This window comes from Gouania willdenowi, chromosome 19, assembly GCF_900634775.1.
Source record: "Gouania willdenowi chromosome 19, fGouWil2.1, whole genome shotgun sequence".
Taxonomy (NCBI): Eukaryota; Metazoa; Chordata; class Actinopteri; order Blenniiformes; family Gobiesocidae; genus Gouania; species Gouania willdenowi.
Window position 1 is genome coordinate 8552992 of NC_041062.1, and position 102733 is coordinate 8655724.

At 37.6% G+C, this 102733-nt stretch overlaps 9 protein-coding genes and 1 pseudogene across 14 annotated transcripts; 7 read left to right on the top strand and 3 right to left on the bottom strand.

The window, feature by feature from the left end:
• Window positions 1–7096: 7096 nt before the first annotated feature.
• Window positions 7097–14036, top strand: LOC114481465 (proton channel OTOP3-like). Of its 2 annotated transcripts, XR_003676246.1 has the most exons (8): window positions 7097–7528; window positions 7628–7764; window positions 8354–8412; window positions 8586–8719; window positions 10027–10706; window positions 11817–11981; window positions 12866–13269; window positions 13808–14036. XR_003676246.1 is itself a non-coding variant. In XM_028476324.1 (7 exons), exons 1-7 carry the CDS (start codon window positions 7135–7137, stop codon window positions 13034–13036), a joined length of 1740 nt encoding a protein of 579 aa, XP_028332125.1. In that variant the 5' UTR covers window positions 7097–7134; the 3' UTR covers window positions 13037–13441. The 2 variants fall into 2 exon arrangements, 1 of the variants encoding a protein (XP_028332125.1); XM_028476324.1 differs by lacking the exon at window positions 13808–14036 and having other exon boundaries at window positions 12866–13441.
• Window positions 13745–27468, bottom strand: LOC114481460 (protein HID1-like). 2 transcript variants are annotated; one of them, XM_028476318.1, is made up of 19 exons: window positions 27336–27468; window positions 25766–25915; window positions 25078–25248; window positions 23190–23306; window positions 21009–21115; window positions 20806–20922; window positions 19727–19940; window positions 18597–18653; window positions 18383–18523; window positions 17971–18061; window positions 17744–17895; window positions 17592–17670; window positions 16748–16912; window positions 16459–16662; window positions 14765–14895; window positions 14619–14702; window positions 14261–14352; window positions 14030–14188; window positions 13745–13897 (listed from the first exon to the last, which is right to left on the bottom strand). In XM_028476318.1, exons 1-19 carry the CDS (start codon window positions 27399–27401, stop codon window positions 13834–13836), a joined length of 2361 nt encoding a protein of 786 aa, XP_028332119.1. In that variant the 5' UTR covers window positions 27402–27468; the 3' UTR covers window positions 13745–13833. The 2 variants fall into 2 exon arrangements, with proteins under 2 accessions (XP_028332119.1, XP_028332118.1); XM_028476317.1 differs by having other exon boundaries at window positions 19724–19940.
• Window positions 27469–30012: 2544 nt separating this feature from the next.
• On the top strand, window positions 30013–31998 carry LOC114481489 (DELTA-thalatoxin-Avl1b-like). 2 transcript variants are annotated; one of them, XM_028476362.1, is made up of 3 exons: window positions 30013–30204; window positions 30289–30400; window positions 31491–31998. In XM_028476362.1, exons 2-3 carry the CDS (start codon window positions 30297–30299, stop codon window positions 31912–31914), a joined length of 528 nt encoding a protein of 175 aa, XP_028332163.1. In that variant the 5' UTR covers window positions 30013–30204; window positions 30289–30296; the 3' UTR covers window positions 31915–31998. The 2 variants fall into 2 exon arrangements, with proteins under 2 accessions (XP_028332163.1, XP_028332162.1); XM_028476361.1 differs by having other exon boundaries at window positions 30027–30204; window positions 30286–30400.
• A 998-nt stretch (window positions 31999–32996) lies between these two features.
• LOC114481487 (DELTA-sagatoxin-Srs1a-like) lies at window positions 32997–34340 on the top strand. The gene is made up of 3 exons (XM_028476359.1): window positions 32997–33151; window positions 33220–33373; window positions 33810–34340. Exons 2-3 carry the CDS (start codon window positions 33270–33272, stop codon window positions 34255–34257), a joined length of 552 nt encoding a protein of 183 aa, XP_028332160.1. The 5' UTR covers window positions 32997–33151; window positions 33220–33269; the 3' UTR covers window positions 34258–34340.
• A 3499-nt stretch (window positions 34341–37839) lies between these two features.
• LOC114481466 (UDP-glucuronosyltransferase 1-2 pseudogene) lies at window positions 37840–40921 on the top strand (annotated as a pseudogene).
• Window positions 40922–40930: 9 nt separating this feature from the next.
• On the bottom strand, window positions 40931–53410 carry LOC114481485 (receptor activity-modifying protein 3). Of its 2 annotated transcripts, XM_028476356.1 has the most exons (7): window positions 53391–53410; window positions 47389–47633; window positions 47218–47283; window positions 46148–46210; window positions 45658–45750; window positions 43879–44032; window positions 40934–41518 (listed from the first exon to the last, which is right to left on the bottom strand). In XM_028476356.1, exons 2-7 carry the CDS (start codon window positions 47438–47440, stop codon window positions 41269–41271), a joined length of 678 nt encoding a protein of 225 aa, XP_028332157.1. In that variant the 5' UTR covers window positions 47441–47633; window positions 53391–53410; the 3' UTR covers window positions 40934–41268. The 2 variants fall into 2 exon arrangements, with proteins under 2 accessions (XP_028332158.1, XP_028332157.1); XM_028476357.1 differs by lacking the exon at window positions 53391–53410 and having other exon boundaries at window positions 40931–41518; window positions 46148–46306; window positions 47389–47455.
• ccr10 (chemokine (C-C motif) receptor 10) lies at window positions 51172–55851 on the top strand. The gene is made up of 2 exons (XM_028476351.1): window positions 51172–51198; window positions 54220–55851. Exon 2 carries the CDS (start codon window positions 54222–54224, stop codon window positions 55356–55358), a length of 1137 nt encoding a protein of 378 aa, XP_028332152.1. The 5' UTR covers window positions 51172–51198; window positions 54220–54221; the 3' UTR covers window positions 55359–55851.
• Window positions 55852–59740: 3889 nt separating this feature from the next.
• Window positions 59741–83199, top strand: fmnl1b (formin-like 1b). Of its 2 annotated transcripts, XM_028476313.1 has the most exons (26): window positions 59741–60170; window positions 64306–64389; window positions 65117–65197; window positions 65949–66022; window positions 66523–66606; window positions 66732–66866; window positions 68338–68425; window positions 68559–68635; window positions 69818–69911; window positions 71714–71788; window positions 71848–71958; window positions 72456–72605; window positions 73357–73458; window positions 73536–73761; window positions 74468–74650; window positions 75109–75233; window positions 75856–76058; window positions 76724–76958; window positions 77746–77814; window positions 77940–78020; window positions 78129–78258; window positions 79197–79360; window positions 80475–80576; window positions 80840–80941; window positions 81027–81141; window positions 82738–83199. In XM_028476313.1, the coding sequence occupies exons 1-26, from the start codon at window positions 60045–60047 to the stop codon at window positions 82836–82838; spliced, it is 3117 nt and encodes a 1038-aa protein (XP_028332114.1). In that variant the 5' UTR covers window positions 59741–60044; the 3' UTR covers window positions 82839–83199. The 2 variants fall into 2 exon arrangements, 1 of the variants encoding a protein (XP_028332114.1); XR_003676245.1 differs by lacking the exons at window positions 79197–79360; window positions 81027–81141; window positions 82738–83199 and having other exon boundaries at window positions 80840–80866.
• Window positions 83200–84591: 1392 nt separating this feature from the next.
• LOC114481817 (zinc finger protein 2-like) lies at window positions 84592–94375 on the top strand. The gene is made up of 5 exons (XM_028476857.1): window positions 84592–84923; window positions 88728–89700; window positions 91214–91302; window positions 92801–92878; window positions 93245–94375. Exons 1-5 carry the CDS (start codon window positions 84845–84847, stop codon window positions 94219–94221), a joined length of 2196 nt encoding a protein of 731 aa, XP_028332658.1. The 5' UTR covers window positions 84592–84844; the 3' UTR covers window positions 94222–94375.
• Window positions 94376–96571: 2196 nt separating this feature from the next.
• On the bottom strand, window positions 96572–99416 carry LOC114481484 (uncharacterized). Its single transcript, XM_028476354.1, has 2 exons — window positions 99362–99416; window positions 96572–97773 (listed from the first exon to the last, which is right to left on the bottom strand). The coding sequence occupies exon 2, from the start codon at window positions 97716–97718 to the stop codon at window positions 96768–96770; it is 951 nt and encodes a 316-aa protein (XP_028332155.1). The 5' UTR covers window positions 97719–97773; window positions 99362–99416; the 3' UTR covers window positions 96572–96767.
• Window positions 99417–102733: the final 3317 nt, after the last annotated feature.

Genomic DNA, 102733 nt, shown 5'->3' on the forward strand with positions numbered 1-102733 from the left:
CCATTCATTTTCAGACCCTATATTAGGGTTGCGGTGGGTCTGACAGTGCCCATCGCTGGTTCACAATGGGCACTGGGCGGGGGTACACCCTGGACAGGGTGTTAGAATTCAGAACAATACAAAAATAGGACTTGGGTTAAACTTCACAACAATGCAAGACAAATAAAGGACTTGGGTTCGAATTCAGAACAATGCAAGAAATAAAGAACTTGGGTTAGACTTTCGAACAATGTGAGAAAAACAAAGGACTTGGGTTAGACTTCAGGACCATACAAAAATAGGATATGGCTTAGTATTAATCCATCCATCCATTTTCAGACCCGCTTCATCCGATATCAGGGTTGCGGTGGTTTGCCGGTGCCTATCTCCGGCTCACAATGGCCGCTAGATGGGGGTACACCCTGGACAGGGTGCCAGTCGGGTTAGAATTCAGAACAATACAAAAATAGGACTTGGTTAATCTTCAGAACAATCCAAGACAAATAAAGTACTTAGGTTAGATCTCAGAACAATGCAAGAAATAAAGAACTTGGGTTAGACTTTAGAACAATGTGAGAAAAATCAAGGACTTGGGTTAGACTTTAGAACATGCTAGAAAAATAAAGGACTTGGGTTAGAATTTAGAACAATGCAAAAAAACAAAGGACTTGGGTTAGACTTTAGAACGATGCGAGAAAAACAATGGACTTGGGTTAGACTTTAGAACCATACAAAAATAGGATATGGGTTAGAATTCATTCATCCATCCATTTTCAGACCCACTTCATCCTATATCAGGGTTGCAGGGGTCTGCCGGTGCCCATCACCGGCTCACAATGAGCGCTAGATGGGGGTACACCCTGGACAGGGTGCCAGTCGGGTTAGAATTCAGAACAATACAAAAATAGGACTTGGTTAATCTTCAGAACAATGCAAGACAAATAAAGTACTTAGGTTAGATCTCAGAACAATGCAAGAAATAAAGAACTTGGGTTAGACTTTAGAACAATGTGAGAAAAATCAAGGACTTGGGTTAGACTTTAGAACATGCTAGAAAAATAAAGGACTTGGGTTAGACCATAGACAATGCGAGAAACAAAGAACTTGGGTTAGACCTCAGACTAATACAAAAATAGGATATGGGTTAGAGTTCATTCATCCATCCATTTGCAGACCCACTTTGTTCTATGTCAGAGTTGCGGGGGTCTGCCGGTGCCTATTTCCGGCTCACGCTGAGTGCAAGGTGGGATACACCTGGACAGGGCGCCAGTCGGGTTAGAATTCAGAACAATGCAAAAATAGGACTTGATTAAACCTCAGAACAATACAAAAAAATGACTTGGGTTAAACTTCAGAACAATACAAAAAAATGACTTTCAGAACAATGCGAGAGAGAAAAAGGACCTGGGATAGACTTCATAACAATAAGAAGAGTCAATGGCAAAACCAGCATGTCAAAAACCTTTCTCAGCAACATCTACAAAGAAGATCAGGGTTAGCAAGGGGAAGGTCAGTCAAGTCAGGTCTGAGAGTCCATATTAGCTCTAGTTCCACGGTCTTGTGGGCATGGCAGAGTTTAAGGTGGCACACCTTTCCAGCAGCAAAAAAAAAAAAAAAAAAAAAAAAAAAAAAATAGTGTTTGTCTCAAAGTTCCTCTTTGGAGTGGAGACTGTAGGATCAGCACCTTTGTTCTTCATGGTCCTTCCTTACAAAACCATTGGCCGCAAGACCACGTTTATTTTAACCAAAACAGCAATGATCACCACTGATCTCAGAAGTCAGTTCCATGATGGGTGATCTTTGACCAAAGTGTCTATTGAATGCTGGTTTCCAGTACTCCCTGTTAACTGTCAACTGAGGGTCATTAGTTTATATTTTTCCTCCTTAGACTTTGAGTTTTGTCCTTTTCCCTCAATCACATTTATTCAGGACCTTCACGCCCTAGGCCATCTCAATTCCACATGAAATCCACATGATGGCTTGTAGGCTGGACTGTCTTTTGAATTGCATTGGTTTGTGAAATAACAGGTTATAAATCACTGTTGGATACAGATGTATGAAATCTTCTGGATGCATTTCATTACAGATGTGCTACTGGTCCAGAAAGTTAAATCAGATTGGCAAGTATATCCAATCCAGTGGTGTTGCTTTGATGACTTCTGTATCCAAGGTAAATTACTGTACCAAAACCTGACTCGGCAGTTCAGAAACCATCAATTGATCAAAGTTCTCAGGCTTTTAACATCTTGCCACTTGAAATCCACTTCGATTAAACTCCTCCAGTTCCTGTGTATACCTTGATCCCATCCATAGCCAGATCCACAGAACTTTGAGTAATTGTTTGGCTTGCAGGTAGGAAGGCCTAGTTCAGTCATCAATAGAGTTCACTGTAGATAGTTTACCTGTTTCTACGAGTTACTTCAAAGCTGAAGGTGTCTTTGTGTGCATCATGTTGAATTTCAAGTGCTGCTCAACTGGAGTTTGTTCTTTTAGCTTTTTCTTGACGGATGTTGCTTCATGATGCTCAGGAACATTTTGCTAACACCTCAGATACTCACCAATCACAGGCAATCATCCACATAAAAATCTGTAAAACCTCTTGTAGTTTGTAATGATGACCTTCCAAACACCACAAGCACCCCAAGAACTGTCTTTTCTACAGCCACGACTGTCTGCCAATTTCTTCTTGGTGAAACCTTAAAACTCCAATGATAGTTCACACCAGGATGCAGGATCTACCAAACTCAACCCACGGTTCTCACCAGGAATTTTTCACAGCGTAGGGGAATCGCGTGGCGCACAAGCGGATAATTTTGAAATTCATAACTCTCTGAGGGCTAAATTTAGTAAAGTACATTTTTTGTTACTGCCTTACTTTTAAGGCAGAAGTTTGTTGAATTGGTAAAAGTCATGATGAATGTAGTTACAGAGTTTCTCATGCTTGGTATAGGTCCTCCACTAATAAATACTCACTGACACTGTAGAGACAAGAAATAACATTGTATTCAAAAGACTAATTCCAAGACACGCTTTTCAAATTAAATTAGGTATTATGTGGGACCTGCAGTAATATTGAGACTGTTATGGACAGCCCTGGCGAGAACCCTGGAACCAACCTTTCTGTAACGCTGATGAGCTTAAAACTTTTCTGCATAACCGTCCCATCATGCTAATCACGTGTTGGTGCGTTTGTGTATATTTTAACCTGGGCACAATACACTGTGTGTTTTAAGACTGGCGCCACATACCTGGCTGTAGTTATTCAATACTTTTTCAACCCAAGCCAGAGGAGGGTGAAGAAAGTCCCAGTGCTGGGAAAACAACATGCCTACTACCTGTATAAACAATATAAAACATCCTTTATTTCAAACTCAGGAGTCTGTTTTTAAAAAAAAGAGACAATTAGTATTCACAGGATAAAAGATAGATAGATATACAATGTATATATATTATAAGCCTCTTAGCAGATGTATATATGATAAACTTCATACAATAGGCTTGTATATATAATAATTTTGGTACAGAAGATTTGTGTATATAGGATAAAAGAGTGATAGCTCTTATTTACAGGTACATACTCAACATTTGTTCCCTGACTTGAGCACTTATCAGGTTAAGGGACTTGAACCAGAAACCCTCCAGTTACATACCCAGTGCCTTAGACATTAGGCCATGTTGCCTTGATTAGGAGAACAGACAAAATGCTTTAATATAACAAGGTCTTAAACTGAACTTACCAGGAGGGTTCGTCTTGTGTCGGTGGACCACGTCAAGACATTCAAAATACGACTGATACAAGTCTTCATCACCAACAATTCTTCAGTATGATTGTTTCTAACGGATACTTGCAGATCTTCTGAACATGAACAGTTAATCATGTTCTGTGCAACATTCGAAGTATCATTTTTCAGCTTTTTTATATTGCGTTAACATTAACTGGTGAACAGTGTACGGTTGTTGGTGTGTCAGCTTTATTCCACTACTATACATTCGTCCATGTTATTGTTTAGACTTATCTTGTCGAACGAATGCATGCCGCATCATAGCAAATATACAATTAAATAAAAGGCATTTGTTTTATTTGAAATAATGAAATTTAAGAGTTACCGTTAAGTTGAAATGTTTGACTGGTCTTTTAAAGTAGTGCACGCTTACATTTAGCTTCCATCCTCATAGATGTCAGTGATCTGTGTGGCATTTGTTAATTACTTCATATTTTTATTTAGTTTAACCAACTTAGTTTGGTTAAGTTGTGATGGTTAAATTTGTAACAATATTTAACTACGTCAATATGACAATGCAATGTAGAAAAACAGAAAAGAAAAAAAAGTCAATGAAAATATATGGATGTGATGTGCTCTTCAAACTATGACACAGCAACAACACAGTCACCAAACTATTACACGCAACAATGAAGTCCATAAACTATGACAAAACACAGCGGCACGCAAACTGCGACAAGGCCTTAAACAATGACACGGCAACAACACAGCCCTCAAACTATGATACGGCGAACAATACTCAAACCACAACACAGAAAAAATACAGGCCTCAAAGCATGACAGCAAAAATCCAAGCATCAAAGCACGACACAGCAAAAATACATTCATCAAAACATGACGCTGCAAAAATACTTTCAAAGCATGACAGGGAAAATAGAGGACTCAAAGCGAGACACAGCGAAAATACATTCATTAAAGCGTGACACAGAGAATATACAACCGTCAAAGCGAGACAGCAAAAATACATTCATTAAAGCATGACGGTGAATATACAACTATCAAAGCATGACACAGCAAAAATACATTCATTAAAGCATGACAGTGAATATACAACTATCAAAGCATGACACAGCAAAAATATATTCATTAAAACATGACAGTGAGTATACAACTGTCAAAGCATGACACAGCGAAAATACATTCATTAAAGCGTGACACAGAGAATATACAACCGTCAAAGCGAGACAGCAAAAATACATTCATTAAAGCATGACGGTGAATATACAACTATCAAAGCATGACACAGCAAAAATACATTCATTAAAGCATGACAGTGAATATACAACTATCAAAGCATGACACAGCAAAAATATATTCATTAAAACATGACAGTGAGTATACAACTGTCAAAGCATGACACAGCAAAAATGCATTCATTAAAGCGTGACTGAGTATACAACCGTCAAAGCATGACACAGCAAAATTATAGGCATCGAAGCGTGACAGCAAAAAACATTTGGGTGGGCTCAGCCACAGCCCACTGGACCGTGGTGTTTGAATTACAACTCAGCATATGCTTGAATCATGTGCAACAATTATGAGAATACTGTAGTAGTGAAACCATGACTCATTGATTACAATGATTATGCTTTAACAGACTCTGGCTAAGCTGTGACAACCAAACCATGACTCAGTAAAAACACAAAGGCAGACTGTCAGCAACACAACTTCAACATCAATTATCAACAATACTCAGAACTATGACTCGTCAACAATATGTGACTAGGCGGTGGTATACGATCTCAAATCTAATTTGTGTTGCATGGAGTCGTATTGAGCAGCTTTAAACAGCTAAACTAGGAGTGTCAAACATTTGCCAGAAAACATTCATTTAAGGAAAGTTTAATAAACCTAAACATCTCAATTAGGCCAATACTATAGATTATTGTTTGACATCACTGATCACCTACTGAGGTAAAGAGCTGAGAAGTGTGACATGTACTGACACCGTTGGAGCTCAAACAAAATAAAAAAAGTAGGGAGCTCAGCAGCCACAGCTTAAATAAGATGATAATCAAGGTAATGAGCTTCACCTGTGACAGGTGAGCAGGAAGCAATGTACTCACTCTCAGTCTCAAAAATCAGTGTATCGTTCAATCGTTGGATATTCTGTTTTATAACCAAATCAAAAAACAAATAAACTGTGATTACTTGGTTTTACCAATTTAAAATAAAATACAGAAAAACAAAACAAAACCAAAAACAGTTCTATTTGTGTGCTTTTATCAAACTGCATGACAACATCTGAAGTAAAGACTTCTTCAACACATTCACATGATTACAGCTTTATTAATCCACCCGTGATAAGAAAAGTCGTTCATTAATCACAAAAACACGTCATGGAAAACTTTATTGTCGGCTAAAACAAAACACAAAGTAAAGAGTGCTTCAGAGGAAATGTAGTATGTTTTTTTATGTAGAAAAATGAAATAACTTTAAATAAAGATTTTAGTTTTCCCCCTTGAAGATATTTTACATTATCAAAGTGTTTTATAAATTAAATATTACAAACTAATTTAAAAAAGCAAATGATTGGATAAGATTAGGCACAAAAACATATCCCACTCTAATTCAGGTTTACTATTTTTCTATATTTTGTGTTTTTTTTTTTTTTTATCATTGTTGATTTAAAAAAAGATATTCATTGAAAAAAAATAAAAATAAAACAATAATTTAAAAAAAATGCACAAACAGCCAGACACTTGATTGTCATGTATATTTATCAATTGCATAACACAAATAGTAGCAATGGGTACAGACAGTATATAATAAAAATGCAATAGGAGAGAAAATGTAAAATGACACTAAAAATTACATTTATGACACCAAAAAAATGCATTTATTTTTAAAAATGCATTATAGATTCATATTTTATGATAATTACAATTTTAATTACAAAAAAAGTGATTTTATTTATTTAAATTTTACAAATTAACAGGTCAATGTGTAACATGCCTGGTTTGGTTGTGAAAAATGTATCAATTTCATTTATTAGACTTAAAACATTATAGTAGAAGTAGAGTTAAAATATGGAAACATTATGAATTCAAACCAACAAAAATTTCAACATTCATCAAACATTGTACAGAAAATGTACATTTATGTTAGAATTGTGAGTTTTCTTATGATGTGTGACCTATAACACAGAAAGCTGAGGTCGGGCACATGTGAATAACACGTCACTGTAAACAAACAAACCTGCTGCTTGTGAACAGAATGTTTTTCTACTGGCTTCTTTTGTTGGAGGAGTGTCAGTGTAGAGCTACATGTGGGTGGAACCAGCTCCACCTGAAAGGTGGGGTTATTCTGGAGGCCACACCCACTCTTACAGGTTGGAACAGCAGGTGAAGGTAAGTCTAGGACCTGCCTTTACATGCTCGGCTTCAGGGATTCAACCCTTCAACCTAAACCCTGGGAACTGGTATCAGAGAGTATGGATTCTGATCCTGGAGAGATCGAGCTGTCAGGATACGCAGAGGCAGATGAAGGCCATCCAGACCAGGATGAGCATGTAGAGCTTCTGTCTCACATTGGAAAACGTCTGATCTCTAGTCTTCTGGGTCTAAACCTGGTGGTCTTTGGAGTTTCGTGTGTGGTGGCCCAGGCCCTGAACCAGGTGGACCTGACCCAGCAGCAGCCCCGCCTCCTGGTGCTGGTGCTGGTGGGTTTCAGCCTGCTGTGGATGCTCTGGTTTCTGCTGTGGGCTCGGAAACATCCCAGTGTTTCCCCACAGAGAGACCACCACGCCGCAGGAACCAGTGTCATCTGTGAGCTGCTGAACCCAGACTTATTCATTGTATTTTATTTTGAAAAACAAACACTGTGTCATTAAACCTAAATATGATCCACATCTTGTCTCTCCTCAGGTGTACTGCTGCTGTTTGCAGCCTGCAGCGTGCTCCTCTACATTTGCAGGATGGTTTATGTGATGGAGACCAGGCAGTGCAAAGCTGCTGTGTTGCTGCTCGCTCCCTTCATTGAAACGCCTTTTCTCATCATACAGGTGACGGCTTAAAACTACCAAATTAAAATTGCAGAAATTAAAATTTAATTAAAAAAAAAAAAAGAAATTGGAATTGTACATTTGTTTTTTTGTTATTTTTGTTTGGTTTTTTTTAAACTATTTGAAATTGTAAAAAAAAAAAAAACAAATAAAAATTGTACTAATTTAAAAAATCTAACTAAAAAAATGTAAAAAAAATAAATAAAAAAGAAATACAAATTGTAAGAAATCTTTAAAAAACTTTTTAATTTAAAAAAGTGAAAACTCAAAATTTAAATTTTAAACATTTTAAACAAGTGACCAACAAATATTCTAACTAAAATATTCAAAATGTAATCAAATAAAAATTAAAAAATTGTTCAAAACAAATTAAAATTGTGCACATTGACAAATAAAATAAAATTTGTATTTGGGGAATTCAAAAGACAAAAAAAAAAAATAATAATAATAATTGAAAAACCAACAACTTCAAATTTAAAATTTTAAAGTAAATCTCAAAATTTTGATTATAAAAATTTAAATGGGAAAAATTTAAGTTAAAAATGCCATTAAACATTTGATGCGATCTATTATTTTTGCTCTTTTGCAGACATATTTGCTGTGGGCTCACTCCAAGGACTGCATCCACAGTCACAAAACCATCATCAGGTGATCTCTGTGTTCTGTTGGAGCACGATGCACATTTCACGCTCAATTTCGTAAAACATTTTTGTTTTACTAAATTGTTTTAAAGCTTGATTAACAGATATTTGTTTGGGCACAAATAACGTTTTTTTTTTGGTTTATTATTAGCTTGCGTTTGCATGCTGTGCTCAATGTAGGACGGGACTGGTGGTGATCTTCTCCTCTGATCTGCTGCTGTGGCTCAGCGCCGTCATGGAGGACAGCATTCACGTGGAAATCGAGTTAGAGAAAGAAGACGATATCAGGATCAGTAGCATAAACATGTCAGAAGGTGTCGACTCTGGTTTAAAAGTATCTTCTTTCAATGCTCAGATGTGCATCACTTGTGTTGAATGACTATCAACAAGGCTTTGAAGGTTTAAACAGTTTGTGAGGTGATTAAATAAGGCCTCCGATAACCAGAAATCTAGGAAAACATGGAATTCACATTCCGAAACAGGAAAAGCAATCATAACTGTTTTTTAGATTTAAAATCAGACCCCAATATGACACGGAAATATCTCAAATGCATGTTTCGGAATAATTCACTGGGAAATGGATGACTGAATGTCTAGCAAGTGGACGAATGTATCAAATTCCACTTAAAATCTCGCGCTACGTAATCACACGACTTTGCGGAATTTCATAACTTGAGGAAGATTTACCGGGTGGCGGTGATTAAAGGAAATCTCTCCATGACACAAACTAAACCCTCACTATGGGTGTAAGAAAAAAAATCGATTTCAGCGATATATTGCCACATTTACTTTAAATTCTTGACATGTTTCAATTATCAATTGCCTGGCAGTTGAAAGTCGAAACATGTCCGGAAATCAGGAAATCCTGAAGAACAGTTGTCGGAATAATAGAAACCATTACATAATAGTCAAAAAGAACTTGCTGGAATTATGTGCTGTATCAGCACCATAGCAGCAGATGAAGGTCTTTCCACTCCGTTACCTTTTTGTGATAATGGTGTTGGAATGGCAAACATGAAAGTTGGTCACAGCCATCACACACTGAGCTACAACTCAATGGTTGCTGTTCTAATACTGAATGTCCTTCATTGGCTTTTTAAAAATTGACATCTAAAAGTTGTCCTGGGGTTTCCATGGTAACCGTTGATGATAACGGAGCGGTAAAGAAAAAGCAAACCCATCTTATTTCCTGGTTAAAATGGAAAATATACATCACATGCTGTGTACATGCACACACGCACCAGTGTGAAAGCTATGGGGGTTAAACAAGCTAGTATTAGCAGGGGCCAAAGTTTTAGTTCAAAGAGGGAGACACTGACTCGTTAGGGTAACGGAGTGGAACTGACATGGCGAAAAGTGCTGAAAATCATCAATCGCATAAATTAAACCATAACGTATTATTTAAAAAGAAAACAAAAAGAACTTGCTGGACATGGACAATGAAGTGAGCTACTGTACACTTTAAATTCCATGTGTCCCTAATGAAAATTTCTCTCACATTTACCTTATCGAAACAAGGAAAGAGGATGAAAGGGAATTATTAAAATGACGTAGAAATGGTAAACTGAAACAAAATTCAGGAAACGCTGAAACTGATTAAACTTGTGATGTGTGTGTGAAGATAAGTCGAGCGTGTGTCAGTGCGCCGCCAGCGCCTCCTGCCTCGTCTTCAGGAAAGGCTTCGAGCTCCTCTTCCCGTTCCACATGGAGTTCTACCTGACGGCCGCCTGCTTAGTCTATGTGATGTGGACCAACGTTGGTCGTAGGATGGATGCGGCCCATCATCCTTCATCAGAACACAAGCTGAACCTTCACCTCCTGAGCAAAGGCAGGCTGGTGTTGGGCCTGGTGTGCGGAGTCCTGGTCCTCCTCGCTGGGGTGGCCGTGTTCATCCTCTACCAGGTCTGGGTGGGTGAGCCAGATCGCCGCCACACGGCCTTCATCATCTTCTACAGCTTCCATCTGTGCGTCACGCCCCTCATGTGCTTGTCCTCCCTGGCCGGGATGGTCCTCCAACGGTTGGAGAAGAGGAAGCTGGAGGGCGGACACAATCCCACTCGTAGCCTAGACGTGACGCTGCTGTTGGGGACGGTGGCCGGGCCTCTCGCCCTGGCATACCTCTCTCTGTTGGCAGCCATGTTTGTGAGTTCCAGCCGGTCTCTGAGGAACATGGAGGTGTCGTACTCCGCCCTCAGCCTGATGGAACTCGTCCTGCAGAACATCTTCATCATCAGCGGCCTCCACAGGCACCAGAGCGCCCTTCCCAAGAGGACAGGGACCCAGTGGAGAGCTATCTTCAAGGTATGACCTACAAACATCCTTCACTTACTCCAACTCAATTCTTTTTTACCAACATGTTCTCCATGCTGTTTTATCAATCAAATTGTTATGTGGCTCAGTGGTAGAGTGGCTCTTCCAATAACCGAAGAGTTGAGGGTTCGAATCACACTCTAACTAAGTAATTGTTGTTGTGTCCTTGGGCAAGGCACTTTACCAACATTGCCTCGTATAAATGTGGTGTGTGAGTGAGTGTTGGTGGTCAGTCTGCCCCAGGGCAGCTGTGGCTACAATAGTAGCCTACCACCACCATGTAAGGAGTGAAAGAATAATGCATATCAATGTAAAGCACTTTGAGTGTCTGTGAAAAGCGCTTTATAAAATCCAATGCAATAACATGTACAACTATAATAAATAGGGGAGTAATTGAGATGAATAATTGCAAAACAACTGTGAGGCAGACCCAACTACCATTATATGGTTAATAATATACAAATAAACCACAAAATATCTGCATTTAAGACATTTTTTCAAGAATTTATTTGCTATTTCTATCATAATCACACACTAAATCGTACACAGTAATTATTATTAAACATTTCATCGTTTATGTTCATAATCCCCCAGTTATTTTAATTATTGAATTATATAAAAAAATGATTATCTAATTATCGCTACAGTGCTTGAAATTGAAAGAAAGTCAAGTTTCTTGTTGTTTTTCTGCACAAATTTAATAAAAATTAAATTTTTAAAAATGTAAATTACAAAAGCCAACTCTGATTTTGCAAATTTCCCCTTTGTGGGACTAATAAAGTTCATTTTATCATAAATCAATAAATATTTAACAAAAGGCGGGAAAACACCAAACATGGCAACGCTACACACGCTGCTTTTAACAGATATGAAGAAATATCTACTTACTGTCAGGTGCATTCATGTAAAGGTTATTTATTTAACCCGTCATTGGTCATAATGTTATAATATAATAATAATATACAACACAGCTGGTGACTGATATTTCCTAATAAAAGGATATAAACACAACACTGACCAGTTTGGTCGTTTTACGTTACAAAAATCAGCATTTCTGGATCACTTTCGTGTTGTTTTGTCCCAATGTTTGTTGTTATTCAGAAAAAGAAGAAAAAGGCGGATTCAAATGAGCAGAAAACTGCTGAGTCACTACTGGAGGTTAACTCTTCATCGCCCCCTGGTGTCCAGGTGGATGAAGTGCCAAAGTCCTGGAGCAAGAGAATCACTCAGGAGATTTGTGTTTTCCTCATCTTTTCAAACATCACAGTAAGGGCTCGAATGATCTAAATAGCTGTAATTTCACCCATTTTAAACAAAAAATAAAATTAAAATAAAATAATGAATTTAAAAAGAAAAAAAAATATTTTTGAATCTTGAAGGGATTGAAAACTGAATTAATGATTAAACATGTCATTTCTTCATTATGAGCACCAAACTGATACAGTTTACGACAGTGGTTCCCAACCTTTTTTAATAATTTCACAGATTTCTGGCAATCCCAGAGACTTTTTTTCTCTAAAATTATTTTTTTCAATCATATTTGTAATACAGTGTTTCAAATACAGAGTAGTAAGGATTAGCGCACAAAGTGACAATATGTGCCAGCTCAGATATTTTCATACTGCATTTTATTTGAACTAGATGAGCTTTCTGCCTCCTCCTGCATTGTATATCAATTTTTATGATAGTGTATTGTTTTTTTTGTTTTTTTTTAAATTGTACAAAATAGATGAATGAAAATAAATACAAATAATTAGGAAAAAAAAAAGTAAAAAAACAATCTTAATCAGGCGACCCCATTTTATTTCCACCCCACATTGGGTTGCAAACCCAAGGTTGAAAATCCTTGGTTTAAGACAAATTTGCTTTTTTTCTGCATATGGTTCACACCTGTTATATTTGTCATTTTGTGTAACATTAAAAAACTATATACTGTACATATAATGTAGTAAGGATGAGAGAATACATACTTTTCTGTAAGTTATGCATTTTTGAGACCATATCATGCATTCTCATTCGAGGACACTGTTATTTAATTTATGTAAACTTTGAATAATTTGAATTTTGAGAGAATGGTTTGTTTTTTTTGTTTTTTTAATGGGAGCTATCTTTAGACACCCGAGCTGGTCTAACGTGTGTTTTCCTCACAGATGTGGTTCATCCCGGCCTTTGGGGTTCACCCACAGTTTGAGAACGGTCTGGGAAAGCAGTTCTTCGGCTTCACTGCTTGGTTTGTCCTGGCCAATATGTTCCAGCCGCTCAGTGTTTTCTACAGGATGCACTCAGTGGGAGCTCTGATGGAGCTGCTGGTGTCGGCGTGAAGACCTTCAACAGTGGGCTGCAAACAAGCTTCAATCCACATGCTGAAAATCCCACGGATCCTGAACACAACACTATTATGTACATATGTGGAAAAACTCTGAAATCTCACATTACTAAAGGCGGGAGGATATATCGTCACGGGACAAGAAATCGCGACAAGATGTACTATCGCCAATGGTCCGAGTAATATCACGAGGAGGGACATGATCTACTACACACCAGATTGTTTCAGGTTTTTAATTTTTGCTTAAAAAGTTCATATGCAGAGTAAGTACTGTATGTGCACAGCTTAAGTTAAATAAATAAAAGCATGGTTATTTTTTCAACAGACATTTTTTCCTTCCAGAAATACTGTATCGTATCGTTATTGTGAGCCCAGATTACTATTAAAAACATTAATGTGGTCATTAATGTTGTCAGTAAATTCAAGAAGACTTGGATGAAAACTATTCAAGATAAATTAATTCCAATGTAAAAGTTTGTCCTGTTGGAGGCGCTAGACAACAGGTCAATGTTTCATTATCAAGAGGTTATAATTTATGTATTCAACAAATAAACAAAGTGTCTGACACAAAAACTTGGTCAACAATTTTCTGAAAATAATTCTCTGGAGGCAAATATCCCTGGGGTCAGATTGATCCCAGCGCTAAAATGTGTTAGCAATATTTGAGGATGATTAGAGGGTTAAACAGAAATTAGTTTCACACTTAAGGCATTCATTGGTTTTTATTTGAGATGTTCCTCCTACATCCTGGATTCTTTCTCTCCAGCACAAAACCAGCCGCCAGCAGCTCGTCTAAATCCTCTGGATCTCAAAGAGCCGAATGTCGGTGTCGTACCAGATCGGAGGATCCAGGTTTCTATGACGACGGGAGGAGGAACAAACATCAGATACAGCAGGAGTGTCAAACATCTACGTTCCACCTATTGTGGGTTGGACCAGTAGAAGAACGACAGCATTGACCTACGGGGACAGAGAAAAAGCGTCTTACCGTAAGTAGATGATGCCCCACATGTACGTGCGGAACCAGACGGCGGTGCCGGCGTTGGCCTGGTACTTCCTGATGAGGATGGGGTGAGGGACGGGCAGGAGGCCCACCAGGGTGCCATGCTGCAGGAACTTCAGGATCTCAGATTCATCTGTCAAACCTCTGAAGATGACAGAAGAAAACCAGGTCCATCACACACTGAACAGCAGAGCATTTTATCAGCATCAAACCTACTTATCGATGCAGATTTTCTCCACCTGAGGAACCAGAACCTGTAGAAGCCTCATTATGGTCTGCAGAGGAAGTTTGGACTTCCAGGAGGTCACCTGAGCAGAACACAGAGACATCCAACGTTCACGTACGGCACAACAAGTGGACCAGAAACTCCCACAGACCATGAATGTAACACTTGTATTGCATTCAAAGTATATTTTGAACAATTTGAGCCCATTTTTGCTAATTCTTACCCATTTTCTGCAACAACACCAAACTTGCCATAGTTTAACCTATTTTCATCCCTGTCTCCACATGACAGTTCTTCAATGTTCATGTCTGTGTTAAACCACCTTCAGGTACAGTGGGGGATTCTCACCCAGTTTGTGTTGGCGTTCCAGGCCGTAGTCAGTGAGACACTGGACACTCGTCTATGGGTTGGCTCCGCCTCCTTGTGCTCGGCCTGTGGTCATGAGAGAAGCTCAGATCAATGGAACACTAACGTGACTCTGGGTGCCTCCTCACCTCCTGATCTCGCTCCGACGGTGACTCTGCGTTGAAGGGTCCGACATCTGTGGGAGGAGACGCAGCGTGACGCACCGCAACCATCGTCCCGTCTTCACTCACCTGAGACTTCTCTGTGATTTTATCGATGCCTGAAACACACAGAGAAACATGTTGGCTCAGGCTACAGCAGGAGAAATGCAGGACGGATGGACGGGAGAAGCTCAGAGTAGAGTTGCTGCTCCTCTGTGATGCTGAGCCAGTTTAAGTAGAACAGACATGTTAGCATGCCCCCTGGTAGCTTTACTTTAAGTGTAACTGTATCTGTGGTGAGCTCAGTGGGTGTGCACTGTAGCAGTTCCCACTCAACGTTCTTGAAGTCAAAATACAGCGCTTGGGGCGTTGCCATCTTGCAAATTTGATGTCATTTGGAGCCAGAGTCAGCACAGTAGGGTCCGGTGGGAGGAGCCCTGGTAACACGCCCCCACCCATTTAGCGTACTGCCCTGATGAGTTACGCAGCCCAGCTACGCCACAAACTTGAGTATCTTTCCCACTTGTTTAGATGATCAGATCATAGAGGTTAGTACTAGTACGTGTAGCTCAAAAAAGATGAAAAAAATGAATGGGAAAGTTTAACGGCGTCTCTGCTTTCTTTCACGATGTACTGTAACTGCTTATGCTACTCACAAAGAGAACTACGCAAGACCCGAGGCTGTTAATCATTGTCATACTGTATATGACTGTATTTAAAAACAAACTTCACAGAAAAATGAGCACTTGAACACAAATGTACGGTGATAATAACTAATGATAACAGGAGAGTTTAGATTTGAAAAAAAATTATCACTTCCTCGGGAGGATGTCCCGTCCATCTTTTTTACAGTCTATGGGTGGGCCTTATAACTTTCATCCAGGGTCTTTTATTGTGAAGGGCTAAGTGTGGACATTGTGTAACGATAGTCTATTATTCTGGGATTTAATTTATTTTAATTCACTTCGAAACGACATGATAAACCTTTGAATTTCAAAATAAAAGTACCCGTGTCAAGGAAATGTTTTCTAGTTTTATTTGTAGAAATATTTATTCATCTTTTATTTTGAAACTACATAATATCTTCACCTAAATAAGTTTAAGATCAATTAAAATCGATTTACTAATGAGTAAACTTCACCTCACAAGTGGATTTTATTCGTTTATCACACAGGAAGTGGCCCCCCATTTCCAGGAAGTAGCGACCTCCTACTGGTGTTCCTTCTAAGCTGGCTTTTAGTGTCTGTTTGTTGGGTTTTTTCCTTTTTATTACAAATTTTATATTTTGATAGTTGAGAGGACTTTTGTTGTAATTAGCACTATATACTGTAAATAAAATTTAATTGAATTGTCACATTAGGGCTTTTATTGTGAAAGGCCAAGTGTGGACATTGTGTTCAGATTAATTTAATTTAATTCAATTTAATTTACTTTGAAACTAAATAAAGTGAATGTGACAGTCTAAAGAAGAACTCAGGAGAGCCTTTGGGTTTAAAAATAAAACTAATCAAGGACATGTTTTCTAGTTTTCTTATTATTATGAAAGAACACAATATTTTCACTTGCTGTTTAAATAAGTTTAATATGAATTAAAATCTATTTACTATTGAGTAAACTGCAGCTCACACTCATTTATCACACAGGAAGTGGTCCCCCATCTACAGGAAGTAGCAACCTCCTACCTGGCGTTGCTTCTAAACTGGCCTGTAGCATCCCCACTCTGCAGCCCATGGACACGTTCTCTGTGGAGTTCACCCTGGACATCCCACCTTTCCTCCTCTTCTTCTGCAAAGCCTTCTGAATGGACGCGGCGTCCGACGGCAGGTTGGCCAACGCGTGGAACACGCTTCGCTTTCGGATGATGGCGTAGATCAGGTTTGAGTTCCCTGTTAGAGAAAGAGGGGGAGGAGGTCAGACTAGTGTCATCATGGGAACAGAAAAGGGAAACGACGCGTGGACCCAGCGACGCACCGTCAAACTGATACTGGATGATGTTGTTGAAGACCTCTAGCAAAAAGAAGACCAGGTGATGGTTTTGAGGGTTGGAGAAGAGGAACCAGGGCGTGGAGAACGCCTCCAGCAGGTGCAGCAGCTTGTTGGACGCCACCATGGACAAACTCTTCAGGTACGGAGAGACTGAAAGTGAAGAGAAGTCAGCTTGTGGCTGTGCAGGTGTCCCCACACCGCCCCCTGCTGTGTGGAACACCTGCTGCAAGTCTCCAGCAGGGTGTGGGGACACCTGCTCACTGGACAGTGTGGTGTGGGGACACCTGCTGTGAGTCCCCAGTTGGGGGCTGTGTGGGGACACCTGCTGTGAGTCTCCAGGAGGGGGAGGTGTGGGGACACCTGCTGTGAGTGTACATTGGAAGGACCCCTGACTACAGTCCGCAGTTCGGGGCGGAGCTCAGTGCTGCTCAACATCGGCATGCTATTGGCTTTCAGTCCACAGTTCGGGGCAAACTCAATGCGGCATGCTATTGTGTTGTGTGATTCTTATACAGTGGAGTACAAAAATAATCAACCTCAAAATAAATAAATCGTGCCATATAAATATTTTATATGTCATAATTCTATGGGCATGGTTAGGGGTGAAGGTTAGGATGAGAGTAAGTCTGAACGTGATTGGTTTATTGAACTGCAGGCTGCAGTCAGGGGCTTCTCATACATTGTGGGGAAACCTGCTGTGAGTCTCCAGCGGGGGGCGCTGTGTGGGGACACCTGCTGTGTGGGGACACCTGCTGTGTGTCTCCAGCAGAGGGTGGTGTGGGGGCACCTGCTGTGAGACTCCAGCAGGGTGCTTTGTGGGGAGACCTACTGTTGACAATGACGGTGAGCAGACAGTCGAACAGAGGCTGCAGACGCTGATACCCACACGTGATGATTTTGTGGAAGACCTGGAACACAAAGGTTATTTTTTCCCACTGAGGGATCACCACCGAGTCCAAGGGTGTGCTCCGGCGTACTCACCACCACCAGTAGGTCGGCATGTGTCCCCGTAAACACGGGAATGTCCATGGGGACACACAGGACGTACGGCTTGTTCAGACGGACGCCAAAGTTCCTCTCGCCGCTGAGCAACAGCAGGACAAAGACGCCGATGTGCATGAGACCGACCCGAGCTGTGGACACACACACACACCTCGTGAAGACATTTGGACTTTCTCGCGGTGGCGTGTCGTGAAGGTCCGCCTCACATTGGTCGGCTCGGGCGTCGTTCAGGAAGAAGAGGATGGGAACCAGCATGTCCAGCACGTCGCTGCTCTTCAGGACGAAGAAGAGGAATTTCTAACACACGCAGAGAGAGAGAGAGAGCAGGAAATAACTAAGGCTTTGTTTCAGTGTTTTTAGAGTCGTCCTGTACGTTTTTATCGTTATTTTTTCTTGGTATATTCTGTTCCTGCCTTTTCTTCTGTCATTTTCTGTATTTTTTAAATGTTTTTTTTATGGTAATGTATTTTTTATCATTATGTTGTCATTTTGTGTGCTTTTGTTTTTGTTCTGTGTATTTTTCTTGTTATGCTGTGGCTTTGTTGTCCTTTTGTGTCTCATTCTTGTCATTTTGCATGTGTCTGTTGTGAGAGAAGCAGCTGAGAGCTGTTTTCTGACCTTGTTCAGGTCACACAGCTTCCAGAAGAGGATGAGCAGCTCCTGGTGGAAGTGAATCTTCTTGGTGGATCGGGGCAGGTACGTCTGGATCAGAGGATTGTTGAGCAGACCTGCCAAACCTTTGAGGATGAAGCTCAAGTCCTGAAGGTTGGAAACAGAAAACATGAACGTACGACCGCGTCCATCAGCGATAAATAAAGGTTAGTGCTTTTACCTCTTCTCTGTGTATCCTAGAGAGATAATTCACAAACAGGTTTTCAGGTCCCAACATCTAGAAAAAGCCGCAGGAAAACAGAAGGAGCTGTTATTACAGTACAAAAGCAAAGCGTGGAGCTAATGGCGTGTGATATAACAATATGTATTGTAGTTCGATATAAAACATCTACCGTACGATATAACCCTCCATCGACATGAGTGTTGAATGTTTAGTGCCACAAAGATGCAGAAAATGCATACTATGGTATGTGGAAGTGAAACGCTGCTTTTTTTGGCTGGAATCACCAATTAGTCTGGTTACAAACTCTGTCACTACAGCCAATATGACTCTTCTACGCAAAATAGCGGCAAACGTGTCTCACAAATGTTAGTGTTAATTTATCTCCTGCTGCTTTAGAAATACTTTTAAAGAATAGAACCCAACCAAACATCTACTTTCATATATGATCTTTGTAAGATTCACTACAGGTACGGTTTAAAACGATAGCAGTGGCCATTATTGTTGTTTTTTGCGCCCCCAAATCAGAACACATGCAACAATATATGTAGCATGTCATGAATATTCCTTCATTGAGAAGATTCTTAAAAGAGAAGTATCATTTATTTATTTCAGTTTTAAAAACTTACACAAACACTGATACTCCAAATAATAAAAAACAATAAATTCTCCATATCTTTGTAAATTGTTGGGAATCTGCTCTTTTCTGTGTTGATATGAAAGAATTGAAAAGTGATCAGGTTTGTTGTTTTTTTTGGGAAATTGACCAGTCTATGCAAAGTTATTGAAAGTAATAAAGCCTTATTATTAAAAAATAAGTAGCCTTAGTCACAACTTTTGAAACTATATTTGGAAAAATCTGCTGCTAAATCAGGCGTTTTAGGCTGTAACAATTGCACATGTATTGGTCGCGAACTCCTAAAGGTGCTGAGAAATAGGAAATGGTCATGTTACCAATTTATTTACAGAAACCATTTTATATATAGTAACATATATAATGAATAGCAATTTTCCATTCATGTCATGTAATTTTAAGGAAGAAATACAATATCGGGATATATATCATCAGAATATAAATCTAACTATGTCGTGATATAAATTTTCTCCACTACGTGGAGCTGCGTCACCTCCTGCTCATGCTCAGCCGAGCCATCGGCGGCGTCGGAGCCTTTGGAGGCGGAGCCTGCCTCGTGCTCCAGGGTGACAATGAGGACATGCAGCGCCTGCTCCACCAGCCGCTCCCGCTGGTCCGAGAACAGCAGGTGGTTGTAGGGGATTCCGTAGCCGACCGGGTCATAGGCGCACACCACGTTCAGCAGGGACGTGAAGAGGGGGAGGGCGTGTCTGTGGGTGGAGACAAAATCACAGGCTGAACAATTCAAATCAAACCCACAGAAAACATTTCACATTCCACCAGAACTTAACCATAAACAGAGAAAAACAATCCTTAAAATGACAAAAATCAGAAATGTGTGTGCAGCCGGTAAGAGAACTGGGTTTTAAATGTACAATCTGACGGTGCTAAGTTTATGTTTGATTTCAGATGAATGGCACGGGTGATCTTTATTTGTGTTTAGAGGAAATGTTGCTTTAAAAATGGCTGCTGGGTTGAAACTTAATGTGCATGAATGACGTGTTAGTTTGAGAGCTTGCACAATACAGGTGTATTAATTAACAGTTAAACAACTAACGTTAAATTATATGATTTAAATAACATTTTAAAAGGAAGGAAAATGTGTTAAAATATCTGGAAACTAAAACATTTTCAGTAATGGTTGAAAGGAACAGCTGGTATAAAGTTAAGTTGAAAATACTGAAAAGTTAAAACATTGATTCATAATAATAATTAATTAAATAAGGTAAAATATAATTTAAGTTCAAATATTTTCATTTAGATTGAATAAGAACAGTAATTTAATTGATGTTGATACTGCAAGTTCAAATATTTTCTTTGATTAAAATGCTATTGAAAATAAAGGGTTGAAGGAAAACAAATGGTGATTTTCTTTCAACAATGTAGAGTTGTTTGATTTGACAAGTGAATCAAATGTATTTTTCTGCTGTGTACTCAATCCATTTCAAGTAAGAAACTGCACATCGGTGAAGAACTTGACAAAAACCAACAAGAAACCCTAAAATGACGCAAATGGGACCCAAAAACAATAGTAACGACTTTTATCAAAAGTGACCACACACACAGGTACTGTACCTGTTCTCCGTGCAGCAGAAGAAGGAGACCCAGGGGTTGGGCACTTTGTTGCCGGAGGACGGAGGAAGGTACATGTCCTCAGAGAAGCAGGTGAGCAGCAGCTTGAGGAGCTCCACCCTGTAGCAGGTGAAGGAAGGAGAGACACGTGAGCAGACCCCACACTCACCCTGAAACTCCCCCACGCTACGCCATAGTCTCCTCACCGGTTCAGGTCGTGGACGTAATTCAAAGGAGGCGACTGAGCAAAGCCGACGCCGGCCTCCCAGATAAACTCACAGCTGTCGATGGATCGGATGTCATCAGGAGTCACCTACAGCGGGAAAAACAAGTCAAAAATTATAGTCCATTGTTCTATAAATCTGTGATAACCACATTTATTGATTTGTCCGAATAATATCCACTGTTTGTTATCCAAGATGTTTAATATTATTTTCTCCATAGTATTATAGTCAAGATGTAAATCCTTGTTTTAATCAGAAATAAAAGTGACTAAAAATGGTGGAAAAGGTGGTGAAATGGGATTTTAAAAACCACAAAAATTGGTTATGGCAAATTGTGAATGTGGTGAAATTGGCAAAAAAAAAAATAAGCATGAAATGTGGTGAAGAGAGGTTAAAAGTGAAAATAATGCATCAGCATATGCGACAGGTGGAAAAAGTGTGAAAAGGGTTTATAACTGCCGAAAATGTCTTGAAAGTGGAAAATATGTGTATTGAAGTTATAGAGATCATTTCACCCAAATGTTTATTTTAACATAAAACATCAACTACTAGTTTGTCTTCAAGTCTTTTCTCTACTCATCAAACATCACAAAAACTAAAACCAGTAACAGTAGAACCTTTGTAGAACTGCAGGAACTGCTGACTAAACCATGTTCCATGTTTACTGAGAGTTACGTGTTGGTGCTACAGGTTTTTTAATAACTCTCTTCACGTCCCGTGAGGTCAGCTGAACCATGTTCACACCCACTAGTCCACATACGGATACCAGTGAGTGTCCTGCTGACAGAGTCTGTGCTGTACACCTCTGCACAGATAACACCAGCGTTTGGAACGAACGAAAACAAGGTGACAATGATTCTCAGACAGCAAAGGTCACACAAACAATCACAGACTGAACACAAAGAGCATCGCTACATAAAAACATGATTTAACCACAGTTAGCAGAAGATAGCACTCAAAGTAACTAAGGGGCAGCTTCTGCAGGGTGCTTTACCATCTTATTGTTATGTCGATAGGTTATATCTGGCTGTGATGTACTTTAAAAAATGAAAGGGGAAAACTAAATCAAAACCTGTCAAAAGATCAACAGGTTACAGCAGGGCTTCTCAAAGTATGGGGCGTGTCCCCATGGTGGGGAATGGAGCCCGACAAACAGTAGGAAATTTTCAGTTTCATGCCAATCTTCTTAAATCAATTTATTGACAATAAATGATAACGAATAATAAGAAGCCTAAAAATGTGGCAGAAATTAAAAGAGCATTAAATTATTAGACTGCGTTAGATATGCAACCAAGAACAAAATGTAATGTGGAACTAAAGTGCAAAAAAATAACAATGCACTACATTCTTATTATTATTATTATTATATTACTGTTTCTGTTTGGATTTTTTTTTTTGCACCATCCACCAAGTCACATTGTATGACTTAAAAAATTAATTTCCTTTTGTTGTTTTCTTAAGTTTTTTGTCACAGATTGCAAACGATGTCTGGTAATTTCCTGTATTCTTGACTATTGCACTTCTACATTTTTTTTTTCATGCAGGTAATTAATTTTGTTTTTGATTATTGGTTTATTATGAAATATGATGTTAGTTGTTCCCTGTTAGTTCAATACATTTGAAAATGTGTAAATTTTTCAGAATCACCACCAAGAACCACAGGGTTACAGGGACATTTGAAAATCTTTGTGACCATGTGTATGTATGAGCAGGATCTTTTATTGCAGTTTTCCTCTAGCAGTGAATCGGTGGGAACCGCCCACAGCCATCGGCCCTTTTTTCCAGGGAGATCGGGGTCACGTACCAAGTGTTTGCGGAGCGGACGGAAACATGGTCCACCCTTTTCAAACAGCAACACGCCTCCGTGGCTCTGCTGTGTCACACATTAACTCCTGATAGAGATAGCAGAGCTAACCGCTACTGCCTCAGGGATGAAATGCAGACCGTCTAGTTTTTAATGTAGGCAATGAAGTGTTTGCACTGCTGAAGCTTCAGGTGAAGAACAAAAACCAACACAGGCCACAAACACTCGTTATTACACTTTAGTTAGACAAAAACAGGCTGAAAAACACCAAAAAGGACAAGAGCTGAACATAAAGGCTAATCTGAAGTATTTCATGGGAGTCGGTGAGGTGTTAAACATAAGGAAGGCCTTGGACTTACTGGTCCGCTCTTCTTCAGGCTCTGGATGGTGAAACCAGGACAGAAGAGCAGGTCTGAAACGGCGAGAAGCAGAGACTCAGCCAGAGGTCGACAACTGTCCTCACCGTCATCTACACGCTGAGAGATTCATAAACACACATTATTATAATTAACACCAGCTTCTAGGACTTTAAAGTCTGGATATACAGTAAATGCTGTTATAGGTTTTAAATCTGAGTTTAGAACCTAAGAAAGAACCTGATTATTTCTCAATCATTGCACCTACAACAAGTTGATGGAGGAAATATGGACGAGACTAAGTACTTAAAGCAGTTTAACAGAAACCACAATAGGATGGTTGGATGGAAACGTCTGGAGTTGAAGTGCAAGAGAAGACAAGCTCATACAAGAACAGGTTATAGAGGACACGACAAGATCATACAAAAGCAAGACAAGAAAGAAAAAAAATAATCACACAAGACAAGACAAGGCGGCAAGATCATACAGGATAAGACAAAAACACCCAAGACAAGGCAAGACAAGTCGAATCAAGACAAATACAAGACAGGCAAGACCATGCAAAAACAGGTCATACAAGACCAGGTCATACAAGACAAGCAAGCCAAAGTGAAGCAAGACAAGACCAAATCTTATGAGACAAGACAAAGCACCTAAGATTCAACATATGACTCCTCAATAAATAACCATTATCCAACTCCTGGGTTTGAAAACAGAGGCAGAAGTTTTTAGTATCACATTCAATAAACACTTAAAGACATGTTTAACGTGTTTGGTTTCACAGCACAGTTTTTATGTTTATCATGAGTGTTTAATTTGACCAAGCTAAGCTAACAATTGTCACATTAGCCTAAAAAACGTACAATGTTGCTTTATTCTATTGTGAGCAGCTTTGCAGGCGTTCGTTCCACCTGAAGAAAGCACTGTCTCATTTTGGGATATTCAATCTCTCCTTGATCTGAGCCTGGTCCAGTTGGGCGAGGGGGGGGTAGACAATGTGTCCAGTGTTTGGGTTCACCACGTAATCAGAGACTGGAGGACTCAAAGAGCTGCAGAAACGCCATCTTTTACTACAGAAACTTTACAGCAGCTTCTTGTCTGAGCACAGCAGATTGAAAAAGATGGAAACCAGAACAAACTGGAAAAAGATGCAAAGCCTCCGACTCCGTCAAATTATCGTTGATTTTTGTGTGCAACAGTGTAGCATAAACATTGAACGTGACATCAGAGAACCTACAAACTGTGCCTTTGAGGAAGTGATCAGTGGTGTGATGCAATGGGACCAACCATTAAATGTAGACACAAATATTCCCTTTTTGACCTGTCAATGTTTAGTGTGAGAAAATCTAAAAATAGACACACACAAAGGTGTCAGCTCTGCCTTGCCAGATACAGCTGCTATTTTCACTCTTAAAACAATCACAACTAAATATGCACAACTCTAACATCACATTTTACTGTCACCTTAAAATGGTCAACTCTTCTGAAACCGTTTCATCGTTCTGCCCTGACTCCCACTTCCCTGTTCCCTTCCCCCTCACCAAGGTGTAACACTGCCCTCTCTTTTATATTCTACCTTTAATAAAGTATTTATTCTTCTTCCTTAGGGAGGGCTGGTGATGGTCACAACTAAGCAATAAAATAAATGTATTTATTAAATTGCAATAATAAAACATGCGTTGCTGCCCTGAAAAGATTGCACTACATATAGTGTTAACCTTCAACAGCATGTGCAGAAAAATGGTCATCTTATCCACCTCCTTTGGATACAGGAAGCCCAACCTGGCAACGCAGCCGCTGAGTGGTTAACTTTCCTCCTCTCTCTTTCTGCGTGTTTTGCTACTTTTCTCACTCACGGTGACGCTAATATGTGAGAGAGTGGCCCTCCTACCCCCGCTCGGCCGGCTCCGGGGATGGTGGACCAGAAGAATCCCCTCCAGTCGGCATCCTCAAAGATGTAGGGAAGGATGCGGGTGAGCAGGCGGCTGCAGTTCAACACAATCTGACGCTCTCGCTCCGACGGACAGCCAGAGTCAGCGCTCTGGACCAGTCTCTCCACGGCCTGAAGAAGAAGAAAGAGAAGAAGCTTTAGTATACAAAATAACTCCAAAAATAGACAAAGAACTCCAAAAATACACAAGAAAACAGACAAATGTACAAAATGACAACAAAAACACACAAAATGAGAACAATACAAAAACACACAAAATGAGAACAATACAAAAAAAATTACAAAATTATACCAACGACTCCAAAACGACAACAAAAATACACAAATTGAGAACTATAAAAAAATTACGGCAACAATATACAAAATGACTACAAAAATGCAAAAACACACAAAGTGTCGTTTCCTGTGTTCATGCTAAATGCTGACATGAATATTGATCATGTGACGCTCATATGTGATACGATCACATGTTTTTTGCCCATCTCTGCTTTAACCGCCTCTCCTTTCCTCTCTATGGATGACCTTTGACCTCTCAGTGTGAGAACCACAAACAGGAGCATTCCTCCGTGTGTTTCCAGGATGGAGCCACGACGCTGCCGCTTGTAAACCACCTGACGGCGTGTGTCACCTTGTAGCAGAGGGTTGCCAGGTTGGACGGGGACTCCTCTCTGACGGCTCGGATCTCTGCGGCCGGCACCAGAGCAAAAACGTCCTGGACGGTGGTGGTGGACTCGGCCCAGAACTGGTCCCAGAATGCATCGTCTGAGGCCTCCACCGGCTGTTGAGAAACACACAAGTCAAAATCCTACGCACACAAACAAATATATGGAATATACATAACATATACATAGGATACAAAATCACAATAATAATAATACAAAACTACTCCAAAAAAAGACAGAAAAACAATAACAAAATATGCAAAATGACACAAAAATATCAAAACAACACAAAATGATGACAAAAAGACAAACACATTTGTCGTCCCTAATATGTGGAACAAAATGGCAAGAAATACACAAAAGATGTCTACAAAAATACACAAAAACAGACAAATGTACAAAATAACAAAAACCTACAAGACGACTACAAAAAAGCTACAAAAACTCCCACAGTAATAACAGAAAAAAATACACAGAATGAGAACAATACAAAAAATGACAACAAAAACACATCAAATGACCAAAAATGCATCAAAACGATGACAATAAGACACAAATAAAACACGTGTCATCTGTAATACGTGGAACGGAACAAAATGAAAAAAAAAAAAAAAAAAAAAATGCACACGAGACAACAAAAATATATAAAACCAGACAAATATCCAAAATTTAAAAAATAAAATAAAATTTATAAAAAAAAAAAAAAAAAACTGAAAAAATACACAAAATGAGAACAATACAAAAAACAACAGAGATACACAAAATGGCTCTAAAAACGCATCAAAACAACACAAAATTATGACACAGAATGGAACAAAATGGCAACAAATACACACAAACAGACAAACAAAATGACAAAAGCAATACACCAAAATAACAAACAAAAAAAAAAAAAAAACACTATGACAACAAAAATACACAATATGACAACAAAAATACACAATATGACTCAAAACAACACAAAACGGTGACAAAAACACATTTGTCATCCGTAATACGTGGAAACGGAACGTCTACATGTTTTCAAACATTTTCACGTTTTCGTATCTGTCAGAAAAATTTGCACGAATGGTGAAGGTGACGTCATTTGGGAGCGTTTAAAGCGCAGGTGCAGCACGTGTGTCTAATCAAGTGGCTGGTGGTAAGAATATTATGTCCTGAATGTACATTGTGACATGAACGCATCTTAAATGCACTGCATGCAAAACAAATGATTTACACTGAGGATAAACTATTTAATGAGGGAATGTTATTTATTTATTTATTAAAAAAATTAAAATAAAAATAAATTAAACTTACAAAAACAAGTATTTGTTTTTAATATCGTTAAGTTTCAACATGCTCTGAGTTTCTTTTAGTATATATTGGATAATGTCCTTTAATTGACGTGTTCATGATGTTTTTTCACGCACAGCTTGGGATCTATAATGGAACATCTGTTACTTCATCCCTCAGGCTGCAATGAACGCGGTTTATTTGTGTTTATTTTTTTGTTTTGTTTATGTCGTTCTAACGGATGTAAACACGCACACCGACCTGTGTCTTGGTGGTTAGTTGGATCACAGCTTTCCTGAAGTGAAGTTTGGAGTCTGCGTTTCCCATTTCTCTGGATCCTGTTTAGGATCCGTGACGATGACCTGCTTCATCCACGCGCACTGATGCGTTCAGGCCGCCTCGGTAAATACAGGCACCGGCTCTACGCTACATTTTTTAGTTTTATATTCAAATTGAACTTTTGGCCATTAAATATGTATCAGCGACAGGCAGTAGTGTGAAACAACAAAGTAAAAATACGAAGTTACTACACTGAAGCAGCTTTAATTTTCTACTTTCAAGAAAATACCGAATTCTTTAATTCCGCTCTATATTTCTCATAAGCATTTACATTATGCGTTACATTGTTTTGTTTTTGCTCCCTATAAAGCTTTTCCTTGTTTATTAATTCAATTTTGTATTCAAATTGTATTTATTTTATTTATTATGTCTCTTGGTCTTATTTTGGTCAATTTCTTAATTCAAGCAGTCAATAATGCTTGATTATGGTTGGTTGGTAAGAATATAATAAAAGAAAATATTTTCACAAAAATAATGATTTTGTTATATTAAAGATATAGTGTTCTTTCAGTTTTATTTAATGTAATGATTATTTCTCCAGTTTATTTATAAGCTTGTTTTTGACCAGACTCGAAAATAAACAGTTTAATGAGTGTTGTTAATTTATTTTAATCAAATGTCTCGAAATATGTTTAAAATAACGGAGGGCTTTTGTTTTCGTTTCTCATGAGGAGTTTAAATATTTTCGATTGTCTGTAAACGCATCAGCAGCCCAGCAGGAGCCAAACAAGGTGACTTCCGGTGTCCCTAATGCAGCAGGTGTTGTTGCCATAGTTCCCTTGTCTCTATCTTAGAAAGTTCATTTATCCATTCTTACGACATCTGTAGACACATTTCATATCATGTTTGTGAACAAAAATTGGTGGAAAAGGTGATAGAAATTGATTAAAAAATTGCAAATTAGAGTGGCCAAAAACGAGCAGAAAAAGTGGTGAAAATGGTTGGGTGGGTTTGAGTAATGTAGTTTTTAAAAGTAGGAACAATTAGGGTCAACATATGTGACATTAGATGGAAAAGAGGTGGAAAGGGTTTATAAGTGCTGAAAATGTTTTTCAAAGTGTGAAAAAATATGCAGAAAAGGCATTGAAATTTGACGGAGAAGTGGCAGAAATGTGAGTTATGTAGCAAAAAGTGATAAAATTAGTCAAATATGGCAAGTTTGGTGTAGTTGTAGAAATAAGTAAAAACGGGCTCAAATTGTTAAGGCATCTCGCGACCCCCGCCCAGTGTCTCGCGACCCCAAATGGGGTCCTGACTCCAAGGTTGGGAACATGTATCGTCCCACCTGTGATTTTAGCTGAGCTGCTTTGGTTTAACCACACGGTGGCGGTAGGGTAACAAACAGGACAGTCAGTGGCTCAGGCTGATTTATTTTCACACCAACACGTTGACATTGGGTGGAAAAGTGGTGGAATGGGTTTATAAGTGCTGAAAATGTCTTCAAAGTGAAAATAAATGAGCAGAAAAGGTATTGAAATTTAATAGAGAGGTGGCAGAAATGGGAGTAATGTAGCAAAAATGCATTAAAAGGACCAAAAATATGGCAAGAAAAGTGATGAAAATAAGGCGGAATATATGGCTCTATAACGTATGGCTCAAATTGTTAAATAAATATTATATTCTGTATCGTATAGTGAATTCAGTATATCGTCCCAATCTAGTATTTTCTGTTTTTCTTTTTTTTTTTTTGCAGTGCTGGTTTGGTTTAACCACATGGTGGCGTAACAAACAGACAGTGAGTTTTATTTTCACACCAACATAAAGAATAACATCAATATTTCTTTGCGTTCCTCATTCATTCTGAGCCCTTTGTTAAAGCTGTTTTCTTCACTGAGATATGTGTTGATTTGTAAATTAAGGTCAAAGAGTGATTAAAAATCCTTATTTTGAGTGTGTGAAAGTGTGATTTTGATCAGCAATGTATGGGGCAAAGTTTAGCAAAAAAAGCACGTTTGATTTTTTTTTTTATTTTTTTATTTTTTTTAGTGTTACTTTCAACCAGATTTACAGCAGTATTTGTTAAATATGTGATATTGTTTTCTTGTAAAAAAAAATATAATGTCAGTGTTATTGTAAAATGTTAAATCTAAATGCTAAATGTTAAATCTAAATGCTAAATGTTAAATCTAAATGCTAAATGTTAAATCTAAATGTCACGAGTGAAGCTTAATAATTGTCTAATACGCTAAGTCACTGGAAGTACTAAAATAAAAGCTCATGGATGCAAAGTTTTAGATTTAACATTTAGATTTAGATTTCATATTTATCATTTAGATTTCATATTTAACACTTACATTTAGATTTAACATTGACATATCTTTACAAAATTCACACGTTTTTTAAATGTGGTCTGTTGTTGCTGTTTATTTTAGCATAGACAACTTTACAATCAGCGTCTTCATGAAAACAAGGCGTGGACGTGAAGACGTGATGACAGGCATTGTGTGTGCGTTCTCATGTTGTGTTCTTCAGGATGATCCGGTCTGGACACTTTGGGCCTTAACGGCTTCTCGTGACTCATGAGCAGCTTGAAACTCTTCTTTTCTTTCTTTAAATCAAATAAACCTTTAAATGCTTCCATGTATCACACACTGACTTTTATTCTCCCTTTGTGGGTTGTTTAAGATGAATGACCAAATATTTTACCTGTCTGCTTTGGATGTGACAAAACTACCTGTGTGGGTGTGGCTGAGTGACAGAAGGGGCGTGGCCAATGGGCTGGTCTCACACAAGCTCTAAACTGTAGTCAAACGACTCTCTACCATCCCTACTTGTGCCACAGGAAAGAAAAGTAAGAGCTCACTTCGTTTTTGGTGAATTCAGCTCATTGTTTGGTTGATTCTTGTTTTTTACGTGTTGTGTTGTTTTGTAGCAGCCGCCGCCATGCCAGACCACGCAGAGCCTCACTCCGCCACCATCGAAACCAACCGCAACTGCACCGTGGAGATGGTGAACCTCACCTCCAACTACTGCCTCCTGAACCCACAGTAAGAGAGCAGAACCGCTCCTGGAGGACATCTGTCCAGCATGTTTTAGAAACATCTAGAAAAGCCTGATCACGAGCAGGTGTGGCATCTCAAACATGCAGGGCAGAGGCTCTCCAGGATGCCGAATGTCAAATGAAAACAGTCTTTTGTCCATTTTTTCACCCAGTGAATAAATATATATATATATATATATATATATATATATATATTGAGGGTTTTTTTAGCCACACAACTTTTTTGAAGAAATTTGCTTTCATCTCCTGACATCACTTTGATGCAGGACACATCAAAGCGATCAGCAGATGCCTCTGAGGAAGACTGACAGTTGACAGTCAAAACTTGTCAGGAGCTTTAAGTAAATTTCCTGAAAAAAGTTGTCTGAATAAATGAAAACTTCAATATAATATTAAAAGAGAAGTCAAAATGAACTTGCTGGAATTAGTAATAATATTTGTCATATTTGCCCATGCTTGTAATCAGCATACAAGTGTAATGGATTTTTGTATTAAAAACATAGAACTAATTTGATTTAAAAAAAAAGCACTGTCATAGATTTAAATGTACTTTTTTTGCCACCATGTTGGTATTTTGAGCGTTTAATGTCCTTTGATGTTTTTCTTTCTTCTTATTTCAACCATTGTATTTTGAGGAAAACAATATTTCCAGCAAGTTCTTTTTATCATCTTTTTTTAAAAAACATGTTGAGGTTTTTGTTCATTCAGGAAATTTGATCTCTGTCGTCCTCAGAGACATCTGCTAATTTCTTTGATGTGTCCTGCCTCAAAGTAATGTCAGGAGATCAAAGTAAATCTGCCCCAAAAAGTTGTCTGAATAAAAGAAAATCTCAACATATTATTATTATATATACTTATACAAAGATAAATGGAGTTATTTCATCAGAAAAGCATCAAAGCATTGACTGATCGCTTTCATGTGTCCGAGTTCTAACCCTAACCTCTGAGGAAGACTGGCAGTTGACAGTCGAAGCATGTCTCTGAATAAACAAAACCATAACATATTATTTGAACAAACAATTTTGAAAAACTCCTGCTTTGCATTAAAACAAACCCTCTCTACTTCTCCCTCTCAGGGTCTACATGGACTCAGGCTTTGCCTACAGCCCCCCTCAGCCAACTCTGATTCCTGGGAAGACCGAGGTCTTCTCCTTCACCAAAGATGACAACAATGCAACTGGCGCTGTGGGCGTGGTCACCTATGACTTCTTCAACACGGATGCGCGCCGCATCGAGTCCAAGCTGGCCCTCATGTTCTCCGTGCCGTACGACTACAACTTCTACAAGAATTGGCTGAGCGTGGGCATCTTTGACGTATCCACGCCCTGCGACGAAAAACTGTACGACAAGATGTACAACGACAAGGATTTCACCAACTTTGTACGCCAAAAGGCCGATGGCTCCGGGATAAAGTTCACGAGTGATCAGCTGGTGCTGAGGGCCACCATGAATGACGATGGCAAGGCCATCGTGAAGCTGGACATCTTTAACAAGATGTGAGGAAGGAGTCAAAGTCCTCACACACACACACAATGTCTGTTTGGAGAAGAATGGTATAGATAAATAAATAAAATAACAAAACAATTTGTTCCGTGATGTGTTTATTTCTCACACAGGTGCAGTAATTTGGTGTTTTTTTTTTTTTTTTTTAAACGCAGAGATCATACTCACTTCTGCTGCTAGAAAGGTTTCTAATTCTTATAGAGTAAAAAAAATAAACCCTAAAAGAAGGTTTTGTCTGACGTTCGTTGTCGTCTGGGCTGGAAAAAACTGCCTTGAATATGGGTGGGGCTACTGGAGCAGTTAAGACACACTCATCTGTACATACAAAATTTCCAAAGAACAATGTATGCTATGCTAACTAGCAACTCAATACTCACTATAGCTCTATATTCACAATATTACCTACTCACCACAGACTGTAGAGTCCACAAGAAAATAATTTTTAAAAAACACAAGTAAAGGAAAAATGGGTGGGATTGAAAAATGGGGAATGAAAGAAAAACGAAAATGAAAATGAAGAAAAACATTAAAGAAAAAAGAAAAGACAAAAGGTGGAAAGTAAAAGAAATAAAATAAAATAAAACATACGGCATGAAAAGGAAAAGAGAGAAAAAAGACAATACGACCGTAGCGAAAAGAAAGAAAAAGCAAAAGGAAAAATATCAAAAGAAAATAAAACAATTAAAAAAAAAAAAGAGTAGAAAGAAATAAAAGGAAAAAGTTGTAGAAGAAAAAATAGGTAATGAAAGAAAAGAAAAAGGAAATAATGAAAAACATAATGGGAAAAGAAAGAAAAGGCCAAATGAATTTAAAAAAACTGAAAAGCATAAAAAGGGCAAAGGATGGAAAGAAAAAGGGGGGGGAAAGAAACATTTTAAAGCGAATAGAAATCTGATTTAATTGCTCTGAAATGTAGAATTGCCCAAGCTGGGAGGGATTTTTTTGGACTGGATGTACTGTATGTTTAGTTTTAATGTCAAAGTGTTCAAATATCCACACCTCACTGTGGTGAAGTGATGAAGGTGTGGTGAAGGTGTGAGGTATTGAGGAACGAGGCTGTTAGAGGAAGCCTCGGAAAACCAGTTTGTTACTTGGCACAAAAAAGAACAAAAAAAAAGGACAAGAGGAGGAGGGACGGAGAGGGAGTGGAGAGGGTGGAGACACTTCAGGGTGTCCTGTCCTCCATCCTCTGGAGCTCAGAATCAGTTGCTGCACGAAGAGCCAGGATCTACAGGTGAGTGTTTCTAGGTTCCTTTACTTCCTCTTCCCCACATTCACCTACAGACATCTGCTGCTCCTCAGATTCACTCCTTCTAAACGTCTTCTAAGGCCACAAACCTCCAGACATCACCATGCCTGAAACCGCAGAGTCTTTGTCCGCCAGCCAAACCTCCTCAAGGAACATCACCATTGAGATCACCAATCAGACCGACAACTTCATCCTGCTCGACCCCAAGTGAGTCCCCAACCAGTGCATGAGCACAAGAAGACTTCCTGTCTGACACATGCTTTGTTTTTGAGCGTTTACGTCACGCATTAATGGAAGTCCACAAATGTGTGTGTGTGTGTGTGTGTGTGTGTGTGTGTGGGTGTGGGTGCAAAATTGAAGATTAAATTTGTGCGAGAATTTTAACAATTTTCCACCAGCTATTCTCACTCAAATTTAATCTTCACTTCCACAGAATTTGTTTTTCGTTCACCCACAGATTTTCTTTTTGCTTGTGCAAGTTTGTGCCACAAATATAACGCCTTACAGAGTATACCTACATACTGTACATCACGCCTTGCAGCAGATGTAATGACATTTAATGATTTTCTGTCCTTTTAATGTACTTTTATTTCTTCTCGGGCTTGAATAATATTATCTGTCTTCCATTCTTCCATCCATGAAGGGTTCACCTTGAGGCCGGACACTGCCACAGCCCCCCACAGCCCAGTGTGCGTCCACACGCTACCGAAGTGTGTAACTTTGAGAAGGGGTCGGGTGCGGTCGGCTCGGTGGGCGTCATGACCTACGACGTCTACAAACGAGGCCAATCCAGTCCCACGGGGAAGCTGACCCTCATGTTCTCCGTGCCCTATGATCGCAACTTCTACAAAAACTGGATGGCATTGGGCCTCTTTCCCATGGATACAGAGTGCGACGAGAAGCTCTACAAAAAGATGTATTACGACAAAGAGCAGGTGGGCTTCCAGAGGGTGGAGGTGAATGGCAGCGTGCTGAACATGAGGGAGATGGACCTGTCCGTGATGGTGACCATGAGTCCTCTGGCCAAGTCCATCATGAAGGTGGAGGTGTGGAACCTTGAGGCTTTCGAGGGGTTGCAGTTCCAATTATAAATGTTTAAGCTGAACACCTGTAACAGATGATGTAATAAAGTCAACACAAACAAACTAATAAATAAAGAGCCTGCGCGATTCATGAGGAACTGTGGTAGCGTTCATAGACCAAGCACATTCACAAATATGTCATTTATACTTTTTTTAATATATTTTTTTCATTATCAAATGTCATTAATTTATTTATGATTTTGTATCACTTATTATTATATATTTTTTATTATTAGTTTATATTGCATTACAATATTTTTTTATTATATTTTCATTTCTTATTATTTTTAGTATTATTTTACATTACAATACAACATTTAATTACAAATTTTATTATTATCTAAATGCTGACAATAATTCATTTATAAATGTTAATACTATTTTTATTATTATTATACATTATATTCAAAATGTTATAAATTTTATTTTTATGAACATTATTTGTAGTATTACTTTACATTACATTACATTTGTATTATAACATTCATTATTAAATGTATAATATCTAGTATTATTTTAAATTACATTCCAACATTGTTCTCATTATTATTATTATTATTATTATTATTATTATTATTATTATTATTATTATTATTAAGTGCTTGAAAACATGTTGGTGGCATAAAGCAAAAAAAAATGAAAAATTCAAAAATTTGTGAAAAGAAATCATCAAAATAGTTAAAATTATGTACAAAAAAAGCACATACATACATTTAATACATTTTTCATTATTATTATGGTGAGGCTAACATGTCACTGAGGTGAAGGTGAGTGCACAGATCAGTTCTAGTTGGACTTGTGGAGCAAGGTTAACGTCAGCCTGTGAGTCATTGTTGCATTTCGAACTAAAGCAGAAACACACCTTTAAGTCTGTCTCGGTTTCACAGATCACATCCCTGGTTTTAAAGTATTACAAAGTAACGCATTTTCTCATCTTTAAAGATCACCAAATGTTAAAAAACACGGGATTGTCAGACTAGCATGAAAGCTTATCCATAAATATGCAGAAATATACAAAACTATGTTTATTTTCCTTAAGAAATGAAGAAAAAAACAATGCACATCCATGTCTGTTAATGCAGGGTGAAATAGCGCTCCCTTGTGACTTAAATGGAAATTTGCTCCAAGTGTAAATAACTCCAAAACAAACCATGGAATGCTGACGTTAACACAGGGGAAAACACTATTTTACTAAGATCGCAAATTAAAAAGCGCTAAAGTGTTGCACACCTAAATATATTGCTTGCGTTATTTATTAAACATTTGCTAAAAAATTCAGCATTTTTATGATATAAAACAGAGTCAATCCTTTAGCAGGAATGTGCAGACTAACTTCAATACTTCTCCAAGCCTTTAGGGGGCAGTAATTACACAACAAGACTCTTAAAGACTCTTAAAGGTGGCCTAAAATCTCATTAGTAGACCTATGCCTAACAAAACATATTATTATGCGCCATATTTGTTAAAAATGGGACTACTTTACAGTTTTAGAGCCTGTGTTCCTCCATCTTGAAATCATGTGATTGATGATGTCACACGGCCCCACTGCCTGTAAACATCCCATTGTTTTCTATTGGAGTGAAGCATTCATCCTGATTTTTAGCAGGTCAAACCCAGGTCAAAATGACAACTTGTGCTGTTTTTAGTTGCTCTAAATAATCAGGAAAAGTTAAAGATGTTGATGTAAATCTATTTTGTCTTTTGTTTACCAAAAGGGGATAAAACAGTTGTAACCCAAAAAAGAATCTATGATCGCATAGGTGACACTTCCAACACTAAGGTTTGGTAGGAGAGAAAGAAGCAGAGAAGAAGAGCTCTCCTATGGGACCTTTGCTCTCCCTTAAACAGTGAGCTGACACGTTCTGGTGGCTGAAGTTAGCGAGTAAATCATGGACTGTTGAAGGATTTCCACCCGAAAATACTTCTATTCTCAGGGTTTGCTTGTCTTCAGTTAAGTTAATAAATTATTTTAGGCCACATTTGTAAAAGCAGTGGAGGATCCCTGTAATATGATGGAAATTGTTTGGATTATATGCAAACAACAATTCTTTACAACTGAATGATTGAATCACACACTACACGATGCATCAAACTCTTAGACATGATCCAACATGCTGAGCTTGCTGAGTGTGTGCTGCAACATAACCTTCTGCACCAATTAAATCCAATTATTGTGAACAAATTTAGGATTATTTTTCATCTCGCTGCTTCCGTCCACCATTGCACGCACGCATGCACACCCACCCACACACACACACACACACACACACTCACACACACACGCACAAACACACACGCTCAGATTGCTATTTACCAATGTTTCCACTGATTGTTTTTATGTTAAGATTATAGCCGAGGAAATATATTTGATCCAGCCGCATTTTTGGGGTTTTTGGGATTTATGAGGACCACGGTGGGAAAATGTTCTTCAATATTCAATATAAGACGTATGAGTGAGGGAACTTGTGTGTTAAAACTGGTTCAGGTGCAAAAACACCCCTGCATTCGGGATGAATGGGGTCCTGTGTTTTTAAAAGGTGAAGAACTGTGGGATGTAATAATAATAATAATAATAATAATAATAATAATAATAATAATAGATACTTTATTGATCATTTTCATATTATTGATCATTTTCTAATTATTATTAAAAAAATCCCTCCTCTTTTCATATTTACATTTGTTAAAGATTGTAATCAGAAACAGCGTTACATGATGAAATAATAACTGGTATCATCTTTAAAAATGGACCGAAGCAGCATTATGCATAAATGAGAAAGATATGATTTCTTACAATGTGTACAAACAAACAGCCTGGCAACTAGAGGTGTAAAGAGTAGTGATGTATCCAACTCAAGTAAGTCATACATAAAATACTCACGTACAAGTAAAAACTAGCTCAATTAAATGGTACTCAAAGTAAAAGTTACTATTTACTTTCACCAGTCTTGCACAATTTGAACTTAATTTATTTTCCACAAAGGCATCTGTATAAAAAAAAAAGTTTGTCAAAATGTACAATTATTAAAAAACAAAAAAATAAATAAAAAATAACACCAATGGATTCAATGCTAAATAAAAAAATAATAATTCTAAGGCTCTAAAGTATAGCTACAAAACTGAGAAAATAACCTCCATTCAATGCTGTTTTGGCGCCGTGCATTACATTTAAGCTGATTGGTCGGCTATTTCATTTGTTGCAGTTCATCGATGTCTGTTGATCATTTTAAAACAAAAAATAATTATTCACTCAGTAACGGTTGGGTGTATAAATGTAAGAAATTACTTTACTTCTTTTAAAATATATTTAGGTACAAGTAAAATGACTGATTTAGAAAAAAGTATCCAAAAATGCAACTCATATACAGTAACGTGAGTACTTGTAATCCATTACTTTCACTTCTGCTGGTAACCCATTTATCTGTAGATAAGTAGTATGTAGGACTTGGTGAAGCAGATCTGGCTGCAATGTGCCTCTTAAAGTGAGCTGTTGTAGTGAGTAGTTAGCGTCCGTTAGCACATATAGAAGGTGTTTTACTCCACAGAGATGAGGGCTGGGCTCAGGCAACAGCGTGTGTTTCCTGTTGAAGTCCCACAACCTCCCCTCCTCCAACTTCCACTTCCTAACTTTTCCTCAGTAGCTGCAAATATAATCTGGTTTTGGGTTTCTCCTCCTCCTCCACACAGCAGCAGCAGATCGTCTCACTGCACGGCGTTCCCACGTTCGTCCTTCAGGTGTGTAACATAAACAAAGAGGAAACTTATCACCTCAGGGAACATTTTTTCATTCCTTCAGCTTTGTTAGCAGCTCTGTGCTACATGCAGCTTAGAGGATTAGAGGCTGTAGTAAAACGCAGCCCATTGGACTTTGATTCATGAAGCAACTTCTCTCTCTCTCCAGCTGGTGCACAGAATGATTACCTTGTCGGAAAAGTTATCTGTTCCCAGTTCTATGTGTAAGTGTTTGTCCTCAGGTCGCTCCATGGAGAGAGGACGATCACTTACCCTCCTTCTGCTCCTGACTCTGTCCTTTCTGTTGAGTCCCGATGTTAACGCGGGGAAGATTCTGGTGTTCCCAATAGACGGCAGCCACTGGGTCAACATGAACCTACTGATTCGGAGTCTCCACGCCAGGGGCCACGAGATCACCGTCGTGCGCACGTCCACCAGCTGGTACATCAAAGAAGAAGCTTCACACTATCGCTCCATCACCGTCACCCTACCCGAGGCCATCAGCATTGAGGATCAGGACTTCTTCGTGACCCTGTTGGTGAACATGTTGACTATCCAGAGAGAGGGGGGCGGGTCTATTATGGGCTTTGTGAACTTCTACACTGAAATGTTGAGCTGCTTGTCCAGGATTCACCAACAGGCCAGTCAGTTGGTGGTGGAAATGTTTGAAAACAAGGCTCTGATGCAGAGCATTAGGGACGCCCACTTTGACCTGGCTCTGGTGGATCCGGGCTTGCCCGCTGGAGTTCTGATAGCGCACGAACTCAAGCTGCCAATGGTGTTCAACGTCAGATGGATCACCAGCGGGGAAAGTCACTTCGTAGTAGCCCCGTCTCCAACATCATATGTTCCGACGTCTGGTTACGCAGCGTCGAACAAGATGAGTTTCATGCAAAGAGTGAAAAACATGCTTTACTACATCTTCAACACGTGCATTGACAAACTGGTTGTGTGCCCTCACTACGACCGACTGGTGGAGCGGTACTTCGGTTCGGACGTGAACTTCTATCACCTTCTACAAGGGGCAGACTTCTGGCTCATGAGGGTGGACTTTGTTTTTGAGTTTCCCAGGCCGACCATGCCCAACGTTGGCTACATCGGCGGCTTTCAGTGCGAGCCTTCAAAGCCTTTGTCTTCAGAGTTGGAGGAGTTTGTTCAGAGTTCAGGAGAGCACGGCTTCATCCTGATGTCGCTCGGTACCCTCGTCAAAGGACTTCCCGTGGAAATCTCTTCGGAAATAGCCGCCGCTTTTGCTCAAATCCCTCATAAAGTCATCTGGAGGCATGTGGGTGAGCGGCCAAACAACCTGGGGAACAACACGCTGCTAGTGAAGTGGATGCCTCAGAACGACCTGTTGGGTCACCCCAAGGTCAGAGCCTTCGTGGGACACGGCGGCACCAATGGCATTTATGAGTCCATCTATCATGGGGTGCCCATGATTGGAATCCCTCTCCTGTTCGACCAGTTTGAGAACATGGTGAGAATGGAAGCACGCGGAGCTGCAAAGGTGGTGGAGGCGATCCAACTGACACGGGAAAACTTCCTCCAAACTATTCAGGAAGTCCTCCACAACCCGTCCTATCGAAGCAACATGGAGCGGCTGTCTTCTCTCCACCGCGACAAACCCGTCCATCCTCTGGACACAGCCGTCTACTGGGTGGAGTTTGTCATGAGGCACAAAGGAGCAGCACACCTGCGCACAGAGTCTTATAAAATGCCCTGGTACGCCTATCATTCCCTGGATGTTATATGCTTCTTAAAGGCTGTTCTCTTTGTGCTGTTAGCCATCACGGTGGGATGCTTACGGTTCCTGTGCCTTCGTCTGTGCGGAAGGAGAAAGTCCAAACAGGAGTGACCCGACACACAATATCTAAAACCTTTGTTTATGAATCACTTTTAACATAAGGATGCAAAGTTATCAACTCAATCATTGCATGTGTTCTTTTTGTTTCTGATTGTTTGTTTGTTTTCTTTGCATTGTGCCTTACATTTCAATCTTTTTTTGTTCTTACATCCTTGTGAAAATTCAATTCAATATTAAAAAAACTAAAAAAGATGCATCACAGCAACAAATCAATGACGAGTAATCAAGCAATTTCATTATTAAACTATCACTTTGATATAATTCAGTTACCGTAGCTAAAGTATAAATCTTGACCACAGCTGGTAGAAATTAATTATGATTGTGGGGCTTTAGCTTGAAAAGTTCCCATCCACCACCCACCTTTTATACAAGACATGGGCAATGATATTTGTGATTGAAAAAAACCTCAAAAATGACAACCATCAGGAGTTTTTACAGATTTTCTCACATAATTACGAAGCCCCAGATATGACATGACAAAAAATAATAATTTGTGAAATAAAATATACTAATTATTAATATTAATACTGTTCTCACTGGTTAGCGTGGCTTGTTGCTGTAACAACGGGAGATGTAGTCAAAGAGGAGCAGGGTGCTGTGTTGATATGTGAGTGTGTGTGTAGCTATGTGTACATTGCAAACATGCATAACACTGGACTTTTGGTGCAGATTAAACTCACCGCGGCTGTTGGAAACAAGATGTTACATTTTTTTACCTCCGTTTTTTTTTATCTTAAAATTTACATATTTGGTTGTAGATGATGCAGTCATTATTGCTTCATTTTCTTCGCGTAGGATCGGGGCCCTGTTGAAGGAGCTTAAGTGTTTCTTTTTTCTAAATATTGTTTTTTATCATGTCATGTTTGTGGCTCCGTACAAATGTGATGAGTTTACATTTGAGCTGTGTCAGATTTTTTTGTTGTTGAGGTTTATTTTGTCGATGTTTCCACTTATATATTTTTTAGCATTTACAAATTAAAAAGTTGTATAAACTATTTGCACAGCTATACAAAAAACCCACTGTAAATTCTTTATAAGTAAATAAAAGAAAGTGATTTGAAAAAAAAAAACAGTAAACAACCATCATTTTGTGTCTTTTTTGGTCTTCATTTTGAAACTTTATTTTTCTACTTTTGTCTTGTTTTGTCACCACTATTGTCATTTTGCACAGTGTTTTTTTGAGTTCTTCAATGAACATATTGGGCTTTTTAAGTACTGGTTTGTCATCTTACTAACATAGTTTAGTGTCTAATTTTGTGACTAACAAAGTGTTTGAATCTTCTTATTCTTTGTTTAGTCATCATTAGTCATTAAGTTTCTTTCAAGTGACAATACTACAATTTGCATCTCGTAGTAAATCTTTTTTCATTTGAAAATATACACTTTTAACCTATTTCCTACACAGAATAATTGTTACATACAGATCAATTGGCAACTTTACTTTTCCACACCACCATGTAAACCATGAGAGGAATGATGCAGACTGGGATGAGTGTGAGGACGATCACTAGTCCATGAGGAGCGTCCTCCAGCAGAAGCTCCTCCTCCTCAGTGCAGTTGTGGAAGTAGATGGAGTGAATGTGGAGGAGGAAGTCCTGAATGTCGGGGTTTGGGAAGTAACAGCCGACAACATGAGAAAGCCTCTCAAGGCACATGGTCAAATCGTTGTATTGTCTGAAAGAGACAATACAATGTGATCACGTCATAAGGAAAAACTCAGGTTGAGAAAAACACGTCAGAAGAGAAAACCTATTGACTTTTAACATAAAAGCAAGCTACACCAGCAGGAAAATTAATTCAATAAATGTAAAAAAATAACAAAAAATACTTTGATTTCATTAGGTTTGAGATTAATTATATTTAACTTAATTAAATATATTCTTTTGGATATATGGGCATTATTATAATTATTATTATTATTATCATCATCATTATTATTAATAATAATAATAATAATAATAATAATATTATAATATAATCACTGTTGTTCTGAAACTATAATAAAATGGACACACACAACTTTAAAATGAAGTTACACCTGCTTGAAAATTAATTCAATAAATGTAAATTCAATTTGACATCAATTATAATATTGAACTTAATTAAATGTATTTTTTCAGACAACAGCATTTTACAATAAAAACTGATTTTTATACATTTCTCAGTATTACACACAGTATATGAGATTTTGTAAGAATTTTTAGGCTTTTTAGCAGTTTAACAGTTAAACATTAAAAATGACTGCAATCATGTGATATATGCACCGGGAATACTGTGAGCCCCTGCAAATATTGTTGAGTTTCATTTATACAATGACTCATGTTTTCTCTGTCATTTTTACTTTATCCTGCGGGCCGAATTGGACGCTCCAAAGGGCCGGATTAGGTCCCCGGGCCTTGAGTTTGACACTGTCAGTAGTAGATAATTTGTACTTTGGTTATATTGTTAAAGTTTCCGACACAACAGCGCCCCCCGTGTTATCTGCTCTATAAAAAGGAGTCGACGATTGGTCGAAAAGGGAACTGCACCCATTTGTGATTGATCGAGGACCCTTAACACTAGTGGGAAACAGCGCCCCTCCAGTAGTATGAAGTCTTTGATGGTCAAAATAGGTATTGCAGTTTTGAGAAAGAGAATCGGAGATGACTCCAGGTGAGTTATTATTTAAAAAAAAAATTTATTTAAATTTACAAAATGATCAACCTACCGTGATTTATCTAGATTTTAAAGAATTATGGGACACTTTAGCTCCACATTTTGTCAAGTTAGACACATATATTAAGAAAAATATGGTAAAAAAACCAAGCTAAGCTAGCGCTAATGCTAAATCTAATATCAACAAACATTGAATGTCAAAAGCTTTTATGTACTTTATCATCCTATAATAAGCACTGGAATATAAATACAGATGGTTTCTACAGTCAGAATGTCTAAAAAAATACGTTTTGGCCTCAGATAATCTGTAAATTATTTTACATTTTAAACCACTTCTAATAAGTTGTTGGTGCTTCTAAAACTGTTTTTGTTTTTAGAAATAAAATGTCTCAAACCTTAGATTACTAAATTGAAATTAACACATCTCACTCAAAGCCTTACTAACACTAATTTATACAATGAAACAGCACCAAAAAAAGAGTAATTATCATTCTTATTTCTATGTATTAAAGATAATATATGTACTAATATAACTTAATTTAGTTTTACGATTAGTTAAGTTGCACCTTTCTGAAAAAGATTGATATTTAGTGATAGAATGTCAGAGAAAATGCTTTAATGCTGCTGTATTGGTCGTGACCAACATTTTTTTAATACACAAACTAAACACAAAATGCAGCAAAAGGTTAATCTGTTGTAGTTAATCTGCCCGTACTTATTAATAAATAGGGGCAGAGTTTCAGGTTTTCTATGAAAAACGAAAAACAGACGGAAAATGTGGAATTTGAATCTGAAATGTACGACGGCTTATTAGGGCAGCATTAAAATATAAATAAATCTGAGCTCTACGAGATTGAACTTAATATTACGATGTTAATCTCAAAATATTTATGCCTTTAATCTCATAAAATTATTACTTTAATCTAGAACTATTCTGCCAATAATCTCGTAAATGTAAGACTTTTTTGAGATATTACGACTTTAAGCTCAAAATATAATGCCTTTAATCTTATTAAATTATGACTTTATTCTTGAAATATTGCGACTTTAATCTTGAATTATAATGCCTTTAATCTCATAAAATTATGATTGTATTAAGATACGACTTTATTCTCAAAATATTATGACTTTAATATTGAAATATTCCTTTATTCTCGTAGAATTATGACTTTATCCTTGAAATATTACAACTTTAATCTCATAAAATTACAACTTTGATCTCGTAGTGCCCAGATTTATAGATTAGATGCGATCTTGCTCTAAATACTGGTACATTAAACTTTTCACAAGTTGAATTCTCGCTGACACAGAAAGCTGATAAATCATCCAACCAGGATGAGAGAGTTTAATCTTAAAGGTGAAGCGTCTCTTTTCGTTACCTGATGACGTGGCTCAGGTGACACCAGTCCTCTGAACTGACCCACAACATTTCCTGATGGAACAATTCACCACAATGACTGGCACTGAGGAGAAGTAGCAGCTCCTGGTCACAGTGAAGGCCTGGGAACCACATGTCCTGGTCCTGGAAGCTCTCTGCAAAATAAAATACACATTAAATACAAACTCACAGAAAGAAACATCACGCCAGATTAAAGGAAATATTATTATCAGATGGAGGTTTTATTTAAAACTGGGGCAAAGTAGAACTTCTATTATTTTATCACAGACTGTTTATTCTGTCTGTCTGTGTAAATGCAAATGAAAAACATATGCAACATTTAAAAAAATAAAATGAAATACATATTTACCCTTGGGATCAATTTGACCCCAGGGATATGTGCCTCCAAAATGATTTTCACAAAATTGTTGACCAAGTTTTTGTGTCAGACACTTTATTTGTTAAATACATAAATAAGCCCTTGATAATGAAACCATGACCTGTTCTCACTTTTTAAAATTAGAATTCATTTATCTTGAATAGTCAACCCCGCGACCCTGAAAACAGGCACAAGCAGGTTTGAAAATGGATGGATGGATGAATGGATGATGGATGGATGAATAGTCATGAAATATGAAGCAAAAAATTAAAAGTCAACTATTATTTTTTAAATGATAAACATTGAATGGGGTAAAATTGACCCCAATGATAATAGGAGAGTTAATACTGTAAACTTTTAGCTAAAAAGTGAAAAATTGTTGAAAACATAATTAATATTTTATTACAGTACTTCTAGCCGATGATAAATAGTTTCAATTTAATAGAATTTAATACAAATATGTTTAAATAGAACTGTCTGTGTTTTGTCGCTAACTGCTTCTTCTGCTATCTCACAGGAAGTTGAGCACATAATTATATTTCCACAGAGCTCCCTCCCGGGGGGAGGTGGAAATACCTGCTGCTAAAAAATGATGGAAAAACAACTTTGTACAGAAAATGTTTCCCTCAATGAGAAAATTAGGCACAAATATGGTGATATTTGTATTCCAAACTCGTTTTCTTTTCTTTTTTTACCCCACTTTTTGTTTATTTAATTTTTCATTAATAGTATGAACAGCAACAAGAATTCACAAAAACCCTCCACCCCACCCTCAGCACTTCAAGATTATTGGCAAAAGGAAATAATAATAATAATAATAATAAGAAGAAGAAGAAGAAGAAGAAGAAGAAGAAGAAGAAGAAGAAGAAGAATAGATAAGAAGGAATATACTGAAAATAAATAAATAAATAAATAAAAATACATAAATAAGAAATAAATACATACATTTTAAAATAAAAAAAAGAAAAAAGAAAGAAAGAAAAAACTTAACTAGAGGTAAATTAGAAAATCACAGGCTTTTTTGGTACGCAGACAATTGTACGTTTAGGTGATCCATAAAATGTAAGAAAGGAGTCCCCATCTCATAAATTTCCTCAGCGTTGTCAGTTCTTCTAACGCTAGAATACAAGACATTTCTTTAATCCACTGACTGCTGTTAGGTCCCTCAATATCTTTCCATTTTGGCTTGCAACAGACAGAAATTGACACGTTTGCATTTCTTTACATTTGTAGAGACCAAACTCTTATTCTGCACATTTTGAAGCTGAAAGTAAAAGTTGAGCGTTAAACTCTGTGAGGGTTCTGGGACGGAGCTGCCAGAGGGCAGGAAAACACAAGGCGCTGATAAGAGTGTGGCATTTCCCGTAGTTTGCTAAGATACACACACACTCACACACTCACCATCATCCTCTGTGAGAATGTCAAACGTTTGGCTGCTGTTCAGTTCATCCTGGATCTCCTGAAACAACGTCGCGTTGGTCGATTCGTGCACATCTGCAAATTAAATGATTCACAAAGTGATGATATTGAATTCTACAGCTGATCTGAACTGTTTTTTTATTCAGTAAAATGTCAGGAAACCACCTAAATAATGACTGGTGTCATGGCAGAATTACATTAAACGGGCTACTTGGAAATAAATAGTGTTGCAACAAATGCAGTAGAGAGATAGCGTGAGTCTGATGACTAATAAGCAGCATAATCAGTATTGGTAAAAAGGCTCTATAAATAGATATACAGTATATATGTAGTTATTGATACAGAAAACTAACAAAGGGTTTGTGCTGGTTATTTTCCTGTCATTTCTGCATATTTTTGTCAACAATCTGTAAGTTTTTTGTGTATTTTTTGTTATTTTGTGTTTATTGTGTTTAAGTTGAATTCATCTCACCGTTTGCACCGTTTGTGGAGGCGTTGAATGTCTGATTCCACTTGGATTGGCTCCATTCTTCCTCTGTGGTTTCAGATGGATGCATTTCAACACAAACACATCATCCAACAATCCCAGTGTAGCATTGTGTTATAGCGTTAACTGCCCTGAGCCAAAGATCTGTTCCGTTACATAGATGTTAGAATAATAATATTAATAGCAATAATGATGATGATAAATAACATCCATAGAAAATGTTTCCCTGTAGAATATCAGTGCTATATAAAGAGATAAACAAAAACAAAAGATACAAATATGGATCTATACTATATTAAAAACACAAATATAATTAAGATAATTGTCATTAAAATAAACATGTGAAGGGCCGGGTGAAGCCTTTTATTTACCGGTAAAAAGCGAGCAACATCCTCAATGTAAGTCGAAACTCCCTGTTTAAAATCAAATATAAACTTATACAACGATGCGACTTATACTGGATGTCTTTTTTTTTTTTTATAGGCTGACATCTGCTTCTGATTTTTTCTTTTAAATTTTTTTTATTGTCAGTCAGTTTACTCATTTCAGTGACAATTTCCCCATTCCCAGTACGTTTCCTTTTCAATGGCTTTCCACCAATCAGATACTGGCTATTAAACTTCCTGAAATTGCGCCAAACATGCTTAATTAAAATAACTATCAATCCGCTGTAGAAGTGCGCCGAAAGAACGCACTGAAATCAAGGGAAATTTGGTCATATTCGTATTTTTTTGTGTTACACTTGCTTAACATTTGGTTAAACTCTTTTTTTTTCGTAAAAAAAAAGGACGTGAATTTTGTATTTTTTGTTTGTTTTCAACGATAAAATTGGACACAAGAAGAGTGCGACTTATTTGTCTTTTTTCTATAAAAACAATTTAAAAAAAACTTGGTAATCGACCTATATTACGACGGGAGATTGTGGTATTAGCTCTCATGTATGAGCAGGTTTTATACATTTTCTTATGAAAACAACATTTTGGCATTTCTTGATTATTTTTTTGAAGTAAATGTACATTCCTGTAAATGTTTTGTTAAAGTTAAACTGGTCTGACCGTGTCCATCTGTGGAGACGTTGAAAGTGTGATTCCTCTTGTCAGCTGCATGAAGTTCTACACCACCTACGAACACAAACACATCCAACACAGTCACAGAAATGCTGAAAATGTTCCCGTCTTTGCAGGAAACAAACGACAGGAAAGAGGAGCGTGGAGTGGGATACGAACCCAGCAGGAGGAGCGCAGACAGCAGTAGGTCCAGACTCAGCCTCAGCCTCATGGTGGGAGATCAACCTCTGGTCTGGGACCTGATGGAACATCCTGAGCCTGGAAGTCTGACACAAGCTACGCCCCTTTCTGTGCTAGATCTCTGTCTGAGGAAGTCAGTGAGTGATGATGGATGAGTGAGTTAGGATTTCTTCTTCTTTCTCGTCTTTGTCTTTTTCTTCTTTTTTATATATAAATAAAATGGGCTAAAAGTGACCAAAAATGGTGGAAAAGCTGGTGAAATGAGGTTTTAAAAACCACAGAAATTGGTTAAAAGTTGCAAATTAGAGTGGCCAAAAACGGACAGAAAAAGTGGTAAAAAGGTTTTAAGTATCAATATCAATTAGTTTAAACTGGCAAAGGTGAATGTGGATGCATTGGCACAAAATAAGCATGAAAAATGATGAAAGGAGATTAAAAGTGACAATAATGGGTCAACATTTGTGATATTAGGTGGAAAAGTGGTGGAAAGAGTTTATAAGTGCTGAAAATATCTTGAAAGTGGAAAAAAAAAGTGCAGTAAAGGCATTGAAATGAGATGAAATGGGAGTAATGTTGCAAAAATGCAGTAAAAAGAGCAAAAAAATGGCAAGAAAAAGTGATTAAAAAACAGGTCAAATATGGTGAGTTTGGTGTAGTGGCAGAAAAAAGGTAAAAAATAAACAAAAATGGGCTGAAATTGTTCTGATGATGTTCTTAGTTTCTTGAAGGCATCTGGCAACACCCTCCCAGTGTCTCGTGACCCCAAGGTTGAGAACCCCTGATTTAACATATACCGGTAATAATTTATTATTTTAATACATTTAAAGTCATTAGTAGTTGCTTCTACCTGGAAGTCTCACTATCTATGTGTAAACATGAGAATACACGATTTAAACTTGTTATCAGTGTTTGCGTCAGACACAGAGGAGTGGAGCAGAGACAGACCTGAAGCACAGGGACACCAAGGTATAAGAGGGGCCACAGGAGGAGCCTACACATGCTAATGTGTGAGAACAATCAAGACTTCCTGTGTTTTGGAGACTTTAACGTGTACCTCAGTTCAGTGGAGACAGGAAAGTGCTTCGTGTTGAGAGACGTTTGGGGTGGAAACGACTTAAAACAAATGTTTTTAGACTGAGAAGCTGAGGAAAAATTGGGTGTTTTTGCATCTTTGTAGCCTGTGAATCTGATGAAATATGAAACTCAAATGAAAGCATTCAGAATAAGACCAAGGGTTTATTCTTTTTTTTTTATTTTTGTGAGGTTTTTTTTTTGTTGGTGTTTTTTTGTGTGTTTTCATAGTCATTTTGTGTATTTTTGTTGACGATTTGTGCTTTTGTTGTTGTTATGTGTGTTTTGAAATATGATTTTTGCATTATTTTGTTTTTTGCTATTATTCTGTATGCTTTTAATCAATTTGTGTATTTTTATATCCTTTTGGGAATTCTTGTCTTTCATTTATGTGTCTTTGTTATTTTGTTGTTTATTGTTGTCCTTTTGTGTGTTTTATATCATTTTCATATGTTTGTTGTTGAATTTTTTTGTGTCTTTGGAGTCATTTTGTATATGTCTTATTGTTTTCTATGTTTTTCTAGTCATTTTGTGTTGACAATTTATGTTTTGTTTTTTTTGTTTCTGTCATTACATTTCTTTGCCATTATTTTGTATGTTTTTAGTAATTTTGGGAGTTCATGTCATCAATTTGTTTGTTTTTTTGTTATAATTTTTTGTTTCTTGTTGTCCTTTTGTGTATTTTATGTAATTTTCTGTATTTTTGTTGTTGATTTTTGTCCATTTGTGTATTTTATGCAATTTTCTGTATTTTATGTAATTTTCTGTATTTTATGTAATTTTCTGTATTTTTGTTGTTGATTTTTGTAATTTTGTTCACATTTTGTGTCATTGGAGTTATTTTGTATACTTTCGTGTGTGTGTTTTTTTGGTTAATCTTTATCATGTTGTGAGATTTCCTTTGGGGGCAGCACAAGCATAAACCGAGGGCCGATTGTGGCCCCCGGGCCTCCAGTTGCTGATATCTGGTTGAAAGTTAATGTGACGCCCTGAGTGGAGCTCACAGGTTGAAAGGCGGGTCAACACTTTCACATCGAGTCAAAAACAAAAACCACACAAACAAACAAAACAGGTGTGGACCAATCAGAAGCCTCGACAGACCACACGCCACATCGCACGCTGCTCATGAAGCTTTCCCATCATTAAAAAAGGACACGACCCTTAAAAACATGTCGTTCTCACGCGCCACAAACGTGTTTACAGTTTAAACTCATTTACACACACACACACCTTCAGCAGGTGTCAAAATCAGGTCAGTTTGATGTGAAATGATCAAAAACATCTTGACATTTTTTGAAGAAAAACTGTAATTAAACCAATTATTTATTACTTTATTCAAATAAAGTCAGGAAAGTTTTAATTTGTTTCTACTGTTAATTTATTTCAGTTTTTGATCAAATTTTGATTCAAAAATCTGGAAAAATCCTGAATGTTTCCGATCTATCCTGTTCTCTTCAATTGCTTTTACTTTTTATATTGATTTCTTTTCACTCTCATCTGTGTTAAAATAGACACAATAGAATATTCTGTGCTATTCTATGCAGGAGAGGTTTTCAACTGGTGGGTCAGGACACCGCAGTGGGTCGCAGACCTCCAACAATTTATACTTCAGATGTATTTAGAGTTTTTTAGGGTCTAACTTTTAATTATATGTATATTTTTTATTGATGTTTGAAGTCGTGAGATGAAAATGTTTTAAAAGATACATTTTCTCGGGAGAATTGCATTTTAATTTGTGAGCTACTTAAACGATGAATGATAACGTTATTATGCACGCATTGCATCAAACTTTCATCTAACTTACAAAATAAAATAGATTATATATATATATATATATATATATATATATATATATATATATATATATATATAATTATTATTATTTATTAATGTAGTTTATTCAGTATTTTACTGTATATTACATTACATATGTAATATTTTAATATTTTATGTAAACCATGTAAATATTTATTAATATGTAAATTTTATATGTATCTATCTATAAATATATATGCTGTATATATGTATATATAGTATGTATAATAATAATAATAATAATAATAATAATAATAAGTAAATACATCTATAAAGGAATATATATATTACATTTACATATGTAATATTTTATCTAAATATATATTAAGATACTGTGTGTGTGTGTGTATATATATATATATACACAGTATATTGTATAATTTTCTATTTTTTTACTTTATTCAATTTAAACTTTAACCAATTTCACCACTCAGCAAAAATATTCATTAATAGTATTATTTAGTTGTTTAATATATATAATTTAAAAAAGTATAATGTATTAATATCATATAACATAAAATGTTTGATATTTGATCTATATATATATATATATATATATATATTTATATCTATATATAGTACAATGTATTAATATTACAAAACATAAAAGGTTGACTATTGTAAATGTTGTAAAAAAAATGTAAATCGAGCTCAGTCACTGTGATACAAACAACTATCACAGGATCACACTGAGGTCACACGCACGCACACACGCACACACGCACACACACACACACACACACACACACACACACACACACACACACACACACACACACACACACAGAGCTGTTTTCATTGGCTATGGGTACTTGTGGTTTTCTCCTCAGGCTTGTTTTTAAGGGATTTCGCAAAATTTCTTAATATCATTGAACACGAGCTCTGCTCCTCACACTGCTTAAGGTAAGAATAAGATCATCTAAGGATGTATTATTATCATTATTATTATTATTATTAATAATGATTTATTCCCACCTGAGCACTGTCCTTTTTATTCTCATTTACATTCATTGTAAATGGTCAGATTGTTACATTTAATCTTTTTAAAGGAGGAAAATGCAGTTTTTTTTTCTGCTACAAACACGTTTCAAAGCAGCTGTTTGACAGTCAAAGGGACATTTGATGCTTTAAATCTTTACTCTTGTGCTTGTGGTCGATCATAAAAGCCACATGTGAATGTTGCCTGACTCTGCACACAAGCTTTGTTCTATGTTTTTCTCATAAATTACTTAAATTTAACATTCGTCAGATTCCGTATTAAAAATCTAAAAACTGGAGGATATTTTAAGGGAAACTGATATTACTAAGCGCAACATTTGGACAAACTCCAATAAGCCAATACATCAAACTTAGTGAATAAAATTAGCACTTCCCATTTGATTAAAAAGAGATTAAAGACACAAGATAAAACAAAGATTATTATGATAAATCAGCATTTGCATATTTAGTTATTCAATCATTCCAGCAAGGTTAATTTTGTCTTTTTAATAATAATATGTTAAGATTTCATTTATTCAGACAACTTTTTACAGGAAATTTACTTTAATATCCTGACATGTTTCAACTGCCAGTCTTCTTCAGAGATGTCTGCTTTTCCCTCTGATGAAGCCTGTATAAATAAAACTAGAAGACTGGCAGATGACAGGAGATCAAAGTAACACATCAGGAGATCAAAGTAAATTTCCTGAAAAAAGTTGTCTTAATGAATAAAACCTTAATTATTAATTATTATTATTCAATAATGATTAAATATTCAGTGTGAATGACTTTAAATAGATTACATTTATTTATTATTACTGGTATATATTAAACAACTAAACAATATTAATTATTTACACTATATATATATATATATATATATATATATATATATATATATATATATATAGTGTAAAGGTTTAAGTTGTTAAAGTAGAAAGAGGATTTTTCAAATCGTAATAATGTATTAAACCAGTTGATAAGTGAAGAAAAAAAAAGTAAATAAACCAACAAAAAAAGAGGATCCTGATACTGTAAATGCTGACTCAACACTTGCTATGATTAGGACTCCTGTGACGGTTACCCGTGTGACACTGACTAATCCATAAGATCTACACACTCCCACTCACACACAGTCGGATTTCACACATCCTTCAACGCTTTAACAGCACAACCGACAATTTAAATGTAAAAGGGAAACAGAATATTACAGTAGTGTGACCATATTCTTGATTTGATCATATTTGTAAGAATTTGAAGATGCAAAATACTGTTTTGTTGTCATTTTTTGATGTTAATTAATTTCATTTCATTTTAAACTGTTTAAAACTATTTCAAAGTGTTAGTAAATTGAGACTTTAACGTATGTAGAAAAGGTGAGATTAGATAAGTTTATACCTCTTCCTACACCTTTTCACTAATGTAAACTCAGATGCGCAAGAATTTCATGATGCAAGACACTGTTTTGTTGTTATTCCTCAATGTTAATGTATTTTATTCATTTTAAACAGCTAAAATAAGTTAAAGTTAAATAAATAAATACAATAAACATTACAGCAGGGACATAGAAAAAAAACAATGATACATTTAAATAAATTATACAATACAAATTTTTTTGCCCTCAGTTTGGATCATCGCTGTATTATAATTTGAATATGTGTCCTCTTCTATGGAAATTAAAATATGATTGCCCTAATATATTTATTAGTTTTATCCTATGAAATTACTATTATTGTTATTATTACATAACACGTTACAGACCAATTTAGCAATAACATTTAGGTTTTATCACCAGGACAAATTTGATGTATACATGGTGTCAAATACAAATAAAAGTTTGATTTAAACTAAATTAAATGATATAAAATTAAAGCACCAGACAAGATTAATTCAATTCATTATTGTCAATTAAATAATTTACTAAATCAAACCGTTTGTGCAGAAATATCAATTAGGGTTAAGTTTAACAAAATGTGAAATACTGAATTTTTACCTTACAATTTCAATAAGTCTGTGGATTTGACAGTAGATTAAGTCCAATGTACTTTACCTCCTCTGAAGCCTAACGTTCAAATATTGTTGGTTTTCTGATGGATTTAATTCGATCATTTTCTTACCTTTTTAAAAGAGCAGCTCCGTCTTACAGTGGAGTGGATACGTTAGAAAGGAGGACTGTGTGTGTTAAACATGGTGATATGAGTGAAACGGTGGTTGTGGGAACGTGTGTGAGGGACTGATGGCACGCGATGCTGACTGATCTACAGACGTGTGAAGCTAACCCACGGTTTCCTCTGAGCAAACGACACGATGCCAGTGTCACTAATGACTCAGCGGCTGCTTTCACTCTGAATGTCGCCTCCTAAACCATTGTTTCACAGACCCATCATTCAGCCCTGGAAGTCATATGACTTTTCCTCATTTGATGGGTACAATAGATTAAGTATAATATTATAATGATGATTGACAAAATAAGATTAAACATCAGAAAAACACTGTTTTTCACCACAAATAACAAAAATTAATAGAACACAAATACACAGTTGACAAATTTACATAAAACGACGTCAGAAAAACACACAATAAATCTAAAAACACAGAAGACAACCACACAAAACTTTAAAGTAATTGTGTGTTTTTCTGAAGTCATTTTATTTTATTTGGTCAATTTGTCAACTTTAAGTTTTAGTCGTTTTGTCTCTTTTGGTTAATGTTCTGTATTATTCTTGTCCTTTTGTGCCTTATTTCTGTACTTTCATTACTTTATCGCCAGTGGTCGATGCCAGAATTTCACTGGTATCGATGCCCTTTCCCGTTAATGTGTTAGCATTATGCATTTTGTGAAACTTTTGACTAACTCACTGTGAAACAAAGTAACCTTGAAGCCAGTGAGCAAAGGGAAAGTTTGTTGAACATTTTGACTGAACTTTATTCCTCTCCTTCCTCCAGCGATGGATCATTTCCTTGATGATGATAACGACTCAACTTCTTATTACTACGATTACGACCCTTTCTGGAACATGAGCAACGTTTCCATATCTGGTGACTTTGACTCCGACTGGTGCGAAGCTGACGAGCAGCAGGAGCGCACCATCAAAATGTTCCAGACGTGCGTTTTCTGCCTCATTTTCCCACTGGGCGTGGCTGGAAACCTACTGGTCATTGCCACGTTCACTCTCTACCGCCGCCTCCACCTTCGCTCCATGACCGACGTCTTCCTGTTCCACCTGGCGCTGGCCGACCTGCTGCTGCTGCTCACCGTGCCGCTGCTCGCCGTCGACACTCACCTTGGCTGGATCTTCAGCTCTCTGCTCTGCAAGATCACCAGGGCGTGCTACGCCGTCAACACGTACAGCGGCTTGCTGCTGCTAGCTTGCATTAGCGTCGACCGCTACATGGTCGTAGCACGACCTCAGCAGATTCTGCAGCTGCGCAGTAAGGTGCTAACGGCCGGGAAAGTGGCGGCGGTCGGGGTGTGGCTGGTCGCGGTGCTGCTGAGTCTTCCTGAAATCCTGTTTTCGGGCGTTTCTGGATCTGGAAGTGAAGCGTACTGCGGTATGAACGTGAGCGGACGCGTGAAAATGGTGACCGACGGCGCTATGATCGCCGTCTTCTGTGCGTCCTTCTTCGTCATGGTGACATGCTATTCCTCGGTCGCCAGCGTGCTGTGCAAGGGCTACGCTAGGCGGCGAGGGAGACAGTGGCCCCGGCAGCGCACGCTAAAGCTAATGCTAACACTGGTGGTGGTCTTCCTCCTGTTCCAGCTGCCGTACACCGTGGTTCTGTCCCGGAAGATGGCGGGGGGCCTGTTCTGTGGCCTGATGCTGGACTACATCACCTGCACTCTAGCGTTTACCCGCTGCAGCCTCAACCCGCTGCTCTACGCCATGGTCGGTGTGCGCTTTAGGCAGGATGTGCTCAGGCTGGTCCGTGATGTGGGCGGAGCCTGTGGCATCCATTTAAAGCAGAGAGTGCTAAACTCTACCTCCAACTCCTTCCCTTCCAACCAACCGCCAACGTCTCCAGACCGAACCGGCTCCAACGATACGCCGGCATCCAACAATTTTCACTTTATGGCAAATAAATAACCTGAACAGACACACTTCCACATGAACAAAAACTACTTCCAAATTGACAAATCCGATTCCACATGGACAGGAACTATTTCCACATAGACAAGACCTACTTCCACAAGGACCAAATCCACATGTACAATCCCACTTCCACATGGAAAAAATAACTACTTCTACAAAGATAATCCCCTTCCACATGGACAAATCAACTTTCTCAAGGACAAGAAGTACTTACACATGGACAAACCCACTTCCACATGTAAATATCAGTCCCATTGTAAAATATTACAATTTAATTCAATTATTATTATTTTTTAAAGATGTTTTTATATAACAAAATATTCTTATGTTTTTATATAACATAATATTGTTGTGTTTTTATGTCAAAGTTCACATCCCAACCTGGCAACCCTGAGTGTTTATTGAAGCTGAGTTTCTGTTTATTTATTTTATTTATTTCTTTTTTTAAGTAGGGACAGTACATATTAATGAACATTCAAAAAAAATTAAATATGCCAGATTGTAGCCAATGGCTAATTTCCATCTGTTGTCCCTAGACAGGCTGATGTAATAAAATGTTACACTTAACAATGAGACATAGTGAGACACAAAACAATACACAAAAGGATTACATACAGGACAAAGAACATAGGGATCATAAAATACAGTAACTTTTCATGTAAATGGAACACTGGGACCAGAACAACTACACTTAAGAGAATAGACAGGATGCTGTAGGGCCAAGAAATGGACAGGGGAACGAAAAGCAGTTCACTTCCACATACTCAGGGTTGGTCAATCACAGGAGTGCATACAATAAATTCACATTATCATAATTTATTTAAAGTGCCACTATGCATTGCACGTAGCCCTAAGATGCATCATAAAAATATCAATTCAAATCACTTGTGGTCACAAGTCTGGGTTGACCTGAGCCACTCCTTTAAATGACCTTTAAAAGTGTTAAAACTGGTGGCTTCCCTCACTGTGGTTGGTAAACTGTTCCACTGAGCGCTGCCTTTGTTGGTTGTTGTCTTCCTTTTTCATGGTGCTGAACTCGTGCTCATATCAGATGCTCAGAGTCGCTTCACGTGTTTAACCATGAGCTTCACCAGGAAACACTCAGGAAGTGAGAATGCAGAACATCTCCCTGATGAGGAATTACCCTGTCTGATGATGTTATTGTCCACTTACAGATGTTACGTTGTCTGTTCTTTAGGGTAAACTTTTCATCTGTTCATTCTGGGCCTTGAAATCTAATTTTTTTGTATTATGTGTATGTTGGACGGGAAGGCTTTTTAAAAAAAAAAAAAAAAAAAAAAAACATACTATTTTTATATTATGTGTTTCATCTGAGTGAACAAAAAGTATGAATAAAGTTTTCCATGCTTCCTTTGAAACTTACTGAAGTGTAAATAACTAAATGCAGAGATTCAAAGTATTCGCCCTGCAATTACTGTAACTTCTTCATTTGTTAACTCATTTTTTCAATAGGAACATAAAGAAAACAATAAAAACATTTACAATAATGATTTTTTGTTTTCTAATGTGATGTTCCCTCAGTTTAATTTGTTCTTCAGTCACTATCAGTTTACAACAGATCTTTTTTTTTTTTTTTTTTTTTTCTTTTTTTTTTTTCTTTTTTTTTTGCTGTAATGCACATTTCAGCCACTGGATGTCAGTATTTTACAAAGATTCAGTTCACTGCCACCTCTTGCAATAACACTACTGTTATTTCTAAAGTTTTTTTTGTGAGGGGAAAAAAACTCCAGACATACAAACTGACAGCAAAAACAAAAAGTAACAATAAAACCACACAATATTACAACATGGATACACAAAGTGACTCCAGACCTAAAGACTGACAACAAAGTTTGACAAACTGACAATGGAATGACACAAAATTACAACATAGATATACAAAGTGACTCCAGACCTACAAGCTGACAACAAAGTTACAAAAGTAACAAAATTACAACACAAACAACAAGTCAAATACAGAAGACAACAAGAATACACAAAATAAAAATAAAAACAGACAAAATGACCATAATGTTACACCAAATGACAAAAACACACACTGTTGTTTCCTTTGTTACTGTAATGCTCAGTGTGTGTGTGTGTGTGTGTGTGTTCTTGTTGATGTAAAGAGGCTTTTGTCAAAGTCAAAGGTCCACATCTTGTTTGCATGTCATTTTCATGCATTTACTGTGGTTGTTTTGTGTGTTTTTCTGTAATTCTGTTTGGGTTTTTTGGAATGTGTATTTATTGTCCTCTTGTGTATTTTTCTTGTCTTTTCATGTGCTTTTGTTCTCTTGTCTTATCATCTAAGCTTTTTCCTATACAGGGTCACAGTAATTTTTAAAATTTTTTTTTTTTTGGGGTCAATATGTGTATTTTTCTGCAATTTTTATACATTTTGTTAGTATTATGTGTATTTTTTGCAGCTGTTTTGCAGATTTTCTTAATATTTATCTTTTCTTTGATTCACTGAATTTAAAAAATTTTTTTTTACGTATTTATTTTTATTTTATTTTTAAAAATGTATTAATTTTAAAGCATTTTAATACAAACAGAAAAGCTTCCATAGTATGTGTGCATACATTTTTTTCATTTGTAGCCTACATGGCTAATATACATGATTAAATACTGTAGATAAATACACTGCTCATTCAGTTTTCAAAACTAATATTCCTGACATAATCAATAATGATTTGATCAATAAGTTATTGCTCTGCAGTGTAAACATATGAATCTAAAACTATTAAATCCAGACGGGTATTTGTGTTGTGCTGCCACCTGCTGTTCACTTTTGTTTTACGTGCGTTATTTTTACTAAACAGTGAGAGCCTCAGTGGATGAATTAGGCACAGCAGTAGGTTTTATAGTAATAATAGTTAATAGTTAAATTCCATGTGCCACTTGGCTCAGAGTAACTCAAGAACAAACAAAGACACATTATTATTTATTTTTTATATTTTTAGGTGTTGCTTCAAAGGCGAATTAAATTCTTTGAACGTTCACAGACTTGTTTAGTCAGATTCTTCACATTCTCTCTTTGACGTTTGTCGACACGTGTAGAAAATAACTTCTTTTTAGAAGCTCACCTCACTTCCTCATAAACATATTTTAACGTCATTCGTCTGAATGGAATCCTTTAAAGAAGCTGTTGCTGACATTTTGTAGTTTTTTCGAAAACTCTCAAACTCCAAAGGTTTTGATGATTTAATGCAAAAAAAGTTAAAAATACAAAAGATACTCATTTACTCCAGCACAACACATCATCATAGATGCTAAACTAAACTGACACTGTATGGCAGTGAGTTCACAGATTTAAAATGTGATAATATTGATATTGATACTAATAATGACTAAAATATTTGCATTTCTTGAAGAAAATGTAAGTGAGAATGCTGCTGCTGACCCACGTTGCAGTACGCTGAATGAGGGAATTCAGAAGACCCATACATCCATTCTCCCATTAGCTTAAGCATTATCTTGGAATTATCTTACCATTAGCCTAGTATTAGTATGAGCCTAGCATTAACCCAGCATTAGCATAGCATAAGATTTAACCTAGCATTAGCCTAACTTTAATTTATCATTAGCATTAGCCTAGCATTAGTATAAGCTTAGTATAAACCTTGACTAATGATTAGTATTAATTTAGCATTAGCCAAGCATTAATGTTAGCCTAGAATTAACATTAACCTAGCATAAAACTTAGCCTAGCATTAGCCAAACATTAATCTAGCATTAACCTAGCATTATTATTAGCTAAACACTAACATGAGCTTAGCATTAAGCATAAGCTATGATTAACCTAGCATTAGCTTAGCATGAGCCTAACATAAGCTAATCATTAGCATTAGCCAAGCATTAAATTAGCATTAGCTTAGCATAGGCATTACCTAAGGACTAACCTAGCATTAACGTTTACCTTGCATTATCCTAGCATAAGCTTAGCATTAGCATTAATATTAGATTAGCATTAACCTAGCATTTTCACAAGCCTCATGCATCCTCACCAATAAGTTTTTATATATTAATTATGAGTTTGATTATCAAATCTATACACAAGGCAGTAGACTTCCTGTTCCAGCTCAGAGTACATGGACTTTATTTAGAAGTAATGTCAAGTTTAGTGTTTTATGTTGTTGTTGTTGTTTTATAAACCAAACAAATGAAATGTAAATAATTGACTCTTTTGTTTTTTTTGTTTTTGTATATCTGATGATGGAAAAAGTCCAAGCTTTGATCTGCAGGTTCTACATGGAGGCATTAGGACCCAGGGAGCGTGTGTGTGTGTGTGTGTGTGTGTGTGTGTGTGTGTGTGTGTGTGTGTTTAGCTGCTTTCATTCAGCCTCTCTGTCTCAGACTTCACTATCACACACTAACCCAGCAGCAGCAGCAGGCGAAGGACGTGAAGGAGAGGAGCCATGGATCAGCTGATGGAGCTGGAGCTTTGAGGAACCCTGCACCCCCCAGCTGGTCCCCAGCCTGCCACTGTCAGGATATCTTTTTCCCTCTGTCTTATGTTTCATCATACACCAGGCTCTGTGTGCGGAGGAGGAGGAAGAAGAAGAGGAGAGATGAAGACTATGGAGATGATGGGAGGTCAAAGGTCAAGCTCCACTGCTCTGTATCGTTGCTCTGTGGGTTTTTAAAGTTTTTTTAAAAAGCTTTGGTTGATACCTGGTGATGGGAAACGCAGCAGGCAGTGCAGAGCTGTCCCAGGGGAAGGAGGGCCCCCCAGGCCCCCACCACCAGGCCCGGGTCAGCATGCCCCCCGAGGAGGAGCTGGAGCAGCGCTTCACCGCTGTGCTGGTGAGTCCAAAGTATGATAAACACTGAGGAATGTGGGAAATGTTGTAAATGTGCATGTCCTGAGGACAGGCTTATGGTGTACCAGGTACACAGTGATCCACAGGAGCCGCTTTATGTGACGCAAAAGCTGCTTTAACCTCATAAAACCTAAACAAAAGCTTCTTATTCCTGTTTTATGCATCAAAACAGACATGTACAAATAGTATTTTTTAGAGAAGAGCAACCACTGATGAATAAAATGAAATATTTTAATAATATTTTGATATTTATTGTTTTATTTTGTTTATTTGTATTTTTTTTAAAGTTTTCATTAGTTTATTTAATTTGTAAAACCCAGACAGAGATGATTAAATACCCTAAGATTAGATGTTATTTACGGTAAAAAAAAATTAAAAAAAAGAAGAATTAATTTGGTTTTTAAAGGAAGCATAGTGATACGGAAACGTACCAATAGCCGCTGGGACTATTGATACATTTTCCAGATCTTTTCTACATAAGCCTTCACCGTGTCAGGATGGCCGAGTGGTCTAAGGCGCCCATTTAGGGTCGCGACACACTGGAAGCGGGTCGCCAGATGCCTTCAAGAAACTACAAAGCTTTTTTTTAAAAAAAAACAATTTGAGACCATTTTTGCTTATTTTTAACTTTTTTCTGTAACTCCACCAAACTATACATATTGTAACCTATTTTCATCACTTTTTCTTGCCATACTTTTGCTCCTTTTAATGCATTTTTGCTACATTACTCCCATTTCTACCACTTCTCCATCAAATTTCAATGCATTTTCAGCAAATTTTTTCCAATTTCAAGAGATTTTTAGCACTTATAAACCCTTTCCACCTAATATCACTCCAATATTACTTTTAACCTTTTTTCACCATATTTCATGCTTATTTTGGCCAATTTGACCACATTTACAATTCGTCATTCCCATTATTTGCCAGTTTAAACACATTTTTCATACTTTTTTTTCAATTTTTTAATTACATTAAATGGTGGAACAGGTGGTGAAATGGGATTTTAAAAACCACAAAAATTGGTAAAAAAGTTGCAAATTAGAGTGGGCAAAAATGGACAGAAAAGGTGGTATAAAAGGTTTTCAAGTTGGCTTAAAAGTGGCAGAAATGGAGGGATGAGGCATGATAAATAGTGAATATGGTTAAATTGGCAAAAAAAATAAGCATGAAATATGGTGAAAAGAGGTTAAAAGTGACAATAATGGGTCAACATATACAACATAAGGTGGAAAAAGTGGTTGAAAGGGGTTATAAGTGGTGCAAATGTCTTGAAAGTGAAAAAAATGTAATAGAGAAATGGCAGAGATGGGAGTAAACATTCATCATTCCTGGTGTGTAACTTCATCCTGACGGAGCATCAGCTGCTCCTGGTTTGAAACAATGTCTGCAATGACAGGGAAACCTCATGACTGCACTGACTGTGTGAGAGACACACATACAATATGTGTCTGCCATGGCTCTGTGATTAGCAGCATTCCTGTCTGTGCCTCATCATCATCATCAACCAATCATTATCAGGCAGGGAAAAGCTGCTGTGGACGTGTGATTGAACGCACACTTCGATTGTGTCTGAGTCGATGAAACTGTGAAGTGATTTTTAGAGCTTTTAAACATTCCCATTTCCCAGTAATTCCCTTTAAAAGGTTTAAAACTCAATATATTTAACAATAGCAGAAAGTAACCGTTAAACCAGCCTCTAAAAACACAACACAAGACATGAATCTTTTAAAAATGTCTTTCTTTTTTCCCTTTTTTCTTTTTCTTTTGCCTCCATCTTTTTAATTTTTTCTCCTTTTCTTTTCTTTTGTTTTCTTCTCTTTCTTTTTTCTTTTGCTTTTCCCTTTTTTTAAGACCTCCATCTTTTTGTTTTCCTTTTTTTGATCTTAGTTTTGTTTTGTTTTTGTTTTGTTTTTCTTTCTTTTTAAGGCCTACGTCTTTTCGTATTCTTTCTTTTGCTCTTTCCTTTTTCTCTTTCCGTTTTTTAAGGCCTCTGTCTCTTTCTTTTATTTTTATTTTTTCCCTTTTTTTCATTTTTCTTTGCCTCCATCTTTTTCGTTTTTGCTATTTTCTTCTCTTTCATTCGTTATTTTCCTTCTTTTTCAAATCTTTTTTATTTCACTTATTTATTTTCCCCCATGTTTTTATTTCTTTTTTTTCATTTCTTTCTTTGCTTTTCCTTTTCTTTTTCTTTTTTTTTTTTTTTTTTGCATTTTTCAGAGCCTGTCTTTTTATTTCTTTTTCTTTGTTTTTCCCTTTTTTCCATGCTTCCATTTTTTTCCTTCCTTCTGTGTAAACTTAAGTAATGCTGATGGTAGAAAGCATGAGGATCGGTCATATATGGATGCTCTGAGGCTTTGAATATAATATAATATAATATAATATAATATATAAATGTGTGCTGCAGAGAGTGTAGAAGATAAAGATGAAGGAAAAAGCTGCAGACTTTAGTTTCCATAACTCTTTGCATGTTTGGCAGCAGGGATTCCAGCAAAGGGCGAGAATGCAAATCAGTTTCCCGCACTGCTTAAACTCTTGACATCACAAAGTATTTTTTGTCAACTTTAGGGGCTCATTAAAAGATAAATAAAATAGATAATAATAAACAAAGCATTTTCCAGGCATTGAAGATGCTCTTGCTTTTGGATGTGGATGGGTGTGTGTCCACAGCTCCTATTGATCATATTCACATCCATCATTGATTTCCTGCCCCTGTGTCACGTCTCTGTGCCGCGTGATGGCTTCACTCAGGGTTCAAAGGTCAAACAAATCTGCACTGGCTTTGTATTACATTCACTTATCCACTGGCGAGGGTGATTAGAATATGCTGGACTTTATATATTATATAGTATTAAAATCTCAAGTCAACAAAAAGATTATGGATTATTTTAAAGTGATTACAGAGAGTTTATAGCTTTTTGCTAAATGAAAACAAATTTGACATTTTTCCATATTTAGCCAGCCCTGACAGAACACATTACTCCAGTTTTAAAGCCTCAGAATAGACTTTAAAGTTCTGCTGCTGGTGTATAAATGTGTGAATGGGTTTGGTCCAGAATACATCAGTGAGATGTTAGTCAGGTATGAACCCAGCAGGTCTCTCAGATCTATGGACACAGGTCAGATAGTGGAGCCCAGAGTTCACAGTAAACATGGTGACGTAGCTTTTAGTTGTTATGCTGCAAAGAAGTGGAACAAACTGAAGTCAGCATCACATGTGAACATTTTTAAATCAAAATTAGAGGCACTTTTTTTTTTCTTCTGCGTATGATTGAGAGAGAGATTTTTGGTCATGTTGTTGATGATGAAATGTGTTTGTTGATGATTTCAAATGTTTTTGCTGCTGATTTTAACGTTCGTATTGATTTTTAAGCTGTTGAATGTTTTCTGGTTCACTTTTTGATCATGTAAAGCACATCGAGTGTATGAAATGCACTATGCAAATATATTTGCCTTGCCTTGCATTTACCCTTTGTTGTATTAAAAAAAAAAAGAAGCTTTGAATAGATGTTGAAATGAAGGTCTAAAACTCAAAATAAAATCACTTCATTTATTTCTGGATTATTTTGTCTTATTTATTTATTTATTTCTGTCGTCCTCAAGAATAACACTCGGTTTACAAACAGCTGGTGTTACCATGTCAACAGTTACTTTCTACTGGCTCTCGCTGTGTGAACCGGAGCATGGCACCGAGGTGTAACACAAGAAGCCGTCGCTGGGTTTTCACGTCCATCGATGACAGCTGTGACTCACATGTGACACACACGCACTAAATGATCGCACCATCAATGAATTATTGAGTGTGTTTGTGTCCCAGCAACACAGAGAACAGACATGGACAACTAGCGGCCCAGGGGGCTAAACGCAGCCCTCAGGCTAATTTTGTGCGGCCCTTCTTATTTTTTTACACCAAACATTATCCCAGTGGTTCTCAAACTTCTTTGGGTGTTTTCCACTTTGAACGAAGGTGAACTTTCAAGCCCCCCTGTGCCCATTGCCCCCAAATCATTCTGACAAATACCAGATTTTCAAATTTATTCAACTACCAGGGAACAATTATTGTGTTTGTTTGTTTGTTTGTTTATTTGTTTGTTTGGTTTTTTGTCCATGTTGTGTTCAAGAACACGATGAATCTTCCTCCAGACAAAGTGATGATCCTGAGCCAGTACGACAACGAGAAGAAGTGGGATCTGATCTGTGACCAGGTACGCATCAAAACTTCTGATTCACACAAGAATACATTATTAATTGTGTTTATGACCCCATAACATACACGTTTGTTTGAGGGAACATTTTTGCTTTAAACCAAGAGCTAACAAGCTAGTTTTTATCCCAATTAAATTGTTATAATGTCTATTATAATACATATTCATATACCTACATGTGCATTATACTTATACATACACATGATATGATACGATACGTTAAAAGTGTTTATGACCCCACGAAAAATGCGTTTTGGTGGCAAATTGTCGACTGTAAACAAGGAGCTAGCTAGCTATTGTTAGATTATTAATGTTAATGTTATTATAATTAACATTCATTAAAAAGTTTTTTTTAATTATTGTCTTTTCTAATAAAGACACACAACTAACCCTGACTCCAGATTCTAAAACCTTTCATTTTACTACTTTTAAAAACTATATCTTACAAATATTTGAGTTCCCATCATCACATCCTAATATATTATATGTCATTGTAAAGCCCCAGATGTCTATGAATAAATATAAGATACTCACTTCTGTTCAGTTTATCATGTATGAGTAAAGTGACCCCTAACGTTCTCTACAGAGGACGGAAATGAGTAGAAAAGGTCCTCACAAGGCTTGTAAATCTGACAGATGTCCTCACATGTGCCATTAAAACCAAAATATGACCTAAGCTAAAAATGTGTGCTTGTGCGTGTGTGTGTGTGCGTGTGCGCGTCCTCAGGAGCGTTTCCAAGTGAAGAACCCTCCGTCTGCTTATCTGGAGAAGCTGAGATGTCATCGGGATCACGGAGGAGTCAAGAAGGTAACACACTTTTTACAACATTATCAAAGTTGATTGTGTGTATTTTAGTGGTCTTGTGGGTTTTTTGGTCAATTTTATATATTTTTGTTGCATTTTTTTATATATTTGGTTTTTTTTTTGTCATTTTGTGAATTTTCTTTGTTCCTTTGTGTAATGTTAGTCGTCTTGTGGGTTTTTGTTATCTTTTTGTTGTGGTTTTAAAAGAAAATATGTATGTTTTTTAAGTATTTTTGTGTACTTTTGTTGTCATTTTGAAAATTTTGGGGTTTTTTGGTGTATTTACTATTTTTAGTCTTCTTGTGATTTTTTGGTCAGTTTTATGTGTATTTCTTGTCATTTTGTTGCATTTTTTAATATCTTTGGGTTTTTTGTGTATATTTCTCTAATTTTTTATGTTTTTTGGGACATTTAATTGTGTTGTTTGTTTTTTATTATTATTTTTCTGTTCTTGTCGTTTACGTACTTTGTTTCTTCTGTTGTCATTTTGTATATTTAAAAGTTTTTTGCGCACTTTTAGTTGTCTTGTGGGTTTTTTGTTTTCTTTTTGTTGTGTGTTTTCTTTTATTACTGTTCTGTTTTTGTCATTTATATAATTTTGTATGTTTTTTCAGTCATTTTGTGCACGTAGCCACCAATTGCCCATCTATGCTCTAGATGAAGGTTTTATCTGCACAGACATAACTTTTTACTGTTTTTTAAACATTAAATTATTTTGATATGCAGTTTGATCGTTTGTGTTGTGTGTTTCCAGTTTAAGAGGCGAGTTCAGGAGTCCACGCAGATCCTGAGAGAGCTTGAGATCTCTCTGAGAACCAATCACATTGGGTGAGAGCCTTGTTCTTGGGTTGTTTTTACGAGGTTTGTTTTTTGATACTTTTTATATTCATCTTTACTGTGAAATTGTTTTCTTTCACTTTTTGTCTTTTTTTTTGTGAGATGATTTGTAGTTTTACTTTTTATTTTCTCCAGTTTTTGTCTGTTAGTTTTTTGTGACTCCTCTAACTTTTGCTGCAAAAAATATATATATTTTGAAAATAATTGTTTTTTTTATTATTATAATCTCCCTTGTTTGCATTGTGAGGTTGTTTTGTTTCACTTTTTTCATGTCTTTATGAACCCAGCATTCTTTTGTTACTCTTTTTGATTCCATTTTTCTCTCTCTTCTGTCTGTTTTTGTTAGTCTTCTATGACTCTTGTCCTTTCTTGGCATCTATTTCTATCAGAACAGCTACACAAACACATTTGTTTCCACGTGAGGGAGCATTTTTCCCCTTTTTTTCCTCTTCCTACTGGATTTTTGATGAATTGAATTATACTTTCTGCAGTTGGGCTGAGGAGTTCCTGGATGAGGACAACCAGGGTTTGGACGTCCTGGTGGATTACCTCTCTGTCGCCCACAACGCCCTCCCGTATGAGCCGCTTTGGAAATAACATCAAGCATCAATGTTGAAACAATCAAGGCAGAAAAATATGAATCATGTTATCATGAGAGTCGAGAGCATTTCTGAGACTTGGGCTTTGTTACATTTCACAGGTGCAACGCAGACGCATCGGACAACTGGACGCCGTGCGCAGAACAAGGTGGAAATATGGACAAGTCTGTGGAGGATCTGAGCAGGAGTGCCAGTAACTCCCCAAACCACAGGACCAGCAAGACCTTCACAGCCAGGTGCCCTCACACTGTGACCCAGACTACCTGTCTTTGGCTATTTCTGATTTTATTCGCTCTCATTTAAAAATGTATTTTCTTTTAATATTATTATCTGACAGAGAAGATACAATCTCGTCAACTGATTGTATGTTTAACAAATCAACGAACATACAGTATAATTACAATTACAATAAGATATTAAAGGCAGGGTAGGTGATTTTCGAAAGCTAGCATGATTTTGAATGTAGCTTCGCCGATGGCTCCGCCTTTACCCCCCTCCCCTCTGTGCTCCGTCTCACTCACATGCACGAGCACCGCTGCTTCAGAAGCAGACCTCAGCTCATCGCTTGTATTGTGTAGAAACTTTGTCATCTCATGTCTCATTCAGCAGTAAAAACACTAAACTTTACCATTATAAATGTTACTGTAAAAAACGCGACTAAAAATTCAGTTTTAAGTCCATCACTGTTGACGCGCATTGAGTGTGGGCTAGTGCACTCGAGGGGTCAAGAACGAGCAGGGAGACAGGGAGACGTGATTGGTCGAAGTCTTTAGATTTACAGATGCTACAGAAGACAGACTTTCTTCTTTCCTTTTTCAGAGCACATAAGATTTTAATTTCTGTCAGGACATAAAGACAATTTCAACCAAAAACTTAAAAAGTGTATCTGGAGAGAAAATCACCTACCCTACCTTTAAATGAAAAATGAGATAAAACGAGATGAGATCAGATAAGGTGAGATGAGAAATGAGAGATTAGGTTAAATGAGATGATAAGGCTTGACAAGATGAAGATATGAGACAATATGTGTTAAAATGAGATCAAATGACAAGAGGTAATATGAGATTAGGTTAGAGATGAGATGAGATGAGGTATAATGAGAGAAGAGGAGATGAGATAAAACGAGATGTGAGAGGAGATGAGATGAGATTAGATCAAATGGCATAAGATTAGACAAAATGAGATTGGAAGATATGAGACAAGATCTTTTAAGTTACAATCAAATGAGACAAGGTTACATGAGAGGAGAGGAGAGGAGAGGAGAGGAGAGGAGAGGAGAGGAGAGGAGAGGAGAGGAGAGGAGAGGAGAGGAGAGGAGAGGAGAGGAGAGGAGAGGAGGTAAAATTAGAAAAGATGAGATAAGACGAGACGGGAGATGAGGTGAGATGAGAAAAGAGAGGAGATTAGATTAGATCAAATGAGATGATATGAGGCAAGATGTGTTAAGATAAGATCAAATGAGATGAGACGAGATGAGATGAGATGAGATGACATGAGATGAGATGACATGAGATGAGATGAGATGAGATGAGATGAGATGAGATGAGATGAGATGAGATGAGATGAGGTTAACAGAAATATGGGGTAGATAGCAGACAATAAAAATAAGATTAGATCAAATGAGATAATACTGGTTTGATCTCAGAAAGGGGAAATTCAGTTGCCAAAGAAACAAAGAATGATGATATTTTTCATTTCTTTTAACAGAAAAGCTTTGAGGAACTCACGTGTAGTGAGTCAGAAAGACGATGTTCATCTCTGCATCATGTGTTTACGTGCCATCATGAACTACCAGGTACTACTTAGTTCTTGTTTTTAGTTATTCTTCTACTTCTTCTTCTTCTCCTCCTCCCCGTGATACCAAAATGGTGGAAATGAAAGAAACCAAATATCTTCCTCATATTTTGTGTGTCTGTTTTATACCCTAGTCTGGTTTCAACCAGGTGATGAAACATCCCAACTGTGTCAACGAGATCACACTGAGCCTCAAAAACAGGAGTCCCCGGTATTTCACACACACACACACTAGCAACGCTTCATTCACACTCCATTTATTACATGTGGACAACAACAAGGGTCTTTGAGTTCTTCCACTTTTGATGTATAAAGAACTTAAGGAAACGCTTCCTAAACTGATCTGGTTCCCTGAATAAGATCCCAACTTGACCGATATAAGACTATATACTTTGTTCTTTTATATTTAAGGAAGTGACTTATACACAGAGCAATCTTACCTTAGATTTGCTTAGTTTAGCCTATTTTAGCTTATTGTATCTTAACTTAGCTTCTCTTATCTTATTGGTTCGTATCAGATCTAATCTCATTTTAGAGATCAGTTTAGCTTATGTTATCCTAGCTTATTTTATCTTATCTTGTTTTATGGTATCTTACCTTAACTTTTCTTATTTTACATTATCACTTCTGATCTTATTTTATCCTAGCTTAGCCTAGTTAAGCTTATCTTATTATAGCTTAGCTTGTTTTAGCTTGTCTGAGTTTAGATTATTTTAGCTCAGCTTATCTTATGCTAGTTTATTTTGTCTTGTCTTATTTTATCTTATCGTACCTTAACCTAGCTTACCTTACCTTAGCTTATCTTATTTTAGCTTAGCTTATCTTAGCTTGTCTGAGATTTGTTTATTTTAGCTTAGCTTAGCTTAGCTTATCTTAGCCTTTTTTTTATCTTATCTTGTTTTATCTTACCGTATCTTAGCCTAGCTGATATTATGTTATCTTACCATGTCTCATTTTATCGTAGCTTATAGCTTAACTTACCTTACCTTAGCTTTGTTTATCTTGTCTTAGTTTATCTTGTCTTACCTTAGTTTATCTTATCCTAGCATATTTTATCTTATCCTAGCATATTTTATCTTATTGTAGCATATTTTATCTTATTCTAGCATATTTTATCTTATCTTGTTTTATCTTATCACATCTGATCTTATTTTATCCTTAGTCAAGTTTAGCTTATTGTATCTTATCATATCTTATCTATTTTATCTTATTGTATCTTAGCCTAGCTTAGTTTATGTTATCTTACCTTGTCTTATCTTATCTTGTCTTAGCTTAGCTTATCGAATTTTATTTTATCTTGTCTTAGCTTATCTTATCTTCTGTTATCCTAGCTTATCATATGAGCAGAAGCATTGGTTAGTGTGATGTTTGGATGTATGGGTCTTCTCCTCAGGACCAAAGCTCTGGTGCTGGAGCTTCTGGCGGCCGTGTGTTTGGTGATAGGCGGCCATGACATCATCCTCTCTGCCTTCGACAACTTTAAGGAGGTGAGACGCGTTTGGTGAAGATTTTTTATTCACCCTGAAAATATAGGCTGGAAAACGTGACGACTGCCTTCGTCACTGTTTGAGTTCAAATGTGTGTGGTTGATTTACAGACATGTAAAGAATAGATCTGCTCCTTTGTTTTGTGTATATTTATTGCCTTTCTGTGTATTTTGTTGTTGCTTTAAGGGTTTTCTTGTTTATTTCTTGTTCTTTTTTCCTTATTTGTGTTTTTTTCTTGTTGTTTTGTAGATCATTGTTGCCATTTTGTGTAATTTCATTATCATTTTGTGTGTATTTGTTGCCTTTTTGTGTATTTTAATTGTCATTTAGTGCTTTGTTGCCCTTTTGTGTGTTTTTGGTGTCATTTTGTGGTTTCTGATGTTGCTTTAAGGGTTTTCTTGTTTGTTTGTTGTACTTTCTTTCCTTATTTGTGTGTTTTTCTTGTCATTTTGTGTATCTCCATTGTCATTGTGTGTATATAAGTTGTCATTTTGTGTTTTCTTTAACTATTTTGTGTATATTTTGGGGTATTTTGTGTTTTTATATAATTATTGTTGTTGTTTTGTGTGCCTTGGAAGTTTTTTTGTTTATTGCGTAGTGTTTCATGAGTTAGCTTAGCATGTTCTGCCCAGTCCCACGTGTTTGGGTTAGCTTAGCATGTAGCTGAGCGAGGTTAAAGGGTTATCAGGTGAACTTTTTGGAACCCCTCAGCCTGTATAAGTTACGGTGTCTTCGTTGTAGCAGCTCAGTTACTTTAGGTAGACGTTGGCTCCGCCCAGCTGTTCCTCTATGAGGATCTGTAGATATGTGACCTCTGACCTTTCCTACCTCAGAAAGCAGCATCTGTTGTCTCTCAGGGCTTCAACAATGCAGACAGACGTGAACCTGAACTCAGAGGGTTTATAATTAGCAGGGGCTACGCTTTCACGCAGTCCTCCCCAACCTTTACTTTTCTTTCTTTCTGTGTTATTATGAATCGCCCTTTAGTTTTTGTTGTGTTCTTTATGTTACAGTGGGGCCACAAACGTGATTATCATGCTAAAAATTTGTGGCAGCATTAAAATGGAAAAGAACAAAGGGTTTATATGTGTTCGGTGCTGTATTTCTGTGAGTTTTTGTTGTTGTTTTGTGTAATTTTGTGGGGGGGGGTTTTGTTTTTTTTGTCATTTTGTGTTATTTTCTTTAGATGAGTAATTTTCTTTCATTTTTTTTTGTCATTTTGTTTATTTTTGTTGTTTTTTTGTCATTTTGTGTTTTCCTTTTTGGGACTTTGTGTTTTTAGAGTTATTTTTGTCTATTTTTCTGTAAATGTGCCTATTTTTCTGTCATTTTGTTTATTTTTGTTGTCATTTTGTATATATAGTATATCTCTCATTTTAAATCCTGCTCCCTGCATTTCAACACATAATCTGAATATTTTGCTGTGATTATTAAAAATCTTGATGCTTAATACTTTTGGTCTGAGTCAAGTGGAGTGACTTGAGGACGTTACATTGCATGATTACATAAACACTGAGTACACTGCCCTCTTGTGTTTATGTGGGCTAAATACAGGAAATTATCACAAATATTCACGTTTAAACAAATAATAATTTTGAAATAATATTTTTTTTAATTAGAGCTAACAAATTAATCTAATTCATTTTGATAGAATGTGTGTATCTTTGCATGTGTGGCGTTCCTGTGCTACGTCTCATTCCAACTTGAATCAGGTTTTTGTTCCCTTCATAATTTTAGATAAAAGTCCTGTGACTCTTTTTCCTGGATGTGTGTGGGTTCACGTTTGGATTTGGTTGTTTCAGGTTTGTGCTGAAAACAGCCGCTTTGAGAAGCTGATGGAGTATTTCCGCCTAGAGGACAACACCATCGACTTCATGGTAAAGCTGTTCATTGGACGTAAAACCACTCCCCAGGTCTGAGCTTCTCCTCCCATCAGGTGGCGTGCATGCAGTTCATAAACATTGTGGTCCACTCGGTGGAAAACATGAACTTCAGAGTTCACCTGCAGTACGAGTTCACTAGACTTGGGCTGGACGACTACTTGGAGGTGAGCGTGCAACCTCTGCCCCGCCCCCAAAAAATTCACAAATAGATCGATTTAGATTAAATAGATTTTCACGTGTGTTTTTCAGATTTTCACATTAGGATTATGAAAAAGTATGTTTTGCCAAACCATGAGTGGTACTATGATCAGTAGGAGACCAGTGAAGGCTGCAGTGATTTTGGGACACTAGTGAATACCAGTGACGTTATTAGATATTCTTGTGGCATCTGTTTTTGTATCGGTAAATTAAATTAATTTTCAACACTGCCCCCTAGTGGAGGAGTGCTGCTTTACACGTGTGTGTAATAAATGCACATGCCAGCCACTCCACAAACACACTTTGCTCAATCCACAAGGACAGTTGACGATTAACACATGATAATTCATGATAAATACACACACACAAATAATAAAACACATATAAGTTGTGGATGTATCTGTGAATCGAAAAAATACGTGAAAATCTGAAAAATACATCCTGTCGGTTCCTGTGTGCGTAGAAGCTGAAGTTCACAGAGAGCGACCGACTCCTGGTGCAGATCCAGGCCTACCTGGACAATGTGTTCGACGTGGGGGCTCTGCTGGAGGACGCAGAGGCTAAGAACGCTCTGCTGGAGCACATGGAGGAGCTGCAGGAGAGCAACACGCAGGTCTGAGCACACACGCCTGGAAAGGAAAGGACTCAAACTGTGGCACATGGTCCGTTCACTAAAAACGAAAACCTGCTCACCCACAATACTGATGCACAGTCTACAAACCCGAGGAGAAGTCATTGCTGTGCTTAATGGGCATTAATTTTACTTCATAATAACGATGATATGCTAAGTTGTTTACTCATGGCCTAAACAGGATCGAGCCTAAAACCCTGACAAACCTTTTTCCAATTTTGATGAGCTGACATGTCCACCAGATAGGATGTATAGCACATATTTTTGTATATTCTGAGAGAGTAGGTGGAGCTGTATTACTATACCAAATTACAGTTTCCTATGTGATGTAGTTCCTGCGATATTGGAAGCTGAAAAAAGAAGAAAAATAAACACACACACCCCCTCACTTAATTGTCCATATCTCATAAAATATTAATCCAACCAAACTCAAAATTTACAAAGTGTCTTTTGAATAATCATGGAACAATTTCTTGAGACTGAAGTGCATGGGATGTCCTGAAAAGTTGTTGAAATGACAAGGAATTATTCTACACTTTTTCCTTGTTTTATTACCCCCAACATTCTCCTTCCTCCACCAAATGTATTTTGAATAGTGAGAGAAGTTTCTTCGAAAGATGAGGAACACCTGAGTGGAAACATGAGGGAGGAGTGGACATATCACCAAATTTGTAAAGATGGTGAGAGTCTTTTTCATCAGAGATGTAAAATAAAATTCCTGTCGGTGTCACAGCTGGACTCCAGGCTTCAGGAGAACGAGAAGGAGACGATGGAGAAAGTCTCACAGCTGGAAACGAAACTCATTCAGACGACCAAGGAAGTGGAGCTGCTGAAGGTGAGGGTCTGAGATGTTGCTTCAAACGTGAAGCAGGAAGTGCTGAGCTCTGATTTGTTTCTGCGTCTGCACTACAGGAGAGTTTACGAGAGTCGGGCTCTCAGCTCGCTCTGATGCAGCAGCTCCAACGACAACGTGAAGAAGAAGTGGACGAGATGAAGGCGAGAGAACGAGACGAGGACGAGTCCACACGGACCTTGAAGGAGCTGGAGGTCAAAGTTCAGGCTCTGGTGTCACAGGGGTTGGTCAGACTGCAACGATCAGACTCTGGGAAGCTCGACCTACAGCTGCTGCAGCGCAAAGGTTCAGTCAGAGGATTACACTGCCCTCTAGTGGTGGAAGGATAACACAAAGCACTTAATAAAATAGTTTTCTTCATTATTTTTGCACAAAATAAATAAATAACTTAATAAATAGCTTTTTTATATTTCCTCCCATTAGCTTCACCTGAAAAAAGTCTGTAAAAACAAAAAATGAATAATACATTTCTTCCTTTGAGGTTCAAATATCCGTCTTTTCCATGTAGGTTCCAATAATAATATAATTAAATTAAATAAAAGAAAGCATAAGCATCTTTTTTCTGCTTATTTGCCACTACATCTTTTTATCTTCATACTCAAAAGTTCAAAAATATACAATAATTCCCTTATCACAATAACAACAAGAGAAAAACTATATTTCTACTGGTTTTTATCAAACATAAATATAAACTTAGGGCCTCTCGTGTCCATAATGATTATAACAGCAGCACAGTGGAAAAGAAAGGAAGAAATATTATTGTTTCTATCAATCAGAGAAACATGTTAAAAACACATTTTTAGGTTTCACTTTGAGGGGAAAAAAATAAGATTTTTGAAATGATTAGCTATAGCTTTATGGGAACTTAGAAAGCATTAAATGTTACTTTTTCGCTGTGTCGTGAAACTAATTTATTTACATCAAATTATTGATTTTTTTTCTTTTGTCTTCTGTTGTTAATTTTATTAATTCTGCTTGCGTTTGACGACAGCTGAAGATGAACCAGACTCAGGAACCAACAGTGCAGCTGAGACGCTAGAAGCTCCGCCTCCACCGCCACCACCGACCTCAGCTGTAGCTCCGCCTCCAGCCTCTGTTGTCGCTCCGCCTCCCCCACCAGCCGCCCCGCCTCCCCCACCTCCTCCTGTGGGCAGGTCATCTCAACACAGCACAGGTTGGTCGATGATACATCAGAAATTGCTTTTATTTTGAAGGTTCTTTTTTCTTTTAAATTCAGCCAACCGAAATGTATTTTTACTTCTAAAATAATTAATTTGTTATTTTGTATTTTGAAATTTTGTAAGATTGTACTTTACACTGCAGCTAAATATTAGTGGGTGAAAGGAAATTGTGATGGTAGATTTATATTGACTGTTACCTTATAGATCAGTGGGAAGCTTTTATTACACTTTTACGACCTGATATGTTTGTCATAATACAGGAAACGACAAACAATATTTTGTTTTGGAGTCATTTTGTGTATATTTGAGTCATTTGTGTTTATTAAGAGTCCGTTTTGAAGTCACTTGTGTGTTTTTGTTTTTATTTTGTGTGATTTCAGTGTGAGTTTATTGTTGTGGCTTTGTATTATATTTAGTGAGCTAATGTGAACACTACTCATTGTGTCCAAAGGTTGTAAACAAAAGAAAATGGTTCAGACCAAATACCGCCTGCCGCTGTTTAACTGGCAGCCTCTGACGTCCAATCAGGTTCCAGGAACAATCTTCAGCGAGCTGGATGAGGAGCACGTCCTGGAGGTTGGTGCACAAACCAATCCTTATCCTTATTCCTTTTATCTTGAAGATCACAGGAAAACACAACAATTACTATGTAGTTTAAAGCAGGTTTTCTTAACTTTGGGGTCGAGACCCCATTTGGGGTCACAAGATACAGGGAAGCGGTCACTATATGCATTCAAGAAACTAAGAATATTTTCAAATTTACAGCCATTTTCAGCACTTCTAAACCCTTTTCACCACTTTTCCACCTAATGTCACATATGCTGAACCATTATTGTCACTTTTAACCCGTTAAACTGGCAAATAGTGGACATGACAAATCATGAATGTGGTTGATTTGGCAAAAATAAGCATGAAATATGTGGTGAAAGGAGATTAAAAGTGACAATAATGGTTCAACATGTTTGTGTTCAACCACCTTCAGGTACAGTGGGGGTCCCTGGTCTCTGGAACCTTTATTTTGGGGGTCCCAGGCACCCACTTGCTGTGAAATTAATAGATCTGAAATAAATCTACAACCGAAAATACCCTTTTTTTCTTCAGCTGTGCAGATTTGACAGGTGTTAGAAATTATTTGCTTTGAATAAAAAAATCAGTAATCTTTGATTAATTTGATCAGTGTGTCTGACTCCCACATCAGGAGCTGAACATGTTGGCCTTTGAGGAGCAGTTTAAAACCAAAGCCCAGTCGCCCCCTGTGGATCGGGTAACCATCAGGATGAAGATGGCTCACAAGACTCCAAGTAAAGTGTCTCTGATGGAGCCCAACAGGGCCAAGAACCTGGCCATCACCCTGCGTAAGGAAGGAATGGCAGCCTCTGACATCTGCTGCGCCATCGAGACGTGAGTATTAAGGTGCTTTCACACCGAACGCGACTGAAGTCACTGAAGCAACATGATTACATTAAAATCAATGTAAATGACGCAACCTCAAGTTATCTCCCCTAAAGCGACGTGACGTGTTATTGGAGCGACGCTTGACTTTGTTGCTCAAAGTTGAAAAAACTGAACTTTTTAAGCGACAAATCCTTCGTCCTTCACTGTGTGTAGAGCGCAGGCAAACCCTCATATGATCACTCCCACACTTTCTCACACAACCCATTTTTTCAGCGTCTCCTCCGGCCCCAACCCCTCCTCCTTCCCTGCAGATGGCAGCAGAGGGCGAGGCCATAAGGACAGCGCCACCTTACCCGTTGTTTCGTATTTCTCAACTAAGTGACGGAGTGCCTCCTTGCTGCTGGCTGCTCCACAGTTCTCCCGTTCCTGTCCCCCCATGTTATATGTGATCATCTTTTCATGTTTCTTGGTCGGGATGTAACTGAAACTGAATTTCCATTCGGGGATTAATAAAGTATAATCAATCAATCACTGACTTATACACAGCTTCTACGTGGTGTCCTCTGATAATGGCTGGTCTGGATAGAAAATACCAGAGATTAATTTTTGTCCCAGTCCACCCCTGCTCGTGATGAACATCTCATGGTGAAAGTCTCCACTGTCTCCCACAGGTACAACAGGAAAGCCCTGAGCCTGGACTTCCTGGAGCTGCTGGAGCGTTTCCTCCCCAGCGAGCTGGAGCTGAAGCTGATCCACGAGTACGAGTGCGAGGGCAGGCCCCTGGACGAGCTCAGCGAGGAGGACCGCTTCATGGTGCGCTTCAGTAAGATCCCACGGCTCCCTCAGCGAATCAGAACGCTCACTTTCATGGGAAACTTCCCTGAGGCCGTCCAACTAATCCAACCTGTGAGTGTAACCTCCGTCCTCCAGGGGGCGCAACAACCAACATGTGCTGTAGGCACATGTAATTATATAGTATATACTTATTATATAGATATAATACACAGTTATGAATATTTGATTTATACATAGGCTGTACATATTAATGTAAATATAAATTATCTTTATAATTGTACTTTTTTCTTTAATATGTATATGTATATATATATATATTTACATGTATACATTTTATATATATATATATATAAGTATATATATATATATATATATATAAGTATAACATTCACTAAGTATATAATTCACCTTTAGGTATATAAATGCACTTTTATCATTTTTTACATTTTGTAAATATAAAGCATATTTATCATAGTTAATTTTTACATGAATACATAAATATAAATATTTATAATCATGATGTGATTAAGCTCATTATTATAAGTATTATATACTTTAAGTATATAATAGACTTATGAGTATAAAACTATAGTATACTTATTATGTATACAGTATACGTATAAATCTGTATATATACTTGTAATGCCACTTTTTAATATATACAGTATACAAATATAACTATACTTATAAATGTATATTTATTTAAATATATAATATATACACTTATGTAATTCTAATTATATGCTATAAGTTTTTAATGTATAAGAATATTTATTTTATACATATATAAGTTTATTTTTTTTATTTTTTTATAGGTGTACATATCTTATATGAATTCTATAAATGTAATATTATATTATCAGTGACAGGAATAACAAACTGAACTTTGTTTTTTCAGCAACTAAACGCAGTCATTGCAGCGTCGATGTCCATCAAATCATCTAGTAAACTGAAGAAGATCCTGGAGGTAAAGAATGGACAGAAAGTGGATTGGACAGTGTTGTCAGTGAGCTTTAACAGTGTGTGTGTGTGTGTGTGTGTGCGTGTGCGTGTGCGTGTGTGTGTGTGTGTGTGTGTGTGTGTGTGTGACAGATCATTCTGGCCTTTGGGAACTACATGAACAGCAGTAAACGTGGAGCAGCGTACGGATTCCGTCTGCAGAGTCTGGATTTGGTTTGTTCGCTGGTTTCCGTTCCGTCTACTGTGTCTCATCTGGACTTGTCCTGTCCTTTCTGTTGACTTGTCCTGTCCTTTATGTACTACTTCATCTACTCTATGAAGCTGTTGGACACCAAGTCGACCGACCGTAGACAGACGCTGCTTCACTTCATCGTCAGTAACATCCAGGATAAATATCCAGAGCTGCTTAACTTCTACTGTGAGCTGCACTTCTTAGACAGAGCAGCACTGGGTGAGCTCTGACTCATTGATATATAAACATATATGTCCTGTCTTATCCTTTTGTCCTGACCTATCTTGTCTTATTTTAGATTCTTACTCTATTCTATTGTCCTATCTTGTCCTATCCTGTCTTTTCTAATGATGTCCTTTTGTCCTTTCTTGTCTCCTCTTGTCCTTTCTCATTTTATTTTGTCTTGTCTTTCATGTTCTTATATCTTATCTTATCTTATGTCTTGTCTCATCCTATCACTCCATCTTATCTTGTCTTATTTGATATTCTTACCCTACTCTATTGTCCTATCTTGTCTTTTTGTATCATATCCTTTAATCTTTCGTCTTTTCTTGTCTCATCATGTCCTTTCTCATTTTATTTTATCTTGTCTTATCTTATGTCTTATCATGTATTATGTCTTATCTCATCCTATCACTCTATCTAATCTTGTCTTATTTTATATTCTTATCCTATTCTATTGTCATTTCTTGTATTTTCTCATTTTATCCTTTTATCTTTTGTCTTTTCTTACCTCATCTGTTTTTGTTTTTCATTTTATTTTGTATTGTCTTATCCTATTCTAATTTATTTTTCCTTTCTTATTCTATCCTTTTATCTTTTGTCCTTTCTTCTCTTTACTTGTCCTTTCCATTTTATTTTGTCTTGTCTTTTCTTATATCGTATTGTCTTAACCTATCACTCCATCTTATCTTGTCATATCCTGTCTTGTCTTTTTTTGATATTCTTATTCTATTGTCCTATCTTCTCCTTTCTTATTCTATCCTTTTATCTTTTGTCCTTTCTTCTCTCATCTTGTCCTTTCCATTTTATTTTGTCTTGTATAATCCTATCTTGTCTAGACTGACTAAAACTAGGACTAACATTGAACCACACTTTTATTTCTAAACTCTAACACTAAATACACCTGTTGTGGCGTGGTGTGTCTTGTCTTCTAGTGTCCATAGACAGTCTGGTGCAGGACATCGTAGCTCTGGGCCAAGGCATGGAGGGAACCAGCAGAGAACTATCAGTGGACCAGGAGAACCCGGTTCTCCAGAGGTTCCTGAGCACCAACAGTGAGCTGCTGAGATCCCTGACCACAGACGGACACACGGCTCAGGTTAACTAACTAACCTCAGCCCAGCCCTAATACACACCTCTGCTGTTGGTGTTACAGCTCAGCTCGTGATCATGTTATCTAGTGACAGAGCTGTTGTTTGAAATGATTGATGGTCTGTGGGGGGTTTTTCTATAGGTGCAAATGTGTTTTGCAACAGATGTCTGGCAAAATATGTTGCAAAAGTCAAGCAGCGCAGAATTAGGCGTGAAAAGTAGTTTGTAGAGAAGTTATAACCTCAGAGTTGTAGTTGTTAACAGTAATAGGCTCAAGTAATTAAAAAAACATGTGAGTAAATGTTGGATTCCAAGTCTGCAGCTGTCACTTCCTTTGTGGAAATATCAGTCTACAGCAGTGATGGGCAACTCTATCACAGCGGGGGCCACAAAACTGTGATTGTATCTGATCCGAGGGCCACATGATCAACATTCATGTCAGCATTTAAAATAAGGACAGATCTAAGCAATAATACAGGAGAAAAATTTGTTTTTTTTTCTGTTTTTTTGTCTTTGTGGTTTTGATGTTTTGTCATGTTTTAGTCATTTTGTGCATTTTTGGAGTCATTGTGTTTTTATTTTTTTTGGATTCTTGTAATTTTTTGTATTTTTCTGTCACTTTCTGTATTTATGTAGTTTTTTTCTGTATTTTCTTGTCATTTTGTGTAATTTTATGTCCAGTCTATGTGTCTGGTACTATTCTGTAATGTGTTTTTGTAGTCGTTTATTCAAGTGGTTGTTGTGTTTGTCTTTGTTTTCATATTATGTTTTGGGAGTTTTTTTGTGTATTATGTTGTGCTTCATTTTTTTTCCAACTTATTGCAACAATTTTGGGGGGTTTGCTTTGGGGGCCGTAGAAAATTCGAATAGGGGCCACATGTGGCCCTGGACCACCAGTTTCCCATGTCTGTGACTTCGCATTCAGATTACACACGTGTGAATATTATCTTTGAGTTTAAATTTTAACTCTACAGGTTCAACATTTTTCTCCATCATTTGTGACATGAAAGTTCATTTCACATGTGTGTCTGTTTTTAAACACAAGCTCACATCGCTTTCTACGAGCTCTCACGCTTTGCAACATATCTACCTTCATACTAACTCCACACGCTGTGCTGCAGGACGTGTATGAATCTGCTGTGGAGTACTTTGGAGAAAACTCAAAAACAACTCCGCCCTCCGCCTTCTTCCCCGTGTTCGTCCGCTTCATCAAAGCATTCCAGGTGAGCCGACGCCCTGTTCTCCTCCCTGTTTCAACTCAAACAACCCATGACTGCTTCTTCTTCTTCTTCTTCTTCTTCTTCTTCTTCTTCTTCTTCTTCTTCTTCTTCTTCTTCTTCTTCTTCTTCTTCTTCTTCTTCTTCTTCTTCTTCTTCTTCTTCTTCTTCCTCTTCCTCTTCTTCTTCTTCTTCCTCTTCTTCTTCTTCTTCCTCTTCTTCTTTCTCTTCTTCCTCTTCTTCTTCCTCTTCTTCTTATTCTTCTTCAGCGGGCACAGCAAGACAACGAACAGAGGAAGAAGCAGCAGCTCATTGTCAGCTGTGAAGCTCCGCCCACTCCTCCAAGGCCTGCAGAGGTCGGAGGGAATCAGGTAGAATTTTACTTTAGGTTTTATCATTTTTTTCATAATTTCCATGGTAACATGTTGTGGTCAAACGCTGACTCGTGGGTTTCAGGTTAACGTAGCGTCCAGGGTTCCTCACATGGATCTGATCTCAGAGCTGAAGAAGAGACAGATTTCACCTTTAGTGAGAGAGAGGAAGGATGGAGCCATAGAGGACATCATCACAGGTGGAGGGATGGATGGATGGATGGATGGATGGATGGATGGATGGATGGATGGATGGATGGATAATGTTTACTATTCTTTGTTTTCTCTCACTATGTTAAAGCTCTTCTTCCTGCTGTGCTGGGTTTGTTTGCCTCTCTCTGTCTCTCTCTCTCTCTCTCTCTCTCTCTCTCTGTCTCTCTCTCTGTCTCTCTCTCTCTCTCTCTCTCTCTCTCTGTCTCTCTCTCTCTCTCTCTCTCATCTTCAGCTCTTAAGTCGGTTCCATTCACTGCTCGTTCTGCCAAACGTTCTTCTCGTCTTTTCTGTGACTCCGTCTTCAGCGACGAGGTGATTTCGCTCTCTCTCTTTCGCTGTGATTTTCCTGTCTTTTACTTTGAAATGTGTTTAACGTTTCCTCCTCCTCTGATCTGATTTTGAACTTATCAAACATCATTTTTAACCAGACAAACATTCTGTGAGTTGTGCATCTTTCGAGTCTTGAAAGTAATCCAAGCTTTTTGTGAAATAAATGTAAACATTTTAAATGTATCTGTTGACATTATAAAGAAAATGTGATTGATACCTTCATTTAGATTGTTGTATTTATTGATTTATATATTCATGTGTTTGTTTTGATTCAATTTATTTATTCTATTTTGATATGTTTTGTATTTTTGCACGATTCAATTTTTTTTCTACTTTTTATTTTGTTTCTCGGAAGAATATCAAACGTGATGAATTTTTGCACATTTTTGAAAATTGTTTTTTAATCCAAACATTTTATTAAGTTTATTTGTAGATTTGTTGTAAATCATTGAAACTAGTGCCGTGCCCGTAGGAAGTATGTTGAAAAGTGGGAGGTTCAAGAGCTTTTTCATGGATGACCAAATGAGGTTGTGTTTGAAGATTGGACGCCAGAGACATTTAGGTTTGTTGTGAAATGTGTAGAGTGATAACTATTGTTTTCTTATATTTTGGCTTTGAGCAAGGACACTGTAGGGGGTTGAACCCCATCTATTCTGATTTCAGTTTCGGATCTCCTCATACCAGAACAGACTAGGTCCGGACCATCTGTTTAGATGCACACAGAATTTGTAAAGCATTTATGAAATGTACTGTAATCCCTATGTTCCAATGTTCTAATCCAATCACTGGAGAGCCCACACCCAAGCCCCGCCGATTTTGGAACTTTGGAACATTGGAATATTAGAACATTAGAACATTGGTCCACAAAAATTCGAAGTTGCATACCCTTGAAGCAAGCAGCAGGCATGTTGAAAGTCTCAGCTCTGTCTAAAAAACTTTGGAAGCCATTGACAAAGTTTCAATTTAATCAGATACCGCGCCGGGGAGATATTAGCTCCACAAACACACACACACAGACCTTTCTTGCTTTTATAGATAGATATTTACTATTGAGGATTTTGATGTTGTTTTTGTTTTTTTTACAATATTCTGCAAATTTGTATTTTATTTTTTAATTAATTTAATTCATTCATTCTTAATTGCGCTTTTTTTTCTTTCTTTTTTTTCTAAATGTATAGTTATCCAGAAATCCAAACTTTGAACATCTGGTGAATTTGTACACATTTTATGAACTCTTCTTTGCTCTTCTTCAGATTTGAGGACTCAGCCGTACAGACGGGCGGATGCCGGCAGACGCAGCGGGAAATGGAAACCAGCACAACAGCTGCAGGTGTCCTCAGATATCTCACTGTGATTATAAAAGATCAACCAGTGAGACAAAAACAGGGAGACGTTAACTTGAAAAAAACCTGTTTCCTGAAGAAAATTCAAGAGAGGAATCTGCATGAGCTGAACGTCGCATGAAGGAATGTAGAAAATAGGATGGAAACTGTTAAAATAAGTTTGAAAAACAGGCTAAGAAATGTTGAAGGAGCTGTATGAAATCAAAATGAAGTCTTAAAAAGTAAAAAAAAAAAAAAATGAAAAAAAGGACTTTAAATATATTTTTAATATGACCAAAACTTTTAAAAAATGACTTATATGACTGACATCCAGCCAATGAAGAAGAAAAAAGTCCTGCTTGTATTTAACTCAAATTTGACACAAACCAATGAAGTGACACAATAGAAGCTTAAAAAAACGACTTTTAATCTCTTTCAGTTGAAGAGAAGAACTTCCTGAATCAGAACTTTTCTTTCTCTCTCTCTGTCTCTGCGTCTTTCTGCAGCTATTCTTTCAAACTAAGATTTGTAATATATCTAAATTATTTTTTATTACCTAATTGTATGAAACTTTCACTTTGCTTATGCAAGTTCAAGAATAAAAGATTTTGTACACCAGGTTTGGTTTGGATTTTGCTTATGTTTATGTTTCCTCACTCTGACATCCATCCTCTTCAAATTATATACAAATGTTTTATTGCTATTGCTCAACTGTTGCTATTTAAACATTTGTTTTTCCTGTAATGATCAGTGTGAACTGCATTAACACAAAAGCTGAATTATCGTACACTGTACATTCAACACTGTACATTCAGTGCACAAGTTCAAAATCAAGGATATGAAACCAAAAACGGTTTTAATTTAATGAAATGACCTTTTTCACTCCATTTATTTCCACATAACATTAAAAACCCATTTTTCCTACTGATTTCACCACATCTCCTTTTCCATTATAAGAGTGTTTTTCAGACATTTACTTACTTTTCTGAAAAGAAGCTCTGTTTTCTTTCATAAATATGTCCTAAATGTCTCACCCTGCACTATAAGGACCAATAGCTTTATTTTAAATGAGAAATCAGGAAAGTAGCTTCTCCTAAATAAGCAGAGTTCATAATGCTGTTTGCTCACGGTTTCATATTTCTTACCTCCTGTAAACAGTAAAGCCAAGCCAGCACCAACTGGCTATATATTACAGCTGACCAGCTGTACAGGCGATTACATTTTATTCACCAAAATAATATATTCAAAATAGATTCAGAATTCAGTTATAATTCACATAAGTAGAACTAAAAATCTGACAAGGAACCAGTCACAGAAGAGCAACACAGCAGGGTCTAAATATCTATTGTTTAATTTGTCTAATTTCACCATTACTCAAGACGGTCACATGACCAAAATTCATTTTAGCGTTTAGAATAAAGACCAATCTGAGCATTAACACAGCACAGACAAGAAGTAATGGTTTTGTTTATATTTCTGTTTCATGTTGAAGTTGTTTTGTATATTTTTCTGTTATTTTTATTTATTTTATTTTGGTAGTCGTTTTCTGTATTTTTCTGTAATTTTGTACGTTCCTATTTTTTACTATTTTTCATTTCAGATATTTTTCTGATACTTTTATATGCGTTTTCTGCATTTTTTTTTTTTTTTTTTTTTTGTGCCCTTTTCTGTAACTTGGTACGTTTTTTAGGAGAATGTGATGCTCTAAAGAGCCGGATTTAGACTCTGTTAAAACTCCTCTGGGTGCTGATAAATACCAGATTTAAGTAGAATTATGTGTCCAAATATGTTGGAAGTTAGTTAATAAAAGTGCTAAGTATTATTTGTGCTGCCGATAGAGGGGGGCAGTGAGCCTAGATGTTGGTTTTAATCCAACGAAGAAGAAAAAGCAGCCGCTAACTGCAGTATAAAACATGACGTCTGTATTTAGTATCGCTGCTGTTCGTCCGTCATCAGATCATAAACAAACCACTTGGACGGGAATGTGTTTCATGCTGTTTTTGAAGTATTTGTCCGTTATCTGTGAAGTGTTTCCTCTATGAAGAGACAAAGGGACGAAGACGGAGACATGAACGCACCACAAAGCCACAGACTGTGTTTAAACTCTTCCTCTGAAGGCAAGTTCCATCTTTACAAAGAAAAGTGAAACCTCCAAACCTTTCACAGCTCAGTAGACATTAGGCATGAGCATTTTCATGACGAGTCATCGGCTAAATGTTATGCTACATGCTGGTGTTCTTCACTGTTGCCTGATGTTATTTAACTATGTGCTGCTTTAAATTAAAATATTCTTAAATTATCTCTCATTTGTTATTAAATAGGACTTTTAATGTTGAATTTGATCAACATTTCAGCTGATACATTTAGATTAGACCGTTAGTTTTTAATGCTACAGTATGTGCCGCTATGCGTTTTATTTTGAAAAGGAATGACGACAGAAAAACATTCTAATTTATTTTTTGATCTATTAAATGAATACATTTACAACTATTTGACTTTGAACTCGGCATTAACGTTTCAAGTTCAAAACTGAATCTAGAAAATGAATAAATAAACAGTTTAAAATATGTCAGACTTTATCTTTTTAAAGTACAAAAACTAAAAAACGTGTTACTATGTGATGATGTGAATCTGCATTAATGAGAATCAGCGATTGTCACCTTCAGGATATATTTATTGTCACCAGAAAACAATGAGGGACGTCTGTTATTTTAGCCTGTAATTGTGCTACTACTTACTACCTAGAGTCAGTTTATTAAATCGATATCAAAATTGGTTTAAATGTGTTTAAATTAGACTTTTGAATTGATTTAAAAATGTAAACAATCACCAGAATCATCAGGTTGTTGCATGGAGATTGTGTTTATCCTGATACATTTGCATTTATTACTGTTAAACGTGTAATCGTTTATTTTTATTTTTTTGCAAGGAATGTGAACGTTGTAATCTTCAAAGTTCTGTTATTATCCATCCATTCATCCATCTTCATACCCGCTTATTCCCGTTTAACAGGGTCGCGGGGGTCTGCCGGTACCCATATCTCCGGCGCTCATAGGTGCTGGGCGGGGGTACACCCTGGACAGGGCACCAGTCCATCATAGGGCAACACAGACACAGACAACCATTCACTCTCTCATTCACTCCTATGGGCAATTTAGAGACTCCAATCAACCCTACAGTCATGTTTTTGGATTGTGGGAGGAAGCCGGAGTACCCGGAGGAAACCCACGCAGCACGGGGAGAACATGCAAACTCCACACAGAAAGGACCCAAGTCCACCCCAGGGCTTGAACCCAGGACCTTCTTGCTGTGAGGCGGACGTGCTAACCACTAATCCACCGTGCGCCCAGTTCTGTTATTAGTACCAAAAAAAAATATATATATATATTTCAACAAAATTCATGTACATCAGAACATCAGAAGTAGAATCACCTGTTATGGCAATTATTATATTAATCATCATATCATCAAATCTGTGTTCATGTGTACAATTTGTCATGTGTTTATACACGATGACTGCAATATGTCATTGTACTTTTGAACAGAGACGTTGCTCCTTTGCTGAGTCATGTTAGATTAGATTATCCACAGTACAAACAGAATGTGCTGTATTCACAGTGGCAGTAAAAATCAGACTCTGCTGAAGGTCTCATAACAAAGCTCTGATAAACAGAGCTCTGTAACAGTGCCTACGTTTAATAAGATTCTTGTTTTATGCCTTTCACAGGGTTTAGATGGCCGACTCACATTCTTTCACCTACGCACACAGATACGCTGCATCTGACCCTCAAGGCCAAACACACACACACTCACATTCACATCACACGCACACATCATCAAGACAGATATCATTGCTCGTTGTGCTTTTGAACAGAAACGTTGCTCCCTTGCTGAGTCATGTTAGATTAGATTACTCGTAACAGACAGATTGTGCTGTATTCACAGTGCCAGTAAAAACCAGTCCGCTCAAGGTCTCATACCAAAGCGCTGATAAGCAGAGCTCTGTAAGAATGATTTTCCATTTAACGCCTTCCTCCCTTTCAGCTATCCCCTTATTTAGACCCCAACAGTTGCTCTGCATTGATGAAGTCCACGCTGAGACGGGAATGTATAGAAACATATTCAATAAAGAAAAGAGCAAAGGATAAATATAATGATCCTCCTCTAGTAGGAGGCGTGACGCGCTGAACGCAGCCGATAGTCGAACCTCGGATTCAGGAGGAACAATGTGGTTTTCATCCCGGTCGCGGCACACTGGACCAGCTCTGTACCCTTCATCGGGTGCTGGAGGGTTCGTGGGAGTTCGCCCAACCAGTCCACATGTGTTTTGTGGATCTGGAGAAGGCATTCGACCGTGTCCCTCGTGGTGCCCTGTGGGGGGTGCTCCGGGAGTATGGGGTCCGGGGCCCTTTGCTAAGGGCTGTCCGTTCCCTGTATGACCGCAGCAAGAGCCTGGTTCGCATTGCCGGCAGTAAGTCAGACCTGTTCCCAGTGCATGTTGGTCTCCGCCAGGGCTCCCCTTTGCCACCGGTTCTATTCATTATTTTTATGGACAGAATTTCTAGATGCAGCCAGGGACCGGAGGGAGCCCGATTTGGGAACCTCAGGATTTCATCTCTGCTGTTTGCAGATGATGTTCTGTTGGCTTCATCAAATCGGGACCTTCAGCGTGCACTGGGGCAGTTTGCAGCCGAGTGTGAAGCGGCCGGGATGAGGATCAGCACCTCCAAATTTTAGGCCATGGTTCTCCACCGGAAAAAGGTGGCTTCCCCTCTCTGGGTCGGTGTAGAGTCCTTGCCTCAAGTGGAGGAGTTCAAGTATCTCGGGGTCTAGTTCACGAGTGAGTGTCGGATGGAGCGTGAGATCGATAGACGGATTGGTGCGGCGTCAGCAGTGATGCGGTCGCTGTATCGGACCGTCGTGGTGAAGAGGGAGCTGAGTCAGGGGGCAAAGCTCTCAATTTACCGATTGATCTACGTTCCTACCCTCACCTATGGTCATGAGATTTGGGTAATGACCGAAAGGACAAGATCGCGGATACAGGCGGCCAAAATGAGTTTCCTTTGCAGGGTGACTGGGCGCACCCTTCGTGATAGGGTGAGAAGCTTAGTCACTCGGGAGGAGTTCGGAGTAGAGTCGCTGCTCCTTCACGTCTTAAGGACACAGCTGAGGTGGCTCGGGCATCTGTATCGAATGCCTCCTGGTCGCCTCCCTCGGGAGGTGTTTCAGGCATGTCCTACTGGGAAGAGGCCTCGTGGAAGGCCCAGGACACGCTGGAGGGACTATGTCTCTGAGCTGGCCTGGTATCACCTCGGGGTCCCCCCAGAAAGGCTGAAGGTGTGCGTGGATCGGGAGGTCTGGGCATCTCTGCTGAGGCTGCTGCCTCCACGACCCGACCCCGGATAAAAGCGGAAGAAGATGGACGGATGGATGGATGGATGGCTTTTTTCTCAGCTTTTTGCTCTGAAACTGAAGATTTGTGAAAAACTTGCTCTATTCAATGGCTGATTACAAAAGAACAAAACGAGCCAGAAACAAATGTTTTTTTTTTTTTTTGTTTTGATGAAAGTAGAGGCTTCAATCTTTCAGAATCTGGTGTCAGATTTCAGATAGTCATAGTAGAAAATATTCTGTGGGTCTTTAAAATCAGTCAAAATGCATAAAAACGGCTGGCACTGAGGGAGGTAGAAAATCTGATAATGGCTGGCACTGAATGAATTAAAAGGCAACATTTACAGGCCTTAAAATCTTTTATTTTATTAAAGAGCAAAAAGGTTACAGAAAGAGAAAAAAAATGAAAGTTTTAATATATCATAGCTAATTTCGCCACATTTTTTTTCAATAATCTTAGTTTGAGTTTATACCCTCAGTTTAAATGCTGTTGGTGAATTGTGTATTATTTTCCTCTGTGATACCTGCAGATCACCAGCAGGGGGCAGCGACAGGTGGACAGGGCACACAGAGTGTCCGCATTAAGGAGGAAGAGGAGGAACTCTGGGAAAGTGAGGAGCGAGAACAGTCGGGACCAGTGAGGAGTGACGATGAGAAGAAGAAGCTACACTGGAGACAAAGTGAGGACCTCAAAGCAGAGCATTTGAGCCTCATCTCAGCTGAACTGATGAGGAGACAAAGTGATGGAGAAGGAGCGAGGAATGGTATTTTACCTGCTACTTATGGAGAGACAGCAGAGTCCATTAAGACTGAAGGTAGTAATGATGAGAGTGAGGATGAGGATGGTAAAGAAGGAAACTGGCAGAAACCTCTGTCGGACTGTGACGTTGGAAAAATCCACCATAAACCTAAAGGTACGGGTAAACCCTTTAGTTGTGGTGTTTGTGGGAAAGGTTTCAGTCGCAGGACGCCTCTGAAATTACACGTGAGAGTTCACACAGGAGAGAAACCGTACAGTTGTGACGTGTGTCATCAAAGCTTTACTCAAAAGTCAAACCTCATGGTGCACATGAGAGTTCATACGGGAGAGAAACCGTTCCGTTGTCACGTCTGCAGTCTGAGTTTTTCCCACAAGTCGGTCCTGAAGGCGCACGTGAGAGTGCACAGCGGGGAGAAACCGTTCAGGTGTGACATTTGTCAGAAACGTTTCAGCTTAAAGTCCACGCTGCAGGTTCACATGGTTGGACACACGGGAGAAAAACCTTTCAGCTGTGAATTCTGTTGCCTGAACTTTGCTCACAAGGCGATTCTGAACAAACACGTGAGAATCCACACGGGGGAAAAACCGTTCGGTTGCGAGGTGTGCGGCAAAAGGTTCACTCAGAAGACTACGCTAAGTGTACACATGAGGATCCACACGGGAGAGAAACCGTTCAGCTGCGATGTTTGTCAACGACGCTTCAGCCAAAAGTCAAACCTAAACGGACACATGAAGGTCCACGCGTGAAGGTCCACGCGCGGTTTTAAAATGACTGATCTGTAATAATTCACCTTTCATAAATAAATACACTTAAAAAGAAAAAAATCATGAAAAAGAACTAAAACCAGGACCATTGTGCTTGGCGACCGTGGCTCTACCACCTGAGCCACGAGGTGGTCGAGGGTCGTCTAGTGATCGAGAGGTTGTGGGTTCGATCCCAGTACCTGACTATGTGTCGAAGTGTCCTTGGGCAAGACACTGAACCCTAAATTACTCCCAGTGGTCGACTAGCGCCTTGCATGGCAGTCCTGTCCCACTGGTGTGTGAATGTGAGAGTGATTGGGTGAATGAGCTGATATGTAAAGCGCTTTGAGACTGCTTCAGTGTGGTGATAAAGCGCTATATAAAACAAGTCCATTTACCATTTATTTCCTCTTAGAATAAGAAAATAAATGCTGAGTCAGGAGTTTCAATCAGACTTGTTTTCCTCTGTGTTGCCCAATAGTATGTGTCTGCAGAGCTAGAGGCACCAGCTACAGGGCTATACAATATGGTGATCCAAAATATCTGTGGCAGCTCTACGTTTTTCCGTACCAAGAATATTTTACTTAACAATACTATGCAATTTAATGTGGTGTTGCTGTTTGATTAAGTTACTGTAATTCAAACTCTATGTATTTTTAAAAAATGTTTTTTTAATTTGGTGCAAGTAATTCTCAGTGTTATTTATTTTAACGAGTGCGCAATGCATCGATCCAGAATGTTTAAGTTGGGGTTTCATCATGCAATGCATGCCTTGGTTTTCTTCTATTAGGGATGGGTACTTTTTTAAGAACCGACCTATTTCCTTCGGTACCATGTTTCAGTACCTAAACGCATCCTTGTGACTGTCAAGGAGTGGAAGAGTGGGTAACTTCCCGTGTAGTACCTAAACACAACAACCAGGCACATGGTTTTGTTTGTATTTCTGTTGTTTGATGTTGAAGTTGTTTTGTATATTTATTGTTTTCTTTATTTTATTTTGGTAGTCGTTTTCTGTATTTTTGTACGTTCTTATTTTTCATTTCATATATTTTTTGCTACTTTTATATGCGTTTTTTTGCATTTTTTTTAAATTTTTTTCTGTAACTTGGTACGTTTTTAGAGAATGTGATGCTCTGAAGAGCCGGATTTGGCCCTCGTGCCTTGAGTTTGATAAGTGTTTTAGATTCTGTTCAAACACTTGGTGCTAAACTCCTCTGGGTGCTGATAAAGACATGATTTTAAGTAGAATTACGAGGAAATGTGTCCAAATATGTTGGAAGTTAGTTAATAAAAGTGCTAAGTATTATTTGTGCTGCCGATAGAGGGGGGCAGTGAGCCTAGATGTTGGTTTTAATCCAACGAAGAAGAAAAAGCAGCCGCTAACTGCAGTATAAAACATGACGTCTGTATTTAGTATCGCTGTTGTTCGTCCGTCATCAGATCATAAACAAACCACTTGGACGGGAACGTGTTTGATGCTCTTTTTGAAGTATTTGTCCGTTATCTGTGAAGTGTTTCCTCTATGAAGAGACAAAGGGACGAAGACGGAGACATGAACGCACCACAAAGCCACAGACTGTGTTTAAACTCTTCCTCTGAAGGCAAGTTCCATCTTTACAAGTGAAACCTCCAAACCTTTCACAGCTCAGTAGACATTAGGCATGAGCATTTTCATGACGAGTCATCGGCTAAATGTTATGCTACATGCTGGTGTTTTTCACTGTTGCCTGATGTTATTTAGCTATGTGCTGCTTTAAATTAAAATATTTTTTAATTATCTCTTATTTGTTATTAAATAGGACTTTTAATGTAGAATTTGATCAACATTTCAACTGATACATTTAGATTAGACCGTTAGTTTTTAATGCTACAGTATGTGCCGCTATGCGTTTTATTTTGAAAAGGAATGACGACAGAAAAACTTTATAATTTATTTATTGATCTATTAAATGAATACATTTAGAACTATTTGACTTTGAACTTGGCATGAACGTTTCAAGTTCAAAACTGAATCTAAAAAATGAATAAATAAACAGTTTCAAATATATCAGACTATCTTTTTAAAGTACAAAAACTAAAAAAACGTGTTACTATGTGATGATGTGAATCTGCATTAATGAGAATCAGCAATTGTTACCTTCAGGATATATTTATTGTCACCAGAAAACAATGAGGGACGTCTGTTATTTTAGCCTGTAATTGTGCTACTACTTACTACCTAGAGTCAGTTTATTAAATTGATATCAAAATTGGTTTAAATGTGTTTAAATTAGACTTTTGAATTGATTTAAAAATGTAAACAATCACCAGAATCATCAGGTTGTTGCATGGAAATTGTGTTTATCCTGATACACTTGCATTTATTACTGTTAAATGTGTAATTGTTTATTTTTTGCAAGGAATGTGAACGTTGTAATCTTCAAAGTTCTGTTATTAGTACCAAAAAAAAAATATTTCAACAAAATACATGTACATCAGAAGTAGAATCACCTGTTATGGCAATAATTATATGAATCATCATATCATCAAATGTGTGTTCATGTGTACAATTTGTCATGTGTTTATACACGATGACTGCAATATATCATTGTGCTTTGAACAGAGACGTTGCTCCCTTGCTGAGTCATGTTAGATTAGATTATCCACAGTACAGAGTCAGACAGATTGGTCCGGAATCACAGTGGCAGTAAAAACCAGTCCGCTCAAGGTCTCATACCAAAGCTCTGATAAGCAGAGCTCTGTAACAGTGATTTTCCATTTAACTCCTTCCTCCCTTTCAGCTGTCCCCTGATTTAGACCCACAACAGTTGCTCTGCATTGATGAAGTCCACGCTGAGAGTGGATTGTATAGAAATTAATTCAATAAAGAAAAGAGCAAAGGATAAATACAATGATCCTCCTCTAGTAGGAGGGGTGACGCGCTGAACCCTGAAAGTCAAGCAATATATTTTATAGCTGATGAAGAGGAAAGAGTTAGATGGAAAATCACTTCTATTTGCATCCTGTTTATTTGTATTTATAATTAGTCTTCTCTCTAGTTTAGTTGTCTTTATGTATATATTCTGATGGATATCAATTATGCTTCCTTTTTTACTTTAGTGATTGCTGTGCTGTCAGGACTACAACCTCCTACTTCTGAACTACATCTCCCATGTGATCAGGAGTGGCATAGCAAAGGTGTGTCTGATTGCCTGTAATATATACTGTAAACCTGTTCATTGTGACCATGCTGTTTGTTACCCTGATGAAGGTCCCCTGACCGAAAGCTTGGGAAAATATACACATTTTCCCAAGCTTACATTGATCCAAGTGTGCAGAACAAAATTCTTATTAAAAGGCAACATTTACAGGCCTTAAAATCTTAAAATCTTGAGTTTTATTTTATTAAACAGCAAAAATGTTACAGAAAGAAAAAAAAAAATGAAAGTTTTAATATATCATAGCTAAATTCACCACATGTTTTTCAACAAACTTAGTTTGAGTTTATACCCTCAGTTTAAATGTTGTTGAATTGTGTATTATTTTCCTCTGTGATACCTTCAGATCACCAGCAGGGGGCAGCGACAGGTGGACAGGGCACACAGAGTGTCCGCATTAAGGAGGAAGAGGAGGAACACTGGGAAAGTGAGGAGCGAGAACAGTCGGGACCAGTGAGGAGTGACGATGAGAAGAAGAAGCTACACTGGAGACAAAGTGAGGACCTCAAAGCAGAGCATTTGAGCCTCATCTCAGCTGAAGTGATGAGGAGACAAAGTGATGGAGAAGGAGCGAGGAATGGTATTTTACCTGCTACTTATGGAGAGACAGCAGAGTCCATTAAAACTGAAGGTAGTAATGATGAGAGTGAGGATGAGGATGGTAAAGAAGGAAACTGGCAGAAACCTCTGTCGGACTGTGACGTTGGAAAAATCCACCATAAACCTAAAGGTACGGGTAAACCCTTTAGTTGTGGTGTTTGTGGGAAAGGTTTCAGTCGCAGGACGCCTCTGAAATTACACGTGAGAGTTCACACAGGAGAGAAACCGTACAGTTGTGACGTGTGTCATCAAAGCTTTACTCAAAAGCCAAACCTCATGAGGCACATGAGAGTTCATACGGGAGAGAAACCGTTCCGTTGTCACGTCTGTGGTCTGAGTTTTTCCCACAAATCGGTCCTGAAGGCGCACGTGAGAGTGCACAGCGGGGAGAAACCGTTCAGGTGTGATGTTTGTCAGAAACGTTTCAGCTTAAAGTCCACGCTGCAGGGTCACATGGTTGGACACACGGGAGAAAAACCTTTCAGCTGTGAATTCTGTTGCCTGAACTTTGCTCACAAGGCGATTCTGAAGAAACACGTGAGAATCCACACGGGGGAGAAACCGTTCGGTTGCGAGGTGTGCGGCAAAAGGTTCACTCAGAAGACTACGCTAAGTGTACACATGAGGGTCCACACGGGAGAGAAATCGTTCAGCTGCGATGTTTGTCAACGAGGCTTCAGCCGAAAGTCAAACCTAAACGGACACATGAAAGTCCACACGTGAAAGTCCACGCGCGGTTTTAAAATGACTGATCTGTAATAATCCACCTTTCATAAAGAAATACACTTAAAAAGAAAAAAATCATGAAAAAGAACTCATCATTGTGCTTTTATTTCCTCTTAGAATAAGAAAATAAATGCTGAGTCAGGAGTTTCAATCAGACTTGTTTTCCTCTGTGTTGCCCAATAGTATGTGTCTGCAGAGCTCGAGGCACCAGCTACAGGGCTATACAATATGGTTATCCAAAATATATCTGTGGCAGCTCTACGTTTCCGTACCAAGAATATTTTACCTAACAATACTATGCAATTTAATGTGGTGTTGCTGTTTGATTAAGTTACTGTAATTCAAACTCAATGTATTTTTCAAGAATGTTTTTTAATTCAGTGCAAGTAATTCTCAGTGTTATTTATTTTAACGAGTGTGCAATGCATAGATCCAGAATGTTTAAGTTGGGGTTTCATCATGCAATGCATGCCTTGGTTTTCTTCTATTAGTGTTGGGTCAGAAATCATAGCTGCGTTACGTAACGGAGCCATCATTAGCATAAACCCAACCCTGCTGCTCAGGCACACCAAACCTCTGCGGCATCCAGCGGGCGCAATTCGATCCCTAGCCGAAAACAAACCACATATTTGGACTCTGGGGAATAAACCGGGTCTGCTGGTTCCACATTTTCAATGAAATTTGCAGTTTTTTTGCACCGTGATTTAGTTTTTTGCCTCTAGTGGGTGCAGTTCTGACTAACTGGGAGGAATGCACATATTCAGACTTGGGCGGAGAATACCTTTCCGCTGACAACACCTTGTTTGACCCAATTCAAGCAAACATTTTTGGATTTTTCCTAAGTCTTTTGGTCTTTCACACTGTTCTTTCCATTAGGGTTAGGATTAATACACGGAGGCGGCGCTCTTCCTTTGCGTGGGCGTGGTTTCAGCACCTCTAACTGACTATTTGCTTTACACAGACTTTAAAGATTTTATTATTGACCATTTATTACCACACAAAAGTACCAAAACTTGGTATCGTTGAGTACCGATACTGATTCACAGGTTCTGATTATCTGTTCAAATGTGAAAGGTACCATCTCTATCTTCTAGGTTTATCACATCCTTCCTAAAGCTGTCAGAGACAATGATTTATTATCAGATAGAGACGTAGTGCTGAGCTTTAAATATATCACACGAAGCTGTACAATAATGTAATGTTTATTTTTAACAGAGTAAATAAGTTTTAACAAAGAGCGCTCAGTGAAAGCACAGATGTTCAAACGATTGATTCATGTGTTTGGAAATTAAATCTGTCTAATTGAAGCCAATTCTCCTCCATCCCATCCTGACCTCTGCTTCTAACTAACCGATCATTAATTGATCCGTGACAAGTTCAAAGAGCACGTCTACGTTCTCCCTCCTGAGAGCAGCTCACACCTCGACAATTACTGCAGTAGCTCTGCAGGGTTTCTGCTGCTCCCCCTTCCCCATGTTTGATGTTGGAGCCCTGAGGGTTTGAAAGGATGAGGTGAACATCACAGATGTTTATTTTTTTTATTTTATCTTTAATAAAAGGCAGCGTGTTATGGACTGGAGTCAAATAACCTGAGCCAGTGTACGCCATAATGGATAGAATTTATTTTTTTAATGAAACATATAAATACATAAATAATGTAACATTTATAAAACTCTAATTAAAAAAAACCTTATTGAATTCCTTGGAGAGCCTGCAAAAGGGCCCTATTTAACATTAAAACCTAAGGCCTAGGGTCCATATCCGGCCCTTTAGAAAAGGGGCTTTCAACCTTGGGGTCAGGACCCCATTTGGGGTTGAGACAATGGGATTGGGTTGCCAGATGCCTGCAAGAAACTAAGAATATTTTTTTTTCACAGTTTGACCCAATTTTTGCTTATTTTTACCCTTTTTCTGCAACGACACCAAACTTGCCATATTTTAACCTATTTTCATTACTTTTCTTGTCATATTTTAATGCATTTTTGCTACATTACTCTCATTCCTCCATTAAATTTCAGTGCCTTTTCTGCACATTTGTTTCCACATTTTCAGCACTTATAAACCCTTACCATCACTTTTCCACCTAATGTCACATATGTTGACCCATTATTGTCACTTTTAACCTCTTTTCCCCATATTCCATGCTTATTTGTCATGCCCATTATTTGCCAGTTTAAACTAGTTGTTCCTACTTTTTAAATTACATTAAGAAAGAACTCATAAAGACACATCAAAGGGATCAGCAGATGTATCTGAGGAAAACTGGCAGTTGACCGTTGACATGTCAGGAGATCAAAGTAATTTTCCTGAAAGAGGTTCTCTGAATAATTGAAAATGTAGCATATTATTTTATTCCCATTGCCTGTTTATTAATGGTAAAGTTCGGTACATGTCATTCACCACAGACTGAGCGTTCAGGCCCCCTAGTGATCCATGAGGTCCCCTGTAATGTCATAGTTTGCTATAGCCAGAAACACCCTTGACTTTGTGAAGTCAAACATTTGGTAAATAGAAGCCGAAACATGCAGTTTGCGAACACAGAGCTAAAGTTGTTGGTGTGAAAACCGGTTGAAGTTTTTTTTCTGCTGAACCTTAAAGTTCAGTCTCAGCGTTTCCTCCGACACCGTTTTCATCTTCTCCAGTTCCTTCAGCATGGCTCTGCACTCCTTGACTCCTCCTCTCCAGAAGGAGGCGCTGCTCTGACAGTCCATCAAAGTCTGCTCCATCGCGCTCGCGGCGCGCAGAGTTTTTTTGGTTTGCAGCGCGACCTTCCTCATGCCCTTCGTCTCCATCTCACCACAGATCCTCTGCAGCGTTTCTACTTCCCGTTTCAGGGCTCTGATAGTGGCGCTCAGCTCTTCCATCGTCGCCACTTCCACCTGTGGCTCTGAATTCCTCGACCGTGGCGAGTAGTCCATCGTCCCGGCGGCAATGTACACTGCAGAGATTCTCGCGCACAGTGCACCAAACCCGCCTCCAATGGCGCCGCCTGCCGCACCGACCGAGCCCCCGAAAATACTCCCTAGCGCTCCTGCGGTGGAACAGCCCAGGGTGAAAAACAACACCCTGCTAACCATGCCGTTGATTGGACGGCCTGATCCTGCAGCCGCAACCTCCACCGCACACCCAACCACGCCTGAAAACACGCCTCCAACGACTCCGCCCAACACGCCTCCAAACAATCCGAGGGACGCCCCGACCGCGTTGACGTGTCTGAACAAGCGAGTGTATGTGGCCGCGGCGATTCCGCCCAACGCGCCAAACGCTCCTCCAGCTAGTGCTCCGACCACCGCGCCGATGGCTCCCGCTAACATGCTCAGCAGTCCCGCGCCTTCACTACAAGGTTGGCTATCGCGGCTTGATGATTCCAAACGCTGCACGGCAAGCAGGAGAGCACCTTTGCTGCGATCGTAGAGTTTTACAAAGCTAGACAGACTTGATACGAGTGTGACGTTGAGCTCTGCAGGGCGTAAATTCCTTAACAACACGTCCATGGTCCAAGAAGAATCCTATAGGTTTATCCAGGTCTTCAGCGTCTCTAACGTCAGCCTGAAAATTAAACACACATCATTAAATGTTGGCCTTAGTAAAGCTGCCACTCCTCCTCCGGTACCTTCAATATATTCCCACACGTGTGGAATGGTATTCCATGAATTTCAAGATGGAAACTAATGCATGGAAACAATATTCATGTTTTCAAGACTAATTACTACTGTTCTATCTTCTAAAACTCAAAATTATAAATCTCTAGATCAGTCAGCCAACCTTATTTTAGTTCAGGGGCCATATACGATCCAGTTTGACCTCAAGTGGGCCAGACTAATTTTCCCGAAATTTGCAATGTAATTTTCCAGAATTATGTGGAATAATTTGCAAGAATTTTCCAGCTTTTTAAAAATAATTGCGATTTAATATCACTGTAGATAATGTAGTACTGCAACACACATCGTATTTTAACTACTGCTTATATGGTAATATACAAAAAGGTCCTGTTTTTGCTGTAATTTCTTCTTTAAACAAAATCTGCAGGCCGGACTAGACGATCTCGCGGGCCGAACTTGGCCCACGGGCCTTGATTGTGACATTTGTGCTCTAGATAATAAAATGGATTGAGAATCATTGTGGCTTTGAAAGCAAAGACTTAAGCTTTCTAGCGCACCTAGAGTGTTTGTTTGAGAGCACAGTCGTCTACGTGCCATTGAATTGAAGCTGAATGCCCCGCCCTCTTCTCTGATCCTCCTCAAACCCATTCTAAGCGCCGCCCAGGTGTCAGGTTTCACTGCTGCGTCGATGGACAGCGAGCTGTTGAAATCTGTAAGAGCTACATTACCTAGCGCTAATCTAGAAATGATTAGGTGACATTATGGCATGAATACTTAGAACAATGAAAACACGATTAATTATGTAATGATACACATCTTACTAAAATGTCAGAAATTCTGGAAAAAGTATGGAATGTTAAATGTAGAAACCCAGAAAACATTATCGATGAATTCTCTCAATCTCAAAAGCTTTGTGTATTTTAAAATAAATAAATATGTATTTATTCTTTATTATTGATATTATTTTAATTGTGGTTTTTGTAGTTTTTTTTCCTCACACCTGCTCACATGTAGTGAAATCTTTTTGTGCTAAATATGTTTTTTCTACTTTGCATTATTATATTATTATGTATGTACCAAATGAGTATTCTTCAAAAATATTTTATTTTGTGTATTTTTGTTGTTGTTTTGTGCGTTTAGTTTGGTGGCCACACAAAATTTGATCAAGGGTCGCAACATGTGGTCCTCGGGCCACATGTTGCCATGCTTAGTTTGTTTGCAGGAAGAGGCTTTCCTAATTATTGATGCCCAAATCAAGATTTGTATTATTTGTATTAAAAGATCAACTTTATTGTTGGTTGTTGAATGAATTGTTCTCGTTCTTTTCTTGTGTCAGAACGTAAACGCAGCCATTTCTCACTCTGTGGATGTGTTTCCTGTTTCTGTTCACCACATTCAGTCTGTCTGTATCTCACTGATAAATTCAGGTTTAATAAATAATCAATGATCACATGAAAACAGTGTCACAAAGTCTGAGTTACTTAGAAAAGGTCTTTTTTGGTTTAGGAATTATTTAAGGAGTGTTTAACTCTCACCTGTGTGCTGTGATCCACCATCAACTGACGTCAGCATGCAAATCACAAGAGTAGGAGAAAGAATGAGGAAGTGCAACAGAGACAGGAAGGCAGGTTGCAGCAGGTGCTGACAGACAAGACAAAATACCAATGAACAAAATTGTATTGTTTTCTTTCCTGGGCTGATCTCACTACCTGTTTACAGCTCATTCCAGTCCTTGATATTGTCGTTCCGTGACATTCTTTATTGGTTTACTTCTCCTCCCCTCTGTCTTTCCTTGTAGTGGACAAAATACCAGCGGACAAAATACCAAATAACAATATCTCAAAGGACAAAAAACCAAATGTCAATAAACCAAATAGCAAAACAAAATACTAACGAACAGAATACCAACTGACGATATCCAAAAAGTAAGGCATAAAGTAGGGTGTAAAAATGTTGGACGCCAATAAATGGAGATAATGCTATAGTAAGGCATTAAAATTTAAAAAATTTAAAACACCTATAAACAGAGGTAAGGAATAAAGAATCTCTAAACATTTCCAATGACATTAAATGGAGATAAGGCTATAGTAATGCATAAAAAATCTAGAAAAAATTTCAAACACCAAAAAAGGTGAAAAGGCTACAGTAAGGCATAAAAAAGGCCACAAAATTTCAAACGCTAAAAAACGGAGGTAAGGCAAAAAAAAAAGGGGGAAACATAGGGCCAAAAACAGTGGTAAAGCATAAAAAATCTCAAAAATTTCAAACACCAATAAACAGAGGTAAGGCATAAAAAACCTCTAAAATTTCCCAACGACAATAAACGGAGGTAAGGATATAGTAATGCATAAAAAATCTAGAACAAAAATCAAACACCAAAAATGGTTAAAAGGCTACAGTAAGAATGAAAAAATTTAAATGTCCAAAAATGGAGGTAAGGCTTAAAAAATCTTGAAAATTTCAAGCACCAATAAACAAAGGTATTAGGCACAAAAAAGGCGAAAACGTTTCTAAGACCAAAAAGGGAGGTAAGTCATAAAAAATCTCTTCCCAACAACAATAAACGAAGGTAAGGCTATAGTAATCTGGATAATATTTTACAGTAAATGCCAAAAAATGTAGGTGTGGTATAAAAAATGAAGAAAAATTTTAAAACTTAAAACAACAGGGGTAAGGCTATAGAAAGGCATTACAAATTAAAAAAAAAAAGAATTCAAATGTCATAAAATGGTTGAAAAGCTATAGTAAGGCATAACAAGGGGCAAAAAATTTCAAAAAACGGAGGTACGGCTTATAGTAAGGCATAAAAAACCTCGAAAACATTTGAGACGCCAAAATAGAGGGAAGGCATAAAAAGGGGGAAAAAAAAGTCTAGCCCCCAAAAACAGAGGTAAGGCATAAAAAATCTCTAAAACTTCCCAATGATAATAAACGGAGGTAAGGCTATAATGCATAAAAAATTTAGAAAATTATTTAAACGCCAAAAAATGGAGGTAAGGCATAAAAAATGGCAAAAAAATTAAAACTTTTAACAACAGAGGTAAGGCTACAGAAAGACAAAACAAATCTAAAAAAAATAAAATGCCAGAAAAGGGTTGAAAGGCTATAGTAAAGCGGAACAATGGGCAAAAAAATTTTAACGCCAAAAAAATGAAGATAAGGCATAAACAGGGCGAAAAAATGTTGCATGCCTAAAAATGGAAGTAAGACCGTAGTAAGGCTTAAAAAATCTGTGAAAATTTTCAAACCTCACAAAACGGAGGTAAGGCTAGTAAGGCATAAAAAAGGGCGAAAAAATTTCTGATACCAAAAAATGGAGGTAAGGCTAAAGTAAGGCAACAAAAATGGTGAAAAAATGTCAAACGGCAAAAAATAAAGGTAAGGCTAAAGTAAAATATAAAAAACAGTGAAAAATATCGGACGCCCAAAAAAGGAAGTAAAGCTATATTAAGCATAAAAATGGGTGAAAAATTTTAAACGCCAAAAAACTGAGGAAAAGCAATTGTAAGGATTAAAAATGGCCGAAAAAGTTCAACGCCAAAAAATCACATTTTTATGTGATTTTTGGAGATTTTTTATGCCTTACTTTAGCCTTTCCTCCATTTTTTGGCTTTTGAACTTTTTCGCCCAATTTTGTTGCCTTATTTTAGCCTTTCCTGCATTTTTTGGCGTCCAATATTTTTTTGCCACCTTTTATGCCTTACTATATAGCCTTACCTCCATTTTTTGGAACATTTTTATGCCTTACTATAGCCTTACCTTCCTTTATTGTCGTTTTAAATTTTTTTGCCGACTTTTTGCCTTACTTTAACCTTACTTCCATTTTTTGGTATCAGAAATGTTTTCGCCATTTTTATGCCTTACTTTTGCCTTTCCTACATTTTTTGGCATCCAATATTTTTCCACGCCCCTTTTATGCCTTACTATAGCCTTACCTCCATTTTTTGGCATTCAAAATATTTTTGAGATTTTTCATGCCTTACTATAGCCTTACCTTCCTTTTTTGCCATTTTAATATTTTTCGCCCCACTTTTTGCCTTACTTTAACCTTACTTCCATTTTTCGGTATCAGAAATGTTTTCGCCATTTTTATGCCTTGCTATAGCCTTTCCTTCATTTTTGGGGGTCCAATATTTTTTTGTCCTTTTTATGCCTTACTATAGCCTTACCTCCATTTTTTGGCAGTGAAATTTTTTTTGAGATTTTTAATGCCTTACTATAGCCTTACCTTCCTTTTTTGCCATTTGAAATTTTTTCCCAATTTTTGCCTTACTTTACCCTTTCCTCAATTTTTTGGCGTTTGAACTTTTTTGCCCATTTTTATGCCTTACTATAGCCTTACCTTCATTTTTGGGGGTCCAATATTTTTTCACCCTTTTCATGCCTTACTATAGCCTTACCTCCATTTTTTGGCATTTGAAATTTTTTGCCCATTTTTATGCCATACTATAGCCTTTCCTTCATTTTTTGCCATTTTAATATTTTTCACGCACTTTTTGCCTTACTTTAACCTTACTTCCATTTTTTGGTATCAGAAATGTTTTTGCCCTTTTTATGCCTTACTATAGCCTTACCTCCATTTTTTGGCTATCGAATTTTTTTTTGAGAATTTTGCCGTTTTAAAGTTTTTTACACAATTTTTGCCTTACTATAGCCTTACCTTCCTTTTTTGCCATTTGAAATTTTTTCGCCCAATTTTTGCCTTACTTTAGCTTTTCCTCCAATTTTTGGCGTTTGAACTTTTTTGCCCATTTTTATGCCTTACTATATAGCCTTACCTCCATTTTTTGGCTATCAAATTTTTTTTTTGAGATTTTTGCCATTTTTAAGTTTTTTGCACAATTTTTGCCTTACTTTAGCCTTTCCTCCATTTTTTGGCGTTTGAACTTTTTTTCCCATTTTTATGC

Coding starts and splice junctions, on each gene's coding strand:
- LOC114481484 (XM_028476354.1), bottom strand. CDS start 97,718: ATGGACGTGTTGTTAAGGAATTTACGCCCTGCAGAGCTCAACGTCACA.
- LOC114481489 (XM_028476362.1), top strand. CDS start 30,297: ATGCCAGACCACGCAGAGCCTCACTCCGCCACCATCGAAACCAACCGC. Junction 30,401..31,490: donor TACTGCCTCCTGAACCCACA/GTAAGAGAGCAG, acceptor TCTCCCTCTCAG/GGTCTACATGGACTCAGGCT.
- LOC114481487 (XM_028476359.1), top strand. CDS start 33,270: ATGCCTGAAACCGCAGAGTCTTTGTCCGCCAGCCAAACCTCCTCAAGG. Junction 33,374..33,809: donor TTCATCCTGCTCGACCCCAA/GTGAGTCCCCAA, acceptor CCATCCATGAAG/GGTTCACCTTGAGGCCGGAC.
- LOC114481465 (XM_028476324.1), top strand. CDS start 7,135: ATGCTCGGCTTCAGGGATTCAACCCTTCAACCTAAACCCTGGGAACTG. Junction 10,707..11,816: donor AGTGGAGAGCTATCTTCAAG/GTATGACCTACA, acceptor GTTGTTATTCAG/AAAAAGAAGAAAAAGGCGGA. Junction 11,982..12,865: donor TCATCTTTTCAAACATCACA/GTAAGGGCTCGA, acceptor TTTTCCTCACAG/ATGTGGTTCATCCCGGCCTT.
- LOC114481817 (XM_028476857.1), top strand. CDS start 84,845: ATGAAGAGACAAAGGGACGAAGACGGAGACATGAACGCACCACAAAGC. Junction 84,924..88,727: donor TTTAAACTCTTCCTCTGAAG/GCAAGTTCCATC, acceptor TGATACCTGCAG/ATCACCAGCAGGGGGCAGCG. Junction 89,701..91,213: donor GGACACATGAAGGTCCACGC/GTGAAGGTCCAC, acceptor TTATCTGTGAAG/TGTTTCCTCTATGAAGAGAC.
- ccr10 (XM_028476351.1), top strand. CDS start 54,222: ATGGATCATTTCCTTGATGATGATAACGACTCAACTTCTTATTACTAC.
- LOC114481485 (XM_028476356.1), bottom strand. CDS start 47,440: ATGAGGCTGAGGCTGAGTCTGGACCTACTGCTGTCTGCGCTCCTCCTG. Junction 47,284..47,388: donor GTCTGCGCTCCTCCTGCTGG/GTTCGTATCCCA, acceptor TTGTGTTCGTAG/GTGGTGTAGAACTTCATGCA. Junction 45,751..46,147: donor CTCCACAAACGGTGCAAACG/GTGAGATGAATT, acceptor TTTAATTTGCAG/ATGTGCACGAATCGACCAAC.
- LOC114481460 (XM_028476317.1), bottom strand. CDS start 27,401: ATGGGAAACGCAGACTCCAAACTTCACTTCAGGAAAGCTGTGATCCAA. Junction 23,307..25,077: donor CCGGAGCCGGCCGAGCGGGG/GTAGGAGGGCCA, acceptor TGAATCTCTCAG/CGTGTAGATGACGGTGAGGA. Junction 17,896..17,970: donor CGACGCCCGAGCCGACCAAT/GTGAGGCGGACC, acceptor GTGTGTCCACAG/CTCGGGTCGGTCTCATGCAC.
- fmnl1b (XM_028476313.1), top strand. CDS start 60,045: ATGGGAAACGCAGCAGGCAGTGCAGAGCTGTCCCAGGGGAAGGAGGGC. Junction 65,198..65,948: donor ATCACGGAGGAGTCAAGAAG/GTAACACACTTT, acceptor GTGTGTTTCCAG/TTTAAGAGGCGAGTTCAGGA. Junction 80,942..81,026: donor CAGAGGTCGGAGGGAATCAG/GTAGAATTTTAC, acceptor CGTGGGTTTCAG/GTTAACGTAGCGTCCAGGGT.